Below are 136,211 nucleotides of genomic sequence, written 5' to 3'. Positions count from 1 at the left end.
AATTTCTCTCTGCTTTTAGGTCATCATTCTCACAGTTCCCTCTACATTCTGCAAGATACTGGAATCTTTGACTGTATCCCACATCCAATCCCAGCATTCTCTTTCTCAGATTGAAGTAGAAGGTTTTCCATCTTCCACCAAGGCCTGACCTATTTACCTCAGGTCTGTTTCTGGAATCTTTTCCCTCCTATACATTCCCACGTTGGTGCTCTTGTTAGACTTTTATTACCTTGGGTTGAATCATTTTAATAGTTTCCTAACTGGTTTTCTTGCCTCCTGTCTCTCCTCACCCCCAACACAGACCTAAGAATGTCTTAGCTCTCCTGATAAAACATTCCTCTTACCTTTACCCATCCTCCCAGCCCAACACCCAAACTTGCAGTAACTTCCCTCTGCAATGGAGTAAATTCTAAACTACTCTCACAATTGCAAACCAGCTTCCTACCTTCTGTCCACTTAACACCCGTGTTCCAGTTATACTAAACTGGGTCAGTTGCTATCATTTGAATGCCCTCTGGGTTTTTCATGCCCCTCTTTATTTCTCTGACCCCCCCCAATCTGGATTTTCCTTTATCCCCATATTTTCCTGTTGAGTTTCTCCCAAGCCTTCCAGATCCAACTCAGATGCCTTCTACTTTAATGAAGATCTCCCAGTTCTTTCCAGTCAGCTGTGAGATGAATTAATGTCTCTCCCAGCGCTCTGTGTTTCTGTTGCAGCACTAAGTTCAGCTGTATGTTACAAATGGTTGTGTCTTCTTGTCTCCTCACAGTCAGGGCCTGCAAGGCAAGGTATATTTCCTGACTCGTCTTCATCCCCCATGGCGATTGGCCACACACACATTTTAAAATAAATAACTATTCTTTGGTTGTATATAAACTCTGTGCTTATTGTAAAAGTTCAAGTCCATAAAAGCATAAGGAAGGACATAAACTCCCACACCCTGAAATAACCACTGTATTTCAGTGATCATATATTTGTGCATCTTATGTACATGTCCATCTTCTATATGTGCCTATGTGGAAACATTGTAGGCATGCTGTGTTTTCTTTCAGACACACTGTTTTCTAATCTTTTCTGATCTGACTCTCCCCCTCTCTCAACTGTTTAAAAAGTTAACCATGTGAACATAAATAGCTTCATATATATATATATAGTAATATATATAGTAGCTTTTGTCTTTATTTTATGAAATGAGATATCATAGTGTGTATACATACTTCTCTGCTTCTTTTCTCATGAAATAATAAATCATTTTTAAAAAAAACATTTATTTATTTATTCATGAGAGACACAGAGAGAGGCAGAGACATAGGCAGAGGGAGAAGCAGGCTTCCCGCAGGGAGCCTGGTCTTGGAATTGATCCCAGGACCCCAGGATCATGACCTGAGCCAAAGGCAGACACTCAACCACTGAGCCACCCAGGCGTCCCATGAAATAATAAGTCTTAAAATCCTTTCAATTCAACTCGTATTGCTTTAATCCATTTACTTTAGAGGCATAATGTTTTTTGTTTTATTTATTTATTTATTTATTTATTTATTTATTTATTTATTTATTATAGTCACACAGAGAGAAAGAGAGAGAGGCAGAGACACAGGCTCCATGCACCGGAAGCCCAACGTGGGATTCGATCCCGGGTTTCCAGGATCGCGCCCTGGGCCAAAGGCAGGCGCCTAACCGCTGCGCCACCCAGGGATCCCTTAGATATACCACAATATGTTCACAAGTTCCTCTGTTCATGGCAAATTCTTTTTTTAAAAAATTGCCACTGCCATCAATGTTTCAATAAACCTCCTTATATGTGTCTCCAAATGCTTTGGTACTTTAATTTCTGAGGGATTAATTCCTAGGTATGAGATTGGTCCATTTAAAATGTTAGCAGTTTGCCTTTTAAAAGGCTGTAATGATTTGCTCTGTAGCACTTTAGCCATTTTATCAAGTGAATAGAGGTAGTTTGTAGTTCTGACTAGTGAAGCTATTTTTCCCGCTTTGGATTTTCTGTTCTGTAATTGCTTATTCATATACATAGCTCATTTTTCTTTTGAGTTACTGGACTTTTTCTTTTCAAAGTGTAAGAATGTCTTACACATTAAAGATAGTAACTCTTTAATATGTTGTATGTGTTGCAAGTACTTTTTGCATTCTCTTTATTATCTTTTAACTTTGTTTGGAATTCTAAAAATCAACTACAACTTATTCAAGTTGATATCAAGTTAATTTCACGTACCTCATGATTAGAGACAATACACAGCTTAGGAAACTAGACCAGATTTTGTAACTTCTTAGGAAACCAATCTTCTATTTCAGTGTCTCATAATTTATTCTAGAATTTGACATATCATTCTACTCCTTAATGCCATATTTAGTCACGATTAATCCACTTTTCTCCATTGTGTTTATATTATAGTACAAATTTTCTGTATATTATTATCTGGCAGAGTCACATTAAATAGACTATTTTGATCATCAAAATTGTTATTAACAAAGTGTTAACACATTTAGTGGTTATCATTTATTTTTTTCTGCCAAAATTCAATCCTTTGGGAAAATGCTTCCTCCTGTCCTTCCCATGCAATTTGGAGGTCTTCCAATCTTGGAACCCCACTCTTTTGACCATAATAGTGGTCATAACCCACACTAGAACAAATGGACTCCCTGTTGCAGGAATTTGAATTTTGAGTTTTTGGTTGGCATTGTTTTAAAATGATTGTCCTTAATTCCAGGCACTAAAATCCTCAGATCTACCCTGTTGCTTTTAATTTTATTTTTTTATTTTTATTTATTTATTTATTTTTGCTTTTAATTTTATATATTTAATTATTTTCTTAGTGGTTGCTCTGAGCATTGTAATTAACATCTGAATTTAAAATAATCTATTTGGAGTAATACCAACTTAATTTTCATAGCATACAAAATTTTGCTCCAGTATAGCTCCATTCCCTCCTCTCTCCTTGATGCTATTGTTTTCACACAAATATTATTTGTATTTTATGATTAATTGTATATATTAATTGTATTTTATAATTAATAACTGCTATATGTCCTTCAAAGAGTTACAAATGTTTTTAAAAGAGCTATGTTTATACTGTTTTATACATTTACCTATGAAGTTTATCAGTGCTCTTTATTTCTTCACGTGGATTCTGGTTACTGTCTAGTATCCTTTTATTTTAGCCTTCATGACTCCCTTTAACATTAGTTGTGGGGCGGATCTGCAAGCCACAAAATCTTTGGGTTTGTTTTCTTGGAATGACTGAATTTCTCCTTCACTTTTGAAGGACATGATTACTAGATACAAAATTCTTGGTTGACAGTTTTTCCTTTCAGGACTTTGAATGTGTCATCCCACTGCCTTCTAACCTCTGTAGTTTCCGGTGAAAAGTAATCTGTTAATCTTGTTGATTCCTTGTATTTGAAGAACCATTTTTTTTCTCTTTTTGCTTTTAAGAATCTCCACTTTTCCACAGTTTGACTGTATGTTTGAGTATGGATTGCTTCATGTGTGTTGTACTTGGAGTGTGTTGAGCTTGAATGTGTAGATTAATGCTTTTCATCAAATTTGGGAAGTTTTTTTTTTAAGATTTTATTTATTCATGAGAGATAGAGATAGAGATAGAGAGAGAGAGAGAGAAAGGCAGAGACATAGGCAGAGAGAGAAGCAGACTCTATGCAGGAATCCTGACATGGGATTCGATCCCAGAACTCCAGGATCACACCCTGAGCCAAAGGCAGACACTCAACTGCTGAGCCACCCAGGCACCCCAAATTTGGGAAGTTTTAAGCTATTATTTCTTCAAATATTGTTTTTGCCCTTTCCCTGTCTTCTTCTTCTGAGATTCCCATTATGCTTATGTTGGTGCACTTGATGGTGTCACACAAAGTCTTTGAAGCTTTGTTCATTTTTTTTTCCTTCTTTTTGTTTTTCAGACTGGATTATCTCAATTGATCTATTTTAAAGTTTGCAGATTCTTCTACCTATTAAACTGGTTAAGCTTCTCTAGTGAATTTGTCATTTGAATTATTATAATTTTCAATTCTGGAACTACTTACTTGGTTCTTTTTTATAATTTCTTTGTTCATATTCTCTATTTTATGAGACCCTTATTCTCGTTCTTTCTTTCAATTCTTTACATATAATTTCCTTTTATTCTTTGAACATATTTATGATAGCTGACTTGAAACCTTTGTCTAGTAAGTTCAAAATCTGGGACAGCTTTTATTGAATGCTTTTTATCCCCCTGTGTATGGGTCATAATTTATTTCTTTGTGTATCTTATAATTTTTTTGTTGAAAATAGGGCAATTTAAACTGTATACTGTGACAACTCTGCAAATCTGGTTACCTTCACCAACTTCAAGGTGTGTTGTTTATTTTTGGTTATTTTGTTGTTGTAGCTACAGCAGTTGTTTGCTTGTTTAGTGACTTTCTTGGACTTATTTTGTAAAGTCTGTGTTCTTAGGCTTGTGTTGCTACTGAGGTTTCTGCTCAGTTAGCTTAGTAGTTAGCTAATGATTGAACATAGATATCCTTAACTACTTTGAAACAATAAGTTTTCCATCCTGTGCACAGAACTGCATGTGTGTGTGTGTGTGGCAAGACTTTAATGCTCTAGCAGTTTACAACTCCGATTTAGCCTTCACTTCCTGCTTTTCAGAGCCTCCAAGTCATCCAGAGGTGAAAGAGTAGGGTCTTCTCAGGTCTTTTATGGGTATGCACACAGCTTCATATATATTTGGCCTTCTGCATCTCTAGAGACATGTCCAAACTTTTCAAATCCCCCCTACAAGCATCTCATTCTTCAGATTTTTCTTTTTAGATTTTTTGGCTGGCCTCTTGTTTTCCCCAACTCGCATTGCTGTGTCAAGTGGCTGTAATGTTAAAAAATTGTCACTGATTGTTTTTGACAAACACCCTGGGGTTAGAGATTCTCTCAGTGATCAAGGTCTGAGTCAGGTCAGATAAAGATAAGCCTTATGAATGAGGCTTTTTCTGGGAGCTACCAGATGGTCACATAATGACAGTTTGTTTGGATGGGGCTTTTGGGAGAGTTCCAACTGCATTATGCTTCCTCCAGTGCTTGCTAGACTGCTGCTTTCCACAGATACTATAGTTGTAAGGCTGTTGGTTTTTCAGTCTACTGCAGAACTATAGTGAGGCAAATAGGACTAGGGCAAGTTAAAATGCCAGAAAGTTTGTTGTTCTTATCAAGATTCAGCCATTTTATTTGAATAAATATTCTTCAGATTGTTGTAGGCTTTTGATTAACTTCCACAGTTATGAAAAAGTTGATTTTGATAATTTTTTGTTAGTGTTCTTGTTGTTTTATAAAGTTGTGGATTTTTGGAGGTCCTTTACTACTATCATGGAAGTGTTTCCTCCATTCTAGTTAACTTATTACTAAATATTTTATAGTTTTGTCACTATTTTGAGAGGAATATTTCCCCTACTTAATTGACCTTTGTAGAGAAAAGAATTAGGTTTAAAAATTTATTTGATGTCTACTCATCTTACCCAACTGTATTTTAACTCCACTGTGTTTTTTAATAGTCTTTTGAAAATTCTAGATAAACAATCATATCAAAAACAAGTAATTAAATATCATCACAGTATTTGTAATAATTTAACATTGTTTTCTCATCTTATCACATTTTCCAGGAACTACAAAACAATGATGAACAACGATGGGAAATTTCCTGTATCATGACTGATTTTAACAGAAATGGCTTAATACTTTCCATGTTCAGAATAATTGATGTTGCTTTTTATTGAATAATTTTATCATATTTAATACTTTTCTTCTTCCACCAATGAATGTTGAATTAAAGTGAACTTCCGGTTCACAAGATTTAGGGGAATTTTTAAATTTGAATCTTAAGATGACTCTGGGTTATTACGTAAAGGTAACTTGTGGGATATCTCATTGCCTGGAATTACTTAGGCATACAGCTGAATTATAAATTGGGGTATTACTGCAGGTACCTTGAAGAGGGCTAGAGAACACATCCATGCATGTTTTAATGGAAAATTTCTAAAAATTAAATTTCTGCCAGAATTTTTTTGTGACATTAATGACTCTACTTAATTGGAGTGAGGGAATTCAAGGTAGATCAGAAGGAAGGACACCCCTGCAGTGAACTGGCAGGTGTGTTTTGGGATAGGCAGAGCCATTATTCATGCGATAGGCTCCCTCATGTTATTAGCTGAAACCCAGAACACTGAGTTAATGAACTGGAATTAGCAGTAGAACTCTAGGTAAAGATCTAAAGATCCCTTTTTCCTGTCACCCATGCTACTCCTTCTCATGAAAAAGGTAACCTCCTTTCTTCACTTTCCTGGTTCCTTGTCTTAACTCTCCTTTCATTTGCTTCATCTGGAACTTAAAATAAGGCTCCAGAATTTTTACCTTGAAATTGACCTGGAAGTCACTAGAATCCCCAGGCCTTATCCTTTTTAATCATCTAGTAGCATCAGGCATTGAGACTCAGCACCCAGCTCACATTCTCGAGATGCTCCCTGCCTGGCCTCAATTAGCCTCCAAAGGCTGGCTCCACCTTGCGCTTATACCTGGAAGGCTGTGGGTAGTTTGTGAATGCTACGTTCTAAGAATGGATTGTTGTCAGAATGGCATTTATTCTTCTGTTAATATTTTTTCAACAAATATTTATCAAGAGTAAGAGATACCAACCTCTTCCCTTCCATGTTTTCTTACCTTGGCCCAAAACATAGTCCTTCTGCTTTCTTGGAAGTGTTAGGGAAAAGGCTGCAGTCCTTACTTTCACTTCTCACCTGTTGTCTCTTGGTGGAGGTAGAACGGTTTGTATGATTATTGTTTTCAAAAAAGATTGCATTCATATGGCCAAGTCCTTGCTTGGCTTTCTTTTGGGATGATGCTGCCCATGGGAGATATGCATTCTTCATTTCTTTGTACGGTAGACTAGTTAAAGCAGACCTTATTTTTGTAGATAGCCTATGGTTGTACAAGTTTTACTTATGCTTGAGTGGTTAAGTTTAATTTGGGAAGAAGGAGTCTGAAGCTTATTTTGACTTCTAATCTAGGCTGTGATCTTTAATCTACATGCCATAAAATACTCAGGCCGACCAATAGAGCCTAATGGTTAAGTGTCTGTGACCCTGGGTAGGAAAAAAAGGGTCCCAATAGAGGCTAAAGAACTTAAGAGAAGAAAAATGTCCCTCAAATAAATACTTTCCTCTAAGGGCACCTGGGTGGCACAGTCAGTTAAGTGTCCCACTCTTGGTTTCAGCTCAAGTCATGATCTCAGGTCCTGAGATTGAGCCCTGTGTTGGGCTCTGTGTTCAGCATGGAGTCTACTTGAGTTTTTCTCTCCCTCTGCCTCTGCCTCTGTACATTCCCTCCCTCTCTCTCCCTCTAAAATAAATAAATAAATCTTAAAAAATACTTTCCTCTATAATTTACTTGGTCTATAATCACAGAATATCAAAACTAGTAAAGCTTTTTATTTTATTTTATTTTTATTTATTCATTTTTTAAAAGATTTTGTTTATTCATGAGAGATACACACACACACATACAGAGAGAGAGAGAGAGAGGCAGAGACAGAGGTAGAGGGAGAAGCAGGCTCCATGCAGGGAGCCTGATGTGGGACTCGATCCCCAGGTCTCCAGGATCAGGCCTTGGACTGAAGGCAGCACTAAACCGCTGAGCCACCCAGGCTGCTCAAGCTTTTTATTTTAAAAATGAAGAAAGAAGTTCAGAGAGATAAAGTGAATATTCATATGAACACTAGAAGCATACATAAAAAAAGATGATGCCAACTTGAGAAATCCATCCTAAGAAATAAAAACAGCAGCAGTATCATCTTTGACCAAGAACAGCAGAGGAATTCTAGTAACACAATGGGTAAGAACTGTCTCAGGAACACAAATTAAATAACTTCCTATAAAGTGAGTGGGAAGATTTCTGGTCCTTACATGTGTGGATACTGGTCTTGTATGAACCAGAGGGACTGAGTCACAGTAATTAGTAGATTATTATAAAAGGTTTTTTTTCATGTTACAGTCATGTACCTAAATGACTCGTAGGTTAACTTTTCAACCCCCAACCAGCATTTAAAAGGTAAGAGACATCTTTTGTTGGTGCTTGCTGGGGTGATGGGAGGCCAATGGAAAGTGTTGCCATTATGAGTCTTAGCAGGGAACCTGTTTCCTAGGCCTCACTTGTTAGACAATGAGTTCCATGGGACAGGCAGGAACAAGATATAGAGGGGAATACCTGTGGGAAACAAAAGTAAACATTGTATTAAGAATAATTAAATTAATAAAAAGGACATTCTCCAACCCACTTTAGTCACCCAATGTTTAATGCACTGTGGCCCCACACAGCCAGAGGGAGAGTTTTAATAAGCACCAGACTCCCCGAAACTAGATGTCCAGATCCAACACAGTTGACGTAAACTGCCAGTCCTTTGAGGTTGGGAAGCTTGCTGGTTGTCTAGCCCTTTTTGGGGATGAAAGTTGAGACGGGCTCAGCCTTAGCACTCTTAAGCAAATATCTTTTTTGCTTTAAAAAAGAACAGGTGGGCAGCCCCAGTGGCTCAGTGGTTTAGCGCCACCTTCAGTCCAGGGCGTGATCCTGGAGACCGGAAATCAAGTCCCACATTGGGCTCCCTGTATGGAGCCTGCTTCTCCCTCTGCCTGTGTCTGCCTCTCTCTCTCATTGTGTGTCTCTCATGAATAAATAGATAAAATCTTTAAAAAAAATTAAAAAGAACAGGTATGTTAATTTATTCAAATAACACACAATTCACCCATTGAAAGTTTACAATTCAGTAATTTTTAGTATATTCACAGATATGAGCAACCATCACCAATTTTAGGGTAATTCTATTATCTTGGAAAGAAACTCCATCTGGCGAGAATGAAATGTGGAATTACCATATGATTCCAGTTCTTTGCTTCTGCCCAAAAGCATTGAAATCAGGGGCTTGAACAGATACTTGTATACTTATGTTCATAGCAGCATTACTCACAGCAGGTAAAAGGAACTCAAGTGTTGTCCATCACCAGGAATAGATAAACAAAACATGGTGTATACAAACAATAGAATATTAATCAACCTTATAAAAGGATGACAGTTTGACTCTTGATACAAAATGGATGAACCTTGAAGACATCACGCTAAGTGAATAAGCCAGTTACAAAATGATAAATATGATATGATTCCACTTATATGGTGGACCTGGAGCAGTCAGATTCATAGAGGTAGAATGGTAGTTGCCAGGGGTTGTGGGGAAGAGGGGAGAAGAAAGAAGAGTTATTGTTGAATGGGTATTGAGTTTCAATTAGGGAATACGAAGAAGTTTTGAGAGAGGGATGGTGGTGATGGTTGCACAAAAATGTAAGTGTACTGAATGCTACAGAACTGTATAACTTAAAAATGCTTAAAGTGAGGGGTGCCTGAGTGACTCAGTCAGTTAAACGACCTACTCTTGTTTTCAGCTGGGGTCATGATCTCAGGATCAAGGGACTGAACCCTGCATCAGGCTCCAAGCTCAGCGCAGAGTCTAAGGTTCTCTCCCTTCCTGCTGCCCCTCCCCCTTCCCACCCACTTGCCCCTCTCACACAGTCTCTCTCTAAACAACAACAACAAAAGGTTAAAGTGGTAAATTTTGTTTTGTATATTTTGCCACATTTTTTTTTATAAGGGGGGACATCATAAAGCCCTCTAGAGGAAAGGATTTCTAACCCATCTTCAACCTTCAATGAAAGGTTACGTGCAGAGAAGGCATAGGTTGTGGTGACAGACAGGCTTCTTGTCTCTAGTTGTGAGCCGTGTGATCAACACACTACTTGCTCTCCAGCACATTTCCTTATTTAGAAAATGGGAATAATGAAGCAGAATGGCTCTGACAGTTGCCAAGCTTTCTGGAAATCTAAAATTCTCTTAAACCACTGTAGCATATATTCACTAACATAAGTGGCATAAAACATACAAGAAAATATTTCAGTAAAAAAAATGGAAGAAACCTCACACCCTTTAGCTATCACCTCCTAGTCCTTATTTCCCCTCCCCATCACCCTTCAGCCCTAAGCAACCACTAATCTACTTTATATATAGATTTTACTATTCTGGGATTCCTTATGAATGGAATCATAAAATATGTGCTCTTTGTGAATGGGCTTCTTTGTCTTTAACTATGCTGCCTGTTTGTGAGGCACTGCATTTCCACGAGGCAATGGCTTGTAGGCAAGCCCTGGGCAGGGCATTTGGGACCATTAAGAGTGAAAATGAAAGTCCTAAAATTTAAAGTAATTTTAACTTTTTAATTATAAAGTCACATATCTATTGTAAAAATCTCAAAAAATATTGAATAGCAAGAATAGCAAAATAAAAATCAGCCCTAAGCACATCACCCAGAAATAACTGCTGCTAACATTTTGATATTCTCTCAGACTTTTTGCTGTCCATATGATACTTTCACATACACATATAATTTATTAGATTAAATATGTTTTTGCGTTTTTTCTGCTATAAAACTTACAGATGTTTGTTGTAAAGCTATTGAAGTAATATAGAAATATAAATTTAGAATGTACTTTATAATACCTCCAGATAAATATGTCTTCACTTAAGAATATATCATAATGATTTTCATGTTAGGTCATGGGATTTCAATTCATTCTTGTTAACAGTTTCTTTAACAGCTCATTACATGAAGGTACCATTATTTGTTTTAGCATTTTCCATTTATAAAATTTGTGTAGCTTCTAATTTTTCAGGGCACTGACACAATCAAGATATTTATACTTGTTTCTTTGTGCTAGTATTTCCTAGAAATGGAATTTCCTGGATCAAAAGATATGGAAGTACACCGTAATATTATATATTACAAACTTCTTTTCATTAAATATTTAACTGCCTCATATTATAACCTATGAGTGTACTAATATTCATTTTCCTAATCTCCTAGCACTAGAAATTGAGTTGTTTCTAGATTTTCACTATTCTACACAACTTTCAATAAATATTATTTAGCTACATCTTTGCTTGCACACTTAAAATTATATTCTTTAGATGAATTCCTTGATTTAGAATTGTTCATTCAAGGAGTATGCATATTAAGAATAATAACTTTTATTGCTTTTTCTTATTAAAGAAATGATATATTAGTTCTTATTAAAGAACTTTTATTGCTTTTTCTTATTAAAGAAATGATATATTGTTGTCCTAGATTAGAAAATACAGATAGGCAAGAAGTCAACCATGTGATAACCTCACCATCCAGAGGTAACTATTGGGAATGTAATGGAGGTAACCATTGGTAATTATTCTGACTGCATACTTTTTTTACATTTATACAAACACAGAGTATACGCTGTTTTGAACAATAAGCATACTTTCATATATTTCTATTATCATTTTTAACATGTACATAGTATTATATCTAATAGATGCACCAACATTTATTTGCATAATCATTATTGTTTGGCATTTGGCTTGTTAATGTACATATTTTAAAACCTTTTCAAGTGAATGCAGTACATGTGAGAGGAATCATCTCACTGTCAAGAAGACCTGAACAGAAGGCTCCCACCTCTTTATGGACCTTTGGGCCAGGGGGAAGGAGAGAAAGGGAAGAGACAGTAATGGAAAGGTACTAAGTCAAAGTGAAGGACAGTATCTCAGCCAAGCCCAATAAAGAGGGCTCTAAATGGAGGCATTTGATTTAGGAATATAGACTTGGGCATGAGCATGGCTTGTTGGGGTGGAGAGAAGGAGGGCTGAGTTTTCAACTACAACTCCCAGCAGCAAATTGTAGTGCTTTGGCAGTGCAAGTCTGGTGTGGGGAGGGCAGCTTCTCCTCATGAGACCAACCAGGCAAAGTCTTGTAATTTCCTATAATTGAGAATATTGTACATAGGATTTTGACCTGGAGCTGGATCCCTCAGTAAATAATGACAAATTGCCAACATTTGTCCAGTATACCTTCCCACCAGAGTATGTGAGAATGCTAATTGAAATGAAAGTTTGTCAGGGACTCAGCAGGGAGGACTGAAATGATTTTTTGGGGGGTATATAAACCAACATTTGAGGGCAGGACAGAGAGTTCAGCATGACTGGGCCACTGAATGAGCCCTAGAAAATTCTAAGCAGGCTAAGCCAGGATCTGAGGTAATGGGTCCCCTCCCTTTGGGAGATAAGACTGAGTCATCTCCATTATCCCCTTAGATGAGGGCTCTACTTTTGGAGTGAATCCTAAGCACATACCATGGGAATGCTTGGCTCTGCTCCATGACCCCAAAAAGTTATGATAAATCTTCTAAATTTTTATTTTTTCTTAGGAAATAATCTATTTTGGTTGGTCCTTCTTGAGTTTCCTCTAAACCCTTTTGATATTTTCAAATTGCATGATTTCTCTGAGTAATGGATTTTCTTAGTCTATTACTCATTATGTTTATTTCTTGTATTAAATTTTCCTGCTTCAAGATTTAAATACTATGAAATTTAACAGAGTAAGCACTCTCTGGTTACCTCATCCACACCCTTCATTGTTTCATAAACTTTTATCACATCTCCTTTCAGTCTTCATTGTTTTGGTGTGGTCTATTCTTTTTTAACCCATAAGCTGGATGATTCTCAAGCCCTTTGGCCACCATATGTGGACCTTCATGAGTTTTATTAAATTATTATTATTATTACTTCTATTATTTTGAATAACTATAATAGGGAAGAACTGTTGTATGTTCTCAGTGAGGGACACAAAGTTGAATAACTTATTGTCCCTGATGAACCTACTGTTCTTTTCCTTTGGCTTATAGAAGTAGTCCATTGAGCCAAGTCTTTGGAGCAAAGAGGATAGGACATTGCAGGTACACAATCTATTTGCTAAGCCCCAGGGCTGTTTGATTCTTCAATAATGAGCAGAAGAACTGATGGAAATTAATTTTCTTAATTCTTTTTTAAAAAAAGATTTTGTTGGGGCACCTGGGTGGCTCAGTGGTTCAGTGTCTGCCTTTGGCTCAGGTTGTGATCCCAGGGTCCTGGGATTAAGTCCCACATCAGGCTCCCTGCAGGGAGACTGCTTCTCCCTCTGCCTATGTCTCTTACCGCTCTCTCTCTCTCTGTGTCTCTCATGAATAAACAAGTAAAATCTTTGAAAAAAATAATTTTGTTTATTTATTTGAGAGAGACTACAAGAGAGAGCACAAGTAGGGGGAGGGGCAGAGGAAGAAGCAGACTCCCTACTGAGCAGGACCCTGGGATTATGACCTGATCGAAAGACAGGTGCTTAACCGACTGAGCCACCCTGGCACCTCTAATTTTCTTAACTCTTTGTGTCATGGAAAAAGATTCTCCACAAGAGTAAGGGTGACTGGACTTCATCTTTCAAACTTTTGCCTAGAGATTCTGTCTCCCTATAAGGAGTTCTGACACCAACTACCCAGAGTTAAGCCAAACTCCATGGGCTAGGGGCACAGGTGTCCACAAGATTTCCTTTACTTTAGATACTGGCTGCAAGTTCGGGGGTTCCCAAGCCAAATTCTCACCTGCTGACTGCAAATTTAGGGGTTCCACTGTCCTCTCAGGTTTGATAATATTTTTAGGTAGACAGAGAATTCAAGAAAATGTTGTACTTAAAATTACAGTTTTATTATAGCAAAAGGATACAGAACAAAATCAGCCAAAGGAAGGAGTTAGGCAGGTCAGGAGGGTCTGAAGAGCAAAACTTCCATTATCTTCAAAGACACATTGCTTATAAATGTGTGACAATACACAAAGCAGAGGAAAACTTACCTGAGCTTTTGTGTCTAGAGTTTTTATTGGGATTTCATTATATAGGTGTGATTGAATTATCATCCATGGAGCTGACACTCAATCTCCAGATCCCTCCTCTTCGTGGAGGTTGAACTGTTTTCAGATCCCTTAAGACCCCAACTGTCTAATCACATGGCTGATCTTTCTGGCATAACTAGTCTCCATCTTGAGCCATTTCATTAGCATGAACAATATAGGGGCCCACCATCAATCACCTTGTCAATATTAACTATCAGGTATGGTCTGAGGGGCTGACCACAAAGACTCTCGTATCACTCCAAAAATTCCAAGGATTTAGAGATTACCTCCCAGGACTTGGGAACAAAGGACAGCCAATTTTTTGTTTATTACATACTTCACTTGGAGTCTCTTTCTAAGTATGTTAATATTGGCCTCAAGGACTGATGGTTTCTCCTCTACGTTCAGGCCCTGTATTCACAACAGGTACACTGGCTTCTGGTAGTACCTGCTTTCAGGATGGCAGAACCAAGACATTATTCTGTAGCTAATTATTAGAGATCAAGCAAATCCACACAAAATAGTACAACATTGAGACACCTGTGTGGCACAGTTGTTTAAACATTTGACTCTTGGTTTTGGCTCAGGTCATGATTTTAGGGTTATGGGATTGAGTCCCATGTAAGGCTCCATGCTCGATTCAGAGTCTGCTTAGGATTCTCTCTCCATTTCCCTCTCCCTTCCACTCCCCCACGCCCTGCTCTCTTTCTCCCTCAAATATAGAGATAAATAAATCTTTAAAAAAATTAGTCCAATATCTACACAGGAAATACTCACATGATAGTAGAAGGATTGGTGTTCTGCCTTTTTAATCTGGTTTCTTTTTCTTCCTCCTTTTGTAGAAGACAAAGAAAGCTGAGAGGTTTGGTTCTGTTGGAAGGTTTAGTCTTTAAAAATGTTAAGGGAGAGTTAGAGAGGGCTTGGGCAAACCAGGCATTCCCATATGCTGTTGATGGCATTACCTTTTGGAGAGTAATTTTTAAGCAGCTAAATGCATGTAACAAGCAATTGAGAGGGGGCTTCATCTGTTTCTAAATTGCAGTTAAAACTCAAAGCTGACACCATAATACATTAGGTAAGAAAACTAGATATGTATACATTTTCAAGAGAACCATCAACTGATCACCTTGAGATGGGGTCAAGTACCTCTGTAGGGCTTCTGGAAGGAAGGGAAACTGGCACTACCACCACCAACAACAACCCCCCAGCAACATTCTGAGTCAATTTAAGAAAAGTGGGGAGGAATGGAAGAAAGAAAGTGGTGGTCTTGTGAAAAAGGACTACAGTGATCATGGTGAAAGATTTTACCCTTCTTTGGGCGAGGGAAGAATGGGTGCTCTCTTTCCTGAATCCAAGTGAATGGGTATACCGAGAGAATCATTAATAGAAATTAGGAGCACTGGCAAGAAAGATAGACATTTCATTCCCTAATGAAAGTCTGCTTAGGCATATACAAGTCTGTCTTCCTCTGTGTCTACCTAATATGGGAAAAAATGTTAGAGAATGTATATAGCTGCCGGCTTTCCATGATCTGGTGTGGCAAGGACATTTGGTTGTCCTATGGATTGAGAGGACCCTTAGAAAGTAACTGTGCTTGAATTATCTTGCCAGTATGCCATCCAAGAAGATTACCCATTAAGGGAGCAACAGCTGTAGAATAAAGGCTGACCTTCATTCCAGTGTTAGAAGTGTTAGAATCTAAGATGGAGAATGAATAGAAGGCTGACAATTCAGCCAGATCATCTATTATGTCAGGGGAAGTGTGCAACAGAAAGGGAGGCCTCACCAGACCCCTTCAAAGAAATCAAAATTTTGATGGCTGCCACACAGATTTCATCAACCATCTGCTTGGGTAGGTCAGAGAAAGCAGGACACCCAACGATATGTTTAAAGTCAAGAAGTGTTTACCTTTTCCTTCAGCCTCCATTCCATTTCTATCATTGAAGGAGCTCCCCAAGTCTCTCAAGGGAAGGGGAGAGCTTTGAATCAGCTTTGAAGTTTTAAATGGACTGGAAAGTTATGGAATCTTCTCAAGATACCCTTAAGAGCCTGACATGTATTCAGTGTAACATAGTTAAAAGTGAAGATTGGTAGAACAAAGCTACTTCTTGTTTATACCATATCAAGAAGAGAGGCTTTAAAATAAACCAGTTACATGCTTATCCCCTTTGATCCTACAGTTCGACAGTTAGGAATGAAGATGACAGATATAGCAGCTAATATATGATAAGCTATATATACAAGGATGGTTATTGCAGCATTATTTGTAATAGCAAAACCAACAGTAATGAGAAAAACAACAGCAACAAAAAAGCTAGAAACAACATAATACTATCAATAGGATACTGGCTAAATCAGTTGTCTTCTAATCTCATATTTAAAACAACAAGATTGAGGTAGAGCTGTATGGGTTGACACAGAAACAGCTCCAAGATTATTTTGTTCAATGAAAAAAGCAAGAGGCAGCACAATGTGCTCAAATCTCTAAAAATAAGAAATTGCTTGTATAAATATTTTAAAGTATTTACTATATACATATATATGTATTTATGTATAGTATGTATAAAGTAATATATATACATATATAAATACTTTAATAAAGACTATATATAGTAAATACTTTAAAAATAATTATACATATATATAAATATATATATATATATAGAAATATAAATTAAAAATGTTTCTGGAAGGATCCAAAAGAAACTTAAGAGTGATTTCTTTTGAAATGAATGACTGGGAGACTCTCATTTTTCATTTGATACTTTTAGGTGCTATTTGAATTTGTTACTAAGGGCATAGGGTTATGTTTTTAATGAATAATTAGTAAATAGGTTGTACAACAAGGTGAATGTTTATTTAATTTAATGTTACTGAACTGTACATTTAAAAATGATTAAAATGGCAAGTTATAAGTTATGTCCATTTTTCCACAATAAAAAGTAAAGAATTTTAAAGGAATGAAGTATCAAGAGGAAGAGAGCGAGCTGCAGGAGGAGAGAGTGAATGTGTGACGGAGCTCTGAGGTGGCAGTAAAAGCAAGTGCAATGCTTTGTTTGTCTTGTGACTTTTCCTGAATCACAGGCCTACAGAGGCTTTTATGGGGGGTTCAGAGAGGAGCCAGGACATGCATGTTTGTCTGGAATAAGTTGGGGAGGGGAGCCCGGTAATTTTTTATTTCCATCCGAGTTGTGATTAGACTCTGCACTGTTGTGTGAAATTAAAGAGCACGAGGATTTATTGGGCAGTGTGACCAGTTTTCTACCTGAGTAACCAAGGGTTTGACATGCACAGAGCTCCACACAAAACCTGGGCTGGATTCCTGGTGGATGAGATGGTGTCCTAGACCCATGGGCGCCCAGGACATCAGAGCTTAAAAGGACCCTGGGCATGCATGTTCTCCTTTACTTGAGGATGCTGAGACCCATGTATGGTCTGAGTTACACAGATGCTAAACGACTGAATTAAGATTGTACTTCTGGTCAAGTACTGTTTTTCTAAAAAAGTGATACCAGCACTGTGCTAGTCATGGCTTGACTATGTTCGCTCAGTTTCTCTTCCTGTTAATTACCCAACTGCTGCTCAGATTTGAGGGTCTAGTGTTGAGTCATTGTTCTTTTGAGACACTGCAGGGTTCTGGTTGCTAATACCTAGAATATTTCCACCTGTATTCCATATGTGAGCTTAGTGTGTAGTTTTCTGGTTTTGTACTACTCTTTTTCACTGAGTTGGTGAGATATATATATTTTTTGTATTTTAGTATCTTGGAAATAAGGATGTGGCTGACAATTGCTGGCAGCCAGGCCTAAGTCACAGCTGTCATTGCCTGTACCTATGCCTGTGTGAACTTGTCTGAAACCTTCCACTGACACCTGAAGCAAGAGTAAGACAACTATGGCATTAAATTTGTGAACACCAAGAGAATGTCCACATTTGGAAAGAAAAAAAAAAACACAGCCAAACCCAGACACAATAATGGACCTCCTTTTGGGAAAGGTAGCATTGCTATTACTTTTGATGGTATGGAGGACAATATTGTATGGAAAAAAACAGATACCAGGAGATCCGAATTGAAAATGATTCAAAGAGCTTGAGTATGAGTATGAAAATATGGCTTCTTCTTTTTGTTAAAAAAAGATTTTATTCATTTATTCATGAGAGTCTCAGAGAGAGAAGCAGACACAGGCAGAGGGAGAAACACGCTCCCTGCTGGGAGCCTGATATGGGACTCGATCCCAGGACCCTGGGATCATGATCTCATCTGAGCTGAAGGCAGATGCTCAACCACTGAGCCACCCAAATGCCCCGGCTTCTTCTTTTTTTAATGAATGCACAAGAATGACAGAAGATAATTTTTTTAAAATAAGACTAAGCCACTGCTTTCCATAAATTTAAAATACAAACTGTAAGTGCTAAGAAAGTATTTTTTAGTGGTACACAAAATAGTGTGAATTTTACAATCATTGACAGATTAGATGAAATATGCCAACAATGTCAAGTTTTGATAAAAAGAGTCTCATTTTTTTTCTCTTAAAATAAATATGGTCCCATTTTCTTTTTCTCTGGGCTTTAACCATTTAAAATAATATCATGATTTCTAAAGGTCAACTAACACTTAGTTCTGAACTCACGTAATCCTGGGGTCTTTTCCAATGCAATGTTTGGATTTTTTCCCCAAATTTTTCTTTTTTTTTCTTTCAATATTTTATTTAAATTCAAGTTAGTTAACATATAGTGCAGTATTAGTTTGAGGAATAGAATTTAGTGATTCATTCCATTGTAAGGTTTTTAAGTATGATTTTAAGTATTTCTGTGCTAGATGGTCTGTTTATATTTTCATTTCAGGATCCATTTTGGTAATGTGTATTTTTACTACGAAATCACCTATTTTCCTTAGGTTTCCAGTTGTTTGCCATAAGTTTCTCTTACTATACTTTTAATTTCTCTTCTATTTGTCATTTTCTACAGAATTCATAATTTTATCTACTTTTTGTTTATTTTTTTCTTAATCAGGTCAGTGCAGAGGAGGACTTTTATACTTATTTGTACTTTCTCTCTCTCTCTCTTTTTTTTTTAGGATTTTATTTATTTATTTGATAGAAAGAGAAAGCACAAGCAGGGGAATGGAAGAGGGAGAAGCAGGCTCCCCACTGAGTAAGGCTCCATCCCAGGACACCAGGACCATGACCAGAGTCAAAGGCAGATGCTTAACTGACTAAACCACCCAGGTGCACCTTATTTGTACTTTCTACTTCTTTTCTATTACTTTCATTTTAGCTCTAATCTTGATTCATTCCTTCTTCCTAATTTCTTCTAGTTTACTTTATTGCTCTTGTTTTTCTAATCTTAAAAGAGAACTTTATTTTTGATATTTTTTTTAATAATGACAACATTTAAGGTATATACTTAAGCTTCATATTTTCTTCTGAGTACAGTTTCCATGTGACATTTGGGTCTTTTTCTTGGCTTTATAGATACATTATAATTTTGATTTCTTCAGTATATGGTTTTTAGTCACTCTTACATTATTTATTTTCAACCTTATTGAATTAAGAGAATGCAATTTTTAGAATCTGTTAGTTTTTTTTGTGGTCAAATATGAGTGGTTTTGTAAATATTCTATGGGTACTCCAAAAATGTTCTGTTGTTTGACGGATATTAGATGCTATACAGAGCTATTACTTCCATTTTATTAATTATATTATTCAATTCGTATGTCATCTCCTATTTGTTATATACCAGATTTGTCCAATTCTGAGATAAAGTATTAACTCTTCTGTTATAATTGCATTTTATCAAATTCTTTTTATACTACTTATAATTTTTTGCTTTTTTGACTGTTAATTTTGTTTGGATTATACACTTATCAAAAGTTGAGAAATAACAGAATTAAAACCAATGAATTTATAAAAATAGTAGTAAAATTTATTGTACACATACCAAAGAGATGGTTTGCAAAATAGAAGCACTTAAACCAAAATACAAAATGAGGCTCAGGGGTGTATTGTTAAAAAGCAGTGCATGTAGTGAGAATGTAATGACTGTTTATTCTTCACAGCAATTGGTTATAATATTAGAATCTTCTTATATGATAGGTAATTGATCAGTGGTTACTCCAGATCAACCTTGGCAAACAGTTCAAGTTTTGCTTATGATTTCCAGAGGCATAAGCAAGAAATGACCCAGATCAAGTTAGTATTATTGCAAAATAAGCTAAATTAACCTTTGTATGATTTCCCCAGTTTTGTCTGTTCGGGAGGGTTTTCTTTTTCTTTCTCTCTTTTTTAAAAGATTCCATTTATTTATGAGATACACAGAGAGAGGCAGAGACACAGGCAGAGGGAGAAGCAGGCTCCCTGAGAGGAGCCTAATGTGGGACTCAATCGCAGGGGCCCAGGATCACAACCTGAGCCAAAGGCAGACACTCAACCACTGAGCCACCAGGTGCCCCTGCTCAGGGGCAATTCAAAGCTGACCTTTGTTTTTAACAGCTTACACATTGCTAGCCTATGATTATCTACATATGTGTATATATTTTTTCTATATGTCTGTCTTTATATTGACTTATTTATTCTAAGTTTTGTTAATTTCCTTATTATTTATTTATTTATTTATTTATTATTTATCATCCTGACTCTTTTGTTTGGCTTCAGCCTTTTCTTAAGTATTTTCCTTAGTGGGAAAATACGGGTGTTACTCTGTCTTCTGACATATCTTTAAGTTTCTTTCACTGAATTAGATCTTGGCTAATCATGGAATTCTTGAGGTGCAGTTCTTTGCTATCAGAAGTCTATAGATGTTGTTCTACTCATTTCTAGCTGTTGGTGAAGCACAGAAGAGGTCTGATTCTGTTTTCTTTATAATTAGGCAACTTTCTATGTGGAAGCTTCTAAAAAAAATTTCCCCCGTGAGTTCAAAAATTTTACCAGGATGTTCATGTGGTGTGTGTGTGTGTGTGTGTGTGCGTGCATTTTCATCAGTTCAACCTGGAACTTGCAGATCCCATTCAATCTGTAGACTCAGGTATTTCTCAGGTATTTCTTGGTCCAAGAAAAATTTCTCTTTTTTATATGCTTAATTATTGCCTTTCCTCCATATGTGCCTTTTTCTCCATCCAGATTTCCTATATTGTCTGCAGAGTCTCTTGGATCTATCCTCACATCCTTTGTCTTCTCTCTCATGATTTCAGTCACTTTTTATCTTTGCTCTGTGCTTTGAGATATTTTCTCCATTTGATCATCTAGCTCACTAATCTAGATCTTAGCAGAAACCATTCTCTCCTTTCACTTATGCATAATATTATTTTAGAAATCTTTTCTTTTTTTCCTTCCATTTCCCATTGCCTCCCTCTCTCTCTTTCTTCCTCCCCTTCTGGTTTCCTCCCTCCCTCTTTCCTCTCTCTCTTTCTCTCTCTTTCTCGGTCTCTCGTTAGTGCCACAGGTTTTTTTTCTTGCGCTTGTATCATCTTGGTATTTGTTTTGTCTGTTCTGATGGACTTTCCTCTCTGCTACTGAGTCCTTTTGGATATATTGCTATTTTGTTGACTCAGCGGGGCTCAGTCTGGCTGTGGAGTGTCTTAAGAGGCAGAGGTGTGGTGTGGTGGACGTGCTGGACGTGGTTTCCTCTCTTTGAGCTCATTGTGTAGAGAGAAACTGCCCATAAGACTTGTACTGAGATACCCTTCTCCCTGGTCTTTTTTTTTTTTTTTAATCTATTTATGATAGTCATACAGACAGAGAGAGAGAGGCAGAGACATAGGCAGAGGGAGAAGCAGGCTCCATGCACCGGGAGCCTGACGTGGGATTCAATCCCGGGTCTCCAGGATCGCGCCCTGGGCCAAAGGCAGGTGCCAAACCGCTGCGCCACCCAGGGATCCCCTTCTCCCTGGTCTTTGTGGATTCTCTCAGCCTCAGATGCAGGGAAGACACAGCTCACCATTCAGTTCCTTCTTGTCTTTTAGGGACCAAAAAAGGCCACACATTCATGTATAGCTGAAATCAACCTTTACTCAGGATCCACAGATCTCAGAGAGCCAAGTTTTCCCTGGATTTATTGGTTTGTTTTGTACTGAGCACTTCCAATGATGGCCTGCCCTGTAGTCTTGGTAGGGGGATCCTGACACACTTTGTCCTCTCCAGAACTCATACAGTGCCCCCAGCCTCACGTGTATTCATATACTCATAGGTGTTAGCTGCCATTTGACAAAAGATTGGAGTTGCTAGTTGGAGAGAAGGCAGCTGTATTCAAACTGCCATCTTCTTGGTGTTCTGTTCCTCAACTACTTAGTAAGCCCTCAGAAGGCCTCAGTACCTCTTGACTTCCATGTCTAAGTCTGTGACCTACACATCATTATTATAATGAAGGTGGAGAAGGAGAAAGAAGAGGAGGAAGAAAAGGAGGGGGAGGAGAAAGAAGAGGAGGAAGAAAAGGAGGGGGAGGAGAATAAGAGAATGAAGAGGAAGAAAAGGAAGGAAAGCAGGGCACCTGGGTGCCTCAGTAGTTGAGCACCTTCCTTTGGCTCAGGTCATTATCCTGGGTCCTGGTATCGAGTCCTGCATCAGACTCCCGCAGAGAGCCTGCTCCTCCCTCTGCCTATGTCTCTGCCTCTCTCTCCGTGTCTCTCGTGGATAAATAAAAAAATAAAATCTTTTTTTCAAAAAGAAAAGAAAGGAAAGGAAAGCAAGACACCAGTGCCAAAAAGCTTTAGTGATTCAGCTATCTCTTGAAGGCTGGTTCTTGGTACCAACGGATTTCCTTAAATCAGTGTCTGCATCTAACGACCTTTTAACTTTCCTAACTGCCTAATTTTATAAGGTGTGCACCCGTGGGCCCATATTTCTGGATCTGTTAGTATACCAATGATTGCCTAACCTTACCCTTTATGCATGGTTGCATAAAGAAAAGATATTAAATGCTAGCTATCTGGGGCTAAAGGGCGCACACAGAATAATGACCCTCATCTAGGTAATAGACTTATTAATAATAAGCAGATCCCTTCAAACCCTGATTTGCTTTATGTCATATCTATTTTTTGGCCTTTGTCGTAATGATGGCTTTGGCGTTTCATCTCCCAAAGGAGAAAAAAACCTCCAATGTTATCACACAGTAAGCCCAGCAACTGCCTGCAGGATCCCTGGCAGCTCATTCATTCCTCTCTGAGCCACACAGTCAGGTGAAAGTGACAGGCACATTTTGGTCTCTGTGTCCAGTGATTAAACTTCCATTTTTGGGTGAGCAGATGTGTATGTTTGCTAGGTATTAGTATGTGTGATTGTACAAAGATTTGGGCTTATCTGAATATAAATACTTGATTTTACCCAACTCAAGTTCCTCTCCTTAGTGGCACCTTAAAGAGATTATATTACCTGAGAGTTCATAAGGATAACCAAAAATATGTAAAAGAGTGAATAAGTTTGGGGATAAGTTTACAACAACATGTACATACATGTATGTGGCAACTTACAAATAATATTACATAACTTCACTGTGGTTTAGGTATCAGTCACCAACCTTCCTTACTGGGGCATCCATGAAAACACTCAACCAGGAGTGGTCGGGAAGCATTTGTCCCTCTCTCCTCTTCCTAGATACATCAGCTTCTGTATCTGCACTAGTCTGGCTGTTTCTTAGTGTCAGGATTGAAAACTTCACTGTGAAGAATTCTCTTTTCTCAACTTATCACAGGTTGACGTCCAGTTCTTATATTATTGGGTTTATGTGTCAACTGCATAGAGCTGTGATCCTGTTGTTTTCTCACTTTTCTCTTCCCAATCAGCCGAACAAACACAAGGGAGGGACTGTTAGAAGGGTGACTCCTGTGTGCACTGGTTTTTCGAGTGGTGGGAGGAATTTTGGATTAGAAGAAAGGACAGAGAGAAAGTGCTGAAAGGAAGCAAGAACATTTTAGGCCAAAGGTACAAAGCAATATAATGAGTAGTGTACATGTACATGTGTGCATGTATGTGAACATGTGCACGTACACACACACACACACACACACACACACACTTCCATACTCTATTATCACTGTGCCTCTATGCTGACATAAATAATTTAGAAGTTGCCTCCATAATCCGGCTAGCACACATCAGAAGAACCTTAGGGAATCCTTCCTCTAGCAACAATTGTTAAACTTCAAAATTGCTAAAGAAGTAAAATCTTCTCTGACATACTTAAAGATACGTTTTCACTCTGATAGTTGAATTGTCCTCTTGTATAAAGTGGTGCGACGATGACTTCTCAAACTCTCACTGCTACATCTTTGATTCTGGGATCACTTAGAACTAAAGGGAAATTCCTATATCAAGCCAGAGTTAAAAATTAATTATAATTACCCCATAGCCGAAGTCACATGCACCTGGTATCCATCTGATTCCTTCTTATCCAGTAGTCAATCACACACATGCCTTTTCTGAATGACATGCTGCCCTCAGTAGAAATAAAAAAGATTGTTTCAAAGCTGCCCATTGGCATGTCATGCACTAAAACAAACCTTTGTTAAGTTATATAAAGGGTAGAATTTTAATTGCAGATTCAGGGGTAAAGTTCTCATTACTAACTCTGCCCCTTGTCGGCGTGTGCGTTGGCCTAGGAGGAAAGATGAAAAGACCTAAACAGAGGTGATTAAAAAGGGTGTAGGGAATGATGCAAGAACTTACAAATATTTGAGAGCTACAAAAATAGGAAGGGTTTTCAGCACAGATAATTGTGGATTTAAAATTTAGAAGAACCTCAGAGACCATTGTCAAAGTTACAAGAGGTTAAAATTGATAATAATGACAAAGTTCTATAATTGTAGCTTCCTAGCTGTAACATAAGCTTAAATTCCTTTTTTTCATAAGCCTAATTTCCTAGTTAAACTTATTTCATGTTTCTTTATTTAGTTCAGCTTTTTTTTTTCAGTTCAGCTTTTAAAACTCCCAAAGCAACATTTTATATCCAGTCTTTACATGTAGGAATAAAATACACATAGCAACATTTTAAGAATATCTTCTTTTCTGTGAGTTTCTATGGCATCATGAACAAGTTTACTTTTCCATTTAAATATCTTATATTTACAAAGGTCTTCAAAGTGTATTAATATTCTGATTTGAGCAGTAAAATCATATGGTCTCACAGCTGGATCTAAAAGAACCTGCAGTCAAAATTATGCATAGTGCTTATAACAAATGTGTAGTTGAGTTGAACTTACTTTCCTATCATGGAATAGGTTTATGGATTGACTATAGTGTTCTCCTCTGGGCAGATGTCTACATTTTCATATCTTTACTGGTAATGTCAACCTGTTCCTCACCGCTGCTTAGGATGTTAGCCATATGTTTATCTGTGGTCAAAAGAACCAGTACACTTGGTAATGTTTTCCTTACCTATGGAAAGACTATCTCTTGCCTTGTGGCTATAACCTGAAATATTTGCCCAAGCCATCCTTTTATGAATTTTTCTGATAAAGTTTAACTGTTTGCTACTTTTGTGTTCCACAATTCAGCAGACACTCTGATGTAGTTGAAGCTGTATTCAATGACTAATCCACATAAATATACCATCTTACATCCTCAAACACTTTCAATTCAGAAAAGAAAGTGACTAACACAGAGAAGCGAAGAACATTAGATTAGCAGTCAGTGCCTGGTCTAAAGTAGGTGCTCAATTAAAACACACATACATAGACATTAAAAAAAAAATAAATGGGGACACCTGCCTGCATGGCTCAGCAGCTGAGCGTCTGCCTTCGGCTTGGGGCGTGATCCTGGAGTCCTGGGATTGAGTCCTGCATCGGGCTCCATGCATGAAGCCTGCTTCTCTCTCTGCCTATGTCTCTGCCTCTCTCTCTCTGTGTCTCTCATGAATAAATAAAATCTAAATTAATTAATTCTAGCCCCAGCTCTGTTACTATTAAATAGTTTAAGCTCAGAGAGACTTGTCTAGGATTCCAAATATCTAAGAGACATAATGTTCTAAGAGAACTTGGGCACCTCACTTCATCACTTTGGGCCCATTTCTTCATCTGTTAAAAACCCCAGTCCACTGAGAGTTACCATGAGGGAACTTTAACTTGAAAATTATTACCCTTGCTGGGCAACTGAGTCACTTACAACGTGGGAGCTTCCACAACTATTGATGCCCAGACTCCACCTCTAGAGATCAGGTTTCAGTTGTTCTGGAGATGGGAGTCTTACGCACTTACATATTCTGAAAGCACCCATGATGATTCTAATGTGCAAGCAGAATTGAGAACAGCTGCCCAAAAGAAAGCTTTCTAGCATCTTCTTTCTCTCTGTGGGAGAAAGACTAATTCATCTGCTTAGATGGCCAAGGTCTGGTGATAATTTTTCCAGCTTTCTCTATTGGGCAGCACTATAGGGTTTATGGTTTGACCTGACCTTTGGATCTGTGGGGTGTTCTGGTCAGCCTTGTGGAATGCCACCCAGGAGTAGAGAGCTCCTGCAGGGCAAGTCTGTGATTTTGGTTAGTTACATTCAATTTACAGAGAATATAAGAAGCTCAATTCTGATATGATAAAGCTGATATTTAGATCCTTTTCTCAAGTCTATGTCAATTTATTAAACTCAGAGGTGGGAAACCACATCAACAAAGTTCACCAAATCTAGTCCTACCTCAAGTGTCATGAGGATTAAGTAAGGTAGGTTCTTTATTTTTCTTTCTTTCTTTTTTTTAAGATTTTATTCATTCATGAGAGATACATAGAGAGAGGCAGAGACACAGGCAGAGAAAGAAGCAGGTCCCCCACAGGGAGCCCAATGTAGGACTCGATCCCAGGACTCCAGGATCACTCCGAGCCTAAGGCAGATGCTCAACTGCTGAGCTACCCAGGTGTCCCAGTAAGGTGGGTTCTTAAATGTGCTTTGTACAGAGTAACAAGCTACCCAGATATTTACTCTTATTTACGGTTTCCTACCAGATCTAAAATCCTGAATACTTTGAGAGGTACTGCAGACAGCAGCATCACCTTGATGCTGGTTGGCGAGTTACAATGCAGTATCAATACTGTTACCGATTTTAAATAAAGCAAGCAGAATGCTACCATGGATAACAGTGAAGTGGGAACCCAGAGGCTTGGATTCAAGATTCAGACATGTGGACAAGTCTCTTTGAGCTTAAATTTTTTCATTTCTCAAACAAGTGACTCAATTTCAGACCTTTAAAGTTTCTTCTAACTCTAACATTCTAGAGATACTGATGGAATTGTTCATGAAGCTAACAGTGACTGATGTGATGGATAGGACAACATTCAAGTCTCATTATTCCCCAAAATGTTCTGGTTTCCTATTTGGTATCATCTACAGTTAGATACGCCATTAAAGAAAATTTTCTTCTGACAATTGTTCTAAGGAAAACATCCCCAACTGGGCAGGCAGGTTAGGGAATAGTTTTAGCTTCAAGAAAGGAAAGAGATCAGTTATACCCAATGTTTTTTCTCTTGCGCCTTTCAATTTCTGACCCTATCCTCACCAAAAGACCCTCCTATATATGAATCAGGCAAGTGTTGAGCTTTTTCCATCTCAGCAAATTCAAAACATTGTTTTGAAGAGTGTGTCATTCCTACCCATTCTGCTTAACTCATAACCAGCCACAATTCTTCCAAATTTTGGAATCTAGGAAAATGGCACTTTAAGGAGGGTCACCAAAATAATGACAATAAAAAACTATACTAAATACTGTTGTATTAGTGTGGTCAGTCAGCACTCGACTACTTTGTGTTAAGATTGTTTGATCAATTAAGTACCTGAACTTCATCAGCAAAATGACTTCACTAACTTCTTACTAGAGCATGCATCCAGAAGTCTGGTTAAGACTGTGGATGCAGAAGGAACTGTGGTAGAAAGGCACCTGTCTACTTCATCTTTTATCCTTTGTAGCTAGCAAGAGAGTAAATGCTAATACATGCCTAATGTATGTATTCATGTAGTGAAGAAACTGAACAAACGATGAGCTGTGGTACAGCAAATTATCAGGCGAATACCAACATTATAAGGATTTTAGATTTTTTTTAAATAAATTCAATTCAGTTAAAATAGTGTTACTTTTCCAGAATACAGAATCAAGTTCCAAGAACGTACTTTTAATAAAATAAGGCACGATGTTTAATAAGGCAAAATTCACAGAGGGTTAATATAACATCACATTTTGTGTGTCCTGTGGGGAAAATGGAGGTACAGAATTGAAGTAGCTTAAGTATTTTTTTAGAGCATTTACCATCACAAAGTAACTTATAAATTTGATGCACTTAACTATATCTTGTCCTGAAAAGAAAATTTAATTGTTGAATCATGTTGCTGAATTACATTATCATTATGTTTTAAATATCTATATATCTATATATGCTTATATAGATATCCCTAATTCATAAGATTTCAAATACATAAAACTAAGAGATCAGAAAATGAAAAATAATTTGACTAAAGTAAAAGTACATATATTTTCAATATCCTCTGTTGACAAAGTCCCAAACTTTTCATAAAATGTTAAAATACTGGTAGCTTACAATATTCAATAATATTTTTGTTTCTCATGAATACAAGTGGGCTCAGAAATGCAACAAACACCAGTTGCAGGCACACAGGTCTCTCCATGATTGTACTGTTGTAAAGTTATTGTTGAAGTTAATATTCCTTCTCAATAACATATATTACATCACATTAATGACCACATTAATGCCGACTATTTAATAAAAGGATTCTCTTAAAACATCAGTTGTAAACAGAAGAATTAACCAATTTAGTAATATTTTTGTAACCAGCAATACCACTTTCAATCTCATCTCGGTTTCTTCTAACCACAAATTAGAATAAAAGTTTTTATCCAATTTATTCACAGCCAAAGAAAGTAAGTTCTGGTGAATGCACTTAGTTAATCCAACCATGGCTTCCTGGTACAATGGTATATAACTGTCATTAAACTAATAAATTTTAATATTTACTAGATTGAATACTATACCTTAGGATAAATTGAGACTGACAAATCTCAGATAAGTCTAATAGCACCCAAATCAGTATTACCCTGTGAGTGTTCAATGTTTGTTGTTAGTGAACTATTATTTTCTATGTCAATTCTTAGCAAATATGAACCAAGGAACATAGAAAAAAATGGAAATATTTACATGAAAATTGTTAAAACATAGCCCCTTGCAACCCAGTGTTACAAAGAAACCACTCACAAAATATCCTAGGCCTCACAGTAATATATTTGTATAATGCTAGTAATACAAGGTTGGTTAGGAACTGCTGTCATCCCTTTGTGGTACCAGATAAATTTTCTTTATAAAATAATATAAAAAAGAATATACCTTTTCACTGATTTGATTTCAAGGGACTCTGATCCTTATGGCTTGACTTTCTCCATAGTATGCATAATTGAGATTCCCTCTCCTGAAGCCCTAGACTCAGACATTAAGCCCTGTTTTAGAGGAAGGAATCCCTCAGAGGTCACTTACAGTCTTTCTCCCTCAAGTCAAATGTAAAGGCTCATTACCATCTCACAAACAACTTACTAAATGACACAGTTCCCCAAACTTTTCTACAGTGGAGGATTTAAGGCACACACTTTCTTAGCACAAATGAAGACACTGCTGTCTTTAAAAAGGTCATGACTATAATGAAAATACAAAAGTGGATGCTATTAAATTCATCAAATTATTGTTATAAGAATATAGTGCTTAATACAGAAACAGTGAGTCAAGTACTTTTCTATACAGAGGGATCAGAACTATGTATCACAGATCATGTTGCCTAAAAACATGCACATCACCCTTTATTACTAACACCCAACAAAACTTAAAAGCTGACTATTTTGGACTAAATGAGGAGTAATATTTATACTAACTATAATAAAATCTCTACTTTGGATAAGAAGGGGGTTAAGTAAAAATTAGGTATTTCTAAATAAATGCAGCTTAACTAATTATATATACATTTTAAAACTGTTATTTTCCCTACAAAGGGTCTTTTTAGAACAACTTTTTAAGGTATAATACTGCTAAAATGCTTTAAAAGATCAAACTTTATTTGCACTAATTATTTGCTCAGTATTTTTTTCTTTTCTAGATAGTGACACAGTAAACATTAACCAGGGCCGTACCACAAATTCTAGGTTAATGAAGTATTACCTTCTCCCTTTGGAAGGAGCAAGGTTGGCTGTAAGACAGTCCTTTTTTTTTTTTTTTTTTTAAAGATTTTATTTATTCGAGAGAGAGGAGAGAGAGAGAGAGAGAGAGAGAGAGAGATGGAGGCAGAGACATAGGCAGAGGGAGAAGCAGGCTCCATGCAGAAAGCCTGATGTGGGACTTGATCCCAGGACTCCAGGATCACACCCTGAGCCGAAGGCAGACGCTTAACCACTGAGCCACCCAGGCGTCCCAAGACAGTCCTATTTACTTGCTGGCCCATCATTAAGGAAGGGTGTGGACAATCTCTCAATAGCAGAAACCAAAAAAATTTAGTGATAGAGGCTTTCAGATGGTAGTCAATAGGCCACGTGATTTTAAAACAATTCACTATTACTTTAAAGAACTTTCTTGGTTCAAGGAAATCCCTGGGAGTCTGGTGACTGAGAGAGAATCTCCCTGCCCTTTGGTACTTTTAAAAGATTTCTTTCATTTAATACTCCAGCAATCAGCCTTTTCCTTCTTCTCTTTTGCCTAAATTGATATTTACAGTGTTTGGTAGAAGTGGTCTGCAGCATTACACAGCACTAGTGTGGACTGCCTTTAACTTTTATTTACATCAATATAAAAATTTCTCGAATTTGAGGTACAGTTTACAATGCATCTTTACTTTTAAATTTGGTAACTTAAAGTTCTAAACAGTAAGAATTTCAGAATAAGAGACTTCTGTGGCACACATTTAGAAGTAAAATATGAACAGTAACTCTCAGATCTACCTCTGGTATTCAAATGCAAGGAATTCTAAGAACCTTAGCTAGCTTATCCTTAGGGTCAGCCAATCTCTGGCACTATGGAAGCAAAATACTGTATTAGCTAATCTTCCTATTTCCTAAAATCCTAGGACTATTCAAACTGAGTTGGTGACACTGAGAATTGTATTCTAGGAATAAAGATTACTAAGAATGTTCAATGTACCCATTTCCATTTCAAATATTAACACTGAAGAATTCCATTCTAAACACATTAATGCTGTGGTTAAATAGTTTTATCCACAGAAGTTCTGGTCACTAAAATTATCCAACTGGAGCAATATCAAAAACTTATTTCATTATGATAATTAGTGCAGATCTGTAAGTCTCAAAAAATAATTAAAGTTTATTAATTAGTTTAACACAAACATGTGACTTAGCAACTAAAGAGACAGACTATCATTTCAAATACAGAGTCAGCTATATGGTTCAGGAGTTGACTATCTGGTTTCTAAATTATCAAGTCCCTTATATCTCATCTTCTGGCTAATTTCTATAATCACCAGTTATAAAAAAGAGAAGGGAGAAAAGAGAAACAGGGAAAATCTTAGAAATTATTAGCAGCTCTTATAAAAGGTTAGGTCAAAGATAAAAAAAAAAGAACTAAATTGAAATGCAGATTTCAGTAAAAGTTACTAAAGACAATTGTACACTGATCTTAGACTTTCAAATGTACATGTACAACAAACATTTTGTCGTACATTATGGCATACATCTGCATATATAGCAAAGGCTAGAAATTATTTCTGGTTGGATCTATTTACATCTATAAAAGATCAATCAGTAAACCTTTCTGGGAAACTGGGAAGTACTTGATTGTACTTACATACCTACCCATTTATTTTACAAAGACTAACTCTTAGAAGGCTACCCAAGCTGTTACTTAGGTCAAACTGGTAATGGATTAGGAAGTAAACTGAGGCATTTAAGTCAGAAGAATTTGGTCCTATCACTTTGGATATTTTACTATGAATACATTATTTTCTATGAAAATATTTTATGTATTGGTATTAACTAAATCAGTTACAAAACATTTTGGGCTTGTCACTTAGGCACTGCCTAAGTCATCTTTACTTTTCATAATTTTGTAGTATGAGCCATAGCTTGCTGTGGCTCAAGTGGAGAAGTAAACAAAGCCTTTACATTATTTCCATTTTATGATATAATCACCCATGTACTACTTTGCTAGGCAGCAGAAACATAATAGATTACTTCTATAGACCTAGAAAATTTCTGAATCAAAAGGAAAAAAATATTATTACATCATAACAAAGTGAAGGGATTCACTCTATAGCAGCGTTTCACAACTGCAGTCATGAAACTCTCATGATGTTTCATGAATAACACATAATAAACTTTGAACTATCCTACAGTATATTTTCTTCTAAAACAAAAAATATATGACAAAAACCTAACATATGTACATATTATTATTATACATCAATCTGCTTTTAAGAAATAGTGTGCCCCAGTTGTGAATGCCAGGAAGTCAGAAGGGAGATCCTCTGATGTTTTAATGTGTTTCTGACCGGCGTATTACTGTATAGGTAACATTTACCAATGAAACATCATTTTATTATTGGATATCTAATAACTCCTACTACGTGTTGTTTATTTTATAATATTAACTTCTAATTGTACTATTATTCAATATTTATTGCAAATCAAACTAGTTAATAAAAATTTGGTCATTTCTAATAGCAATTAATTTGTAAAATATTTTTCTGCTACACTTTAGGGATATAGTTAAATTTCTTATGTTATCAATACATTACTTTCAAAAAGTATTACATGATTAATCTAGTTTTGGAAATTATCCTCTTTCACACAATTTAAAGACTGCTTTAAAGTCTTTACACAAATGACTGCTGCCCACAATTTTACTTGGCTTGCTGTAACGGTTTTCTAGTTTTTCTTTAAAATGTAGAGAAAGTTACAGTTCAGAAAACACAGGCAAAGGAGTCAGGTATGACTTAAAAATTTTAAATTCATTTTCTTACTCCTTTAATGCAAGATACAAAGAAACTTTCCAAGCATACATCTCTTTTGTTAGAAGAAATCTGACAGATTCTTAAATCAAAAGCTATCATTCTGTCTTATGATGAAAAGATTAATCAAGACACTACTTCCTATTAGTGTAAAAGTTATTTCCTTACAAGGGATTACTTCGTATTTAAACAAAAAACACAAGTTAAGGTGGCCATGAGCTCTGATGTTAGATATACAGCTGTTTATCTAGTTCTGTTAAAGCATATTTTAAAGTGTCCTGCATAGTATGTTAGGTTATATAGGCTGATCTGGCATCATTCCTTGAATAAATTTCTAAAACCTTGCTAGGATTAAGGCACTCTAACATTCATTGCTGGATTACAGAAGGGCAACAACAATCATAGAGAACAAAAGAGCACTACTGAAGAGTTTTAAAATCCCACATAAAAATTATATCCCTCACTTTACCAGTTAGGTCAGAAAGGGTTAGGTCCTATGTAATATCTGTGAGCTTATCTGAACAGCTCTGTAATCTAGACATGTGGGCAATATAAGAAGGGAAGGTTAATCCTGTTACAGTCTTCAGTCTAAACGCAAGGACAACTCTGATAATAATTACAGCTCTGATAATTTCTTTCTTCATCTCCACTGTCACAAGTTACACCACTCATGGTTTATTGTAGCACTGCTCTAGAGAATGCTCCATTATGCTGTGTGATTCATGCAAAACTTGAGTGAAAACTGCAAACAATCAGCTAAACTTGAAACCACTATTCAGAGGTTACCACTATTATATTCAAAGAATCCAAACATGGAACTGGACTCATTCCTGTTGAATGAGAAGATGAAATACAAAATCGTTTCCATCATCTCTAGCTCTCTCATGGAGATTCAAGATGAAGATATGGTTTCTAGTAAACTTTGAAGTCCATCTTTTTTTCTAATCACCTTTGCTCAGTTCTTTTGTTTCATACCACCCTGCATTCTTTTCAACCAAGAAGAACTTTCTGCATTCTGTGTGCAGCAACACTAGCTTCGTCCTCCGAGTCAGATTCGCTCTGCGATGTGGAGCTGTGAGAGGCGGAACTGCAAGGGGAAGAGCATTCTGGAGAACATAAGTAGTGCATCAGTGGGAGGCGGTACTTCCCACAGAAGTCCACAAACTTAATTTGTCTGACACAGCAGTCAAAGTAGACTCCTGGAGAAAAGAAGGAATTAAGTACAAAGTAATTATTACAAGGCAAAGAGCCATTTCTTTTTCAACTCTTTCTCCAGCATTCTAAAGAAAAGTCATATACAGTCTTCTTTTTTGTGAATTTTAAGCAGAAGCAGTAGTTACTTCTATAGCTGTTTATAGAAATACCAAAGGTCTTAGGGATGGCAATCTGGCTACAAAGAGAAGGCCAGATAAGATTTATCTTAAAGGGAGCTGGCATTAAAAGGATACTGTTTACTTAGCTTGTTTTCTCTGGATGACTTGGTGGACAGTGGCTGATTATAGGAGAGATTATAGGATACCTAACATGTTCTTCTTCCATACCCAAGCCACTCCTTGATACTACTCTTCAGTCAAGAAATTAGGAAAAAAAAAAAAAAAACCCACAAGGGGTGCCTGGGTGGCTCAGTTGGTTAAGCGTCTGCCTTTGGCTCAGGTCATGACCCCAGGGGAGTCTGCTTATCCCTCTCCTTTTGCACCTCCCCCGGCTGGTGCTCTCATGCTCTCTCTCTCAAATAAATAAATAAAATATTTTTAAAAACCCCACAAAACTCCTTTAATAATGATCTTTTTTTTTTTTAAACAATTTTTTTTTTTATTTTTTTATTTATGATAGTCATACAGAGAGAGAGAGAGAGAGGCAGAGACACAGGCAGAGGGAGAAGCAGGCTCCATGCACCGGGAGCCTGACGTGGGATTTGATCCCGGGTTTCCAGGATCGCGCCCTGGGCCAAAGGCAGGCGCCAAACCGCTGCGCCACCCAGGGATCCCTCCTTTAATAATGATCTTACAAGATTAGTTGTCATACACAAAATTTGCAGAAAGGAGATGATTTCTAGTACTCCTGTTCTATGTATTGGGAAGGCAAGATTCAAAGAAACAAAATACCATCTTATATTTCCACAGGTTCTAAACCTATAGGTTTCAAAGTTGTTTTACTAATGACCTCACTTGATTCTCACACAATTATACACTGTTAGGTAGACTGAAACAGTATTTACCTTTTTTGATTTCTAATTTACTGCTCCTGAGCTGAGGCCCTTCAGCTAAGTAAAAATACAGCTAGAGCTGAGAGGAAAGCAGAGGTCATTGTGGTTCAGGGTTCAGTATAACCGGAGCATCTACAACTATGAGTCCCATCACCATTCTGCAGAGCAATCTCAACTTTCTATACGCTAAGATTCCTCTGGCACCAACTACTCTGTATTACATAAGGGTCTAAACTAAAAAGATGTGCTTCAAGCAAAGGAGAAACATGATTTTTATTTATCTTTTTCCTAATACTTCCCTCATTAACTTTCTAATTTTCTGATCCTGTAATCAGTATAATCCATAGTTTAAAAAGGGGATTTCATGGTATGTTATTTTGAACAATTTAAGAAAGTATATAAATGCAATAAACTGGTCAATCAATATTGATGGTAAATCCCCCCCTAATGTGTTAACATTCTAAAAAAAGATGGGTGTAATAAAGTATTATAGAGTTACCATGAGAAAAAAACGATACAATACTGTCTTGTCATTTCTAGGATCTCAGACTCTACAAAGGCAAAAAAATCTCTGAATATAAATGTGCTTTTGTTGGGGCACCTGTGTGGCTTAGTTGGTTAAGACTGACTCTGATTATGGCTCAGATCATGATCTCATGGTCATGAGATCCAGCTCCCCCTGCCCTCACCCTCTGTGTTCGGGGTGGGGCAGGGAGTCTGCTTAAAGATTCTCTCCCTCTGCACCTCCCCCAACCCACATACTCAAGAATGTGTGTCCTCTCAATCTAAAATCAATAAATAAATCTTTTAAAAAAGTTTAGTTTTATTTAACTTAGTGTTTAATAATAGCTAATGAGTCTGAGGAGGAAAACATTACTGGTTTAATTTTTGTATAATCTCGCTTTTTAAACTAAAAATTTTTATTTTTAAAAAATATTTTATTTATTCATGAGAGACACATAGAGAGAGGAAGAGACACAGGCAGAGGGAGAAGCAGGTTCCCTGCAGGAAGCCTGATGTGGAACTCGATCCTAGGACCCTAGGATCATGACCTGAGCCGAAGGCAGATGCTCAACCACTGAGCCATCCAGGTGTTCCTAAACTAATAATTTTTAAAGTATACTTGTCTCTAAGATAAATGACGTATTAGTACACTAAAAAGAGTCATTAAGAAAAGCATTTTAAAAAGAAAAGATAATTCTTGTAGAGGTCCATTTTTAGAAAAGGATAGATTCAAAGAGGAGATCAGACATAGATTATTAAGCCATAACATATGGTATGAATGCTGTCTCCCATCTATGTTAAAGTCAGCTTGGGAAAGGAGAGCCACAGTGAAGAGCTTAAGCACTTCTAATCTGACACAGCACAGTACCTTCTATTTCTGAGTGAGTAGCCAGAAATGGCCCAGAGTATCATCTTTTTTAAACCAAGTGTCTTTTCTATTTTTTAATATTCTTTGAGAAATTTAAATCATTTTCTCTCTTTTAACCTTCAATTTCAAGGCGATGGGACTTTCAGGGAAAATCTTATCTGGCTCTGATCATCATTATGCAGAATTTCCCCCGCAACTACATTTCTGCTATTACAGTAAAAACCTTTCTGTACCCCTATTAGGTTGGATTTTTAAAAAGTAGTCATTTATGAGAGAGATAAAATAAAACGACCTGCTATCAATCACCAGCTCCCACCCACACATCCTGGCACTTTAGGCCTTCATAACTGGGCCTCAATGTATCCTTTATCCCTCTCATATACTTCCCAAACTGTACATTTGAGCCACATTATTTAACTCCTCTGATATTGTACCCCATCTAGTATTGTGTCTAATTTTGCTCTCTCCAATGAAAAATTTCCTATCCTAAATCTTACTTACCATATCAAAATCCAACTCAGACTTCAAGAAATCAGCTCATTTTTCCAGATCTAATCAAATGTACTCTCTCCCTCCTTTGATTTCCAAGAGTACTCTGAATTCTTACTTTACTCTGCCCTACAGTCTATCATTTCTTTAATCCTCTCCAGATGCTCTAAACTCAATAAATTTTGAATCATGGATTTACAAGAATATAAAAGTCTAGAGTACACTCCAAAATTGATACATTCAGCCCATTCTTCTACATCCTGAATCATACTCTATAAAGGTACCTGATACTTAGAACAAACAGTGGGTCTAGGAGAATGCCCTACAAATAAATATGAAAGGTGTCCAAACATTTTGGAAACTCTTTTTAAACTGTTAGGACTATTTATGCTTCCTTTGTGTCCCTCTAATTTTACCACCTTATTCTACTATCTTATGACAGTTCCAAGACATGAGGAGACTTTCTGGTTATTTTCCTTCTGTATGAATTGTAAAGTACTTTAAAAAAAAAAAAGGAGGAGAAAGGGAGAGAGAAGAGGGATAAAAGGGTGAAAGGATGAGGGAAACAAAGACTTAAAAAAGCCATCTCTGAAAGATGACTACTTAGATGACTAATTAAAAATTCAGATCATCAATATAAAAAATAGCTAAATGAGGGCAGCTCTGGTGGCTCAGTGGTTTAGCACGGCCTTTGACCCAGGGTGTGATCCTGGAGACGCAGGATCAAGTCCCATGTCGGGCTCCCTGCATGGAGCCTGCTTCTCCCTCTGCCTGTGTCTCTGCTTCTCTCTCTGTGTGTGTCTCTAATAAATAAATAAAAAGTCTTTAAAAAAATAGCTAAATGAATATATACAATGAATTAACTTACCTCCACACTTTGGGTTTGGGCAATTGCTGGCTAAACTCAAGTATCTAAGAAGATTCCCAGGAAGATCGTAGGGAGTGTAGGAAATATTTCGAATTTTAATGGTCCGTGCAGCTAATTCCAGGAGAGTTGGAGGGTCATAGGTTAAATCTCTAACAAAACGAACAACCAATGGATTTCCTCGCAAACTCAATTCTTCCAAATGAACAAGGTTGAGAATCTCTCGAGGCAGGTATGTCAGCAAGTTATTGTGAAGACTGAGAGAACGAAGCGAATGCAATCTACAATGAATGCAGTACAAAAATCAATGGCAGCGAACAAGCTAACTACCAAGAAAGTTAAGTGAAGAACTTGATTTCCCTTGAGGATGAGCAATTAAGGTCAACAGAAGTAAAATAAAAAGGAGCTGAAACTAGACCAAGTGCAGACTTGTAAATATCATGAACTGACATTTGCCCATAGAATCCTAGAGAGTCTAGAATAATTAGTATTCTGATGTGCTAAGCTGATATGAATGCTAGATTTAAAGGTTTTTTTTAGCATGCTTTATCATTCAGATACTTATAAGAAGAAAGATTTAAAATTCAACAGAAATCAAGATCCTTCACATTATTTCATCAGGATAGGAATGTTTCATATTAAAAATAAAATCAGTAAAATTCCATAAAACCTGGGAAAATCTATACCATATTACTCTATTTTTGATTAGAGAAAACAGGCTAAACAAATATGTTGAGAAGTAAACCAGGGCATTTAAAAGTAATGTTAAAAATAAGCAATTCAACTCACAGCAAACCTTAGAACTGTAATTCTCATGGATCATTTACCTTGAGAATGCCTAATTCTCTTCTACATATAAAACACATGGAATGAATGCAAGGCAAAAATTCCTAAGCAAGGATCTCTGTGTATACTTAGACTGCCTGAAACTACTCACTGTGAAAGCTGAGGAGGCACACTTTGGATTTTGTTGTCACATAATACCAAGTAACTTAGAGAAGGCAGATTTGCTAATTCTGGTGGAATTTCTTTGATGAAGTTTCCTCCGAGATATAAACACTCTAAACTGTAAAAATAAATGAATAAAAACAAAAATGTAAACAAACAAAAGTCAGACAAGACATCCCAAGGTCTTTATTAAAACGAACAGATTTCATTTATTCATTCAGCAAATATTTTACTTAGAATCTGCTATATGCTATATAGGCGCTAGAGAAATATGCAATCTTCAGAGAGCTTATATAACGGGTAAGCAGGTAAGACACAACATTGTTAGACAACGTTATAACTAAACACAAAACAAGGCCAAAAGTAAGTATACTATGATTAAAATATTAAAATAAGCAGAGCAATCCATAAATGATAGAGTTAAGTAGAGAAGTAAGAAAAGGACACAGTACTTGACTGGCAAGGCTTTGCAAAAGTGTTGTGACTTCAGCAGGACCATGAATTTATGAGCTCATGCAGATGGGAGGAAACAAGACACTTCAGAGGTTAGAGGGGACGGCTTTTATGGGACAATGGACAGATCTTTTAACACAGAAGAGTAGAGTTCCTGTTGAAGAACCCAGAGAAAAGGCTGAAGGAAAGCCAGATTATATGAAGCCTGAATTCTGTGCTGATAGGCATGGCTTTGATGCACTATGAGGCAATGGGACAACCACTAACTAATCTTTTTCTGAAAAGAGTGGAAAAACATGGCTGAACTCTACGTTTCTTCTTTGTTCTTACTGTAACAAATGCATTCTTCAGGAGCCAGCTAAATAAATTATGTAAAATTGACCACTATCATGAAACTAAAGCTTCAGATAGTTACCTTACTTTCCACCAAATTAACAACATTTTAGACATAGCATACATTGCACCAAGATGTACTGTTACTTTTTGTGGTGATGACTGTAGAAAGGCTCTCTCCAAGATGTTTTTGCAGGGAGTGGCAGAATCAGTTCTTACAACATATGTAATTTTTAAATATATATGTATTACTAAAACATATACATACAGAAAAAAAAGAAGAAAAAAAAAGAAAATGTATACATACAGATCTTTTTCATTACTATGTTACTTTTGTCTTCCTGCTAAATCTGCTAACTCAACAGACGCTAGGATTCTTTTAAGACACCTTTGAATGTGGCATAAAATAGCCTACTAAACTAATACCGAAACTCCCAGGGTAAGGATTACCTGGGATACTTTTAAAGCTATGAATTCCAGGCCCCATCCAGATTCACCACATCAGAGCTCTAGGGGAAGATTTTAGGATGTAAGGTTAAAAAAATAGGATAATGTTAAAAGGTAAAGCCACGTTACTCTGCAGAGCTACAGCTAATTACAAATCCACAATTAGCAAATTAAGAGTACTTCTTACCATATAACCCTGCCAACACTTACTATCATTTGCTTAATTTATTATTTTTATTACTTTTACTATTTGATTGTGTGAAAAATGGTACCATTCTGTTCTTTTAATCTGCAGTTCTCTAGTTATTAGTGAATTTATTAGCAAAAAACAAGTGTTTTTGTCCACTTGTATATCTTTAGAGAATTGCCTCTTTCTATTCTTTATCCATTTTTCTCACAGGTTACATGGTTTTGTCTTATTAATTTGTTGGGAGCTTTGTTGTTAAATATATGTTCTACATAATCTTGCTTCTCTGTGGCCTAGGGAATGGTCTATTTTTTGTTCACATTTTGCATGTGTAAAATGAATGTGGAGCTACTAGAATGAAACTTATTAACTGTGCAATTCAAAATTTGTATAGCATTACTTATTATTTTGTCTTGCTCTTGTGGTTAGTCTTCCACCAGAACCAGAGTTTTCCTTCCTCCCTTCATAATTACCAAGTTTTGCTCTTTCCCCTGAAAATACAGAAGCAGATAAATCCTTGCTGAACTGTTCCTTAATTCACATGAAGCATTTCTCTTTTTCCCTTTTATTTTCCCTTAAAATCTATTTCTTTTAATTATCAATCTTGCCTCCTGGTTTTATTTTTGTTCATATTTATTTCATTTAATACACCACTCATCAGTATATGTACTTAGGCCGGTTATTCTTGTTACACCCTAGTTCCTTCTTCTTCAAAATGAATCAAACAAAGTGCCTCATTAACAAATATGAACTAGGCACCTACCATGCATGTGCCAGGCACCAATCCAGGGACACACTATAAATAAGACCAAGTTCTTGACCTTACAATCTAGTGATATAGACAAAAATCAGTGAATGTGTATGTATTATGTCAGATAGCTTTAAAGGTTACCTCTATAAAAGGGGTGGTAATCAGATGGTGATGGAAGTGAAATTGTAGACAGGGTGGTCAGAAAAAGTTCTCTTAGATGACATGTGAACAGAGATCTGAATGAAATGAATGAGTAGAAAATGCTTGGTGTGTTGCCAGCTGTAGGTACATCAGAGTGGTAGAGGTGGGAGAGATGTTGTCAGAGACGTAGCAGGGGAAGGCCAGATCACAGACGGCCTTAATTAGAATTTATTTAAGCCAACTGACTTTCTTTTTTTAAAAAATATTTATTTATTGGGGATCCCTGGGTGGCGCAGCGGTTTGGCGCCTGCCTTTGGCCCAGGGCGCGATCCTGGAGACCCGGGATCGAATCCCACATCGGGCTCCCAGTGCATGGAGCCTGCTTCTCCCTCTGCCTGTGTCTCTGCCTCTCTCTCTCTCTCTCTGTGACTATCATAAATAAATTAAAAAAAAAAAAAATTAAAAAAAAATATTTATTTATTCACGAGAGACACAGAGATAGAGAGGCAGAGACACAGGCAGAGGGAATGGGAGAAGCAGGCTCCACGCAGGGAGCCTGGCGTGGGACTTGATCTCGGGTCTCCAGGATCAGGCCCTGGGCTGAAAGCGGTGCTAAACCGCTGAGCCACCCGGGCTGCCCTTTAATTAGAATTTTGAATTTTACCCTAAGTAGGAAGGGTTTCGAACAAAGTTGTGTAACTTGACTTATACTTTAGAAAGATCACTGTTGCTGCGGTATGTAAAGTAGCTTGGTAAGTGGTGGGAAGAGGAGTATGGTAAGAGGAATGGAAGTAGGATGACCAGACTGGAGCCTAATGCAGTAGGGCAGATGTGAAATGGTAGAGATTTGCTTGGTACATCTTTTTTTTATCCTATTGCTTTTAACTTATTGGGGTATTTCTATTTTAAGTGTAACTTTTTTAAAAAAAGATTTTATTTGTTTATTTGAGAAAGAATGAAAGATCACAGAAGGAAAGGAAGAAGCAGACTCCTTGCTGAGCAGACAGCCAGATGCAGGGCTTGATCCCAGGACCCCAGGATCAGGACCTGAGCCAAAGGCAGGTGCTTAACCAACTGAACCACCCACACACCCTTAAGTATAACTCTTATAAGCAGTATGCAACTTGATTTTGAGAAGTTTAGACTTGTGTTTTCTATTACCATGGTATATCTCAATGTCTTTTTTCCTCTTCTCTTCTTTTGTTTCATTCAAGTTTCCTTTCTTCTCATTCCCCCTCTACTATTTTGAACTGTAGGTGCTATTTTTACCTTGCTAGTAATTACCCCAATTTCCTTTGCTCTCCCTCACTCCTAAACACACATCCATGCCTTCTGTCCTCCTCTCTGTATCATTTAGAATTAGTTTTACCTTGATCTGAAAATAAATTTAAATTTATTTATGATTAATAATTATTCAGATTTATCAATATGTTTTACCAATTTCTTTGTTCACCATTGTTTTTGGAATTTGTTATTTCTTTTTCTTTATAATTCTGAATTTTATTAAAATGAGTTCTCATACCCAAAAATAGGTTGTTTTTAAGCTGCGAGCTATAAGCCTGGGCTAGTAAAGAGCTTGCTATTTCTTTTAAAGTCTATTTTTCTTGGAGTATATATTTAAGAAGTTCTTTCAGCAAGGACCCACGGTTGTTAACCTTTGAGTCCTTTGTCTCCAATGTTTTTATCTCTTTCCTTCACAGTTGAGTAACAGCTTGGCTGAGCATAAAACTCTAGGTTGATGTTACTTTTCCTCAGCACTAGGAACTGTTCCATTACCCAGTACTGTTCCATTACTTTACAGCCAATATTACTTCTGTTCCTTTGTCGGTAATTGTTTTTTTTTTTTTTTTTATTAGGAGCTGTTAGGGTCTTTTTTTCTCTATTGTCCTAAAGTTTTACTATGATGCTTCAGTTTAGCTATCAGTTTAGAGTAATCTTTCTTTAATTATGGGAAATTCTCAGCTACTATTACATCAAACACAGTTTTTCCTACATTTTTTCTATTCTCTTTCTAGAATTCTTACTAAACAGCAGTTTAAATTTTAGGATCAATTTTACATGAAACATTTCTTTCATATTTTCCATTTCTTTATCTTTCTATGCTGCATTCCAGAAGAATGCCCCAGTAAGATCTTTTAGCTTATGATTCATTCATCAGCTAACTTCAGTCTACTATTCAACACATTGAGTTCATAATTACATTTTTTCATTTCTAGGAATTCTAACTGGGGTTTTCATAAGCTGTAAATTTTTAAACTTCTTATTCTTGTTTCATTGATGAAGTTCCTGCCTTTACCTCTCTGAAGTTAGAAAACATACCTACTTTAAAGTCCTTTCCAGAGTTCCTCATTATATAAATTTTTTCAGGTACAATTTCTTTCATTTGTTGAATTTCTATCTGTATTTCATAATCTCAGACATCCCTGTTATGTAGTGACTTAGAAAGCTAACCTGAATCTGAAGTTTTGTCATTTTAAAAATATTCTGATACTTTTTTCCTGATTATGCAAATCTTTCCAAGGTTGCATTTCACTCTCTTGAACTATAATGCTTAGTAAAAGTAAGTAGACAACTTTAATTCTGATGTTATATTTTTCTCTTTTAAAGATTACCTAGTAGCAAAAATCAACTGTTTGGATAGGAGAGTGAATTCTCTTTCCTGCACAGAAGTGTCTAAGCACTGTTTAAATGGGGGGGGGGGGGGATTCCTGGGCAGGAATTTTTTATCCTACCAAATATGGTTAATGCTTGGTTACTCAGAAATCTTTCTTTTTCAATGAGGGAAGCTACTAGAATAGAACAGAACAAAACAGAATAGAATAGAATTGAACATTTGGAATCCAAATCACAGAAATTATCCTGGAAAAGGAACTATTTTAACGAGAAGACTATCTGGGGGAAAATTTAACAATCCTGGGAGTCCTTTTATAAAGATTTCAAAAGTTAAAAAACAATTTGCAACACAGTCTAATGATGGAGAAAAGAAAATAAGGTGAAGGGAAGCAAATGCAAATATTGTCCTTTCTACTTAAGTCCAAGAACTAAGAGAAATTAGTGTCTCATTCATTGTCAGCTCTGATGCAATGTCTCCTTCTATCAATGCTTTGGAGTATATACAGACAGAAGGGATGCCAAACCTTAGTAGTAACTGTGACTTTATCAGAGAGTTATCTGATGTCCTAAAATATAATGAAGTCTGCTATTTCAAAATCATATAAATTCTCTGATGGTATCATTAATCATAGTACACAACCAGCGTATTAAATTTACACTTTCAGGCTTATTTCTCACTTCGAAACTCAAATAATTTCCAAAGTTCTAGGGACTTAAAGCCTTTCAATGATTTGGGGGAATTAAATTTCTAAAACACACTCTACTTTTTCCAAACATGCTTTTGAAAGGAGAAAACAAACTACTATTGAATTTGAAGCAAAACTGTAGTGTTTAAAAGTTCCTGTGATGTGTATTTGTCAACACTGCACTTCTGTTCATCTGGCTTAGAACAATTCTATTTTTTAGTGTTTGATGAATATTGAAAACAAAACTCATTCATAGAATTTATAGAATTCTTCTTTTCCTTTCTGTTTAGCATTAACAGACCAACCTTAAATTTGCTTCTTGGAAAGTATCCCTAGGGATTTAAGTAGGTGACTTTTCTGTAGCAAGGGCCAATGACCCACTGAAAAAAATAGAGGCCCTTAGTACCAATAACTTTAAAGACAGATATAAGTAGAAAATATTTTGCTCCTCCACCCAATAAAAATGACATCAAGAATAACAAAATAAAAATTAGTCCTACATTACGGTTGGTTAAAGGGAGATGGAATTAGTGAGACAGCTCTGTACAAAAAGGCAGGAAACAGGAAGAGATATACAGAAAGACAAGAACCATGCATCTGTGGATAAAGGAAGTACTTTTCTTGAGGTAGCATCCCCATATCAAATCATTTTCAAATACTATCACTCACCAAAAGCTTTTAAAGAACATGAACCACATGAATCTCATTGCCACTATCTGGCTTCAAGCAAGTGACTGATACTAAATCTCAGTGTCCTCATCTGTTAAAAAAAGGGGGAGGAGGTGAAATCAGGCCACTGCCCAGGTTGTTTATACTTCTAAGATTGTATTTTTATATGACCCTTTTAGCTTACATTCAACTAGAATTTAAATTTGGAGCATGGTTCCAAAACCTCTACTGATTCTTACTAGTAAAGAAAAATGGAGCATAAAACCGAAAAATGAAAACGCTGACAAAAAAGATCCCACGTACAACTGGAGCCAAAGGTACAATGACCAAAAAGCATAGTTTATTAGCCTAGAAAATCAGGTCAACCAGGTAACAGCTTTGACCAATCCTCCTGATCACACATGCAACAGAAGTCAGAAGGATTAGGTTCTAGCCCTATTCTATCACAGTGGAAAATTCTTGGGTTTGAAGTCAGAGACCCCAGAGGTCAAATCCAGTTCCACCACTCAATGACTTTGGTATCTTATAACTTAACTGCTCATTTCTCTCATCTCACAGAAACACTGTGAGAATTAAAAAGCTGTATACAGAGCCTCTACTATAGGGCCTACAGTATTGTAAGTACTCAATAAATACGATTTTGCCTACCTTTCCCCCCATGTGATGGAAATAACTGTTCTAGGTCCTTCTCAGTATATTAAGACTCAAATGAGAAAGCTGGAATTATGTAACTTTAAAATTAGAACCAAGGACTGGACTGTCAATTTTTTTTTTTTTTAAGATTTTATTTATTTATTAGAGACACACAGAGAGAAAGGCAGAGGGAGAAGCAGGCTCCATGCAGGGAGCCTGATGTGGGACTCAATCCCGAGTCTCCAGGATCATGCCCTGGGCTGAAGACGGCACTAAACCGCTGAGCCACCGGGGATGCCCTCAATTTTATGTCTAAATCTCTTTCCAACTTTTCTATTTCTTAATATCTCTCCTACCACTACCCAGATATAAGCGACCGCCATCTTTCATTCTAGAATTACCTCCTTCTAATGAGCCCTCAAAATCTCTTCTCATCTCTTCACCCTCTCCCCCACTCCATTGCTGTGCAACAACAAGACAGATGTGCTTAAAACTCTCCTGTGTGTACCTAGAATGAAATCCACACTTTACCATGGCCTTCAAGATCTGCCATGGTCTGGGACTGCTCCACATTTTTATGTGCCAACTTTCCCTCTTGGCCACTTTCTCACTGTGCTCTAGTACAATGTCCTCCTTTCAAAATGTTGGCCTTCGGTCCCTCTTGCCTTCCGGCTTTTATATGCCCTGTTCCTTTTACCTAGACTGATCCCACCCCACCTTCTCCTTGTTAATTCTTATTCTTCCTTCAAAATTCTCAATTCTCCATTCTCAATTCAAATATTATTTGCTCAAGGACCAAACTAAGTCAGGCCCCTCTGGTATTTCAAGGCATTTCATTTGTCTTCACAGAACTTATAAAAACTGTAATTAAATAATGAGGTTTTGGGGTGGCCCGGGGGGCTCAGTGGTTTAGCACCGCCTTTGGCCCAGGGTCTGATCCTGGAGACCCGGGATCGAGTCCCACGTTGGGCTTCCTGCATGGAGCCTGCTTCTTCCTCGGCCTGTGTCTCTGCCTCTCCCTCTCTCATGAATAAATAAAATCTTAAAAAAAAAATACTAATGAGGTTTTATAACTAGTTATTTAATGTCTAGCATGTTAGCTCCATGAGAACTGGACCATATCACTGCTGTATCCCCAGTACCTAGGACAGTGACTGACACATGGTAAGTACTTCATAAATATTTGCTGATGAGTCAACGAAGGGACATCTTGTCCAAATGCCTCATTTTGCAAGATTAGGTCGCTGTGGTCAGGATATGGATATTTTAAATTTTTATTTATTTATGATACTCACACACACAGAGAGAGAGGCAGAGACACAGGCAGAGAGAGAAGCAGGCTCCATGCACTGGGAGCCCGACGTGGGATTCAATCCTGGGTCTCCAGGATCGTGCCCTGGGCCAAAGGCAGGCGCCAAACCGCCACGCCACCCAGGGATCCCTGTGGTCAGGATATGTTAAGCGACTCGCCTAAGGCTGGGACACCAAGAGTTCTTATTCTCAGGCCGCTGTTCTTTTCACTAGATTTAGCTCTTTCTAGTTCAGAAAACTCAATAAAGGATGGTGTGAAAACTGCAGACGACAAATATTTCCCCCCCCCCACTTTGGACAATACATTTGCTCTGTTTCTCACATGCCTGTGGAGCACTTTTTAAAGCACTTTTACGAGAGTCTGGCTGTCCTGCTTCTCTGCTTCCCCCTTCCATTTAATTCAACATATATTTACCGAATAATCCCGTGGGTGAGGCAGACCTCTGAACAAGGAATTATAATCAGTAAGGTAAATGCAACGGCAGGATGGATGAGGTACACAGGAAGCAAGAGTTCCGGCAGGAACCGTCCGGGAGCCGGTAAAGGAAGGAAACAGACAAAAAAAAAAAAAAAAAAAGGAAGGAAACAGACAACCCTGGAGATGGCTTCTGGAGGATGAACAGGAGTTTGCCAGAGGCAGGCAGCCTTCCAGGCAAAGGGGACGGACTGCATCCATTCACCACGTATTCCCTAAGTGCCCATAAGGTGCCGGTAAACTGCAGGGCTCCCCGCATTTCACAAATCGTCGCTGCTACTAGTGCTACAGAGAGAGGGCAGCGGGAAACGGAGTGGAAAGCCAGAGTCTGGTCAAGCACCTTGTTTGTCAGACACGGACAACCACCGAAGGCGTCAGGGCAAGGACGTGACCACCTCAGATTCACGTCTGAGTCCCTCCTTCTCCCTTCCCGGGACCCAAGAAGACCAAACAAAAAAAATAAAATAAAATAAAATAAATTCCCAAACCCTCCCTCGCAAATCTGCTTAGGGCACAACTGCAAAGGCTGCCAGTCCCGCGGGCTTCCCGGGCCTTCCCTTACAGCTCGCCGCGGTGGCCGGGCAGCGCTCCCGCCAGAGTCACGGAGCGAGCCTGCAAGAGCATCGGCTACGTGACCAAGGAACCGCGCCAAGAGCGGGCCTAGCGCTCCGGGGCTCCGGGGCTCCGGGGCCCCGGGACACCGCCCCCGGCTTCCCTACCCTGGGGCGGGGGGGGGGGCAGGGCCCCGCTCACCTCCGCAAGTTCTCGATCTCGGCCGGGATGCTCTGCAGCTGGTTGCCCCCCAGGCTGAGGGTCTGCAGCGCGCGCAGCTGCAGCAACGACGCGGGCACCTCCTGGAAGCAGTTGCCGCTGAGGTTGAGCACCTGGAGGCTGCGGCAGAGCGGCGACCGGGCCAGGCCCTTGGGCAGCGCGCCGGGCCCGCCGAGCCGGTTGTTCTTGGCCAGCAGCGTGCGCAGGCCGCTGAGCGCGAGCAGCTCCGGCCCGAGCGCGGTCAAGGCGTTGCCGCTCACGTCCAGCAGCTGGAGGTGCGGGAAGCCGCTGCCCAGCGCCCGCGGCAGCGACGCCAGACGGCTGTGAGGCAGGAGCAGCCGCAGCAGCGCCTCGCGGGCCCCGCGCCGCTCCTCGCCCCGCGCCTCCAGCTCCGACTCCAGCGTCTCCGGGGACAGCGTGAGGCGGGACAAGTTCAGTTCGGCCTCCCCCGCTCCGGCCTCCTCCATTCCCGCCGCCGCGGGCCGCGCGGCCCCCCCCGAACCGGAGGGCGCGGCGCGCGGTCCACAGGCCGGGAGCTGCCCGGCGCCCCGGAACCTGAACAGGAGGCCGCGTCGGAAGTGGCGCGGGCGGGCGCTTATTCCCGCGCGGCCCCGGCGGATCACGCGACGCTGGGCCGCGGGGTGCGCGCGCGCGCGCTCGGGGGCCGGGCTGCGTCTCACGTGGCGCGCGGCGCGGGCGGCGGCCGAAGGGCGCGCTGAGCCCGGGAGGGTTTGAACGGCCGCGACTTCTAGGCCGCGGGGTGCGTGCAACCGCCTGGGTCAACAGCCCCGGGATGTTCGCTTCCCGGCGCCGAGGGTCTGCGTCGTGGCGCACCGCCCGCCCGGATCCCGCTGTGGGAGTGAGGACCCCGGAAGTCGGAGAGGCGGCTGCCTTACGGCTCGTCCCCGAGGCTGAAGGCGCGGGCGGGGTCCCCCGAGCCGGCCCCAAGGCGCGCGCACAGCCGGACTGGAAACCGCAAGCCCCGGATCCGGCCTCAGGCTCTGCTGTCGGATTGGCCTTGTGTCCCGGGACGAGGAGTTTGCAGTTTGTCCATCCGTGGAGCGGGGCTAGGGCTTGCCCCGTTCGCCCTGCAGGGTTGAGTTCTTTTTGAACATGAGACAACAAGTAAGGTAGATGTCAAGTAAGGGCGTTTCTACATTTTATTATTATTATTTTTAAAGATTCTATTTATTCATAGAGACACACACAGAGGGAGAGAGAGAGGCCGAGACACAGGCAGAGGGAGAAGCAGGCTCCATGCAGGGAGCCCGACGTGGGACTTTTTTAAATTATTATTTATTTATTTTTTGTTTGTTTCTACATTTTATTTTTTATTTTATTTTTTAAATGATTTTTTTTATTTATTCATAGAGACACACACAGAGAGACAGAGACACAGGCAGAGGGAGAAGCAGGCTCCATGCAGGGAGCCCGATGGGGGACTATTTATTTATTTATTTATTTATTTTATTTTTTGTTTCTACATTTTAGCTGTAGAAGCATTTCTGTGGTTTTTTGGTTCCAGTCGCAGTGGCGAGAAATGAATTCGGGAACCATTGGAAGAGGTTCATTGACCTGAGAGAGCTGAGATGGACTGATCGGTTTAAAAACTAAGCAGCGAGATTTTTTTTTTTTTTTTAAGATTTAATTTGTTTATTCATTCATGAGAGAGACAGAGAGGCAGAGGGAGAAGCAGGCTCCATGCAGGGAGCCCGACATGGGACTCGATCCTGGGTCTTCAGGTCACGCCCTGGGCTGGAGGCGGCGCTAATCCGCAGAGCCATCCAGGCTGCCCTAAGCAGCAAGATTTTACCGCAGGTTGCAACTACGATTAACTGACTCTGGCTTTAATTTAGTACTCCTAATTCACATAGTTACCCCAAGATCAGTCTTTTTCTTTTTCTTTTTTTTTAAGATTTTATTTGTTTATCCGTGAGAAACACACACACACACACACAGAGGCAGAGACACAGGCAGAGGGAGAAGCAGTCTCCATGCAGGGAGATCCACGTGGGACTTGATCCCAGGTCCCCAGGGTCACACCCTGAGCTGAAGGCAGACGTTTTAACTGTTGAGCCACCCAGGCGTCCCCCAAACTCAGTCTTTTGTGAAATTACGTTTTATGATTTTGGAAAGTCATGAGTTGAAATGAAAAAAAACATTTAGCAAATTTTTACAGACCTTATGCATGTTAGATGTTCAAAGATCGCATATAATCAATGACATTAAGTTGCTTGCCTCCTAAAAGGAAGAATAAAGTAACTTTTTTCTTGCCACTCATTTGTGTGAGAAACTTTCTCCCTCTTACCTGCTGCCAAACTGTAATTTCTGCTTGAGTTGCAGTAAGCGGGAGGATATACTTTGTCAGTGTAAACCAGAAATAGAAAGTTTTTAAAGACCTAATGTCCCTGCTTTTGAAACCTATTTCAAAAGGGTCCTTTTAAACATTAGACTTTGTTTTGGCTTAAGATCACATACTGGCAGGAGCCCTCATATGTGAAAATTTGCAAATGGTTAATACAGTTTCATGCTTTCAAAATGTTACATGCCTGTCATAAAAATTAAGTGACAGGAATTTAATACGAGAAGAAAATGATTTAAATGTGATTCAGAAATAGTTAAGATTACAAATCAGTGAAATAAAGGGGGGAAAGATGGAAGTAGGCTCAAATAATAGAGAATGAAGCTGCCTGATAGGAAGTTTTGAAGAAATGTTCAGATTAATGTGAGGATCCCCTTATTGCTCATTATAATCCCTACCTCAGCGACTATGGATGCATCTCTCTTCCTTGTGCCAGATAAGTCTAAATTCAGCAGCATCCCCACACACAATAGTAGGGCCTTAAAACTATGCAGGCAGCCTGGAGAGTTCTGAAAAACCTGTGGGAGGTGAAGGAGCATTGGTGGCTTCTTGTTCTTCACGGTGATGCGCTCTGTCTAAAGGAGCCGCCAGAGAGACGGTGGGGACACTGGAGAATGTGAAGGGAAGAGGAGACAGTGTAATGTGTTACCTAGGGAGGGGAATAGGGATTTCAGGGAATTGTGAGAGTATATGGCATATTTGTCCAGTTATTGAAACTTAACCATCAAGCTTCTCTTGGGTCAAACTGACTATGAAATATAGTAAGGGTAAGTCTCCTAATTAGGATGTTATTAAAAAAAAAAAAAAAAAAGAAGGGAGATCAAATGAAGGATGATTCCTCATTCAGCCACCTTTATGTTTCCTGAAAGCAGGCACCCCTCTCTGAGACATAGATAAATAGTGAGTAAATGAAACAAATGCATGAGTAAATTTTGGCGTACCTGTTTAAGATGGCCCTATTGGCTAATTGACTGCAGAAAAACCAGGAAATAAGCTGAGTGGAAATCCTTTCATAAACCCTACTGGCTGAGAGGCAACAGACTGATGTAGTTAAAGCACGGGCTTTGGCTCTTACGAGATCTAGAATTCAGATCCTACATCTGGAAATCAGATTTCTCTTATTCTTGATTTTGCTATTTAATCTCTTAAAGCTTTGATTAATCATCTGATTATGAAGAATATTGTCTGTTTCATAGAATCATTATAAGGCTAAAGCTGAAGTGCTTACCATAGTGCCTAATTCAAAGTAAACACTCCATGAATAGTGGCAATTATTATTAGCAATAATAGTGGTTATTGTTACAACTGTTACTCTCTCACACTTGTTTTATCATGATCAGGGTAAAGAGAAAGTTGAAAACATTCTTTGCTCACGATGGCACAATTTTCCTGCACAGACTGGTTTTCTGCCTGGGTCATATCTTGTTTTAGGGATTGGAGTTTGAGAGGTTGTTCTGAACTCTCATTGCCCCTGAGTTTTAACTCGCCAAATTTATGCTTATTGTCCTGTTCCCTAGTTATATCAAGACATCGGGCCTCCTACACTGTATTTCTACCTTCATTCCAGCTTCCTTTAGATTCCAATAGGTGTTCTGAGGCACTGCTTTCATTATTTCAATACATCTCTCTCCTCCCCTGTCTCCATGTTTCCTCACTAGTTACCAGATGAAGGTGAGTTCCTTAGCCTGGCTTGCATGGTTTTGAGTTCTTTCCACTACTGAATCCCTCTCAATTTGGTTTGTCCAGTTTGGCCTCGATGGTTAAAAGTTCTGCCATCTTCTGGAGCAACTGGATGGCTCAGTTGGTTGGGTTGTTTGCCTTTGGTTCAGGTCATGATCCCGGGGTCCTGAGATGGTGCCCTGTGCTGGGCTCCTTGCTCAGTGGGGAATCTGCTCTTGCCTCTCCCTCTGCCTGCCACTCTCCCTACTTGTGCTTGTGCTCCCTCTCAAATAAATAAAATCTTTAAATAAATAAAGTTCTGCCATCTTTCTACCAACTGTAGTCCAAATCTCAAAAAGCCAGTTACTCTCTGTTTAAAGCAACACTGAAGGCAGAGGGAGCTGTAGTCTTCAAATCCATCATGAGAAGGCAGTGGCCTCTATATTTACAGGGGCCCAGAGTGAGTCTATAGCCAGTTTTGTCAATTAGGGTCTACAGTGTGGTTATCATTAGCAGTGTCTTTCCCTGCCTTCGTGTATTCTTGCTGTAGAATTGATAGAGTAAGAGGCTTTCCTGAGTATCTTTTCCCAAACCAGTCTTCTTTATTGAAATTTTTGAAGATTCAAACAATGACATTTTTGGATCTGGAAGTCTGACTAAATATTTGTTAAAGCTGTAAAAGCATCCTGCTGATTACTCCCATTGAAGTCACTCCAATTAGGGTTTTTCTCATACCTGTTGAGGTGTTTTCCTTGGCGATTGTTTTGGGAATATGAGTGGTATGTATCTTTTTAATTTTATCCACTTGCTCAGCATATGATCTATAATTGAGTTGTTTTACCTTTTCGTAGGTAGCTAATCATAGTGACAACTATAAACAAGTTAAAATACTTCTAGTCCCTGATTTTTTCATTCTCAAATACTCATGGAGCACCTCTTGTGTGTAAAAAAGTGAGCTTTATGTTGGAAATGTATAGAGATAATTAAAAATAATGGCTAATAGTTATTGGTTGTTTTCTAAGTGCCAGTCACTATCCTAAGCCATTATTTTATTTAATCTTCATACTCATTCTATGAGATAAGTATTATTATCCCTATTTTACCAGTAAAACTGAGGTGTGGGAAAATTAGGTAACTTGCTAAGTCACACAGTTATGATGGGGCTGGATAACCAAATAGTGGAATATGACTCCAAAGTTTATGGTTTCATCCAAATACAATCACTGCCTTTAAGATACATGTATCAACAGAGATTAAACATGAACCCATAGTACAAATAATCCAATTTTAAAATGCACCAAGGATCTGAAGATATTTCTTCAAAAAAGATGTACAAATAGCCAACAAATACAGGAAAAGATGCTCAATATCATTAGCAAGTGCAAATCAAAACTACAAAGAAATACCACTCAAAGCCACTAGGATGGCTAAAATCCCAAAATAATGAGCGCTAGTGAGGGTGTAGAGAGATCGAAATCCTCCTACACTGCTACTGGGGATATAATATGGTGCAGTTATCTTGGAAACCAGTCTGGTCGTTTCCCAAAAGGAAAGAATTACCGTGTAACCCAGCAGTTCTACTCCTAGTATAGATCCAAGAGAACTAAAAACATGTTCACACAAAAATTTGTACACAAATGTTCATAGCAGCATTATTCATCATAGCTAAAATGTGGAAACAACGCAGTTCTGTCAACTGATAAATTGACAAATAAAATGTGGTTATTCCATACAGTGGAATTTTATTTGGCAATAAAAAAATAAATGAAGTGCTGATACATGTTACAACAAGGATAAATTTTGAAAACATTATGAGAACACGTAAGTGAAAGAAGCCAGTGACAAAAGACCATATAATGTGTCATTCCATTTGTAGGAAATGTCTAAAATAGGAAAATCTATAGAAACAGAAAATAGATTAGTCTGCTGCCATGGGCTGAGGGAGAAGGGAATGAGGAGTGACTGCTTGGCACAGAGTTTCTTTTTGGGGTGATAAAGATGTTCTAAAACGGAGTGTGATGATAGCTATACAACTTGTGACTATACTAAAAATGAATTATATATACTTTAAGTAAATGAATTGTACGGTATGTGAATTTTATCTCAATAAAACTGTTACAAATCTAAAGTTTCTAAAATAGAAAGTAGCACTTGGTAGCCGGCATACAGATGCATAACCAAATACTATGAAAATTCAGAGAAGACACCTTTCCAGGTTGCTGCAATTAGGAAAGCTTTTGGTAGAAATGGGATTAAGCATATGGAATTGGAGGAGAGGAAAAGAAGGCATTTCTTGAGAAAGAATGACAAAAACAAGAAGGAAATTACAGCCTATGTCTGGGAAATGGTGAAGGGTCTGGTTTGGCCGATAAGCTTTGCACTGATGGTTACAATAGCCAAGTATTGCCACACTTTGGAGAATAATGGGAGAAAGCATTTAAGATTATGACTTTGCCCCCCTAAATCTAAGGTGTGTGCTGTTATGATATAGTATAAAGGAAGAGTAAAGCTTGAAATGATAAATTGATCTAGGTGATAGTGGGAAAGGTATGAATACCAGGTAAGGAGATCATCTCTGATGCTTTTCTTTCAGGAAGCTCTACATTCCATTTTCTTATTAGCTTATGTAGACATACTTGAAAAGACTGCCGGGCTTGGGGCATTCTGTGGAAGGTAGCACCTGTAGAAAGAGCCTTATATCTGAGTACAATGTATTTTTCATGGTATCTCAGTACAGTGTTAGCGTCAGGATGTTCCTCCTCGGCATCAGAGTGGAAGTCAAATATGTATCAAGCCACAAGCCCTGTAGCATGAGTTAGAGAGATGATGTAAACTGATCACAACTATTTCACTCCATTGTGTTCCATTTCATAGTTATTTTACCGAGCTTCCTATGTAAAAAAAATATGCTACATGTTGTAGGAGCTTAAAAAGAGACCTCGATCAACAGTTCATGGTAATGGATGTAGTTTTAAGTTTATTTTGAAACTTCATAGGCGTCTCCTTTACTCAGCCATTAAGAGTGATTGGAGGAACTGAGAGGTTCTGGAGATCCAAATCGAAGAATGAACTGCTTCCTATACGGTCAGGTGGGGTATAGGATCCATGGCGAAGCTGCCTCTGGCACCCATCCCCAGCAGGAAGCCTCCTGTTCCCGTCTTTATCTTCTTGGCTTTGTTCTAACAGGTCTGCTTACAAGGAGAAGCGTTCCTTCAAACAGTGAGCTGTATAGTCCGCAAGGGCTGCGTAGTGAGTGTAAGGATGGGGCCGCGGAATTCAGACCCAGACCCAGACCCAGACCCAGTAATCCGTATGCTAGGAGGGAAGGGCACCATAGTAGAAAGCTGGCCACTATGGAAGTTGAGCTTAAAGGTTAATGGAGATACAAATTACACTTAACCCTAAGGAAAGAGGATAGAGACTAAATTTCATTTCCTCTCCTTCCTGGACCTTCACTTTCTGCACAACATTATGGGTATAGGTTCTATCTGTCCATTTCCTTATTTTTCCAATTACAACATATTTATCATAACGTAAATATAAAAGGTCACCATAGAAAATTCAGAAATATATAATGGAAACAACTAAAATCACACATAATCTCGCCATCCAGAAGTAACCACTGCTAACATTCTGATGTCTTTCCTTCCTTTTCTACATGCACTTATTTTTTTTTCTACAAGGTTGAAATCATACGTATATGTAAACATATATTTTGTATTTTATTTTTCACTTAAAATTGTATCGTGAACATTTTCCATGTCATTTATTTTTCAAAAATGTGATTTTAAAAAAATGAGGGATCCCTGGGTTGCTCAGTGGTTGAGTACCTGCCTTTGGTCCAAGGTGTGATCCTGGGATCTCAAGATTGAGTCCCACATCAGGCTCCCAGCATGGAGCCTGCTTCTCTCTCTCTGACTGTGTCTCTGCCTCTCTCTCTCTCTCTCTCTCTCTTTCATGAATGAATGAATGAATGAATGAATAAATAAATAAATAAATAAATCTTTTTTAAAAAATGAGTGCAGAATGATTCTCACTCTTGGATATTAATTATAGTGTTCTTTTAATTTCAGTCTTTCATGCATAATGCCTTACAAACATTTCCTTTTTTATCTCACAAATGCAACTATTAGAGATATTAAGTCTCATGGAGCTCTTTAGTGACCTTTTGCTGCAACAACTTGGTAGCAACAGTAACACCGAACCTTCTCTATGGGGACTGCCATGTGACTATCCCTTCAAAGACATGCTGACTCCTCAATTTCTTTTCACCTGGTTGATCAGAGGGACCAGCTTGACTGAAGCATTTAGGTATCCATTCCAACTGTATATCTGGTTCCTTTACATGTATATTTCTGCATAGAGCTAGTTCGTAGACTTCTCATAGTCTCTCTATAAATGAGGCATGAAAAGGGTACCACCCCTATGGCAATACCATGGTACAATACTGGAATTCTCTGTTTCAGGAGAATAGTTAACACTCTTCTTTAGTAGTGTTTGAATTTCTTTTTTTTTTTTTCTTTCTCTTTCCTGTTATATAGTAAATTTTGTAACACCAGATCCAATTTAATTTTAATAATGTGTTAAAGTTACTTAGAGGCACCTCAAACATATGGAACACCATGATGGACATATGGAAGACAAAGAGAACCCACCCTTGCCCTTAGGGAACTTACAGTCCAGGAGGGGTGATAAGCTATGCAGACAAAGAACTATAAAAAAGTAGACGGGGTTGTAAGAATATTTTTAATGATGTAGAAATGCTCACAAAACAGTGTCTTGAGGAAGATTAAGCTGGGCACTAAATTGTATTTACAAATTGAGTTCTCTTAAAAAGTACACATTTAAAAGACTGAAAGAAAATATTCCAAAATGCTAATAGTGGTTATCTGGTTGATGGATGTAAGAGAGATTATAACATCGTTTTTTGCTTTCAAATGTGTTTTTACAATGAATCTGTATTACTACCAGAATTACTAAAAATATGCTTTATTAAGTGAGGGAGTACTATATAAAAGTATAAAGTATTGTGGAAGTAGGGAGGAACAAAGACTAACTTTTGGGGTGGGGCCATCGGGAAGGCTTTAAGATTTATGTCTTTCGTAATGATGAAAAACATCCCTTGGGAAAAAAATATCTTGGAAATAGATAATGAAAATTTATTGAGTTGAAAGGCATAGTGCATTCCTACAACTTTTTTTCCATGACATTTGACTATAATCTCTCTCTGTTGACTATAGCTCTAGTAGCTGCTAGCTGCTTATTGCCTTTTAAATTTTGCATAATTTTAGATATGTCTTTCAAAATTTTACTACATATACCACAGGGAGATATTTTCTGATTCAGTGGTGGTTGTCATTCACTAGTAGTATTCCTGGTTAGGATACATAAGCTCGGTAAAGAATCTTTCCATTTGTCCCACTGACCCCAGAAGTGTTAAGTTGGTTGTTGTCTGGCGAGGGCTGCTCCTTTATTCTCTCACTTTTCAGTATCTGTTAATAGTCAGCTTCCAGCGCATATTGCCACCTGCTTCATCAGTTGACAAGCTTCCTCTTCTCTTGCTGGATGCTCTGGGTAATAGGCCTACCCTCAGTGGGTGGTGAAGTTGCAAAGATTTGTCAGGACAGAATTTGGGTGTTATTCACAGACGTCAGCTAACCTCTAAGGTGAGAGTTTTGATTCTATATGACCTTGGATGAATTATTTGCCCTCCCTATGCTTTAGTTTCCTCACTTGTAAAGTGGAAACAATAATAACACCTACCTCATAGGCTTATTTTTAAGATTAAATTTGTCATTCAGAGGTATTCGATATATAGTTGCTATTAGTATGGTGTACCATTGACCTGGAGGACTGTGGTGGAATTTTTTCTCCTTAATAGATTATAGGAAGAAGAGGTGGCAGGAAAGTATGCTGAGAGGATATGATAACCTTACTTTTCTTTCTTTCTCTGAAATAGTAAGGGACAAAAGAACATGTACAGAAATAATTGCCATACAATGTGATCTATGCAATGACAAAAATATGTTCAACATAAAGGGACAATGATGGACTGGAAATAGGGAGGACTTTGGGAGGATATGTTACATGGGCAGAGTTTTGAGTAAGTGGGTATGAGGGGCAGGTGAGGGTGGTGGTGATGGGGGATGTGCCAGATGAGGAGGGTTTGGTTAGCACCATGACTTAGGGATGGTACTGGTGGAACTTGGGCTATAGGAGAATCTCAAGAGATCAGACGAGAGACAGGGAGAGAGAGAGAGAGAGACTGTATCTAGCCAGTAAGTAAGACTGACATCACCTGTATGGAGATGTACATTTGTGTCAGGGCTTCTCAAAGGGACTTAGTGTTCCAGGAACCCTTTCTCCTATCTCTTGCAGAGCTGCCCTAGGCTTATTAATTCCATTCCTATTAAAGTGCAGCCCTGGGTGGGCAGACAGGTTTAGTACTGTCTCTTGATTAAATTTCTCTATTTGGGAAACATCAGTCTGTAACTTCCCAGACACACCTGCATATCTACTGTTATACCTTCTCCACTGCTGACTTTCCCCCAGCAACATCCAGAAGGTCAGCAACAAATGGGAAGCTGTCCCTGACCCTTCAAATATCATCTCAGGGCTGATTCTGATCCAAATGAATTCAAATGTGACTCACCTAGAGAGACAGATTTACACATTACAGAAATAGAGTTCCAGGTTTACATAACAAATCCAACAAATATGCATAGTATCAGCCTGAGTGAACTTGATCTGGTGGGCATCCCACATAGGATGCTGAGGTGCTATCTGCTGACAGTGTATGTGGCAGGTATGTAGCCCAAGTGGGTGTTTGTGAGGCCATCCTCAGACCCAGTGTGGCTGGGTTATGCTGGCCCATACGCTTCCTCAGCTGAGACAATTTTTTTTTTTTTTTTGCCTTTCTTTTTGTCCTTACAGGATGTCTTTCTTTTTGGTGATTGTCAACATACTGCTGCTAGTTCATGATGCAATTGAGTCACTTTTCAAAAAGATTCGTGGGTATTTCTGAAACACATTGGGAAGAGTGAGGAAAATAGTGATTTGGAGATTTTAAAACAGCAAACATGATTTAATCTCTCTGAACTTCAGTCTTTTCATTTGTTTAATGGGAATAAAAATGCTATATTTGTTTCATGGGTAGTGTTGAAGAACAGATGGTAAAATCTAACAGACACAAATTGTAAAGCATTGTTTTTGTTTGTTTTTTGGTTTTTTAATGAGAACCCCTCCTCCTACTTTGGTTTGTCCATTTGAGTACATATTAGATAATTATACTTATTCACACCTGTGATTTGAACTTCTCTAACCAAAACAAAAATATCTAGATTTTTCCTCCCCACTTCAAGTGACTCTGACAAGTGTCAATTTAGGGCATAGTATCACAGAATATTTGAAATCAAGCCTGTCCTGAAAAATCTGGATGGGTAGTCAACACAGGGTTTTTATAATTCTTTGTTCTCCATTCTTCAGAAATGTTGAGATGAACAGCGTACAGATGTTGAAACTGTTAATGTAATTCAACTAACCAAAAGTATCTGCAAAATTTCTTTATGGAAACACATGTGCCCAAAACTTGAAATATAACTACTCCACAAAGTGATCAAACATATTTATAATTTTCAGGCATAGGCCATCTCTCAGGGACCTGAGGCAGTTGTCCCAGTCTCGAAGCTGACAGCAGCTTGAAGACATCGTCAAGCTCCAGAGATCGACTCAGAATTAGTGCAAGGCTGTTCCATCCAGATTATCTTTATTGGCTCTTTCCTTTTGATGCTTGGTTACTGTGTGCATGTGTAGGGAGGCAATCCACTCATAGCCAGGAAAAACCCAACCAGATAAAAGAATGAGTGTGTATGTGGGTGAGAAAGAAACATTTTATAGCAATATTGATAGCCTGATACTGTGTGCTAGGTACTATAAAGTGCTTTAGACACTTAGTAACTTTCTACAGTTTTGAAAGTGTATTCTCACATTATTAGTTGTTTACTGAGCTTTTACCTCAGGTTCTTGGGGTTGGGAAGCTAAAGACACAATAGTCTTGAAATAACATAGGTTGAAATAGACAAGAGTCATTCAGATTCAAGTAGCACCATCTGCAGACACATCAGTCAGAAATTGGCTTTTGTATTACCAATTACATCATCACTAGATTGTGTTTCACGAGTCTTTGGTTCCTGAGTCTGAGACCCTTTCCCTTGGGACCGGAAGGGGTACAGCTGTAGCAAGACCTCCTGGGTATAGCCTGAGAAACTAGGATCAAGGACCTCTCATGAGTAAGCTATATATTTTTAGAAGAGATTGGGAAGAGGGGCAGCTTACTAAGGTATCCATCCACCCATCTGGTCCACTCTTTCTGTCTCTCTGGAAAATGACTGAGCCATGTCATATAAAAAACAGCCCCTAAGATCCCAAGGTATTTTGTAACAGCCCCAGGGCAGGCATTTTTTATCATAATTATACATTAGTAAACTGTAACTCAGAGAGAATAAGTGACTTGCCCATTGCTAAATGACTAGTAAGGGGAGCTTAGAACTAGAATGTAGGAGGTGCCTGGGTGGCTCAGTTGGTTAAGCATCTGACTCCTGATCTCAATGTAGGTCTTGATCTCAGGGGTGTGAGTTCAGGCCCCATGTTGGGTTCTATGCTGGCTGTGGAGCTTACTAAAAAAAAAAAAAAAAAAAAAAAAAAAAGAACTAGAACTTAGATTTACAAGTCTTCAGACTTGGAATTTTTTAATAACTATAATCCACTGCTTCTTGATTGTAACCACATCAGACGTAACAATTTGAGCAAGAAAACATTTCATGTTTTATATGCATATCCATCCTTATAAAGGTTATGCAGGTGGTTTCTCTCTGCCTTCTTCTTTCCATTATATTCATTCATTTATTTAGTTAGTCGATTCATTCATCACATTTAGGATGAGTGTCTACTGTCAGATGGAAGAACACAGTTCAGATGGAGGGTTGTGGAGCCAAACTGCCTGGGTTTGAATCATAGCTCTACCACTTACTAGCTGTGTGTCCCTTAGCAACTTACTTCACTTCACTGTGCCTTGGTTTTCTCAGTAGTAAATTGGGGATAATAATAGTAACTACCTCTATATTAGTATGAAGATTAAATGGATTAAATTCAGGAAAATACTTTGGATTTGTCTAACTCATTGTAAACACTTAATAAGTAGCACCTGATATATTAGAATTCTCCAGAGCAACAGAATAAACAAAATCTATATAAAGAGATCATGTGATTATGGAGGTGAGAAGTCCGAAGATCTGCAGTGGGCAAGCTGGAGACCCAGGAAAGTGATGGTATATTTCCAGTCCTAGTCTGAAGGCTTAAGACCCAAAAAGAGCCTATGTTCCAGTTTGAAGTACAGCTCAACAGCCAGACTGGAGTTCCCTATTACTTAAGGGAGGGTCAGCCTTTTTGTTTCAACTGATTGGTTGAGGGCCACCCACGTTAGAGAGGGCCATCAGCTTAGTTTACCAATTCAAATATTGACTTCATCCAAAAATACCTTCAAAGGCATGCCCAGAGTAATGTTTGACTAAATACCTGGGCATTCTGTGACCCAGTCACATTGACACATAAAATCACACTGGATTTTTTTTTAACTGTGTCAAGTCTTGAGCTAGTGCTAGTGAAACAAGATGATTAGCATATGGTCTCTGCCCTTTGGGGACAAGCTATGCCCAACCCCACCAAGAAACATATGATTGCAACTGATGAATGAGCAGATTGCATCTATGTATTGTTCAGCTGGAATGTACCCAACTGTATATCTCTCTGGCTGCTTTTTGCTGGGCGGATGGCTTGGAAGCTTCCTTGCCTATGAACTACTTTTTGGATTTTCGCTTGGCACTTCACCAATTTTTTTCTTCTATTTTATCTCACCACATTATATCAAACACTATCCTCACTGAGGCTCAGGCTGACCAGCTCTTCCTCCTCTTTGTTGCTTGTTCCCTGCACAGTGTCTCTAGGAAAAAAAAAAAATGCCTTCTTATTAGAGTCCTTACTTTCATAATGCTTAAGCTTTGTTATTCTATCTTACTCAGATCAGAAGTTAATTGTCTTCTAGGCTCAAAAGTGTGATAACTGTGACTGAAACTTTTTTTTTTTTAAGCTCTGAGAGGTCCCGTTTCTTTCTGTAGTGCTACTAGTTATCTTACTTTCTGATCCTGAGCAACTTTGCTTCCTGAGTTTCAGTTTTGTCTTTTAGTAGCCAAAACATTTGACAGGAAGGATTCTGACTTGGAAGCCAAATTTATAAAGAACATTAGAGAGGGAGTGTTCTGATTGAATTGGTGCAGGAGTGGAGGTCCCACTAGTTTGGTCTTCCCCTGGCTGTCAGTGACAGCTTCTGGGCAGTGTGGGAGTGGGGGGACTTGAGAAAAAACAGTTTTTGAAAAGATTGAATCAGAAGATCTCTAAGGTTCCTTCCAGCTCTAACATATCAGGAATCTATTCCATGTCATGATTCCATGAATAATACAGAGTGTGTGGCTATATTCCTCACAACTCTCAGCTCCTACTTATAATAACTCTGCCCAGACTAGTAGGTACTTGTGGCAGGAAGAATAGACTGATTTACTAAAAATCTGTTTCTGCCTTTCTGATTTGCCTTCCTGGATTTCTGAGACTAGAGAATAAGAAACTACCTTTCCAAGATTTGCATTCTGGGAATGACCTAAAAACTCTGCCAATCAGATACATTTGCTCAAGGATTAAATTACCAACTGATTGAAGTGGGGAGAAAGGCGATAATACATGTGGCATCCTTTCTTTTGCTAGTGTGAACCTAGCAGGTGCAGTTTGGCTCTGGAGTCTATTTGCAGTGATGACTTCCCGATTTACTGGCTTCCTGATATGAAAGAGACAGCAGCTCCACTGGCCAATTAGCTCTGAAGTGCTGTTCTGAGCCCTAGCTTAATGTGAGGAAGGACTGAACATACACATTACAAGTCTCACCTGTGCCCTACTTTGGGCTCATTCCTCCACCCTTCCAGTGACTTTGTAGACCTCTAATTCTCTGTACCAAATTCCTTACTGCTTGAAATAGCTAGAATTATTTATCTATTATTAAAACCTATCTGATACAACATTCACTGGTCTTTACAAATACTTTACTAGCTTCATTTCTTCTTGACATCCTCAGTGTCTACAGAAGAGTTATGGGTCCACCCTTTCACTGATGTTACCCTCTCCTGCCATTTCTCCTTTGTAGAAATTGGTTTACCAGTTTTGTAATAACACAGAGCAACTAGAGGATCAAAACTCCTTGTATGAGAGAAGAGTCTCTGTGGATTGGGCTGAAATTTCTGAGGGGACTCCATCACTCTTACTAAGAAATGTGGATTTCACAGATGAGGCTATCTACAAGTGCTCAGCTATCACACCAAATAGAAGAGGTGAAAGTATAATTAAGCTAATAGTAGAAGGTAAGGAAATTTTTTTTAAGGTAAGGGAATTTATTAGATGAACTTGTTTTCAAGCTCACTCTCTGTTTATAGGGATGAAATTTTAAGAGTCCTCTTCTACCTTCAAAACAGAAGGTGTTCTGTTTTTTTCTTTTCAGATTATCACAGGCTCTTCTCATATCCATCATGAAATTCAGGTATTTGCAATGTCAGTTCATCTTAGCTGAAAATATTGCTCTGAACCAAAGTTGCTATATCTGTACCTGTCTATATTACCCATTCATTCAAACAAGCAAGCAAAATATATATACAAAAAAATCACCCCACAACACGTTGGCCTTATCCCAGATTCACCAAACAAATTTTAACACCGAAAACCCAAAATGTTACATAACATAATTCTCCTACGTGAATTATACCTTCACCTCTTCCATATGGTGTGATGGCTGAGCACCTGTAAGTGGCCTGACTAGAACCTCCAGTACAGTGCTGAATAGATGTGAGAGTAAACATTCTTGTTTTGTTTTTTATCTCAATGACGAAGCATTCATTCTTTAATTATTAAGTGTGGTGGTTGCTGTGGATTATTTATAGGTGGACTGTTATCAGATTGAGATTGTTGTCTTCTATTACCAATTTACAGAGTGTTTTTTTTTTATCATGAATGAATTTAGGATTTTGCCAAATGCTTTTCCTGTATGTATTAAGATGATTGTGTTATCTTTGTCCTTTATTCTGGTAATATGGTATATTACACTGATTTTTGCGTATTGAACTAACCTTCCTGGAATATATTCCTGGAATATATCACATTTGACCATGGATATAATCCTTTTTAGATGCTACTGGGTTCTGTTTGCAGGTATTTTGTTAAAGATTGTGCCTATATTTATAAAAGATATTGGTCTGTAGTTTTCTTGTGATCTTTGTCTGGTTTTGGTATCAGGATAATACTGGTCTCATGGAATAAGTTGAAATGTATTCCCTTATCTTCTGTGTTGAAGTTACTAACTTAAGTTGAAGGTTAGGTTATTGATTTAAGATATTTCCTCTTTTTTATTTTTATATATTTTTTAAAGATTATTTATTTGAGAGAGAGAGAGAGAGAGAGAGCACACACATGAGCAAGGGGAGGAGGAGAGGGGGAGGAGAGAGAGAATCTCAAGCAAACTCCCTCCTGACCATGGAGCTGGATGCCAAGGTCAGTCTGATGACCATAAGATTACAACCTGGGCAGAAATCAAGAGTTTGATGCCTAACCAACTGAGCCACAAGTGCCCCTGTTTCTTCTTTTTTAATTTGTGCATTTACCATAGTAAATCCCTCTGGGCACTGATTTAGCTACATCTCATACATTTTGGTATGTTATGCTTGCATCCTCATTCTTCTCAAAGTATTTTCTAAATTTCCCTTGAGATTTCTTCTTTAACCTATTGGTTATTTGGGATTGTGTCATTTAATTTACGTGTACTTTTTATTTTCTAAATTTCATTCTGTTATTGAGTTCTAATTTCATCACATTTTAATAAGCTTTGAAAATGTGAAGTGCAAATTTTCCAATTTTGGGTTTTTTGTTTTGTTTTGTTTTTTTACTCATCCTCCCACCTACCTCCTCTCTGGCAACCACCAGTTTGTTCTCTGTATTTGAGTTTGGTTTTTGTCTCTTTTCTTCTTTGTAACTTTGTTCTTTGTTTTCAAAATTGTTTTGGCTATTCTGTATTCCTTGCCTTGCCATATGAATTTTATGATCAGCATGTCAACCTCTGACCAAAAGCAAGATGGGATTTTGATAGGGATAGCAATGAATCTGTAGATCCATTTGGATAGCATTGCCATCTTAATAATATTAAATTTTTGACCCATGTGATACTTTTCCATTTATTTAAAATGAAAAAAATTTTTTTAAAATTTTAAGTGAAATGTGGAGGCCCTTAGGTCTAACGAACTTGGAAAGAAAAAGACTGCTATGCGACACACAAGAGTAGTGAAGTCAACATTAGTATAATTTTGTTATTATTGTATTCTTGAAAGGTGTAATGGCTCAGGCCCATCCTACTGCAAGGAAGAAAGATAAGAGAAAAAAATGAGGAAGAGAAAAGAGGAAATAAGGGAAGACAAAGGAGAGGGACAGAGGCATGGAAGGAGAGAATGCAACATGTATTGAAAGCTTAGATAAAAGAAAATATTTATCTCACTTAGTGGCTTATAGATCTTTCATGACCTTAGCAAGAAATGTTCAGGAGAGCAATCATCCAGCAACCAGAGCAGAAAAGATTGAAGATTGATAATAATTGTATCTTTTTATGGCATTTCTTATGAGGATTAAAATATTTAATAAAGTCAGATTTCCTAGCATAATTCCTGGGAATTGTACCTAACAATAAATGTTAGGTGTTATTGTCATTAAAAATGTTCTTGTTTTTATTTTTATTAGTTAATCATGTCAAGAATGTTTGTTTTTAAGAGAATAGGATTATAGATTGTGCCCTTTATGCTTTGCTCCAGAGCCATAAAACCACTAACTAATAATGGGCAAAATTAAAAATAAAAAATCATGAAAATCTGTTTAAACAAGCTGATCAGGCATAATTGTCTGGGTATAAAAAGGCAAAAACAAGAAGAGGAAACTAAAAAGATAAACTTATTTTACTTTACATATGTACTGATTATGAAAAATTCAGACAAGATTGTAAGAAGAAAGAATAATTTTTCCTTCCTATGAGTTTATAATAATAAATATATATTTTCCTAAATAAAGAAAAATATAATATGGAGGAATTAGGCTTCAGAGAAAAGGAACAGATTCATATAGTAAAAGATCGAATAATTAGAATCTTACCCTAAGATGAAAAAATTAGGAGATTATTTTATTTTGGCCTTAGTTATTTCAAGGATCTTCATAAAATAGATACTGACTTGCTCGTGATATTTATGGAGGAAATAATAAAATGACATAGTAATAAGTTAAAGCTTCAAGATTTTAAAATATCATTTAACATTTTTTCAAAACTGGAGTAGGTTAATGATAAAAAGGATTGAATCTCTAACCAGGTGTGTGTGTGTATGTGTGTGTGTGTGTGTGTGTGTGTGTGTATTCTATGGGTACAATAAAAATAGTAGTGAATAGTTAAATAGAACTCTTAATTGGTTTCAGTTGCTGTTCTAGGATTTTACATATATTTATTTATTTAATCATTGTAGGACCCAAATGAGGTAAGTCATATTATTATCGACATATAAGTAGGTTTAACAGATTTAGTAAATAAAAATAGAGGATTCCCAGTTAAATTTGAATTTTAGATAAACAACAAACATCACTACAAATGGCCAGAATGTTGTTATTTATCTAAAATTCATATTTAGCGGATTGTCCTATATTTTATCTGGCAAACCTATATTTAATAGATGAGGAAGCTGAAGCTTAGAGATGGTGGGGATGGAACATGCAGACCTCACTGGAATGCAGAAGAGAGGGAATTGGAACCATGTTCTTTGGAGACCCCTCCCTATCCTATTGTTATGTGTCTCTGGGAAGCCAGTTGGAACCAATCATCTATTAATTCAACAAATATTAGTAGAATGCTTAGTTGGTTGCAGACATTGGCATTGCACCATGAAGATAAACAAGACTGAAGTAGTTCCTGCCCTTTGTGCTGTGGACAGGTTAGTGGGGAAGACAGATTAAATGAGTGCACACTGCAGGAGGAAAGGAGTTACGATGAAGAGAAATTGGGTGCAGCAGGAGTATGCAGAGGGCCTTCTCACCTGGTTTAGGAGGATAGCATTGGGTAGGGTGGTGGTACTCAAGCAGTGACCGCAGACCAGCAACATTGGCACTATCTGGGAGCTTGTTGGAAATGCAGATTTTCAGGCCTCACCCAAGACCTGTTGAATCAAATACTCTGGGGGGTAGGCTTAACAATTTGTGTTTTAACAAGGCCTCCAGGTGATTCTGACCCACTTTTGAGTTCAAGAACCACTCCTACAGGGCACCAACTCTCAAGGATGGTGAAGACACTTAAAGAATCTCTGGCCTATCTCTCCCCAGGAGAAAGGGTGCCATCTCCTAACTAAAAGTCACAGGCAGCAAGTAAGGAAAGCAGATCTCCTGGCTCCTTGCTCCATTCCAGTAAAACAAAGATAATTCAACAGACTCAGAGACTTAAATGTTCTATTTTGAGTTGTCCTTTCCTTTAAAGGGGAAAAAAGTAGGAATTACTTATTCCCCAGACTATTAAGCCTTTCCATATATTCAGAAATAGAGGTTTTTGACCATTACAGTGGGAGCCACAGATTCTTTTCTGAGATACTAGAAAAAGTTATTAATAAGCTGACTTCAAAGAAATCCCTGTTTTTGTCCCCCTAAATGTCAACACCTAAAAATGCCTTGGTATCCTAGAAATGCCTAGAAGGCCCCTATATTTTACTCTTCTTCCTTTTTAACTCCATTCATGGACTTATTTGTATAAAGCCCTTTGAGATCTGGCACCTGCCTGTTTTTCCACCCTCATAGCTCACTGGTTTTCAACATGTGGCTATTGTCATCACTTTCAGCTGACTGACTTATCATGGTTTTTAGATTGTTTTTAGTTTTTCATTCTACCAAGTCCTTGCAGAGACTCTGCCTATGCTTAGGCCACCTTTCCTTTTTGGACTGCCTCATGGACTTCTAGTCATACTTCAAGATTTCACACAGATGTTAAGCCCTTCTTAAATCTCCTCCTGTCATTTCCATTTATTCAATATTTCATTCATTCATCAAATATTTGTTGGACTATAACTTTGTGCCTGATACTCTTTTAAGCATTGGGTGTACAGCAATAAACAAAACAAATTCCTTCCCTTACGGAGCTTATATGCTAGTAGTGGGGTAAAATAGGCAGTAAGTAAAGAGATCATTAAAATATGTAGTATGTCACTGTATAAGTCCATTCATATGAGATACAAAAATAGGCAAAATTAATCTATGCTGCTTACCCTTGGAGTGTGTAAGGGGGACAGTGGCTATGAGAGAGCATGAGAGTATCTGGAGGTGTTGGTAATATTCTGTTTATTGGTCTGAGTGCTGGTTACATGGTTGTATTTGGTTATGAAAATTAATTGAGCTGGACACTTACATGTACTTTTCTGTATGTATATTATATTTCAATACAAAGTAAATATGTAGTATATCAGATGGTGAAGAGTCATATAGAGAAAAATAAAGCAGGGAAGGCATATTGGAAAAAGGAGAGTGGAGGAGGAGGGAACAAGGGTTGTGATTCTCCATAGGCTGTCCAAAGAAAGCCTCACTGAGAGGCTAAATTTTAACAAGGATTTGTAAGAGGTGAAGGAGCCAGCCCTTGGGGTGGGCAAGGGCTGGTGGATTTGAGCAACAGCAAGGAGGCCATTGGTTGGAATGGAGAGAACATGAGGAGAGTGTAAGAGATCATATCGGAAAGATAACAGGAGGCTGGAATGTGTGGTGCTTTGACACTGCAAGGGTTTTGCTTTTGTTCATACTATGAGAAGCTATGGAAAGCTATAGGAAAGTTTTCAACAAAGGAGTAAAATGACCTGACATATTTTAAAAGTATGTTTCTGGCCACTTTTTAGAAAATATTCAAGAAGGACAAGGATGAGAGCAGGGTGACCAGTTGGAAGATTATTATAATAATCTAGGTAAACAAAAGATGATGACTTGTCCAAGGTGGTAGTAGCGGAAGTGGTGAGAAGAGTGAGGTATGTACATATTTTTGAAGGCAGAGCAGGTAGGACTTACTGACAGATTAGATGATGGGTGTGCAGGAAAAGAGCAATGTCTGAGGTTTTTGCCCTGCAACTGGGAATGTGGAGTCACCATTTATTCTGATCAGGAAGTTTGGAATTTGGTTTGGGGTGTGTTAAGTTAGAGATGCCCATTTCAGACTATTGAAGGGCCATGTTGAATTGATGGTCGGATATGAATTGGAGTTTAGGAGAGAAGTCCAGGCTTGCAACATACAATGGAGTGTTGTCAACCTATAGATGGTATTTCAGATTGTAAGACTAGATGAGTTTACAAGGGAGCTGTCATAGATAGAAAAGAGTAGAAGGCCAGGGACTAAACCCTGGAACCCTCCAACACGTATATGTCAGGGAGATGAAGAGAAACCAGCAAAGGGAAATGAGAAGGAGAGGATAGTAAAGTAGAAGGGAAACTAGGAATCTGTTGTGACCTGGAAGCCAGATGAAGGAAATGTTTCAGGGATGAAGGAGTGATCACTTGTATCAGGAGCTGTACACAAGTCAACAAGAGGAGGACTAAGAATAGATTATTTGAAAGAAAGAACATGGGTAGCTGGGGAGGACTAGTAGATCACTAGAGAAGTAACACAGAGGACACCTTGCTCCAGAGGGGAGCAGCAGAGAAATGTGTGTTACTGAGAAAGTTATAGGGTTTCACTTTTTCTTTTTTTAGATGAGAGGAATAACAGTGTATTTGTATGTTGATAATGAACAAATGGAGAGGGTAGAGTTGATGTAGGAGGGAGGGAAGAATTACTGAGTAATGTCTCTCTGTAGGCAGAGGGATAGGGTCCTTGTACTGGGAGAAGGGTTTGCCCAGGTAAGATTATGTAAAAGGGGTAAGGCAGACTGTGTGGTGAGAAAAGTGAATGGTAGTGGGAGCTTCTACCCCACTAGCGGGGGTAGCGGGAAATTCTCATCTGTTGTTTCTAATTTTCTTAATGAAACAGGAGGCAAATCATCGCTGGATGTGAGGCTGAGGATGATGGTATTGGAGGTTTGAGGAGAAAGAATGAAATCGTCATCTAGAAGAGGAGGTGTGAATAAAGAAACATAACTGGCTTCCTGGGCAGCACTGAAGGTACTTTTGAGGTTTGTGGTAGTAAATTGAAAGTGATAGTACTTAGTGTGGTTGTGTGTTTTTCTCCAGCCACACTCAGTTGCTTGTGTGTGGGCACAGAATGGAAGGAAAATGGGGTTAACCAGACGTTGGGGTTTTGCCTTGCAAGTATGACAAAGGAAGACAGATATGTGCTAGCAAGTGATGATATACTTAGTCATAGGATCTAAGCTGGGTTAGAAAAGGGAAAGGTTGTAAAGCAGAGGAAGAGACAGTGAGAAAGCAGTAGGATCGTTGGGTTCAAGGTCCTAATGGCTGCCAAAAAATTTTTAGAGTCGGGTACTAGAGATAGTGAGCAGGAGGGGTAGAAAGTAGTGGAGAGTTTCAGTGCTTGAAATTGAGATAAGAGAGTGATTGTGGTTATTGCTAATGACAAAATCTAAACTCTAACCATGGAGAAGGTGGGTAAGATGAAAAGGAAAACAAGTTCCTTGGAGGAAAGAAGGTCCAGGTCCAAAGATGGTCAGTGAGTTGATCATACATGAGATAGTGACACCAAGAATTATGACAGAAGTAATGTTGGACAGCATGGCAGGGCCAGCAGCTAAAATCAAGGAATCATGGTGGAGAGCAGTAGAAGACTGTACATGGAAGGGTAGTGAACAGAAAAGTCTAATGAGATGAGATTATAAGCTAGTTATAAGCTAGATGTGTTTAGAGAGGAGGGAGAGAGAATGATGTAGAAGCCATATGAGAAGGAATTCACTTACGTCAAGTGTGTGAAGGATGTTAGAAAAAAACCAGTACCACGTGAAAGGACTATAAGACGTGTCATCAGAGGAAAGACTGAAACTATAGAGCTCCCCTATTTTGTCTCTCAAAGGCCTATATGTCAAAGTCTTGTTTCTTTATCTCTAATTCTGTTTTCGTTATAAGATTTGCTTTCATTTGAATTTATGTCTCTCACATGTTAAATGCTCTGAGTAGCATTTAAAAATCTTAACTGCAAAATAAAAGACAATTAAAAGCCTGACGAACTATCTGTGTTGTGTATGTTTTATTGATGTGGTATTTCAGGGACAATTTATTGGAAAGTACAGGGCAAAGCAGGTTTCCTCCTGGCCACTTTTTCCTTTGTGGTAATGATAGTACATGGCCACTTTGCTAATACAGAGGAGGGCCTGGACAAGGGACATCTTCCTAAAGCTGATTATGGATGGGATCATTATATTTGTAAAATCCATCTCTGGGCATTATTGGACAAAGGCTACGGAAATCTTGGAAAGTCAAAGAAAGAGTAACTCTTCAACTTTACTAACTTTCCCAGTTGATTTAAGCTTTATTATTCCTAAGTCTCACCTTCCAGTCTCTCCCTTCTTTATGCTTTTTGCACAGATTCTCCCTTTCTGTTCCTTTTGGAAGTGGTAGAGGGTAGAGGATGGTATCTGTCCTGGGCCTTGGAGGGATCAAGATTAGGTTATAAGAGGGGGGAAAAAAGCATATAAGAGAAAAGCCATCACAGAAAACTGTCTAAAAACCAGAGATTAAAAAAAAAAAAAAAAGAACCAGAGATTTTAATTGGCTCACAACCCATTTTTTTGGATCAGCAGATTCAGGTGATAAAGTAATTTCAGTGGAGATAAGATACATACTGCTTCTCAAACCTCTGTGTAGAATGTCACAGGAAGGCACAACCAAGTAGATTGTGATCTGCATTCTGAAGGTAAGTTTTCCCCAGGCCAACGCTTTGAGATGTGTGCTAGAGGTTGTAGGGAACCCACAATGATGGGCATGCCTCTTGGATGTCTCATCTCTGGGGAGACCAAGTTGGACTGGGGATCACATTTCAGGGAATTTCAGAGGCCTGGCCTGAACTTCACCCATATATTGTTAAAACGACAACAATAATGCAACTGATGGATAACTTAACTCTACATCTGAAACTAATGATATACGATATATTGGCTAATTGAATTTAAATTTTTTAAAAAGTGAGAGATTGTGTAGACAGTTATTAGAACTAAATGCAGGAACTTATGAATTACTTATATGTACTCAGCAGTTATATAATAGTTTTTAAAATAAAGGGAAACATTGCAGGAAGGTAAAATGAATATGAGAGGGACCCAGGTTTGAATTCTGACTCTGCTCCTTGCTAGCTGTGTGGTCTTAGAAAAGTTCCTGAAATTTTATGAACTGCATGTTCCTTATCTGTAAAATATATTTTTACAGGGTCATCATGAGAATTTATAAGAATATATAATAAGTGGAAAATAATTGGTAGGGACTTTGTGCCAGGGACTATTCAAAAAAAAATTGTATACTCATTGAATTATATGCTCATTGAATCCTCAAGAAAAGAAAAAGAATGAGTTAAATACTATTATGATGTTACTTTAAAGAGAAACCAGACAGGGAAAGGTTCAATCACTTCCAGAAGTGTAAAGGGCCTGGTCAGTCAGAGCCAGGATTTAAACCCAGAAACCTGGTTGTTAAACATATTGTCTCTCAATAAGGTATTAATCACAAGAACATTGTTTGGGTATAGGTTGATTAGAAAGAAGTTGAGACATGAGACTAGAGATGACTGGCATTTATGAAAGACAAAGAGTATGTGAGAATATAATATTACTGGTGACCAGCTTTAACTGTGGAATCCAGTGGAAGAATTTTGGAACAGACTTTTTGTTTTGAGTGGTCCCTACTCCTTGGAAAAGGACAAATTCTGTTGACTTGTATGATTTAAAACTGGGCTAGGAACTAGAAGGATAAAGTCTCTTTTCTTTTGAAGGCAAAAATTTCCTTTCAAGTATGTTTCATCTTTTTTGATAGTTTTATACAAATTTCTCGTTTAAATATTGTATTTTTACCATTAACAATCTTGTCTCTTATTTTCTTGACAATACATTCTTTTTTACAGGCCCTAATTATTGTCCAGTTTCTGGGTGTTTCATATCTGACCACAGCAGGTCAGATAAGACCTGTATATGCCAGTAATAACCATTAGGTGCATTTCTTGTTTTTTTCTCCTACATTCATATAGCCTGTTCTCCAGCAAAGTTATACTACTTTATTTCATACATGTATGGTGGTTCCTTCTCAGTTTTGTCCTCTCCAAAGAATCCACAGCATCATTTCCCATCTGAATTGTCTACATGCTGTGTATGTGAATCTCATATATGAATCCAGCCCATTATGCCTTTCTTCTGTGTATACTTTTTGTTAATGATGCCATGAGGAAGCAGAAGAAATATACAAACCCAAAGTTTTGTGAAGAGTTCTCTTTCTCTATGGTGGATCCTCCCAACTCAACATTTTTTCCCTCACAAATTTTCCATGTAGACTGTGTTGCCTACACAACTCAACATTTTTTCCCTCACTTACACATTACACATGTAGACTGTGTTGTCTACACAAAGGAATACTATCTCTACACTGTCTATTCCCGGATTTGCACCTCCAGGCCAGAGCTCTTCCAGAAACTGCCCACCTGTTCACAAGGTATCTCTATTTGGATGTCTTAGGCAATTCAGATTCAACCTGTGCAAAACCTAATTCATCATTTTCCATTCCTTCTTTCCTACCCCAACCAAGCACCTTCTCCTGTTCCTTACCAATCTCAGGAAATGGCATGACTATCTACCAATTTGTCCAAGCTGGAAACTTGGAGCCATTCTTGACTGTTTCCTGTTCTTTAACTCCCATATGAATTTTCTACTAATCCCCATGGCCTATTATCTTAATTCAAACAACCATATTTCTCATTCCTGAAATAGCCTTCTATTCAAGCTACTATTCCTAGGTCTTACCACCCTTGTGAACAGAGAAAATAGCAATATATGAAGAACTATTACAAACCAATTAGAAAAAGACCAACAATCAATAGGAAAAGGAATTAAGGGTATGAAGGAAGAGGACAAGAACCAGTAATTCATAGAAAGATGCTTACCAGGACACCTGCACCCCGATGTTTATAGCAGCAATGTCCACAATAGCCAAACTGTGGAAGGAGCCTCGGTGTCCATCGAAAGATGAATGGATAAAGAAGATGTGATTTATGTATACAATGGAATATTACTCACCCATTAGAAACGACAAATACCCACCATTTGCTTCCACGTGGATGGAACTGGAAGGTATTATGCTGAGTGAAGTAAGTCAATCGGAGAAGGACAAACAGTGTATGTTCTCATTCATTTGGGGAATATAAATAATAGTGAAAGGGAATAAAAGGGAAGGGAGAAGAAATGTGTGGGAAATATCAGGAAGGGAGACAGAACATAAAGACTCCTAACTCTGGGAAACGAACTAGGGGTGGTGGAAGAGGAGGAGGGCGGGGGGTGGGGGTGAATGCGTGACGGGCACTGAGGGGGGCACTTGACGGGATGAGCACTGGGTCTTATTCTGTATGTTGGTAAATTGAACACCAATAAAAATAAATTTATTATTAAAAAAACTTTTAGATACAAGGTTGAGAAAAAAATGGGGCAGGAGATAATTTTTGATGGAGAAGAAGGAAGGAATTTGAATTTGGGGATCTGAGAAGGAATGTCCTGCAGAGTCAAGATCATTGATTAATTGCCTAAGTAAAGGGATTGTCAAATGGCAAAAAAAAAAAAAAAAGGAAGAAAGAAAGAAAGAAAAGAAAGAAAGAAAGATGCTTAATCTCACAAAGGGAGTAAGAAAATAAGTTTAAAATAAAGCAACAGTGGATTATCATTTTTCCATTATAGGAGACCCAAAGTTGAAAGACACGTGGTTCCAAAAATGTAGGTAAACAGACATCAGTGTATGTATTTTTGGTGCAAATGTAAATGGGTACAATTTCTTTGAAGGACAATTGATAATTATAAGTAAACTTACAAATGTACACATCTTTTAAGAGGATGGATCTTTTTTTTTTTTTTTTTGAGGATGGATCTTTTTTTTTTTTTTTTTTATAAAGATTTTATTTTATTTTTATTTTTTTATTTATTTATGATAGTCACAGAGAGAGAGAGAGGCAGAGACACAGGCGGAGGGAGAAGCAGGCTCCATGCACCGGGAGCCTGATATGGGATTCGATCCCGGGTCTCCAGGATCGCGCCCTGGGCCAAAGGCAGGCGCCAAACCGCTGCGCCACACAGGGATCCCGAGGATGGATCTTTTAATTGTATTTGACACAATTCTTTTTTACCATGTGCATATATTACTTTTTCAGTAAGAAATGTGTTAAATAGTTTTTAAAAATTAGCTTCTGTTGAAAGGAAGAGTCTTTCATTAGGGCAGTAGCATGATGCCTCCTGTTACATCATGGCACTGCCCCCAGCAGCAGTAGCCCTGGTTTCCTGTCTTCACGTCACACACCCATCCCATTTACTTCAGGGCTCTGATGGCATCTGCTTGGAGCTACTCACTTACTCATTCTTTTTCTTTCCTTCCTCCTTCCCCTTATTTCAGAGATAATTTAAGAGGACTGATGGGAACTTGATATAGGTACTCCAAAACTAAAGCTTATCAAAGTAATTTCTATTAATTTACACAAATCATAATACTACATTTTGATTACAAGAAACTTGCCACCTGAAGCTTCTTTCAGGCTATTTTTTTAAAAGATGTTATTTATTTATCCATGAAAGAAACAGAGAGAAGGCAGGGACATAGGCAGAGACATAGGCAGAGGGAGAAGCAGGCCCCTCACAGAGAGCCTGATGCGGGCTCAATCCCAGAACTCTGGGATCACGCCCTGAGCCGAAGCAGATGCCCAACCACTGAGCCATCCGCGCGTCCCCAGGCTATTTTTTTTTTCCCCAGGCTATTTTTAATTCATTTTCACTTCCTAACACATACATACTGTACTAGCAATGTCCCAGAGCATGGTAGAAGATTGGGAGAGGTCAGCCGGAATTTAAAAGTGGTTGTGGACAAGGTACTCTTCAAATTGGGTTTAAAGTTCCCTTCTGAGAATAAAAATTTGAAGAATCAAATTGATTATGAGCCCAGTAATCTATAAGCACTAACATAACCAGGGGTTGCCTTTTAATATTTGATTAGCATTTGAGTAATACCCCCAATCCAATCAAGGTGATCTGGCTCTAATTCCAGAACAGCAAGACTTCTCCACGTAGGACTAAAATGAAGAAAGCTTAAACCTCCTCAATCGGAATGAGCTCTTTTGGAAGATAGAATTCTTGGGGGTGTCAGACTTGAACAGGGAGGTGGAAAGCAAGCATTGGTCATGTGTCTTCAAGATGAACAGGGCGTTTTAACCAGCAATAGAGTTCATTTAGACGTGTTTACCCTTACGGGTTATGCATCAGGTGAGAGCCATCAAGGCTGTCCAGTCAGAGCCTGGCTCCCTGGGCCACTTGGCTTCTCAGTTTTACCTGCAGCCTGCCTCACCTGGTGTCATTTCACTCTTAAGACCTTGGGGGCTTTCGGGGCCATTTAGTTTAACCTCTTCCCAATACAGGAATGCTTCCTGACTTCTCATCACTTCCTTTTCCGGCTCCACCACTAAGGATTCTTCTAAATAAACTTGTTCTATTAGTCCCTGAGTAAGCTTGCCCTCCCAGCTGCAGATTAAATTCCCAGATTTTATCAGGAGAAACTCTTCAGGCCACTCTTAAGGCTACTGAAGGCCAAATCCACTCTTATAAGGTAAATGGTTAATATTGTCACAACAACTTTATTTGGTCTTAATGGGGGGGGGGAGGAAAACAATACAATGACTATTTTAATTTCTTTATTTATCAATAGTATCCAAAAAAAGGGGAGGGGGGAGAAAGAAAAGAATCAGGAGTTACAAAAACAAGTTAAATGCAATATGGAAGCCTACTAATACAAATACATTTCACAAACACATAGGCAACAGAAACATGTTCAAATTGCTTCTTGAAATTTGATTATTTAAAGACAAGTGTAAAGGAAAGACATTCAGATTTGTCCACATGGGCTTACTAGCAGGTGGAGGAGCCCTGCTTTCCAAAAACAGTGATGGAGTCCAGAGTCATGGCATGTGAGGTTTCCATGAACACTGAATCCTAACAGGCGCTGTAATATGTTAGTAAAATCATATACACACACTGAGAAAGCCCAAGGAAGCTTGCAGTCTAAGCCCTGTGTTTATAGAGAGCTGGAGGAACTGAACCTGATTTAATCCTATTTGCTCCATGCAAAGCTCTATGCAAGACTCCCCAAACTAGGCTATTTAGCAGCTTTCCATGAATGGTCATCAGATTGTGTGATTCTGTGGTGCAGACAATAGCGTCCCTGCTTACAGGAGAATGCAGATCGCTCTAGGGAAATCCATATTGCAGGGTAGGGCGGTCTTAGATGGCGACCACTGTCCTAAATGTAACTGGTGAGGAGACACTTTGGCTTCTTGCTTTAAACAAACTGGTATTCCCACCCTCTCTCTCTCAGGGTCCAAGAGCCGGCAAAACTCAGTCAAGGTGTGCTGCTGGGAGTTCTCCAAGGCAACCGGACAGGGAGGTACATTTCAGAATGCACAAGTGGGGCTTGAAGAGAGCTTTTAAATGGAATGTATACAAAAGCTCAGAATTCTAAACAAAATGGAACATTCTCCTTTTGAAGGAGAACAAGGAAACTTGTTTAGAGGGAAAGTTGAGCACAACTTTCTCAGAGTTGCCTGTGCAGTGCAATCTATGTAATTTCCCCCTCATGGTCTGTAATCTGCCTCCTGAAAATGAGATCTTGTGTCCAGTTTTTAATCTTAGTTGTTCCAAATGCATCTTAAACATGGTAAATAGTGGGGTTAATACTCAGAGTCCAAAAGACAGGAATGATGGACTTCTCCCCAGTCACAGTTTGAACACTCAATTTCCATTTTTCCCTCCTCTTAAAATGTGAAACCATCTTTTATCCTCATCTTGAAAGGGTAAAGCTATTTCTGTTTCCAAGAAAGTTAAAGATGGAGCACAGAAGTGAAGGCAAAGTTGGGAGTGGTTCTCCTTCCCATTCTCTTCCTGGACAGACTTTACCCGAGAGGGCTGTACATCGCAGCACAGCCCAGGCAGCCATCCAGACTGAGGTCAGATTTGGTCATCTTGGTTTTGGCCATCTGACCCTTTTGTTGTAATAGTAAGGTTTCATTTATCCTAAGAAGAAGGAAAATCATAGGAACCTGTACTCTTCTGGACCAATGATCAGAACCACAGAATTTATAATTTATCAAAGTGATAAGTTAATGCATTCCTACTTGCTCAATGAGGAAAACAGAGGCCCAGAAACAGGAAAAGACAGGGCCAAAGTCACTCTCCTAGTTAGTGGTGGATCAAAGAGCATATTAATAGGCACACAAATCCGAGCTCTGCTTGGCTGCACTTGTCTCCATCCTTTGGAATACTGATTTGCATGAACTTATTAGAATAAATGGAAACAAATTAGCTTTTTGGACCTTAAAAGGTTTGTACGGAGACTGAGACGCTTTGTATTCCCCTGGCTTCTGTCTGAGGCACCCGCTGGCAGACTGCTGATACACTGGAAGCCAGGGGGACAAAACTCCGGGCTGCATCTAATATGTTGGAAGGTGGGAGGAGTCTGGGTTATAGCGGTCCCTGCACCAGAAAGAACCCCAGACTCTCCCATCTCTGAAATGGTAGGACTACTGAAAAATAATTACAAAAGCTTAATTTCTAGTCAAGAAAATAAAATAATAAAAAAACAACAATAATATAATGATAATAATTGAAGAATGAAGTCAACTTGCCAAAAAACAATTTTACAGAAAAATAGCACCTTTGGTAAAAAGTATTTCAAAAATTTGGTTAGGTCTCTAAGGGACTCAAAGTATACAAGTATCTGCATCATTTGTGTGCACCCTCCCAGAAACTCCAAGTTTAAGGGACACCAGATAACTAGAAGGATGTATCTAGAAGCAGTGGTTGGGGCCATGAGAAGCACAGATGCTGGAGGTCTATTATGCTGATGGCAACAGGAAGGGCTGGACGCAGAATGCGTTCCTCTCCCCTGAGCTTCCCAAACCCCACCTCTGGGGCAGCCTGCAGAGTTCTCTCTGGCATTGCTTGCACTATCCGCAGCATGTTTATAGCTGTGGCAGACTGTGGTTCAGATCTGGGTCCGCTCCTCTCCCAACCCTGATGCAGTATCCTTGTCTCCAGCCCCTGAGCACCATTTACAGTTGCTCTCAAAGCACTCCTAGAAATGAAGGCTATGGCCCTTCTCCTCCTAGCTGGCCGCCCCCATTTCCTTTATTGCAAAACAAATAGACAAAATAAAAACTCATTGCTATACAAACAAATACTGGTGATTTGGCGATTGTAGCAGACACTTGCATATATTGGACTCAGCGCTGAAGTGGAAGAGAAGGTGCCAGACTCTGGACACCTTCCCAGGCACCTTCCCAGGTGCCTCCTCTTTAGATCTCTTTGGTGCTCATTTTCTTGGTCTTTTCAGCTGTTTCCTTTGAGAAGCAGGAGAAAAGAAGCATTGTGAATTATTAAAAAAAAAAAAATCACTGGCATCTATCTAGTCCTCAAGATTTTATACGGTATTGACAGGTACATGCCCCTGCTAATATTAGTTCTGTTTACTTGTCTGTCTCTTCTGTGGATGAGAACAACCTGAGGACAAAGATCATGTCTTATTTTTGACATGGTCACACCAGGGCTGTCACTGAATTAACGGCTGACCCTATCTGAATGCCTATGGAACAACAGGTCGACAGGATTATCCCCATTTTATTTTATTTTTATTTATTTATTTTTAAAGATTTTATTTATCTATCATGAGAGACAGAGAGAGAGAGAGAGGCAGAGACATGGGCAGAGGGAGAAGCAGGTTCCCTGCGGGGAGCCTGATGCAGAACTTGATCCCAGGACCCTGGGATCACAACCTGAGCCGAAGGCAGACGCTCAACCACTGAGCCACCAGGCGCCCCTAGTTTTGCTAGATGAGGGAAGTCCAACAGAAAATGCCATATGATTTCTGTTATGATAGTATATGATTCTAGTATATGATAGTATAGTATATACCATACTATAGAATAGTATATGATTCGATTTGTGTATGTGCAGAACAGGCAAGCCTCTAGAGTTAGAAAGTAGATGAGTAGTTGCCAAGGGCTGGGCGAAGAGAGAATGTGGAGTCATTTCCAATGGGCCTGGGGATTCTTTCTGGGATAATGAAAATGTTCTGGAATTAAGCAATAGTGATGATTGATAATCTAGTGAATATACTAAAAACCACTGGATTGTATATTTTAAACGGGTGAATTTTATGGTATATAAATTCTATCTCAATAAAAAAATTAATTAGGAAATAAAAAACAACAGTGCTGGGCATCCAGCAGACACGGTTGGTCTCCCGTCCATAGCCCCTTGCCTTTAACATTTCTAACTGGCATGGCTTCTTACTGCCAGCACCTGCAACTCTTTGCCTGAGGCTTTCTCTGGCTGCTGGAGCCTGCTCTGCCCACACATGCTGGCAGGCCAGAAATGCCAGGGAATTCATGTTGCTGGTGGCAGCCTTGCCATTGGCAGATGGGAGTCTGTGGAGGAACACCCCCGCTTGCTTCCCCCTCAGGCATGGGAACTCTGTCCCCGAGCTCCACAACAGGACAAGCTCCACACGCCCACAGTGGTTACATGCCTGGATATACAATCTTTATTGCTTCCTTCCCTTCCTGGGCTTGCTTCCCAACTCCCCTTCTGGTGTCTCCTAGGATTGCTAAATCAACTATTTGTACTCGAGTCCTTGCCTTAGTGTCTGCTTTGTCAGGGAACTCACATAAAACAGAGACCCAGAAAAATGTAAGCTATTATAATTTACTCCCCCCTCCCACTGTCTACTCTGATCATTTCCCCCACCCCAGAGGGAAGGAATTTCTTTTAGGTTCTTTTTTTCTTTTATGTGATCAGACTCTTCTGGAGACTCAGAGCTGATGATATATGGAAAAACAGAAGGCTAGGAGCTTCTGCTTTGGCTTAAGAAACTGACATGAGGTTTCTATGTTATCAGTGACAATAATGCCAAAATGCATATTAAAAACTGTCAATGAATATGAGCAATTATTTTTGAGCAATTAATATGAATAATTATTTTCAAGTCCAATACTTCATGTCAGTAGTTTAGCAGTTCTTGTGACTGTTACATTCCCTCGGAACTTAAGGCAGAGAGAAGGCTTGTATACCAGACCCAGTCTACAGACAGGTGACCTGAGGCACAAGGTCCTTTGTTCACTACATGGTAAGCCAGCGGGAAGACAGGCCTCAGAGCCTGCACACCCAAGTTCCCTCTCTAGGCCCTTACCCAAGTACGGCCGTGAACTGCTATTCTGCTGAGAGCCTTCTCCCCAAGAAGGCCGTTGACTTAGTGGCACAGAACCTGAATAGAATTCTTATTTATTGTCTTCTCAAGTCTCCAGGACACAGAATCTCTAAGTTCTCCGGGTTTGTCAATCTCAGGCTGTTTTCTAACCAGCTTAGCATTTAGCTGAAAACCTTTCTGCAGTGGTCCACTTTCACTAACTTCCTGCTCATGGCCCCCCAGGAGCTCGGAGTCTTCGGTTCGGGTCTGGGCATTGGTTGTGACAGGGAACAGTAACCATGCTTCAGCCCCTGCTCACTTGCAAGCCACTGCCAACCTATTTGCAGATCACCACCTGCCTAATTCTTACTTATAAAGCCATTAACCAAGTTGTGGCCTACATCTGCTAGGACCTGCTGGACCCTGCAAGGACTCCATCAGGGACCCGTCTGTATCATGATTTGATACTGTGGGTTCATCATTCAGGACTTACTTAGCCACAGAGTAACCCCTTGGTCTCCTGGAGCATTAGGCAACATCCGAATGGTGGAAGGGCTGAGTGGCAGGATCAGAACCTGAGCCAGCATGGGGGCTGCAACTCACCTGGTGCTTTTGGAGCTCCTGGACATATCTGGTCATCTCCTCCTCTGTCTGGGTCTGGGTCCCCTTCTGATTCTTTCCTGTAAGAACCAAATTTCAGAGCAGTGGTCACTGAGGGAAGCCAGTTTAGGATTCCCCCAATAGCAGGTGCCTGGGTGGCTCAGTCAGTTAAGTGTCTGCTTTCCACTTAGGTCATGATCTCAGGGTCCTGGGATCGAGCCCCGAATCGGGGGGGGGGGGGGGTCCCTGCTCAGTGGGGAATCTGCTTCTCCCTCTACTCCTCCTCCCTGCTCATGCTCTCTCTCTCTCAAATAAGTAAAATCTAATAAAATAAAAAAAGGATTCCACCAATAACCACCTTTTAGGCTCTCAATTTCATCTCTCATTTAACCAATGGAAGGAATGGTGAACTGCCTGCATTTCTCTGAATATGAAGGATCCCAGGGCAACTGACACCTTTGTTCACACCCTGTGAACAAAGCAATCTCCTTCACTATCCTCTGGCCACTCCTATGTCTCCTTTCACTCCTCTGGCACATCCACGCCAGGCACTGGCCCTGCAATAAAAGCTGTTGGGGTATCTGGGTCTTGACTCAGGAAGATCTTCTAGACTAGCGAGGCTCAACCATTCACACAGCCGAAGTATCTACAGAACTTTTCAAGATACAGTTATTTAAATTCCACTTTTAGATTCTGATTTAATTGTTGTTGGGCACCAGGATTTTATAAGGATTCTAAGTGATTCTAATGTGCAGCCAGAGTGGATAACCACTGCATCTAGCAATGTTGCCCAACCTTACAGGGTGACTAAAACAAAACAAAACAAAACAGAATTATCTTAAAAATGTAGGTTCCTAAGCTGCTCTTTTGTGGATTCTGATTCAGTAGGGTTAGGATGGAATCTGTATGTTTACCAAGCATAGTGTTTGCTGTTAGGAAACATCACTCTGCCATGCTTCTTGAGTTTGGCATTAACCTGCCCCTCAAGGCAGTTTCCTAGCTCTGACTCTACTTGGCTTCACATCTTGATGCCCCCTTTTTAATTTTTTTTTAATTTTTAAGATTTTATTTATTCATGAGACACACACACACACAGAGAGAGAGAGAGGCACAGACATAGGCAGAGGGAGAAGCAGGCTCCATGCAGGGAGCCCGACGTGGGACTCGATCCCTGGTCTCCAGGATCAGGCCCTGGGCTGAAGGCGGCGCTAAATCGCTGAGCCACCCGGGCTGCCCTTGATGCCCCTTTTTCTTTGTCCCCCGTAATTTATGATCTAAGACCAGACTACCTTTCAGGTACTGACTTTGGAATGCTGCCCGTACAGTGTCCTCTCAGATCATGGCCCACACACCAAGACATGCTCACCCTGGGGCCCCACCATCTCCAGTGTTCTTTATACCCACACAGGGCCCTGACCTGTGCCATGCAGAGAGGAAGGGCGGGCATGGCTGTGAAAATGGGCATTGTCCCATGGAGGCCATCGTTTGGCTTTTGTCTGATGCATGTGATGGAGGTTATAACCCAGATGATCATGCTTATTCTGTAAACCAGCTACTTAACAATTGCCTGTGTCTTAGGAATGGATGGTTACCTGTACAAAGGCAGACCAGGAACAGTTAGGTGTGGAGAGCTACTGCAGGGGCTTTTGGGAAGATAAGTATAGGATGCTTCCTGATTGAGGCAGGTTGGGTAGTATTTTGAGATGTTCTCATTTGGCTTCAATAGCTACTGTGTGCTTAGCCTAGCTACCCTAATTTAGTTTTGATTTCTAGCAACTTCTAGGATTTCTAGTTTCTAAACCTCCTCTTCCTGCTCTTCCATTTGTCTCTGGAATTGTCTTGGCTTCCTGCCTTCCCACACTGAGAAGAGACTTGGTCCTGGGGAGTGAGAGACTAGGAATGCCCTGGTAGGACTGAGTTGCATTTGTACTGTTGCTGCTGCCTAGGCTTCTCATCTAGAAGGACCTCTTCTGACCTCTGTCTCCCAGTTACCGTCTAACTTGACCTTCCTAAACATGATCCTAAGATGAGCCTGTTCTTTCTTATCTCAGTTTTTTAAAAAGATATAATTTTAAACTCACCCATCTGGTATAAATTTTGGGCTTGGTTCCTACCAACTGACATTTCTTCTCAAACCCCATGTGCCTCTCCATTCTCAACCTGGCTTCACCTTTCTCTTTTGTCTAATCTTCATCTTTTGTCTAACCCGAATGGTGCTTGTTTTTTTCCTGTGACCTGGCTCTGATTCAAGAGTTTCTTCTGATCTTTGGGATCATTCCAACATGCCATGTGGTTTCTGCACTGGTCCCCCCAAACTGTCTCTGATTTCTCTCTTTCCCCAACCCACCCTAATCATGTCTCAATTTTTTTTTCTTAGGGATAACTCAAGTCTGTTAATTCAAAGAGGGCCTAGAAACATTTGTCTTTTTCTGCTGAGTATGGACAGCAAGGCGGGAGTCATTCTGTCTTCCAACCACCTGAGTCTTTTACATAGATGATTTCCTCAGCTGTCCTAAGGATTAAGAAGCTGTCATAAGGTCATGGGTTAATATGTGAAGTGCTGAGAAGAGTGCCCGGCACATAGTTCTAAGCATTTGCTTTCATTGTTATTATTATTTTTCCAATCTCATCAACATTTGATCTTGCCCTGCATTTTAAACCCCTGTTATACCAAGTCTCTGGAGTGATTTTTGAACTTAATGGATCTGGCGGAAGTGCTGTGCCCTTGATGCTGCCCACTGGGCACTCTGACGCTACAGGCTGGAGGCTGTTACTTGCTCCCCAGCTTCCTTGCTTCTGGCCACTATGCTCTTCTCCATCATCCCCACTCTGACTTTTCCTATGTTGAGTTTACAAAGGAAGCTCTCTTCCTGCCATTCCTTCTTTCTGCCCTAGGGACAGCTCACCATCACAGGTCATGGCTGTGCAGACCCAGTTTCCACAGGCACAGACGCAACGGTTACAGTCCACCTCGGTCTCCGCTCCATCTGCATATGTCTCATCCTCCAAGGCACATTCTGTTGGGATCGGAAATAAGAGGCAACAGTTTAGAGTGAGGGTGGAACAGGACATCTTGGCTACCGTCTGTGCACTTTGCTTCTGCTTATCCTTCAGATGCAACATATCTGAGTGAATGACGCCATCAATCCAAAGATTTTTGAACCCTAACCTCAGCATGTAAACGATGGACTAGGGCCCAGTCTAGAATTGTGGAAGGAAGTTTTCTTATCAAGCTCTGGAAAATTCCATCAAGACTCTCTATCTTGGCCCTCCGGCCCTCCCCAAATGCCCCCATTCCCTACAACTCTGTATTTCTTAGGTTAAGCATACTCTTCTCTGGAGGATTGAAGGTCGGGTTGAGACACTTCAGAAACTCTTGGAAGCTGAGTTTCCAGTCGGCATTTTCATCAGACAGTTCAATGAGAGCATCAACACAGAGTCCTCTGGAATAAAATATAGGAGAAATGTGTCAGCAAGAACTCAGCTTCACGCCAATGGAAAGGAACTAAGCATCATGATCACATACACATGGGGTCCCCATAGGAGGCCAAGGGGTTGATTGTTAACTGAGGAACTTTCTTTACTGCCTTCCCACAAGCATCATCCATCTTGACTCCTATGAGCATCCAACCTTTACTTTGTTATGCTTGATGTCAGATCACTCGTGTTGTTCAAATGTTCTTCCCAAGAAGACTAAAGTTTCCTGAGTGGTTCTGTCCACTTTAATAGACGTTCTCACTGCCCACACACCTTCCATGAGCAATTGCCTTTCCCCAATGTATTGGGGTCAACCAAACTAGGAAAATCAAAACAGAAGGGAGACTGGGGTGCCTGGGTGGCTCAGTCGGTTAAGCATCTGTCTTCAGCTCAGGTCATGATCCCGAGGTCCTGGGATCCAGCCTTGCATCCATCTCCCTGCTCAGTGGGGAGTCCGCTTCTCCTTCTCCCTCTGCCCCTCCCTCCGCTCTCTTTCATTCTGTCAAATAAATAAAGTCTTGCAAAAATCAGAAGGGAGAAGAATAGGTGATAGTAGGAATGGAATATGTGATGTAAAGAATATGGTGTTCAAGCAGGCATTGTCACTATCATTATTCTAGAAAGAGAAAGGTATGTTCAGAAAAGTTTATGGAGCCACAGTTCCCACATGCTCCTCTTGACCTGGATTTGAGCCCTGATCCAATCACCTCCTATCCAAATGGCCTTGAGCTAGCTCTTCAACTTCTCTGAGCCTGATCTCTCATCTGTAAAATGAGGACAGGGAGCCCTCCTTCACTGGGATGTTAGGAAGATCAAACGCTGAACTTCTAAAATATTATCTAATTTCAAGTTATCAAAATATGAAGGATTTTCAGATATTACACTGTAAGGACTATTACAGTGTAATAGTCTGAACTATTACTAAGAAAAAAGTCATTCTAGAATCTGGGCTTCATGCTTTCTACTTCTTCAGAACAAAAGAGGTGCTGTTCCTATTTTTAAATCTTGCTGATGTACTGGAACCACATCGGAAATTTCTCAGGGATTAGTTTTTATTAATATTTACTCTGGAATAATATCAGAAAAGGACAGGGACATGCTCTCATTTGTGACAATTAGGGTTCTCTATGTGAAACAGCACCAATTATCTTAAAAATCAGAACTAAAGCTATTTTTGATTCGCAGTTAAATAATACAGTAATGTAATTCCTTCAGAAAATTAACCATTAAAACCTTCCCCACGATACTCAGCAACACTTTTGCTCTGATGTGACCTTGATAATTTACTTTAAGATTACATCGTATTCCTTGCAAGTTCTGGCCAAAAAAAACAACTATTTGATCAGATACCAGGAGTGCTCAATATATTAGTTCATAATGTTCACAAAATAGACCAGGACAGAATTCCTATTTGCACTGTAGCTCCTTGCAGATAAGGGATTCAAATCCCCTTTCCTATCCACCCAGCCTTCACCTTGTGGACCACTCCTTGATCCTTTAGCTCCACTCACCTAAGCAGCTTGTTATTCTCCTGGTCTGCATAGGTAGTGATGTTGATGGCAGTCTCATTCTGCTCCACAAATTTCAGTAATTCACTGGAGTCCAAGCGAGAGTCACCATTATCAACGTTCTAGAAAGGGGATGAAGAGATCTTTCAGGAACATTTTGTAGGTCTGTCTCCCACTCAGCTTGGCCCATCTTTGGTTCATCTTGCTCTCGATATACTCTGACCCTGCCCTGGCCTGGCCTCAGAGCTACAGCAACAAAGGCTTGAAGACTTAAGAAGGCACTCACTCCTCAAGACATACAAGTTAAAGTGTGTGGGCAGAGGCCATGGAGGGCCTTTCAAACCCAATACCTTGCTCAGAAGGGCAGCTGGGGCATAGGCCTGTGTTACCCAAGCAGCCTTGGGTGCTTGAGGGCACTCTGCAGCCTCCTCCCTGACACTGCCCTGCAGACATTCTCTGCTTAACATCTTGGTTCGGGCCAGCCACCATACGCTGTTCTCATATCTTAATGGACTTGTAACAGGATGCATATCTCTAACAAGCTGCTTGGGAAGAGCAATGCAGGTGACTCTCAGAGCTCACTCTGGGAGTCACAGGACCACGTTTTGCTGCTTGATTTCCCTGGTCTGCTCTTGTGCTTAACATCTATACCGGTACCTCTAACCAAGCCTATCAGTGAGAAGTCACAAGCAAAGGCCCCGAATTGATCACCTGCAGGCAGAAGGTGGGGGACCCCATCGCAGGCGTGTGCACAGGTCCTTGGCTTACTGAGCACAGGCTGTCCTCATGATCCAGCTGACATCCCACAAGCACACGATGAGGGTACAGTGAGCTCAGGCATTACCCCCCTCTTTGGCAAGATAGTCCTAGACCATAGCCATTTGGGACTATTCAAAATGCCCAGGTCCCAGCTGCAGGAGGAAGGTGTCGATTTCAAGGTCTTATCAAATTCTAAGTTGATATGGCTGCTCTCCTAAATAGTTCCAATGGGGGGAAAAATGTTTTTTAAAAAATTCTTTCCCTAGGCTGCCTCATACTGCTGCCTTGGGAGATAACCAGCATTCCCATGTTACTTTCAAGGTGGCTCCCCAGGTGGTGTAAAGGCTTCGGGAAGAAAAGTCGGTCCAGTCTTCCTGGTAGAAGGGACTCCCCTTCCATGACTGTCATGGGTCACATGCATTCTACTCTAAGGTTGTAAATCTTTCCATGGTGCGTAAAATGACAGGTATGTATAAAACAAACTATGTCAGCCCTTCCTTAGTACCTCTTCATTCTTGTCCCAATTCCTAGCAACAGGTCTCAGATGTTTTCTAGTCACTATACATTCACCCTGAGGAAACTGCCCTTCACCTTGTGAAAGTTCAATTAATTAATGGAGAGAAATTATATAAGGTTGGCCAGGTGTCATTCTTAGCAGAGCAGGACTTTCTTGATCCCAAATGTTCTAAGTGCTAGACAGACAGAAGCAATTCTCACGGACTCCAACGCCATCACGGCCTGAGGAGAGAGTGAGCCTGAAGACCCGGTGCCCTATGGCACCTGGGGACACCAGGAGCCTGTGACACATGGGCCAGGCAGCTCCCAAAAGGCAGTGCTGCGTGCACTTCATATTCAGTAGGGCCAGAATCCAGGCCTAAAGCTGAGAGGAGAGCCAGCCAGGCCTCCCCAGGCCAGCTCTATTGTGGAATCCACAGGCCTCCACCAGCCGCAGAAATAGCCTGGATTGCCTGGAAGGCTCGCCTAGGGGGTCATGAACTTGGATCATGGATCAACGTAACTCGCTCAGCTTCTGTTCAGCCAACCAGTGACAAAAGGCACAGTATACCTCTGTATGCCTGCATTTCCCAGCTCTATCTATACTTGATGTAACACCCCTTCCTTCTGTGTAACTATAGGGTTGTAGGAAGGCAGGAATACGTGTGATACAAAATTAAAAATGTTTGGGCTTAGTGCAAACTTAGAGACTATTCAGCGGATGGGCTACGTCAGGCACTCGCTCACACACAGCACCTATGGAGCTAGGAGACATGACACCAGAGTAAGGGAGGTAAGTCTAGCTCCACTCGTGGCCTTGGCCACCAGGGGTCTGCCACCAAGAGTCCAGCGTGTGTATATGACGTGGCCATGACAGGTTCTCTCTATCTGGGTCTGTTACATGTTCATCGGAGAAATCATGAATGAATCACTAGGTAAAGTGAGAGTCTGGTTTTGGTCTTATCCAAATTCTGATTACATTTTCTTTTCAACTAATTTTGATATAAGGAATACCAGCTGAGTTGGAGGGCAGTTCACTGGTTCAGAAACAGTTTCCATGAGATATCAGATCTCTCACCGACAGGCAGCTGTTTGCCTAGTGGGAAGGAATCTCCCTCAGAAGACTGCACCACACAGGACTCCAATAATCATCCAAAAGTAGATAGTGAAACCCTGATTTTCACAAAAGACACTGCCAGAGTGTCTGGCAAAAGCAAGCGTGTGTGTGTCAGTCATGATCAAGCTTCCTTGGTCAGGAGTGGGAATGCCCTAGAGGAAGCTACTTTCTCAATGTGTCTCAGATGAGAGCCTATTAGAGAAGTTACTGCCGGAGCAGGTGGAGAGGTGGAGGGGGGTGTGGGGTCCAGGTACTAGGGAATCAAAGTAATAACAGGTGCCATTGGTGCCTGAGGCAGGGTGTCACCAAGGGGCCACTATGAATGATTACAAGGTCCCAAGAGGCCCCTTGGAAAGAGGGTCCTGGGTCTCCTGGGCCTTGGCGGCCATGGCAGATGTGGCACGTGCTCCTCACTCAGCTTCAGAAGAATCATTTTCTTCAAGTTACTTTCTGCTCCTGGCTCAGCACTATAACATATTTCTCTGTATTTGAGGAACCACCCTCTGCCCCAAGGGCTCTGTAGTGTTGGCAGATTGAGACAGAGGACAGATGAGAAGGGCTGTGCTTTCTCCGCCAGGTGCGATCTCAAACACTTGGAACCCAGAGAGAACTCGCTAAACGCAGTCACACAAGTGAAGTCTTAAATGACCAAATACCCAGTCCAGTATTTCTTTATCCATGAGGTCCATAATGTCAGTTAGGAAGAGGAATTAAAAAAAAAAAAAAAAAGGAAGAGGAATTCACAGATGAGGCTGGTATTGAGCATGTGTGGTGGCCACAGAGCTGCCAAAGAATCCCTCATGTGCTGCCAAGGAATCCTTTAAGTGTCTGGGGTAGCTTCTGAGTCCAGGCTGGGTGTGGCCTGGGACAGGAGGCCCTGGAAGCACGTGAGAACATATACGCCTGTGGATCTGTGGATGAGCATGAGGGCATCTACCTAGAGATGTGCATCTGGGGTAAAGGGGGCTTTTTGCTTAGCTGGGAATGTGGGTATCTGAATGTGTGTCTGTGAGTAGGCTGTGTCTCTGTGTGGGGAGTGCATCTCTGTATGTGGGATGTGTGTGTCGTGTGCATGGTCTGCTTGTGGTATTTTTACCCCTGGGTGTAACAGACATATGTGTGTGTGTCTGTGTTCTTGTCAATCAGCTGGAAGTGCGCCCTTAACTGCTTCTTCTAACAATGTCTCCAGCTCTCTGAAAAATCTATGTGCCATGGGAGCCCTACTCATTGCAAAATATTATTTCCAACCTTTTCCAAAGCAGGATCTCTCCTGTCCCCAAGTGGAACAACCTGTCTCCTACACTAAACGATGGGACAAGCAATATCTAGGTTCATGAAGAATCCTAGATCCATGAAATGCCAGTCCATTGACTTCTCTGACGAGGAGGAGCTCTACAGGCCAGGGACGGTCAAGCTAATGACTTAGAGAAATGATAAACTGAGGGGGAAGGAGGCTGAAGCAGCCTGGGTCTGGGTGAGATCAGAAGTCATAGTGTATCAACAGCTAGCTCTAGGAGGTAGAGGGTGGGGGATACATACAGGATAGGGGGACAGAGCCTGGCCATATACATGTGCAGTAGATCCCAAAGGCTCTACTGCCGGAGTCCCAATGATCAAGCTGGTCAGAAAGCAACTATCACGGCTTCATGGAGTGATGGAAGATGTGATCGGGCAATGGGAGAGGAAGTCTCCCCTTATCTGGGGCTGAAGAGTTAACCCCAGCTCTGGATTACCTTAAAGTACTTGTCTAGGATTTCACTGTAGTTGCTGCCTTTGGAGAACCAGCCATCTGGAATAATCTCTGCTTCCAGCCACTGGATGATGCGACGCCGGAGCTCATCGCGGTTGGACTGATAGCAAACGACTGCAGGAGAGGGGAGGGAGGTCAGCTGAGCAGTAGGGACCTCAGTGTCACCCAGCAGCCATTCTGTGGGAGGTTCGGCGAATGGGGCTCTGCATATGGCTTCTTATTGAATTTCCACAGCACTCCAGGGACACAAAATTATCACACATGTTTGACAGGGGTCAATACACGATGGACAACGGAAAGCATCCAAACCAGTATTCAAGCTTATGTTTCTAAAAAAATTTATAACAATCGAGAATATTGAAACAAAGAGACAATGCTACTTAGGTGAGGAAAACATAGAGCAGAAAAATAAAGGGCATTTTCATTAACTTCAGGAAGCTGAGGGGGAAAAAATCAATCAATCAATCAACAGCTCTCTTGGCTCAAAGCTGAGCTGAAATAATAAGTGAATGAAGGAGCACATTATAATTTTTCATGCCACCAGATTTTAACTTCTCTATAGCTTTTTCCTCTGCCAACTGGGTCTATCAAAACTCTCCTACTTAAAATTTTACACTGTCTGCATTATCCTTTGTTCTAAACTACAGAACACAAGGTCAAGAGAGGGCCATGCTGTAATCCTGCTCTGAACAGCTGTTGTAAGACACATGGCAATAACAGGTGGGATTGAGGGTTGGGTAGGGGGGACAGAGAAGGGAAAGCCTTGGCAAGAGGAAATTCCTGGAAGACAACACACACTGGGATGTGCATAGGGCCCTGAGCCAGGGGAATAGAAATGTGGGTGCCACTTCCAAGCTCTGTAATTCAGGGAAATTCACTTAATCTCTCTAAGCCTCAATTTCCTCATCTATGAGGTCATTACAATAAAGATGACCTATTATTTAAAGAACTAAGGAAAAGCATACGATGAGATTCTGTACTTATCATGATGAAATTTTAATTTTTACCCATAGAATACCATGGAAAAAGTCCTACTAGCATTTCCAATTATCTCCCGTCAAAAGAAGTTGTGCTTTCTGACTCCGCTAGTCCTGTAACATCAGCATGAATTACAGAGCACTGAAGGAAAGATTCGGTGGCTTTTCTGTCCTTTTAATGCAATCACTACTCAGCAAAAATGGAAAACACAGCCAACATTCTGACCCAACCAGCTGCTTCAAATGGCAAGCACAAAAAAAAATGCAGTTTTGCAGCTTTCCCGAGCTGTGTTGAGGAGTGACCAGTTCTGGGTCACAAGCTCTGACTCACAGATCTTGTGAGCTTCAGCAGAGACCGTGAAACACAAAATGCCCTCACAAAAAGAATGTCTTTCCTAAAATGCACCCTGGAGAAAAAAGAGGCACTCACCTGGGCTGGCAGATGGACTCACGGATTTCTTCTCTGCAAATCAAAAGGAGGACACGCATAATACAAAGTGAAGACAAAAGAACATTTCTGTGTATTGCGAGGATTAAAACCATCCCATGTTAAGGGGGCCACTTACACACTTTTCGTCATTTTATCCTGGGCCCTGTCTCCTTTCCTTCTTCCAGGGCCTGAGCATGGGGATTTTTTTCTTCGCTGCTTTATTTGACATTTTTGGGAATCGAGTTGCCCTCCAGGTCTCATACCTCCTCCCGTGAGGCTGAGGGGTGGGAATGGGTTGCTGGGACTTTGGGTATCTGGAATAGGTTTCTGGAATCATTTTAGAGAGGGAAATAGAGTGGAGACTCACACATGGGAAACAGTTTCTTATTTCACCAGGACAGGTCAAAGCTGAGAGGGGCTGAGTGGGGCTGTGGCTTGGCAGGCTAATTAGCCACGAGCTTGGGAGCCCCTCCCTCTTATCCTAATGGCAATGATTTGAGTGCAAAATAGAAGAAATATATAAATCAGAGTTGAGACGTGCCCAAATTTAAAAGTGAAATTCAGGGCGCCTGGGTGGCACAGTCAGTGTGCCAGTCAGTGTGCTTGGTGCCAAGCATCCAACTCTTGGTTTCAGCTCAAGTCATGATCTCAGGGTCGGGAGATGGAGCTACACACCGAGCTCCATGCTCAGTGTAGTCTGCTTGGGATTGCCCCTCTTCCCCTGCCCCTCCCGACTGTACTCTCTAAAATAAATAAATAAATCTTTAAAAAAACAAATAAAAAATGAAATTATCTGCTTTAAAAAGGTAAAGAATTCATTTAAACCCTTCTTTATTATTATAGATTACTGATGTGGTCCCCTATCCACTGCAGACAGTCCTGGAAGCCCCCTGGGGAAGCTGATGCAGGAAACCCTGGGCAGAAGCCAGTAGGCTCATGAGCGCCAAGAGCTGGGTGGCCTCTGTGGCTTTGGGTGCTGTGGTCAAGTGGAAAGGGCTCTGGGAAGCCAGGTCACACTGATGTGTCCCCTGGCTCCTCTGGCTGGAGCTGGGAGATGGTGGTAAGAGCACACCTTACCTTTGCAGTGTCCATCATAATCGACCTGGATTTTGGATCCAGTGAGACAGGCATCTCGATGCAGCTCACAGTGGTTGAGGTAGGTCTTGCCGTTGCTGCCGCACACAGGCCTCTTGTGAGGTTTGCATTGCTGAAACAAACCCAAGGAGGATGTCCGTGTAATCAGGGTGCCAACACACGCATGCATGCACACACACACACACACACACACACGCACGCACACAAGCACACACGTGCAGCCTGTGGGTGCACCCTGATAGGGAGCCTCAGCTCTGGCATCGGGGACTCTACCCCACTCGGGGTTGGAGGTATGCATCATTTTGCAGCCCTGCCTGGTCCCCTGGGCTGATCCCGGTTCAGGGTCATCTCTTCCATTCAGTGAAGAAACAGACCACCCTGACCTTATCAAATTAGCAGCGGGGGCATTTTATTAGAAGTCAGGAATGTGAATGCTCTGTCACTTTGGAGAAAGTCACTTGAGGTCTTTAGATGAACTCAGATCCTTTAAAACACCAACATTCTATGACACAAGAGCCAGATTGAGAGCAGGGAACGTGGAGACTGACAGGCAGGTGCACGCATGCGCACACGTGCCCACACACACCCTCCCTCCCTCCCCCAATTCTTCAGTTCCTTCGGGGTTTAACTAGAAGGATTTTTGCTCTCTTACTTTGTGTAGTATTTGGGGGCCATTCTGTTTTTCTCCTGCTCTCAAGGCCTGTTGGGAGGTGGGGCTGGAGACGCCTGGGTCTTTGTCAAGTGCTACAGAGAATCGTTATGGACAGGGAAATGGACTAAAGTTCACTTGGCAAGTCGGTTGTCTGTTGGCTATTTCAAGGGCCATGGCCACAGGCAAGCCCGGTGTCTTTAGGCTTCTGTGGTTTTTGAAAGGCTTGGTAAGGGGGAACCACGTTCAGCTCAGCCCTGATAAAGGTACCAAAGCAAGAAAGAGCAGATCTGGTAAGAAGCAGCATGGAACACTGGAGCTGGAAGGTAGCCCTGCTTCTCCGATTTTAGATGAAAATACCAAAGCCTGGGAAGACAAACTTCATTTAACCAATATCAATTACTGAGTTCTTACTAAATATTCCACATGCGAGATAAACATGGTCTCTTGTTTTCACAGTGTCCAGTGACAACTGACTTGCTCAAAATCACACAGATCTTATGTGGTCAAGGTGAGGCTAGATGCCAGGTTTCCTGACTGTAAGTTCAGGTTCATACCACCACACAGTGGCCAGGTACACCTCTGGCAAGGTCCTCCTAAGGCTCCCAGTGTGTCCTATTTTCAGGTTTCTAAGCTGGGGGGGGGGGGGGGTCTTCCTTTCAGGACAATGCTCAGAATCCTTCACCTATGGACTAAATTGGGTGTATTTATTTGCAGAAAGACAGATATAGTTCTAGGTTTGTGTTGGTTTGACAGAAAAGGGAAGGAAGGTATTTATGTTTGCCTGAAGAGTGAGACCTTGTTAGAATCCTACTTACAAAAGAAGTATTTCTCAAATGCGCACATTGCATTTTAAGCCTCATTAAAAACAAGACCCACTAAAAAAATCTTCATTTCATCTAGTATTTTTCTAAAAACATGCATATTCTTTGACGTGGCAAGCCCTACTGGGAGTCAATCCTATAGAAATAAAGCAGCAGCATTAAGGATAGTTGTATAAGGGTTTTACTGTCTGTAGTGGTAAACAACCTAAATGTCCATCTATGGGAAAATTATTGCATAAATATGATGCTATTACAATATATTTATTAAGATCCCAGTTTTGTATAAAATAGGAGGGGAAACCCTATATACTTATAGTAGCATAGAAAAAAAAGTGGAATAATATATACCAAGCCATTAACACTGGTCATCTCAGACTAACTGGATTTGAGGGTTATGGGGAAGATTACTAATTTTATGTTTATACAAATGTATTAACTTAATAAAGCATTATTAAAATTTTAAGCTACAAAAATCTTATAAAACTAAACATTTTTTTAAAAAAGAATATCCCTTGTCTTTCAATAGATGACGTATGCTTTTGTAAGGATGATGAAATTGTTGGCACTGCTCTGCTGACAGCCGCTCCAGCAAGGTAGCCGTCTGGCCTATTGTCCTCTAGCTCGTGACCTCAGGACTTACCTCAATGCAGAGGCAGGTGGGCTCTCCCTTCTCCGTGACTGCACATTCCCGGCCGGCTCCACAAAACACATTGGCACAGATCTTGGATTTGCTCCTTAGTTCTTCCTAAAACACAAAGTCATAAAGGGAACCAGGTCACAGAGATGAGCCTGTCATGGCATAAGCCAATGGCGGCAGTTACTCTTCAGGCTCTAGTCTTAGTCTGGAATTGGGCTCATGGTTGCCAAAGGGTCCTGAAACAGCTAGAATCTGTCCCCAACAGCCAGCCCTGGACTTGCTGGTACTGCTCCAGCCCAGGCCCAGCTACCTCTGAGTCCCTCAGATCGATTCTTAAAGAGCAAGAGTCTCTTTCTTATGTGCTTCCTTTCTTTTAAAAGCGGTTACTGAATACCCCCCTCTATGCCAACACTACAGTAAAGAGCTATAAAGGCACCGTCTCTGTCCCCAAGAAGTGCCAGGACTCTCTGAGGAAGCTCACAAATAAAGAGACATTTAGAAATCAACATGCAAGTACAGCAACAGGACACCAGGATCCGGAAAAGGGGGAAGGAGGGCGAGAATCAAATGAGACTTTCTAAAGACAGGATGCTTAACTAATTCCTAAAGGATGAGAAGAGTAAGCCAGATGGAAATAGAGACCTGTGAGAGAAATATGGCTATCTGGAGGACCACAATCTCGCTGAGTAGTGTTCAAGGGACTATCATTTCAAAAGACAAAAGAAGGATCACTAAACCATCAAAACATGGAATTGGTATTACTTGGTAGGGTCTAATTCAGCCCCTGTCCACATCTGCCTCTGGCTTCAAGACCAAGAGGGCCAAACCACTCGACAGACAGTAGAATTATCCTCAAACCCCGTGTGGTCAGACATTCCTGTTCAGACGTGTGCAGCAGAACCTACAGGGAAGGAGTGGTCCCAGTCTCTGCCACTGAAAATGAGTCTTTACAGGCCCTTCTCTGTCCATGACACATTCCTTCCCTCCCATTGACTGGTGGCTAAAAAGCAGCCCCACCTCATTCGTCACGCAGGCCAGCAGTCGTGGTGGCTGAACAAAGGAGAATGTGATTCCTCCAGCCCTTGTGTGACTGCTGAGCAGCAGTCACCACAGGCCCCCAGGCCCCCCGCCCACTGGGGTAGCACTGGCTGTGACAAAACCAACAAAGATGGCAGGCGCTGTGGTGGGGGCGTAAAGGCAGACAGGGAGCCTCAGATGCCTCCCTTCAGGCCATGTCTACCATGTCACGCAGAGAATTCACACCCGCAAAGCTTGCAATACTAAAATTCTTGTAGTTGGTATACGTTTCCTATCTAAGAAGTCAAAGAAAACAAAAACAAAGTAGATACTGAGAGCTGAGGGCTGTGCCCAATATAGTTGGTCTGCTGCCACCTGGAGGCTGCTTTGCAAACTCCAGGTTATTATTGTCTCTCCCCAGCCATCTTGCCTGTCATGCTGGGATCCCATTGGTCCAGAAACTCTTGCCACACTCACACTTCATTGGTTCAGATGCTGTTGCTAAACCCATTCTTTTTTGGATGTTGCTAAGGCGAATTCAATAAAGCTGGCAGGCGGGGAAGAAAAGAGGAAGTAATTCTCAGAATGCTGGGAAGCCTGGAGAGCTGTTGTTTCCTAAACCAGGAGCGGAGATAAATCAAGCATATTCTCGGGGCAGGGCCCTCCTAACTGTGCCTGGGAAGGGAAAAGCAGCTCTAAAAAGGAAGGGGAAAGGCTATTGCTGACCAGGGTAAAAAAAAATCTCAGATAAGACTATCTTCTCTCTCCTTCAGGAAATAACACTCTTGCCAAGAGATACAGACAAGTAAATCCACAAAAGGACATGCCCGGGCATATGCCTATGCTCTAAAGACACCAGTTCACAGCTCCACGGGCCGACCTTTTACCACTTAGCTGTGTGTCTCTAAGTAGCGACTTTAATTCTTTGAACCTCAGTTTCCTCATCTATAAAATGGGGGTCAGTCCCAGCCCTGACTTGTGCAGATGAAACAGTGTTGGGAAGGGCATCACAAACTGAAAAGCAAGCAGAACTTCCTGCAGACTAGCCTGTGGCATGTACAGAGCTTCTTTTACCTTCTGTTGCTGTTTTTAAAGTATGAAAAAGAAAAGCTTTAACTTCCAGGTTGAATTCAACCCAAGCCATTTTTTCAGAAATGGTCCTCCAAAATCATGTGAAGAAACAGATACTCTTTATTTAAAATAGAAAGCCTGGGGCACCTGGGTGGCTGATTCGGTTGAGCGTCTGCCTTTGGCTCAGGTCATGATCCCTGGGATTGAGCCCTGCATCCCTTGCATCAAGCTCCCTACTCAGCAGGGAGCCTGCTTCTCCCTCTCCCTCTGCTTGCCATTCCCCCTGCCTGTGCTCTGTCAAATAAATAAATAGAATCTTTAAAAATATAAAATAAAAACTAAAATAAATAAATAAAGCCTAATATTTGAATAGTCCAGTTAAAATTTACAAAGCGTTTTCACACATACGATTTCATCTTACTGTAGGAACAACCCTGCAAGGACATGCCTATTATTAACCTCATTTTATAGATGAGGGAACTGAAGATCAGGAAGGTCAAGTAACTTGCCCAAAGATCCCAAAGCTAAAAATGAGAGGAGCTAGGATTCTAACCTGGATCTTCAGACAGCAGACGAGTACGTTCCCGTTTATAAATACCTGGCTGTCTGCTTAGGTGATTTGGATTATACATTATCTCCCTTAAGCCCTAGGATAACGCCATGAGTCAGACATCCTAACTTTCCCCATTTCATAGGTGAAGGAACTGAGCCTTAGAGGTTAAGTAACTAACACGACAGAGCTAGGATCCTACTCAACGAAAGGGAAAGCAGTTCCTTTATCCTTGATTGACTTTCATATCCAGAAGATTTAAGGTGAAGGAGATTATGACAGGGGTGTGATTTGCATAATTAGCAAATGTGAGAAAGTGCTTACAAGTGCCTCAGAGAACTACATTTGAATTCCCACATCCCACCTCTGCTCCTTACGTTGCCATGGCAACGGGCAAGGCACTTTCCTTAGACCTCGGTTTTCTCATGTGTGAAATGGGAACATTAATCCCCGCAAGGGGTGTGTGGGCATTAGAGGAGGCGAGCTGTCTGCAGCAGAGTGCCCGCCACTTGGCTGAGAGCTGCCGTAGCTACTGACTCTCTGGACAACTGCGTCATTGGGTGCTGTTACCACCTTGGTGGTCATGTCCCCACCCAGCCTCTGTCACCCTGGAATGAGGATACTGAGAGTGGGAGGACTGGCTGAATGGAAAAAAAACAAGGGTGAACAACCCCCGTCCCTTCCTGTTTAAGACCAAAGAGAAAAGGGGGCAGCACCAGTCACACTGGCATCCCTCTTTGCAGGTGGCACATCTGTCAATAGGTGGCAATCTCTCTCTTTGTCTTGCAGAACTCAACGCCGCAATGCAGATGCAGCCTTGGTTTCTGCAGCCCCACCCTCCCAGCCAGCGAGATGTGGGGTGGGAGGCGGGAGGGCGGGGTTGGGAGAGCACCCCACAGCCACAGGCAGCGGATACAAATAACAGGATTTTTGCCGGCTTGGGAAAGAATGTCCCACCTGAAGCCGTCAATCTTCCCCAGTTGTTCCCACTCACAGGCGTGCTTTAGTGCAGAAAACAATGAAAATTTTCTTCCTAGAGGTGGCCTCTTTGTACCATTTGAAAGCTCTTCTCCAAATCGTATCTTCTCGGGGAATGGGATGTCATGAGCACCCCTGAAGCTCCTAGAAAGTTCCTTGGCATGGTAGGTGGTCTTACGCCTCTGCTGAGTGGAGATGATGCATCTGGCATAAACAAGCTCATGGAACAAGTCTGCCTGGTGGGGAGGGGTGTGGTGAGTAAGGCAGAAAAGAAGCAGGGCAGCAGGTGAATGTGGTGCTTTGGAATATTAAGGTGTCTGGTCCCTTCCACCTCAGAAATTCAGACTCAAAGTGGAGGGCAGCCTGGCTGGAGAGAGGCTGGAGGCACTAGTGGAGGGTGACAAGGGCCTAGGGTCCAATGCTAATATGCATTATAGCACCTAAACTGAGTGAGGCCCTTCACAGATACCTCTGTCCTTACAGCATCTGTTTTTAGTCCCATCTCACAGATGGGGAGGGATTTAAGATTCAGAAAAGCTCCGTGACATACAGAGGCCACATGATGAGCAACAGCCAAGTGAGGACTGAAAGACAGGTCAGCCTGGCCCTGGAGCCTCAATATTCCCTTACAGGGAGGGAACAGTCAAGGGAGGGAGCTGTGGGCAGAGGGGACAGCTATAAGGGCTGGCACAGGGAGAGGCCACAGAGCACCATGCAGTTTTTTTTGGAATTAGGCCCCAAGGCTATATGAGAATTTCATCTAAATAGACAACCACACTGGCATATGAATTGATCTACGAGTGTGAGGTCACAGATGTGCAAACCTCTAAGTCGGGGTATACCTGTGAAAATGTGATTCACTGAGTGGGGTTGGGAGGGGTGTGTTTTGAAAGTGTGGACACTGATTATGTTGATAAAAGTCAACAAAATACTTGCTTCCAATGGAGAAGCATCGGGTTTCTGGCTTTGACTTTCTCATCATCTCCCTGACCTGCTTCTATGTTGTTTTCGTTACGTGTTGTAAACCATGTTCTGGGGCTTTGGTCTCGTGGTTGTTAAACTTCACAAATCAAACTCCCCCAGGTACAGGGCTGACGGGGAACATTGTCAAATGTTACTAGGGGAACAGCTTTCTCCCTGGGCAACCGTTAGCCATTGCATGATAATAACACTTTATACCTGTAGAGCAATTTCAATTAGTCTTAATTTTTTACTCTCATTTTTAATTCTCCAAATCCTTTAGGATAGGCAGGCAGGGGTTACCTTTAAGGCACTTCCAGACTTAACATCCAATGATGGAGAAGAGACTGAGGCTCACGGCTGCGTGTGACTGGTCTCTTCAGACCTCATAGTTGCAGAGCTGGGTCCTGGCCTAAGGTCTCCAGACTTTAATTCCAGCCCTCTTGCCACAAACCACTTTGCCTCATTACAAATCAAAGCTAGAAAAGGTGTTGCTGTGGATCCAAAGTCTAAAAGAATAAATTAGTTTTGCTGTTAAAAGAGATCCTTTGCAAGCAAAGTACAAAGCAAGTTATCTGCAAAGCTACCAGAAGAGGTGATGGTGCGTCGGGGTCTCTGGGCCAGCCAGCATTAAGTCTGAATATAAACTACGCTTTGAATGTTTAAAAAAAGAAAGTCTTCTGAAGTAAAACAATTTCTGGAAGAACAGTGTGCTTTGGCAGGGGAGGAAGCTTGTAAGCAAAACCATAAAACCGTCAGCTTAATATATCATCATTTCACTAAAGTGAACTGGGTCGGCTCTGTACCCCCCATTCTTTTCTTCCTTCCCAATTTTCTTTTTGAAAAGAAAAAAAAAAAACAGTCCTACTTATGCCAAGGTGGAATTCTGGCTCCCCTGGCCACTATTTTGTGACAGAGCGGCTTTGTTGACGTGAGAAAGGCTCTCCTTGCTTTGCCAGAATTAGTCATGGAAACTTCACAGGAACACCAGGGCCCCTCAGATATGCTGAGCACCACGAAGCTTGGGACAAAGGCATTCACAGAACTGAGGAGGGCAGGAGGCCTGGGTGGGGCGCAGGGTGGGACCCATTCTGGAATGGAACCCAGCAGCACAAGCTTGAGAAGGCCAAACCCCTTCAGGATCCTGAAATGTAGCTGAAGCACCATGTGACCCTGTTCTAAGTCCCTCCAATTCGTTTTGTCTGCAAAGGAATACACTGCTGCATCCCACACATGTGAAGGAAAGAGGTGGAAGGCGACTTCTAGCAGCTGTTCGCGCGTGGCCATAGCCTGTGCATCTGCAGGGACAGTGTGCGTCTCGCACATGTGCTCACAACTAGTCCCTCACCTCAAGCGGAATGCACCAAGGCAAGATCTGGGGTCCCTGGATCCTGAAGTTTTAGCAGTTTGAGGGGCCCTCCATGAGAAAAAGAATACACGACTAGGACTGCAAAACTGGGCACCAGGCCTCGGGAAGGGGCCTTGTGCGTAAGGTCGAAAACTAAAGCTTAATTAGCTCACAATAAATCCGACTCTCCACCTACCGTATTATGTTTTTCATAAGCAAGAAGGCGTTGGGGCCTTTAGCATATTAAAGTCCTCTTCAATATTTTATACACGGGTAGCCTATCTCAAGTGAACTCCAAGTGCCTGCACATTTTGGATCCTGACACACCACCGCAGTGCCCTGCCTGAGAAAAGCTGCAATAAAATGTTTTTTACATTGAATTTCACTGGGAAGGAGGGGTGTTTGAGTGAGTGTCAATGCCAGTGGCCAGTAGCAGCACTACTCAGGATGTCTGGGGGAAGATGTGGCCGGCCTTCGGGACATCAAAATAAGGGTCTTATCACCCCAAGAGGATGAGCTTTAAGGTAAAAGAATCGATATGGACCCGTCATTGAAGAACTACCTAACTCTCCTTTGTATTAATTTCTATGTTTAGCTTCTATCACAGCTTATGGAATATCACGTTCCTGACATTTTCTTCTCATTGCGTGATACCGTGTTGCGTGTCTAAAAATTACTACTTTCAAAATTCAAATGGGACGAGGCTGTTTACCTCACCCATTGTCTTATTGTCTCGCGGATTTCACCACATTCTCTAAGTGTGTGCCTCTTCAGACTGAAGGATCTAAGCTGCCACCTTCAGAGGGAGGCCCCCTCCCTTTTCCAGCTGCACAGTCACCATCTCTGGAACGCCTCCACCCCGTATCCTGAGGCCTTGAGGTGGCCCAGCCCGAGCACGGCAAACTAGATACTTGGTTTCTACAGAATGGTAAGTTGAGGTTTCTGTAATGGCCTGGTCTAGTCATTGTAGAAGTACAGCAGCACTTAGTAAACACAGAGTTAGAAATATGTTAGGCCCTCTCTCCCAGGACTGAGAAAAATCTCCCACGGTCTGTGAAGTCTGAGGATTCACCTCCGTTGGCCGTGAGAAGCTCTGACTCGAGCACCCCAGGGGGCTCTCACGCCTTCAGAACACGGGCCACGGTGATGCACTGCGGGCGACACTGTCACACTGCCTCCCCAACTCAGGCACATCCAGTGTCTCCACTGTGACTGACGGGCCCTACCAGGCTCCCCAGTATCTGCCTACAGTTCTCAGAGTGATCTCTGGGAGTTCCCAAGATATCCTGTTGGTCTTCCTAAGAAGTGCTTTTCGTAATCCCCCTAGTTGTATAATTGTACCCTTGTTTCTTTAGAATTCCTTGGTGGAACCTTTTAAGCTAAACCACTTTTTGCCCAGAATTAGTCTGTTGGGTTTGATTATGGTATTCACTTTCCATCCTCCAACTGTCTGCCTAAGACTTGTCCACTTTAAAGGACAATGTAGGGGGCATGGATAGTCTGACGGTGTCTTCTTCACTGAAGGCCAGGGCAAGTGAGTAAAATCCATTAGAAAGCATAGTTGATAAATGTGGGCAGAAACAAACACGAATGATAACAGCCTGTGACCAGCATGATGCAAGGTCCATGTAATAAACCCCAAAGGAGGGCGGCATCGTGGCCTCTACCCGCACAGCAGTTTCTAACCTCGTTGGGGCGACGAGACTCACAAAGGCAGATCCTCACAAAGGCAGATCAGTGGAGTCCTGAGTGTGGTGGGCGGGGGGGGGGGGGGGGGGGGGGGTGTGTGCGGACCTCATGAATGAGATGGGATTGGAGCTGAGCCCTCACAAAGCCTTGAGCTGATAGGATCTGGATGGAAAAACTGTAGGTTTGGAGCAGGAGGGCCTTAGGACCATGTGGGAGGAAGTGGGTGAGGCAGAACTGTGGGCACGAGGCAACCGGGTAGAAGGTGGTGAAAGGTCTCATGTATGCTGGTGTCATGGAAGCAGAGGAAGGAGGGACTCAGGAGAAAATTCTAAAAAATAATGAGATCTGGCAAGACAAACAAGATAGAAGAGAGGAAGGTGAGGATCCAGGGAACTGCCAAGACTCTTGGCTTTGAGAGCCGGTGTACCTGCCAGGGTCAGAGACGGCAGAGGCGGGAGGGGTCACTGGCGAGGAGTTGGTTACGGACTCAGGTCTAAGGAGACACTAAGACGTCCTCCCGATGGACGGCTGAAAGCGAAGGACCAGAGAACACATCTGGGCCTGATCCATGTAGGAGGGGAAACAAGGCCAAGGGAACAGATGAGCTCAAGGAGAGGGTGGGAATGGAGGGCTGAGGGTGGCCAGGGAGCAGGAAGTACAGGCTGCCCGCACCCCCATGGGAGCTTTCTGGGGTGCATGCGACCCCGGAGCAGGTTACAGAGCCCCGCACCGCACGTCCTCCTGCAGTGAGCAGCCTGCACGACTGTAATGAGGGCTCTGAGGGCAAAGCAGCCAAGGAAGCAGAGCAGGCACGTTGAGAAAACTGGGAGCAAGACTGGGATGTTTAGAGAGCTCCAAGAAATGGATGATGAATGCCATTGTATGAGAGAAATGATTTGGCAAATGTTGGGATGAAACAGCAAAAAACAAAAAAAAACAAAAAAAAAAAATCCAAAAAAGTCTTTGAAACCTCTGCTGAAACCTGAACCAGCAGCCAGACCAGACGAAGGCGGGGAGGTCCTATGTCAGAACTGATCCAGGAATTTGGAGAGAGGCCCTGGACATAGCCCTCTCGGCCTCCCACACTGTGTGACTTAGGGCAAGGGCCTTGGTTTCCTGATCCATAAAAGGAAAGAATTGTAGATGATGCCAAAGTCCCTTAAACTGTTAAGATTCTTTTAACTGGAAAGCACAGGAATTTGCCATTTCAGATGTTCTTGAGTATCAAGGTTTAATCTCCCAAGGAAGTTAACCTAAACTTGCCCAAACTAGAGGCTAGTTATGTATAGAGCCTCCTGCGAGTGTTTCAGGGTGTTTGCTGGGTTTTGGTGGTGGAATTAAAGTTGGCTTTTGCAGTCAAAGAATTTTCATAAGCAATGCCTTTTCATTCCCTCTTGGGTCATGACAGAGGAAATCAGAGGAGTAGTAATGGGACCCCAATTGCATGGCCTGATTTCACTCTTGGTTGACTGGTTGGAACCCACTACTCCCTTTGAATGCCATTAATGACATTTTTATTCTATTTGTGTTTGCCTTGCAAGAAGAAAAGGGGAGAGAATGGCTAAAGGAAATTCACATGAGATTCACAATTCTTCATTCCTGCCAAGAACCTGTCACTAAAGTATGTCTGGGACTGCCAGGGCTCACATTTACTCAGCATCCATGCTCTAATTATTTCCACATGTAGTTCAAGGCAAATGGTTGATTAAAAGTAAAAAAAAAAAAAAAAAAAAAAAAAGCTCCAATACCCACACACCTAAATCCCAGTACCCTCCACTGAAGGGGGAGAGAGAGCTCCAGGGGCAGCTACAGGAGAGCTCTGAGAGAACATTTTGGAAGTGTCCCCTTCAGTGCCAGCCACATCTGGATCAACATCACTGCACATCCCCGCACATTCCCAGCACTCCATCCCAAGCCAACCCTCCACCTCCCCCAAGCGACCCCAAGCACTGAACCAAACGGGATTCACATTCTTTGAACTTCTGAGTGGAATGTAGGATTTATTCCTGCTTTGGTGGAGGACAGAAGTGATGGATCTAGGCTAAAAGCTACAAATTCTCTCCCCCCCACCTTTTGTCCTAGGCTCTACTGAATTTAGGTAGACTCTGGGTAGTTCCCAATATCACATACTAAGGAAGACAGCCAGTGTGCAGAGAACCTGGGTACCTTCCCCAAGCTGGAGAGCAGTCCCCACCTCTGCAGCTCCACCCCAATCTGCATGTGGCTCCCCCTAAAACTGAAAGTGAACCCACTGTTCTCCAAGGTGGTTCACACTGATCCTGATACCGTCATCTACTGACATCTACTTGGCCATCCTTAACAAGGTCTTTGGCAGTGACCCAGTCTTCTTCCTGTCTCCTGAGTGATTTCGTTGTTGATGTGGCCTCAAGATCCTTGACCTCCGCACCTCCAGGACCTCGCTTCTGAGGTCCCCTGGCTACAGGGAGCTTCAGGAGATTTCGGAGAAGAGAGCAGGTAGCTGCAGCAGACTAAAAGAAAGGGTACAGGCTTCCTGAGGTCCTACATTTTGAAATGAAAACTCATTACCCTTTGAAAATGTCAGCACCATGAGGTATTGTTAGATGCCTCTCTAACCTTCAAATGGGCAGAGCATGTCCCACAAGACCAACCTAAAAAAATAATGTCACCATCTGGGAAGTCTGATTTATTGTCTGGATTAAACAGATTATTCCTGTCCTTCAAGGCTCAGCTCACATTACACAACTCCATCCTCGGTGACCTTTACCTTCTGAGTGGTATGAGCTCCTCCTTCCATCCCTACACGTTCATTCTTCTCTGCATGAACTTATTATTTTGATCACTTTTAAAAAAATATAACTGATTATGCAGGCTTTGTCTTCCCAGCTGAACCTAAGTTTCTAGAGTTCTACAGTCTTTTGTAGGGGGCACTTGGGTGGATCAGTAGTTGAGCATCTGCCTTCAGCTCAGGTCCTGGGATTGAGTCCCACATCAGGCTCCCCGCTGGGAGTCTGCTTCTCCCTCAGCCTCTCTGTGTGTCCCTCATGAATAAAAAATAAAAAAAAAAATCTTTAAAAAAAAATAAAAGAAAGTCTTTTATAGGGCTGGGCATAGTGCTCTGTGCCATGCAATCAACTTTGCTGCAAGTATCCAAAGGTGACTGAGCCACATTGCCCTAAGGACCTAGAGCAGGGGCAGAAAGACAGCCCCCGGGCCAATTCCTCTCCTGGGGCTGCCCCCTTTCAGGATCAATACTTTAGGGGGAAACAGCCTAAAGACCTCACCCTTTTCCACCAGGCAAATTAAATTTTTAGCCTGAAATTTCCCTAGTGAGAGACAGTCTTCGGCCCACAGAAAGACATTGGGGTATGTGTCGGGGTGGGCAGGGGGGGGAGGGGTGGAGAGCAGAGTAAGAAGGACTGAAATGGCTTTCAGGAATTTCCTTTGTCCACAATTAATATATAATCCTGCAGACATGCTCAGGGAAGGGGAAAAGGGAAAAGGATGGAAAAGGTAGCAGTGTGGGAATGTGGGGGGACCTCACAGGAAGACAAAATTGAGTGGGACTTCAGAGTGTAGGGTAGAGGTCACCGAAGAGCAGCCTGACACCTTGGTGACCCACACAAGGGAGAAGCAGACACAAAGATAAGCAAGAGGGGCCAAGAGAAATGGTGAAAATGGGCTATTACCCAAGGCAGCTGTTTTATGTTAACTCTTCTCAGGAATCCTATTCCTACATTGTCCTGAGGTAGAAGGGAGGCAAGATGGTCAGTCTCCCTAAACGTGAGAAAGAATGCATTGCCATTGCCTGATCCTACCCGTCCCCCATGTGCAGAACATTCTGGGGGTCTCCAAGCACTCCTTTCTGGCTCGTCTGCTAGGCTGACCTTACTGCGGGCTGGAATACACTCAGATGTGAGTGGCCAGGGAAGGGCCAGGCCATTGCTGTGCCCAGGTGTTTTGTGTCCAGGGTGCTGGGCATCTTGAAAGGAACTGTGATGTCCAACCAAAAGCTGAGGCCAGGGACTGATGGAGGGGGGCCGGGGGAAAGAGAGTTGAGGGTTTACTGGAACAAAACAGAGCAGGGAGACCAGAAACCCCGCAGAGCATAACGGTGTAAGTCTCTGCTTTAAAAACATAGACAAAGCCCTGGGATTCTAGGCGCAGTGCGGCTGCAAAGCAGCTGTCAAGTTTCTAGCATCCTGGTAATTATTCTCCAGCCTGTGGAATGCATAAGGGGTTAAAACGCAGCAAGAAACTCCACGCTAAATGCAGTCACCATATGTGTGGCTCGGTATGGTTCTAGGAAAAGCAGACAGATGTAATTAGAAGTTCTTAAGACACTGTGTTGCCATGGCAACTGTCGGCCAGGAGAACCTGGAGTCCGAGGAATACAGTCTTCCAAGGAAATTCCAGAGACAGGTGGTGTTCATCATCCCGGGCTCCACGGGCAGGGCTTGTTCCTCCCCCTTGCCCGGTCACCCCCTCCAATTCCTCCTCATCCCCACTTTCTATGCCCCAGATACGCACCCAGAGCAACTCCAACTCCAAATGCAGATGAAGCACTCCCTTCAGATGGCATCCAAGGGAGGGAATGAAATTAAAGAGAAGTTGGATCTTGGGAGAGTTTATGCAGGTGATAGCGTTCTGTGGGCAGTCTCTGGTCCCAGGGGCTTTCTAGATCTGAGTCTGGATCACTGGGGGAAGCAACAGCTTAATTTGCCTGTCACTACGGAACTCAGCTCCTCTATGAGGTGGATGCTGGCCGAGTACTCAGGACAAGTAGGGGTATGTGAGCTTGAACAGGGGAATGTCTTCTCTTAGTAAGCAACCATACATTCTATCAGCCACACTAGAACATTTTGAAAGTAAAAGGATATACTTGGACAACAGGCACAGATTGTGACATCTGGTCACCTGAATGAACAGGCTACCTAAAGAAAAATTATTAGTTTATTTTACAAAGTGGAAATTTTAACTTGATGACTTTGAGCCCCCAGAAACCCAGCTATGGATTTTGGGGCTGAATTTTCCTAGAGCATAAACTAGGAAAGATGAGAAACTCAAAGAAAGTACTACTCAGGGCATGAACTAACTGCCTCTTGGAGCCTTACTCTCCCTTGATTCAACTGCCACATGAGGATATCCATGGGATCCTGCTGTTGCAAAGCTGGGGAACCTGGACAGACAGGACCACTTTCTTTCAAGATCTTGGTCCAACTGCTTCTCTAAAGAGAGAAACATTCATTTCACACATTGTTGCCAAAGAAGGATGATTCTCTCTGGATTTATGGCAATAATGTGGTCAATAGAGTGGGATCATTCCACAGCAGAGAGACCTAATAAATCTCCCCCTGAAGAGTAGAGGTTTCCAGGTATACATTCTTACACATTCCTTAACAACTGAACCAAAAACAGTGGCTCAGGGATTCTGTGGTCACGAAACCCAGGGAAAGGTTAGACTCTCCCAAGGCATCAGCCGAAATGACTGTATTTTAGGCACAATATAACCAGCCCAGAAATTATGAGAATGTGGTTCAGCCACAAGCCCAGTTACAAAACTGTGGGATGTTTAGAGGTAAGGCCCACCCAGGATGCATCCCCTAGTATTTTCTCAGGAACTGTGGGAATCACAGCAATTTGATAAAAGTTCCTGGCAGTTCCTTGACAACAGTGACTATTAATGGTCATCTTCTCTCAACTCTGGCTCAGACTGGGAACCACGGGGGCCGACTTGCCTTATTTACCTGCACCAAAATGCAGACAGGTCCCAGATAGTGGGGTACAAATCTCTGAGCTTAATGTGGACTTTCCCCAAGATTTTTGGGTAGCGATAAGGGCTCCTTACAACCTGCAATCATCAATTAACACCGCTGCTCTCTGCTAAGCATGTATACCAGGAAGTTCTGACACCCACTGCAAGTCCCCTGGATTTTAACAGTCCTATTTATTTATTTATTTATTTATTTATTTATTTATTCATAAATAAAGATTTTATTCATGAGAGACACAAAGACAGAGGCAGAGATAGAGGCGAGGGAGAAAGAAGCTCCCTGTGGGGAGCCTGTACAGGACTTGATCCCAGGACCCTGGGATCATGCCCTGAGCTAAAGGCAGATGCTCAACCACTGAGCCACCCAGACGTCCCTTAATAGTCCAATTTAGAGGAACAGTAACCTTTCTGGAACAGATGAAGAACTTTGTAAGATCAGTCTCTTTGGAAAAAAAGCAACACTTCAGGCACAAATTAATCTGTATTTCCTTACCACTGCCTAAAGCGGAATTGGACAAAACCTATCTCTAAGCAAGTAACTGAGCAACAAATACCAGACATCAAGTTGGATGCTGGGGACTCAAGGAAAAATAAAGCACAGTCCACATCCCTAAGCTGTGGACAGTTTAGTTGAGGAGTTGAGGCGATGGGGCACAAATACAAATACATGGGATTTCATTGACTGACGGACTGAGAGGAAGAAGGGGTAGGAGGAGCAGAGGGAGAGGGAGAGAGAGAATTCCAAGCAAGCTCTAAGCCCAGCACCACGGAGCCCGATGAGGGGCTCAATCTCATGACCCCAAGATCATGACCTGAGCCAAAATCAAGAGTCCGGTGCTTAACTGACTGAGCCACCCAGGCGCCCCAATACATGTAATTTTAAATAGCGACACAGTCTAATAGGCAAAAATTCAAGACAATGTGTAGCTAAATGTGATTTGCGGTTAAGTGACAAGTGTCTAAAGCGGCACTGTCCAATAGCAATATATCAGTCTCGCAGAGGATTTGAAAATTTCTAGTAAAGTTCTAGAAAGTCAAAAGAAGCAATTATTTTAAAAATTTGTTTTACATAAGCCAATATAGTCCAAATATTACCATTTCAGCTCGTAACCAATAGCACTGGTGAGGCGTATTACATGGTTTTTTCATAGTAAGTGTTTGACGCCTGGCATGCATTTAAATACAGAAAAAAAAAAAAAAACTTACAGCACATCTTAATGAAACTAGCCACACTGCAAGAGCTCAATGTCCACTTGTGGCTCGTGGTTTTTCCTACTGAACAGCCCAGCTCTAATAAGTTCTGAGTGCTGACGTATTACTAAGGGCTGAATTGAGGAGGAGAGTTTAAGTAGAAAGGATAAGACTTTCTTGAACCAGGAACATCTTATAAGCGGTGTATATAATTGAAGTCAACAGATATTTGAACAGCTCAGTAAGGCAGCACGCTGGGCTGCATCTGGGACCAGCATACCGAGGTAATGAAGATCTAGTCCCCTGAAAACAGGCAGGCGTCATGGGCACTTAAGCCTAATTCTGGCTCTGCTTTTAATGCCTTTGGACAAGTCACCCTTTTAGTCTCCCCTAGAAGATAAAATATGTGCCACCTCCTTTAGTTCTTTGTATGGCTTATCTCATAAAACAATAAGGGGCTAATTAAACTACACATTTTAAAACTTCTCTTAACCATTTAAATTTTTTTTTCTTTCTTTTTTTCCTTAAACGTCCATGGACAAATTTGACAATGTAGTGGATATTTTTCAAACTTTTTTTTTTTAAGTTTCTTGGCTCAACTGCCACACTCTTTTGCTGCCAAGTTTCAATATTACACACACACACACACACACACACACACACACACACACACACACTTAGTGCCTTGAGATTAAAGTCAATGAAAATATGCACATTCTATTCTTTTTGAGACATTCCTGCCTTGCATTCTTTCCTTGGAGCAGTTGGGAAGCCACAGCTGGGGGGAAGGAGCAGTAAAATCCACTGGGGCTGGCCAATCAGGCCTTATCTGACTGAGTCAGGAGACCCACCAATGAGAGACTGCCAGATATTCTGCTCCACTGTAGTAAAACTCTCTATTTTCGCAAAGACTAAGATCCTGTAAGACCTTCAAACTGTACCAACAATGCACAAAGACCTCTTTTTCTATTCAATTTGCTTTCCCCCAAGGACTACCTTAGAAACTCTACACAAAAACATAGCATAGTTGCTACAGATTATCATTTGCAGTAAAAACACTTCCTAAGTGTTATGTAGCTGTTTAATTCTCAAAGCCCTATTCTTTATTTTTAATTGATTAAACACTAGAGAAATGCCACATATTTAACTGCTTTTGGTTATCCTGACTCCACTGAAAAGTGGAGCAAAATGCTACGGAAGTCAATAAACTGGCCTATGGGTGAACAGTAAGGGAGTTTAGAGAATAAGACTGCAGGTAAGTAAGGGTGTCTGCTCCCTAAGACCCCACCCACTGCTGATCACTGTGCCATCTGTGGACCCTTCCCCAGGATATCTCTGAGATCTAATGTGCAAGTCCAGGGGATATGCTTTTGCCCATCAGAGTTGCCATTCAAATGAACAGGAGACAGAGCAAGGGCAGAAAGGATGCCCAAAAATAAAGGTCTCCGTGAAATGTGATGTCAGACAACAAAGCGACCAAAGGCTCTGGGGCAAAGAATCACTGACAACAGAATTTAACTTAATGCTTTATTTTATATTCCTTGGGATATCAGCTTACTCTGGAACGATGCCCACTTAAATCAGAATTGCTGTTCATGGAAGGAAAGCAAACAAATATTTACTACTTAGTAAGCCTCTGCTTAATTTTTTTTTTTTTAAGCCTCTGCTTAAATTGCAACTTCACCTGGAGCTGAGAGAATCAGAATCCAGGTGCGAGACTAAGCAAGCCCACATTACTACCATGTCCAAGGTTAAGCAAGGTGTTGATAGGCAAATGCTATCAACAGTTGTGCCAGGTACACAAATACATGCAGAATCTAACACAGAGAACAAAGATTATATAGGCAGGAGACTCTGCATCTCCTCATATTACATACGAGACATTTGGATTCATTAATTAACCCATGTGACCAGGGGATCAAGTCAACAAATATTTGCTGAGCACCTAGTATGTGCTAAGCTCAGGTCTAGGTGCTGAGGATTCGTTGGTGAATGAGATGGAGAAGGACTATATCTAGAAGTACATATTCTACAGAGAGAGGAGAGTGAAAATAAACACAATTAACAAGATCATTTCAGAGTGTGATGTACATTTAGAATAACACAGCATATGCCTCACAGAGAAATCTGGGAGAGGCGATGCCACTTAGACTGAATGAGGGAATGCTCTCTTGAGCTGAGACCTAAGGATGAAAGGAGCAGTTCAGACAGCGGGAAGAAAAATGCAAAGGCTGTGACACACGGCTGAATGTTATGTTTCCAAACAGAAAAAGACTAGCATGGCTGTGACATAGGTAGGGTCTAGGAGGGAGGATGGTGAGAAGTCAGTTGGAAAAAGCAGGCAAAGGCATGCAGCATCTTGTATGCACTGGGAAGAACTTTGTATTCTATTCTCAATGAAACGGGGAACACTGGAGGAGAGGGATGTGATCAGATATGTGTTTTACAAAGATTACTCAGGCTGCTGTGCAGAGAAGTAGATGGACAGAGGCCAGAAGGAGAAAGGGGTGAGAAGGCTACTACAGCTACTATAGCTACTACAGCTACTACAGCTAGGAGGCTACTACAATCGTCCGGTGCAAAAGGATGGTGGCTTAGACAAGGGTGGTGGAGATGGAGACTGAGAAGAGGTGATATATTCTCACAGTAGAGCCAACAGGACTTGCTCATGGAACAGGAGTGGATAGGAAAAGTGAAAACCCGAAAGGAAGATTCCTGGGTATTCTGAGTTGACAACAACAACACCCAGGCAGTCCTTGGTAGGTATGGACATGGCCGTGCCAATGGTCTGGTATGGAGTCAGTCCCAGAAGGATCTTCCCTTGGACTGGCCTTAAGTCCCATACCTCCTCGATGAAACTGCGTTAGTTTACGAAGTGAGCTCAGCAAGTCCACTAAGACCTGGGGTCAGATGTAAATAGACTCTGCTTATGAAAGTCCAACCCATGTTCCCAACTGTTCCACGGAATACGGCATTGAAGTAATTACAGTATTTTTGGAAATGGTGCCCTACAGTGAAAGGTCTGGGAAACGCTGCTTACAATACTCTCCTCCTATAGAAGAAAAGAAATAATGCACACGAACATTGTCAATTTGTAAAAAAAATCCTGCAGCTAAAAAACAACTTAACCTAGCACATACATCAACATCATTCATTATAGTTTGAAAAACACAGGTGTAGGCTCTGTAGGTTTCTCCCTGTAGTTTTACTGTCCCCTGGAATTGAAGCAAAAACAAGAGGAGTAGCTACTATTTACTGAGCACTTGCCTTGTGCAAGGTACTGTAGATCAACATTTCCCTTGCCATACACACCGTATACAGGTGCTATTTTAATTTATAGCTTTTACATTAACATTTGTCCTTGGGAGTTTTGCTTTAAGGACCATGCGTTCACTTAGCAAAAGCAGACATATCTTCTCTGATCATATAGATCAGCAGGGTTCATTCATAATATTTCCTCATGCTGTGCTTTATCTTAAGCCAGAAATTCTTCTCTTTATCGTCCCATCTTCACTTACCCCACTACAATTAAGAGGGAGAGGGGATCCCTGGGTGGTGCAGTGGTTTAGCGCCTGCCTTTGGCCCAGGGCACGATCCTGGAGACCCGGGATCGAATCCCACATCGGGCTCCCGGTGCATGGAGCCTGCTTCTCCCTCTGCCTCTCTCTCTCTCTCTCTCACTGTGTGCCTATCATAAATTTAAAAAAAAAAAAAAAAGGGAGAATTTCTCGCTCTCATCACTGCCTCTCTCTTCCTTCAGGCCTCCTCTTCACTAGTTTCCTTCTTCCTATTCATTCTACTTATTTCTAAGACAAGGACCATTTGGGGACAGTTCACATGCTTTGAACACCCTTGGGCTTAGAATTCCCTACTTTCTGTCTCTCTCTCAAAGAAAATGTCATGGCTTTCAGAATATGGCTGCTGTCACATCTAAACAAGCCCTCAGATTGGTAATCTGGAACGCATAAACTATCTGGGAGACAGACACTGTCCCCTCCAAACACACACACCCCCACTTCACCAACCTCAGCAGAGAGAAGACTTTTTTCCTGGAGTTAAACACTAGATCACTGGGGAATGAGGAGGTCTCTACATTCCGGCTACTGTAACATGAGTCATTATGGCTACTAAATGACAATACTATTTCTTTTCCACCAGGCAAAATAATTGTAGCATTACCTAGAAAAATAACCCAATCACCAACTGAAATATAGCCACTGGGGAAGATCACAGCTTGCTCTAATCCACCAGCCATCCTATGATCCAATTTAAGCGGGAAATGAACAGCCTTCTATTTGATCAAATTTGTAAACAGAAATTAGAGGGAAAACGCAATGACCTAGCTCTAAAATGACCAACAAAGTAAGATCAGCAATCCTCAGCATTAGGTTGTTCTTAGAGGATTTCACATCTTCATGGTTTCCTTATTTTTGTCTAGGCAAAGGGAATGCCTACATAGGGTATGTGACAAAAAAACAACTTTTATAGCTTCTTATTATCCAGGTTGTATTGTACATGTTTTTTCTTTAAATTTTTTTACCGAAGTGTAATTCACAAATTATTAGTTTCAGGTGTACATCATAGTGATTTGGTATTTTTGTGCATTACAAAATATTCCCTACAATAAGTCTCATTAACCTTATACGTTCTTTTGCAAAAAACGAAAACACAAAGGCTGCTGCCCAGTTGTATCTCTCAGAGATAAAGCTATTAACTTGGCAATTGTCCTTTAAGCAATATGGCCCATAAGTCTTTTGGAAATTTGTTAAGAAATAAGTCTGCAGGGATGCCTGGGTGGCTCAGTGGGATCGAGTCCCACATTGGGCTCCCTGCAGGGAGCCTGCTTCTCCCTCTGCCTGTGTCTGTGCCTCTCTCTGTGTCTCTCTCATGAATAAATACATAAATCTTAAAAAAAAAAAAAAAAGGTCTGCAGTGAGTACTGTATTATACCCAACATTTAGCAGAAACTTCAATGTCTGGCCTCTTTACTCAAAACATTTCCCAATGTCATTCTCCCTTCTAGTCCCTTCCTCCCAAGAAAGGAAATTGAGAAACCTGTAATGAATTCATACCTGAAGTAGGTGTCCTTGTGCTGGGGCTTTCTTTGATCATTAGCCAGCCCTTAGGGCCATGCAGAAAATTATGCTTCTGTTAAACATGATGCAGACACCAATTAATGCATAAAGTGGAAGGCTTTAGCCTCAAAACTAAATAGCTAAACCAGGAAGTCTGCTTCTCTGCATGTGGCTGTTGACAAAGCCAAGGTCACACAGGATAAAAAAGGAAAGAAAACAGAAAATGCCAAGGACAGAAGACTAGAGGAGGGGTGGGGGAACAAAGCACAAATGGACACATTCCTGAATGATTTTTAGGACTCCTAGGGGAAGCCAACTCAATTTCTGCCTTCTGACATAGACCTCAGCCTGCCCCCAATCAGTTGTAGCATCGTAATGATAGCATAGAGTGAAGACCAAGGATAAAGAGATGCCCTTGGACGAATGAGGCTGTTCTGAGCATTCTGAGCATTTGTGACATCTGCCTGCATCCCAAAGCAGACTTTCGTCAGCTGAGGCAGGCCATCCTAGAAAACCCTACCTGAATCCTCCTGATAAGGACCTTGTCCTTGAAGGGAACTCAGGTATGTCTGAGTCGGTGCTCAGTTCAATAGCTTTTAGCTGCTCTAACAGAAACTCCACACATTATCAATTTCTTACTAAACTTTAGATGAGCCAAGTATCCTCATGAGAGTCACCACAAGTTTTTCTGTCTTGGAGTTCTTTATCTATTTTATTTCTCTTTGGTGCAAATATGCCACAAACTTGGGTCCTTCTCCATAACTGAAACTAGCCTATCCCTAACCCTAACAGAAATGAGAAATGACCCTAACAGAAAAAAACGATGGGATATGAAAGGAAAACATTCTCCTTATTTTTGGAATGAGGTAGGAAATGAATGAATGAACAAATGAATAACACATTGATTACATTAATGTTCATTAACCAGCAAGCTTCACATCCACAAAAAAAAAAAAGCCCTCCTCATCACTATTTTCTATGGGCCTTGGTTCAGAAAGGAATCAGGACAGTATAATGGAGGTCAAATACTAAACTAAATTACAACTGTCCCATTAAGGGAAATTTAATAACATACATGCTTCTTTTCATTAGTTCCAATGGGAATTTGGGGTTCTTTTTGTGAGGGAAGTATTTTGGAGCTATATGTAGACAGTCCTATTCTCCAAGTAGTGAAATATAACTCAATTAAGTAATGTCAATTAAATCCATTAAATAGTGAAATTTCTGTGTGTTTGTGTATACAGCCCATTGTGGGGCACAGCCAATTTTAATTCGATTCTGACACTGAACGAGTAGACTTATTAGGAAAGCCACTGGTAACACTCGGCTGCCCTCCCCCCCCCCCCCCCCCCCACACACACACACGCAGAACCGATAAAGTAGCATACTGGGCTTATCTACCAGGATTTAGGAATTGAAGTACAGTTAAGGTACTAAGCATGGAAGCAGGACGAAAGCATCTGTGTTGGCCTCTGCTTCCTTACTGAGTTTATCCTCGCAGGTCATTTGATTTACCTACTGAGGTCAAGGCCAAAGAGCAGTGCCCTCAGCTGTAAAGGCCCTGATTTGGAGAAGGGCATGGGGACCAGGGCAGCAACTTCATCAACACTTGCTCGGGAAACTCAGGATCCTGGTCCCAGGCCAGGCAGCATGGTGAGAAGAAGGCAAGACATGTTCCAGAGAAGAAAATTAGGGTCCACACAGCATTTCCAGACAACTATTTTTGTAAGCCATTTCAATACTGCATCATTATTTTTAAATGAACATTTACAAAGACTAGAAGAAAATTTTGTTTGTTGGTTGGTCCGTTTAATAAGCTCAATAAAAGCTCAAGTTGCACACTTTAGAATTCTGAGTTGTCTTCCTTTTAAAACATTCTTTGCTCCTCCCCAAGGAGACCCAGCAGCCTTCATTTCTTGCCCGGTGCTGCTGGGCGGCTGGTTTCTGAAGTGGGAAATCAAGTGATTCCTTTCTATAGAGTAAACAGCATTTGGGATTCTCGGGCATGGACTGCTTGGGGGCCACATGCTGTACTCTTTATATTGCACTCAGTACGCACAGGAGGAAGTAAGAGACACAAAAGGCCTGCTGCTTGTAGTGACTCTTTTTGTCCCATTCCAGAGCCAGCTTCTCTTTCCAAACTGTTCCTCCTTGGGCCACCAGTTAAGACAAGAGCTGGTCACATATCTTAACTCCCCAAAGAACATTTCAACAATCCAACCTCAAATGTCTGCCTCCTCGCCTAGGGACAGGATTTGTGGGCTGGGTTCTAGAGCTCACCTGCTCTAACCCCCAAATTCTGCAGACGAGGGATCTGGTGACTTGCCCAAATTCATACCAGCAGTGGAAGGCATGAGGCTCACGACCTGGGTGCCACCGCCTGGTGTGAGTGATTCACTCCAGGCCGTCCCCGGCCAGTAAGAGGAGGCTGGTCTGAAGCCGGCACACGCCAGCAATCTCTGGAAGCTCGGCCACAGCTTCGGCCAGCACTGCTGGCACTGCCGCAGCTCCAAGCCTCGCAGACAGCTAAAGCCTGACAGTCTCATAAATTCACTCACCTGCTTGTCATGTGTGCGGCTCAGGCCAGTCCCCCCGAGACAGTCTGAGGCCGGCTCAGAAAACCGGGGAAGTGAGCGAGGAGAGGCAACCCAAGTCGGAGCCACAGAACTGTGTGGATCACGCTAAAAAGGCGCGGTGCCAAGCAGACACTGTCTAGACTTTAACCGGCCCCTCCAGAGGGGGGTGCGGGAGGAGGGGGAGCGGGGCCGGAAAGCCTGCTTGCTTTTTGTTCAGCTAATGCAAACACATGACACAGCCTCTGACAGGCTCCAGGCTGGGAGTTCACTCCGTCTAAGACATTTCTTCCTCGGGGCTGGAATTCAGCTGTGGGCTGAGGGAAACTGTGCTAATCCAGCAGTCAGAGAAGAGGCTGGGAATGCTTTTCCCAGTTCCCAGGGAATCATAGTTCCCAAACTAGGTTGAGTTGGACAACAGCTGAGTAGCACATTTGTTGGTGCAAAAAGGACACATTTCTAAAATTTCCATTTGTATCATCTTAGCTAAACCCATGATGAAAACCCACATAAATACAGAACTGGCTTTTGATGGAGCCCCTGCTACAAAAATTTTGTACGATTAATGACGCTGATTTATAAAATGTACAGATGCAGAAATGGCCACCACGGTCCCATAAGCATCACACATCTGAGCGAAAAATGTGGGTCTGGGGAGCTCTGCTATCAGTTCGGAAGAACGTATCCACTCCTCTGGGTGGATAGACAGCTCTCTGCCAGGACACATGGGGTGCAGGAGGGAGTCAGCCCCTTTTCCTCCTCGGCCAGCTGCACTGGTGCTGAGTTTTAGAGCTGTCTTGCACTTGGTCTTATTCAATGTGGAACAGTTGTGAATGCATCTGAAGGACAAAGAAACTGCCTTAAAACATCTCCTGAATCACTGACCACAATGCTGCTAGTGCTCTAATGTTAGAGACGCAGCTGAACCTGAACCCAGTTGAGGTCATACCCCCATCTATGGGGTCCACACGGCCAGGCCTGGCCAGGTCTACAGTGTTGCTCTAGGTACTTATACTGATAAGACATGAAGAGGCCTTGTACAGCCTTTTGGTTTGGGGTGTTTGTTTGTTTTGTGTCCACGTTACCCAGAAAAAAAATGTTTTTGGTTTGTTTTCAAACCGTAGCTCAGAGAATTCAGTTAGTTACTCAAAATTAGCCCCTCACTAAATAGCAAAACCAGGATGCAAATCCAGACTTCAACTCTCAAAGCAACTGCTCTGCGTCCTAGGCCCACTGTGTCTTATTTTTGAAAGTGACGTTGAAAACAAACCAAAACCAGCGTAATTTTGAGTAACTAACTGAATTCTCTGAGCTACGGTTTCTTCATTGATGAAGAATGAAGATTATAATAACTTCTATCAGGTTGTGAGAATTAAATAAGACCAAGCTCTTTCTCTCTCCTCCTGCTGTCATCTGGCTAACCACCACTCATTTCCCAGGATGCAGGCCTCCAAGAGGCGTCCCCAAAACCCCTCGCTTCCATGCTGGCTTAAGGCCCCGGGCCCACCCTGGCACCTACCCCACTGGATCCCTCTGAGCCTCTGTCTCTGTCTGTCTCCCCCACTGGACTGCAGGATTCTTGGGAACAGGGTCTATGTCTTAACCAGCACTAACTCAGTGCCTGACAGAGAACAGGCTTGTGATACTTTTCACTTTTGTTCCTTGAGTTAACTTTGTACCTTTGTGAAATTTTACTTTGTCCCAGATGGGTGAAGCAAAATACTACATGCAAACTTTGTGCAGCTTTCTCTCTGAGTAAGATGTGAACCTGGTGGTCTGCGGATGTTCTGACAGCTGCTGATGCAGCTCGAACACTACAAGATGACTTATCTGTAATGGTGGAGGAGGGAGAGGAGACATAAAAGGGAGACACAGGAAGCTAGAAGGGAAGGATGCTAGGGAGAGTAAAGAGTGACACGGGGAGCAATAATGATCCAGCTCTGGGGCTTGGGATCAGTGACCATATAGGCTGCCGTCAGGGCTGGCTGCCAGACACAGCAGAGCCAGCAGAAGACTCAAGGTTTGTATGCAAAACACCTAGAGCGTTGCCTTGGTTCCCAAAGGGACAAATCCCAGCCTGCTCCAGGAATACTTCCCTATCCTGTCTTTGAGAGTAGGTATTTATTTTTCAAGCAATGAAAGCAAAGAGTTCTATTCCTTTGCCTGATCCTATTTTCCAAGCCCCAAATTTAGAATTTGTGGCCCAGTAACAGGTGTGTGCTACAGGGACTATGGTAAGAATACACGAAAATGACCATCCCATAAAAAATCCAAGATATCTCTTGGCCACCTCCACATGTAAGAAGGAGAGACACAGGGGAGAGAAAAACTGAATGTGGAAAAATAGAATTCCAGGAGCTTTAGTCTCTCTTTTCTCTGCTTTTCCTCTTCTTCCCTTTCTACCTTTAGGGAGAACCTGTGCTGGTTGGCACAGCCCACTGCCTGTGCACAGAAGGTGCTCAAAGAATACCTAGTTCTTTTCCTGCAGGAATGATAGGGTTGTGGCTTCACAGAGGAAACACTATCTCGAAGTTTGAAAGCAAGATTGGCTCAGTAAAAGCAAGGGTTCTGATACAAATTCTGGGTGTCAAAGCATCTCCTGAAATAGATATCCTAGTTGTCTTTTAAAAAGAAGACGATTCTTAATCTCTGGAGAGTGTAAAAGGGCAAGGAGAGTTTTCTGCAAGCCATGGGTGTGCATACACACCCTCCATCTCCATCCCCACCGCTCCCCCAGGGTTTTGGAGCTCTTCCAACAAATAGATGCCACAAGAATGATGATCATAACTAACACTGCATTCTATGTGCTGAGCTACTCTTCCAACTGCTTTACGTGTAGAGCTTTTTCAATTCTCACAGCTTACCTCATGGAGTAAATACTCCATAGTAAGCCCATTTTATTTTATTTTTTTTTTAAATTTATTTATTTATGATAGTCACACAGAGAGAGATAGAGAGGCAGAGACACAGGCAGAGGGAGAAGCAGGCTCCATGCAGGCTCCACGCAGGAAGCCCGATGTGGGACTCGATCCTGGGTCTCCAGGATCGCGCCCCGGGCCAAAGGCAGGCGCCAAACCGCTGCGCCACCCAGGGATCCGTAAGCCCATTTTATAGATGAGGATACAGATCCAGAGAGGTTAAGTAACTTCCCCCAACTCACAGGGCTAGTATCGGCAGTGGTAGGATTTGAATTTAGGTAATCTAGCTTCAAGGTCCCAGCCCTATACCATTATGTTAGAATTCCTCTCAAGAATAAATCAGTAAACGAAATACAGTGACAACCTGAACCAGCACACAGGTTGTACAAATACAGATGATGCCTAGTGGATGTTAGTATGTAAATTGAGGATTCTCTTATTGAAATCATTACAGAGTCAAAAACATTCTTTGTCAGTGCCTTGTAGGGGCTGATAAGGGGCATTTTACGTCTTGTTTGGTTCCATAAATAGCAGAAAACTTTTCCATTATCTAACTGGATAGACAGGCAGAGGGATGGCCATTGTTCCCATTTTACAGATGAGGAAAATGAGTTCCTCAGGAACTTGCACAAGGTCTCATATCTAGACAAGGGCAAAATTCACATCCAGACCATTACCCAAAACCCTTGCTCAGAGATACCAGGTGGCTAAAGGGGCAGAGAAGGACTTTGAAGTCAAGGACTCTCCTTATTTTATAATGTGCTTCTTAATGAGGAGGTATTGTAGCAGGGCCCGCATCAGAGATAAGACTTGGAAACACCCAAATATGCAAACAAGAGAAGAGAATGAAGAGAGGAACTCCGTAGAAGGCTTGAGTGACGTAAATATGGGAAGCAAGAGACAACCATCAGAACTCCAGCAACGGACACAATTTCCACACAGAGAGCTGCCACCTACTGGATGGGCCAATCAGGTGGTCAGGCTGTAAATGGCCCCAGTAACTCCAGTGGAGCCTCTCAAGTTCTGAGAAGGTGTCCATCCCACTGCTGCATTGAGGGTTTTCCGGGCTGGCGGCAAGAGGTGAGGAAGGGGGTGGTAATTTCTGTGAAAGCCATAAGTCTGGCCCCTAAATATGGCCAGGTCCATTTGAGCTGAACAGCAGCTATGGTAACAGCAATTCCTTCAGAACATGGTATTGCCTTGTTGTTCCACACTGTTCTCAATAGCAACATATGTGTAAAGAGACTGGCATAATGCCTGGCACTTGTGTAGATCAATAAATTACCCTCATTTAATATCCTTGAACGATAGAATGAAAGACTGTGGGGAAAAGACAAATTTTACCTCAGACACAAAAATTTTAAGTCTTGAGCAAGATAAAAAGTAAAGACAGAGAGGCAGTTTCCTTATACCAATTCAAGCCAATAACCCATGACACACAAACGTATAAATCAGGGCCTGCAACATGTCATGGCTTTTGCCATGTGTCACATGACTTGTTTGGGCAACAGTTAAGCTGGTCAAAAATAGTGTCCAGATTATTCAGGGAACATTTTAAGGGTCATAAATTCAGACTTAATCCTGGGAATAGCTTATTGGTGACGGCTTCCAAATGAGCACATAAAAAGTCTGTGAAGAGATTTCATGGAAATCCTCCAACCACAGCAGAAAATGCAGATTTATAGGATATATTTTGTACTCCAACTACCCAAAGAGCTTTCTATTAGCAAGTTATTGCCAGATGGCTGCTAATGCAGGGGCTGTTATCTATGACAGCAGCAGCGCGTAGAGCCTTAGCAAGAACAACTGTTTACTCCATCAGAACAGCCAAGAAAATTCTCATTATCATATTCCTGTTGATGGCCAACATTAGAGGGTTTGGCTCACTTTTAGATGTTCGAATTTGCCTAGAGAAGTTAAAAGCTTGGGCCGGGAATAAAGTGCTGGGTGTTTTTTTGGTTGACATTTTCATCTATTCACTACCCTAGTCATACCACTTATTGCCCCAAGTTTTCTTTATTTCACATAGTCCCGAACTCTGCCTTCTAATCACCTTACTTTTGCTAAAAGATACACCAGTGTTTGTCAGACTGGATTGATGTTTCCAGAAGGAATGGCAAATATCTTTTATCTCACATACAGACTAACTAATTGCTAGTGGCTGAGGATTTTCAGCCCTTCTCCAGACTCAGGAGGACAGAATTCTAGGATTGATTAGCAATGTCTCTCATGGGTAAGAGAGAGGGCAGTAGTGACACACATGCCATGTTTGTATCATTGCTGCAGCCATTTGTGTCCCAGGGTTGTGAGATACTTATTTTTATTGCCTACAGTGTCTAGTAGGCTCACCCCATCTACATCTGTCGATTGATAATTTCTCTGAAAGGAGGGATGAAGGGGTTGATTTATCTTTAGGTGGTGGGATTATGGTTAATTTTACTCTTTCCTCTAGTCTTTTCTATATTCTGTAAGCTTTTCATGAGCATTTTTTAAATATTTTATCAGAAAATAACTCAATTTTAAAAATTTAAATAGAATAGCATATATTAGGAGGGTAAATTCCTCCTAAAAAATGAAAGGGGGGTCACAAGAATCCTCAAGATGGATTTTAAGACATTTTGTTATACTTCTCTGTAAGTGTGTACACAGTTGTGAGGATAATGCACAGAGTAGAGGGTGTTCTGCTTTTCAAATGAAATCAATCATTTGTCAGAACTTTAAAAATGTTTGTAAACACGACTTTTAGTGGCATGTATTGTTGTTAACCCTTAACTCTTCTCCTGTTGTTGGATATGCAGATTTTAAGTTTTTAGCTATCATAAATAATATAATGGACATTTTATGCAGTCCCTCTGAAAGTAATAATGGCCAGGGCAAAGTGGTCAAAAAGAATTATTTGAGTTTCTTTCCGTGATTTAGTTTCTCACTGTAGATTTTATTGAGCCCTGGAATATCCATCTGCAAAATAGCCAAGTCAGGCTCCCCCAAAGCTGATCCAAAGTCTGCTAAAATAGATTCATGTCAATAAAGACTGTATTTAACTGTGTTTGTTGTATGTTTTCTACTATAAGCACAGTTAACTACAAACTACAATGCTTACAGTAATATCAAAATTGTAATTACCATATGGAGAGGGTTAATTTGCCTTTTCATTAGTTACTAAAGATTTATTGTTAAAACATGAATTAAAAGCTTGTCGAATATTACTAGAGCCAGACGCGAAGAGATTGGACTAATTAAATCATAATCCTTGAGTGATAAAATGTAACTCTCATCATATCTACTCCTCACTCTTCTCATTGGAACTGTTTACACACACCATGAGTTCACAGCCTACTCTCTGCACCAACTCCCTCAGTCTTGATTGCGTGGTGACTAAACGGGTGTATCCACATATGAAAGTTCACCGAGCTGTACCTTAAGGATTTGTGCACTGTATTAATGTAAAAGAAACATTAAAAATCAAGGGAAGACCTAATTAATGTGAAAAAAAGCAATAATTATAATAGTACAGATACTTGTTCATCATGTAATTATAATAATATTACAGCTGCCATGGTTTAAAGCATCTGGCCCATCATTAGATTGTAAGCAACCTGAGGGCAGAGACCATGCCTTGCACTTCATGCATGATTCTGCCTTGTGTGTAGGGCATGCTCAGCCCCTGGCAGGGACACCACTGGATGGGCCCTGAGAAGAGAAGGCCTGTGCTGTTAATGACTCACTCCTAGGGAAAGCACTCACGCCAAGTCACAGGCAGAAGACAACACCTTAGCAAAAATTATGCATTTGACCTGCATGACATTAATCACCTGGCTTACAAAATGAATCTATCTCAGTGTAAGGTTTTTTCCAATCCTCTAAGAGCTGGTGTCATTATGTTAATTCTATTGGTGGCTGTTAGAAATTTTGTCTTGATGTCCAGGTATTTGAAGAGGAGTACGAAAGCGACACTGACATTTTCAATTCATGCTATGTGACCACTGGTATTTATAGTTCATTCTTTACTTTTTCTGGTTTCCTAGAAACACATCTTTCCAATTCACTGACTTTGAAGACTTTATTTTCTTCTCCAGGACATTATATCCATCATAGCCCATGACCCTCGATTTCCTCCCCAACTAGCTCCTTTGAGCTTGAGAACTGACTCTTGCTTTCTGTCATCCAATCCAGAGACTTCTATGGGAATTGTTAATAGGTCCTCTTTCTACAGACATCTCCAGCTGCCAGGGCCTTAGTCTGTAGGGTGCCTACCTATCTGTTCTGGCTATTCAGCAGAGTCCTTGCTATGTTTTAACATTCTAATTTCCAACAATGATCTTTAGAATCCCATCTAATAGTTTATCGACCAACTGATAAATAAACAAGATATTATCCTAGTGGTTAATGTACAAGAAGGATATTAAAATCCTATTTCTGCTGCAGCTCCAAGAAGTCAGAGGATGTGGGTCAGACTCTAAGTTTCCCCAAATCCACCATTAGAATAATTCTAAAGGATATAAAGGAGATCCCACATCAGCCAATAAAATCCTTATTGGTTGATTAACTTGGACGTTGATAATAGGGTGTAAATGAGAAATCTGGCTTCAGAGGGACAATGACCTAATAATCTTCTCATCTAGCTGTGTAATTATTATTACTCTTGTTACTTAAGTGATTCACTCACAGTTCGTGGGTCAAGTTTTTCCTTGCTGGAATGAGCGTTCTGATCCGTGAATCAGTTCCCTGCATATGCGACTTATCATGGTGAATTTATAGACCTGGAATGCTGGCAATCAGAGTGCTATAGCAGAGACAACCACCAAGGGAGAGTGGAAGTGTGCTTGGGTGCTTGCCAAGGTTCTTTCAGAAGCAGGCAGCTGGGCCATAGGGTCCCCTTCAGCCTGCCATGTTAGAGTGGACTTGGATTCTCCTACTGAGACTCAAGGGCACATGCTCCAAGGCCTGACTGTCACTTTCCTAGCCTCCATCAACACCTCACTGGGCTGCAGTAATTCTCAGTGGGAGGGGGATGGGTGAAGGAGAACGAACAAGCCCACCCGGCGCCCTCCCGACTGAATCTAGAAAAGGGGTAGCCCTGTTGTTAGTTGAAGCACTCCCTCAAGCTGCTGCCACCCCCCTCATTTCTCACCCATACAGATGCTAACACATGTTCTTCAACAGATTTGTGCCACACTCCCCGACACCCACTCTCAAGCATAGACTGTGAGGGGCCTCGGAGTGAGCTCAGGTGGGTGGAGCAGAATTCTGTGGGAGGCTGCCAGAAGGCATGCATTGGTGGTGAGAATATTAAGACAAAGAGGAAGTAAGAGAGAGAGGAAGCAATCAAAAAGGTAAGTAGTGCCAAGTAACTAAGAGACCATGGAAAACATTCAAAATATAACACTTTCCTTAATGAGATTTGTTAATAGTTTCTTGAAGCTAACCGAACAGGATTTACAGACTGGCATTAATAACGATGACAACCACCTTTTCCCAAGCTTGAGACACCTCTGATTCTGGAGGTCTACTATTGCAAAGGCTTGGCTCCTTCCAGTATCAACATGATTTGTCAGGGAATCACATTTTTTTAAAAAAACATGTTGAGTTGAATACTTGTATTAAACCAAAAAGCACCAGGAAAACTAAGTTTATGTTCTAAATTTCAATTTTTAAAGAAATCCAACAATATTTGTACATTAGCCCTAAAGTCTACTAATGTGGATTCGTATCAATAAAGGCTGTAAACATCATTATTTGGCTTTGCCGTATGTTCTTACGGTTAGCAAGGAAGAAAAAATTCTATTGCAAGCACAATTACAAGATAAAAGGCTTAAAATGATATTCAAGTTTCTAGGGCTAATTTACCTTTTCATTAAGAATTAAAGATATATTATTATTAAACACCAATTAAAAACTTGCCCTGTGTTACTCAGGCCAGACATCAAGAGACTGGGTTTATTAAAAGGTAATCCTGGGGGCACCTGGGCAGCTCATTCGGTTAAGTATTCAATTCTTGGTTTCAGCTCAGTTCATGATCTTGTGGTGGTGAGATTGAGCCCCGAGTCTGGCTCTGCGCTCAGCACAGGGTCTGCTTCAGATTCTCTCTCCCTCTCCTTCCCACTTACTCTTCCCATCTCTCTCAAATAAATAAATAAAATCTTTAAAAAAAAAAAAGAAAGGATAATCCTTAATAACTGATGCCATGAAATGTAACCTGGATCATACCTATTCCTCCTCACTCTTCAGGTACCCTGAGTTCCAAGCCTACTTTCTGCACTAACTCTCAGTTTTCATGCCTCAGCACCTCTTGATTTTGTCTGAGAATTTGGTGGGAGTACTCTCTGCTCTTCCACCTGAAGCAGGAAATTACTGCTGGGGGAGCTTCCTATGAGAGCAAAACTTTTCCCTGCAATGCTGATAGGGGCGAGGGGTGTGTGGTACGGACTGCCTAGAATAGATCCTGGGCCTTGGGTCCCACAGCCTTGGGCCTACAAACTCATGGTGTGGAAACCAATAGCCTCCTACCTCACATCTGCATTCCAGTCCGCTGAGTGATTTCACACACTAGCTGGCAATTCCTAAGCCTGCCATAAAACCAACCAGGGATTCACCTCATCCATCACTGGACAGTGGCTGCCTTTTGAGGGCCACAGCAGGGATGGAAGGGTGTTCCTTAGCCAGGGCTAAATCAGCCAGTGAAGAGATCCTCTCTCAAATTCAAACCCTGGAAAACAAAATGCAGGAGAAGCAGATCTGCAGTTCAAGATGGGTCCCAAACATCGAGGGAGCTCGATTCAGGTCCTTCTTCACAACTAACTAGCTGTGTGACTTTGGGCAGGTTACCTAATCCCATAAACCTGTTTCCTTCTCAGATAACAAAACTGACCTTATAGGGTTGGGGAAGATTTAAAAGAAATGATCCACGCAATCCAATGTCTTCTATGTAAGAAGTGCACCAAATGTGAACTCCTTCTGTGGGACAGCGGTTAAGAACCTGGGGTATGATGCCAGACTATTTGGGTTCAGATCCCTATCCCTACCACTGAACAGCTTAGGGCACTGGATCAATTATGTAACCTCTGACTCAGTTTCCCCATCATTAAAATGGGGTTTATCACAACATAAAGTACATATCCCGTAAACACTAGCTATTTTGAAATTTTCATAGTGAGCCTGTGTTTCCAGTGCAACCAGTAGTATAGTAGTGAATTAAGTGAGAGTTTATGTATCAATGAGGTGAGAGTAATAGAAGTGTATTTTTTTTTTTTTTTAACTCAGGAAGACCTTGCAGGCTTTTATGATTTTTTTTTTTTTCTGGGCAGAGTCAAGCTGTGATGCAAAGGGTGGGGCTAAACTGTAATATGAAGAAAAAAAAAACTAAAGAGGGAGAATAACCACCCACCAGGGAGCTATTTCTTTTGTAATGTACATTCCATTTCTTCTCCCTCATGCTTTTTAATTCCTTCCACATTTCCTGCCATAATTATCAAATGTTTGGTTTCTGACCTCACTCTTCTGGAGACTGGAGCCCAGGGAATTTGGAATTGTTTATTTTCTGTCCATAAACCTTTGAGTTAATGGAGGGGCTTGTGAGTGCAGGGTTTGTTGGTTTGTTTGTAGTGTCTCAGGAAGGTCACTGAAGTTGAAAGGAAAACATTCCCCCCCCCCACGCAAAAAAAAAAAAAAAAGCGCTGAAATACTTTGGAAACGCGGAGCCCCCCAAAGAGCAGAGCAATGGACCTCTTAACACTTGCGCAACGCTGGATTAAGGGGAAACTGAGATGTTTAAAAGGCTGTTATAGGGCCCTGATAGGAACACAAGATCCGAGGGCACTTTACAAAGGAAGGAAAAAAAAAAAATTCTGGGACTCATAATCTTACTTTATAAAAAAAAAAAGAAAGAAAGAAAGAAAGAAAGAAAGAAAGAAAAGAAAAAAAGCATTGCGCCCTAAAGAAGAATCTCCCCACCACCACCCCCTGCCCCCCTCCTTTCCCCAGAGGGGTCAGCCTGGGGAGCAAAAAGCCCCCAACTATTCTCGATTTCCTCTTAAGTCAAGGAAAGAACTGCAAGGCGCCTTTCTGGACTCGGCTGCGGCCCGGCTCCCCCCGCCCCGCTCGCCCCGTCTCCCCCTCCCGCCCTCCCTCCACCCTCGCCGCCGCGGGGCTCCCGCTCGCGGCCCCAACTACTTTTCCCGACCCGGAGGTCGGAGTTTCGCAAGTAGCATTTCTGCTCGCAGCGCCCCCTCGCCCCACGCCGGGAAACTCCCAGTCCCAGCCCGGGGTGTGGGGCGGGATGGGGCGGGATGGGGCGGGATGCTGCGGGGGGGGGTCCCCGGGGCGCCCTCCCCCGCGGGGCGCCGCAGCCCGACCTCCCGCCTCCGCGGCCGCTCCCCTACCTCGGCGTGGACCCAGGCGACCGCCACCAGCGCCAGCGCGAGCCAACGTGTCCACATCTGCGGAAGACAGAGCAGCGAGGCTGAAGGCGCCGGCCCCCCCGCCCCCCGGGAAACTTCGCGGGGTCCCGCAGCCGCCCCCGCCCCGCGCGCCCGCGCTCACCGTGGTCCCGTCCCGGGGTCTCCGGAGGGCGCGGGCCGGGGCGGCTGCGGCGAGCTCGGGGGGAAGCGGGCAGCTCCGCGGCGCGGCAGCCTCCGAGGAAAGCCGACCTGCGCTCGCCGCCCCTTAAGACCCCTCCTTCCCCGACTGCCGGCCCCCCAGCTCCTCCCCGTTCTCCTCCCCCTTCTGCAGCAGCGGCCTCCCCGCCCCGCGCTCTGGGGAGCCCGCGTGCGTCCTGGCGCCGCCCCATCGCCGTGTGCTCGGGCCCCCGGGACGTGCAGGCGGAGGGGGAGGGGGAGGGTAGGGCAGGGCGGAGGGGGGAGGCGGGAGGGCGCCCCCCGCGGCTGGTGGCTGCAGAGCCCGCGGCGCCGGGGCCCGGGAGGAGGAGCGCGCAGGGCCGGGAACGCCAGCCCGCGCGCGCCTTGCACCGTGAGCCTCCTGGGGGACAGGTGGGAGCCGTACCCCTCTGCCGAGAAGGTCTGGACCCCGGCGTTCGCCAGCACCCTCACCCCGTCCTTCCCCGTGGTCCGGGAGCGGAGGCCCCCTCCTCCCTTCGTGCTCCCCCCTCCTCCCCATCACCTGTGCCCTTGCTCCCACCTTTGTCATCCCAGGTGCGCTCCCGTTCCGGCTTCCCGTCTGCACCGGTGCCACCCCAGGGGCTCTCAAACCTACTGCCTCTGAAGGTGTGAACTCCCCAAAGCCCTCGCAGCGGCTCGTGTCTGGGGTCCCCGGTGCTGAGAACAGTCCACGTGGCAGCTCAGATTTAACAGCCCCGCCCGCCCACCTGGGTCGGGGGACGCCCTCAGAACGGCCCCCCCCTCCCCTACTTCCCAGACCCTGCTTTCACTTTTCTGGCACTTTTCCCCTGTGAGGGAAAAGTCACTCACCGCCACTCCCATTTCCACCTCGGTAGTAGGCCAGAGCTCCATCCTTCCTCACTCGGGGATTCTGGAAACCACCTCTGGTTGCTTTCCAGCTCCGGGCGCTCTTCCCCTAAGTCTCCACTGCAACCATCGTTTCTCTACCTGATTTAGACACTGTCTTCTCAGGCTCTTCCCCCTCCCCTGGTGCAGCGCTCTTCTTCCACGTGCATCCAGTCTCTCCAACTTTCTTGAAAGTCTTCCATTACTGGGGCCAACCTCTTTATCTAACTGTACTTCAAGCACTTAATAGACTCCCTTTGCTCAAGTCAGGCCAGTGTTGTCATTTTCCTCGGAACTTTTCATATTCATTGGTTTGTTGAGTGCCTACTGTTGTGGATTTTAGGGGGTTCCAGATAACACTCATATTCCCCACGCAGGTTCACAGTCCATTGGGATAGCAGCTGGAGTCCGGCTGATGGAAAGGAGAATCTCAGCTTTGTTCCGGGCTGGCCCTGGAAGGGGGGCCTTGGCTTTAGATCTGCGAGGACAGCGGACCTGCAGGTACTCCACCCCAGAATAAATAGAAGAAGACCTGTTCAATGGCTCTTGTGGTACCTAACAGCCCCAAGCGGAACTGGACAATTTGCTGTGTAACATTGGGAAGCCGGGACTGCCCCTCTATCCCCTAAGACTGATGGAGGGCTGGAGATGCGGAGGGACCTCTTTGGTAAAAATCTGCTTTTGTACAATTGACTGCAGTTTTACAGTTTCTGGAAAAGCAGAAAACACATGATTTCTAGGGCAGGCAAGCTCCCTAAACTTGAGGAGTAAGAGCGACACATATTTAGTTCCTCTTTCAAGCTCACCAGACAACTAATTCCTGCTTCCTTGATACGGAAAAAAGAGAAGTATGGAATAGATGTCCTCCCTGCCCTCTGTCCCAGTCTCTGTGCTAGGATTGAAGGGAAATGTGATGTATATAAGGCTTTGCTCCTGCCCTCTATAGCTCACAATACTTTTTATCCCTCACACTTGAGCTGCATTTCCTCAGAATCTGGCATGATCTCCTTTCTTCTCTTCTTCCTTGTGTCTGTTCAAAGTCAAAGTCTGTCTTTTTCTCCCCAGGACACAAATGAAGTTTCTTTGCTTTTCTAGCACCATTTCTGACAGCAAGTTGGCATAGTGGAAAGCTCATGAGGTTTGAGGTCTAACAAACCTGGCTTTCAATGTGCTCACTATCACTTACCAGCTGTGTGACCTTCATTAAATTACTTAAGTTCTCTGAACCTAGGTTTCTGCATCTGACAGATAGCAATGATAATGCCCTGCAGAGGGTTGTGAAATGTGAATGTGGTAGGTTACAGAAAGTGCTGGGCCAGTAGTAGACATCTATAAATGGTAGCCATAATTTCATTGACCTGCTTTGCATCTGAGTTGTAGTTGATACTCTGTACTAGGTACTATAGAGCCATTCAACATGTCTATTTTACTTAATTATCATAACAAATCGAAAGGCATTTTTTAAATTGCTTCCATTTTCCAGATAAGGAAACTGAAGCTCAGAAAAATTTGGATACCTGTCCAAGGTTAACAGTTGACTATACAGCCTTACAACTTGGCTTTTAATTGCATATTGTTATGAGATGTTTAACACTTGTTCACGTAGTTTTTGTTCTTGATTCTCTGGCTAGATTTTAAGATGCTTAGGACATAAACAGTTTTTCCCCCCTTGTATCTTCTTTCTATGTTTGGGGCATGATCAATCAATTTGATTTTATCAAAATTACAGACTCCTCTTCAGTCAAGGGCACCATAGAAAAAAATGATAGATTAGGAGATACTCAATATCTTTTTTAAAAAATTATTTATTTATTTATTCATGAAAGACACACACACACACACACACACAGAGACAGAGAGAGGCAGAGACATAGGCAGAGAGAAGCAGGCTCTATGCAGGGAGCCCGATGTGGGACTCGATCCTGGGACTCCAGGATCCCACCCTAGGCCAAAAGCAGACACTCAACTGCTGAGCCACCCAGGGGTCCCTCAATATCTTTTTTTAAAATATTTTATTTGTTTATTCATGAGAGACACACACACAGAGAGAGAAGCAGAGACAGAGGCAAAGGGAGAAGCTGGCTCCATGCAGGAAACCTGATGTGGAACTCAATCCCGAGACCCCAAGATCACACCCTGGGCCGAAGACAGACACTCAACCCCTGAGCCACCCAGGGATCCCTGGGAGATACTCAATATCTAAAACTGACATGGAACTCCTAGTAAGTGCAATAGAAGTGTAACTCCTGGAAATCAGTAAGAAAAAGACTGGAAATGCAATAGAGAAATGGTCAAAGGTATGAACAGGCAGTTCCCCCAAAAAAGGAGTCCCAAGTGACCAACAAGTGGAGAAAGGATGCTCAAAATCACTGTTATTTAAACTGCACAACAATCCTATGAAATTAGTATTATTACCTCCATTTTACAAGTAAGGAAATTGAGACATAGAGAGTTTAGGTAGTTTGTCCAAGGTTATACACTAAATGGTAAATATTGCTTTATAATCATCGCAGAGGCAAAAATTAGACAGTTGGACAATGCTAAGTGTTAGTATGTGGGTAGTGCAGTCTTTGTGTATTGCTGTGATTAAGAGCATGGATTTAGAAGCCAGATTGTTGGTAGTAAATCTTGGCTTAACTACTTACTATGTAACCATGGGCAAGCTACGTACCCTCTCTGCATCTCCGTTTCTTTACTTGTGAAGTGGGGATAATAATAGTACTGATTCCATAGGGTAAGGTTATTGTACAGATCAAATGTGCATATGTAAATTACTTTTAATAGTGCCTCGTACCTAAGTTTATAATTATTGTATGGTCCTAAGGGAGTGATTCAATAGAAGGTCCTTGCAGGTACTAATGATAATTCTGTGCTACAGAATGGTTAATGTAACTCTCTGCAATAAACAAAAAGCAAAACAGATAACGGTAACAAAACAAACTGCATAAAGGAGTTGACAGTTTTAATAGTGAGGAAGTTTTTTGGTTGCAGGTAATAGAGAAGCTGACTTAAGTAAATGCTACTTATTGGCCACATAGCTGGGAGATCCAGGAGGTACATTTGGCTTCAGGAAAGACTTCACCCAGGAACTCAACTAAGGTCACCAAGGACCCAGTTTCTTGCTATCTCTTACCTTTATCTTAAACAATCTTATTTCACCCCTGGGTTTCACATAATGGCTTCTGGAAGTTTCCAGTCTATGCTCTGAGGGTGAGCAATTGGCTGTAGTGCTGGCCTCCTCATGCCCTTGGACCACACCATCTGGATGAAGGAGAGAGCCTCTTTTGGGAGCTGCTACAAAAGTCCTAGGATTTTTTTTTTTTTTAAGATTTTATTTATTTATTTATGAGAGACACAGAGAAAGAGAGAGGCAGAGACATAAGAAGAGGGAGAAGCAGGCTCCCTGTGGGGAGCCTGATGCGGGCCTGGATCCCAAGACCCTGGGATCATGACCTGAGCCAAAGGCAGAAGCTAAACCAGTGAGCCACCCAAGTGCCTCAGATTCGTGTTTTTTAAAGCCTAAATCCAGTTTCTTGACATCCTCATGCTGATCACTGTGAGTAGGGGCCTGGGCTGGGCTTGACAGGCTTAAGCCAATACAGACGACTCAAAAGAAAATCATACTAATGTCAGGAAAAGAAGGGACTGAATGCTGGGACTAGCCAAACAGTGTCTACTGCAGCAACAAATCACCAACCTACACTACGAACCCAGTACTCCCCTAAGCAGGGGGTGTAGGTTCCCCAGAAGGCATGAGAAAAGAATATTAGAACTTCTATTTTTACTTATTTCCAGTCCAAAAATAGAAATTGACTTTGCAAATAAGTAGATAGACTCTGGCGCCCATATTTAATCCATATGTCAGACAGTCATGAGTTATGTTCCATTGCCAAGTACCATGAGGAGAGTGGGTGTTCTCCCACACAAAGAGATCGACAACAGCTAGTTCCTTTTAACATATTGTAATAGACTGCAGTGTGCCCACTTAAATGGATTTACATATTATACTATTTAGTTTTAATTAAACTAGATGAAAAACATTTTGGCTCTGAAATCATAAATTGAGGATACAGCTTTTTCTATTAATAAGAAAAGGGCAGAGCTGACATGTTTGCTACTTCCAAAAAGAGTTGTCTTTCACATAAACAAGGCAAAAACAATAACTTGATCATGTCTGACAATAAGTCAGTCAAAAAACTCAGGAGTAACAATAAGGCTATTTGAAATATGGGTTCACGTTCATTGTCACTAATAATAACTTCATCCTAAGTAGGTTTTGAGATATCAGTTAAAAATACTTAGGATTGTCAAGAGCTTTAGAAACTCTCCAGAATATAAAGACAAATACCGACCTTTCTGTTTTCTTGGTGACATCCGAAGATATGCGATACTCAGTTCAAGCCTTTCGAAAATTTCTTTCAATTTTTCACAAGTAAATAAACCACTGGAACTTTTTGTTGGAAGATTTTTGAACAGACTAAAATTTTTTGTTGAAGTTTTAAAAATGTGCACATATGAGCATTTTTATGGATGCCACATCTTTATTGTTTTAGACAACAAAATCACCTAATGATGAAACATATTTGAATATCCAATTTCAGAATATTTTCTCCACAACAGAAGTTTATTTTTAAAAGCGATTATATTCTCACTGATTATTAGCATCACAAATTTTCCTTGAAGTGGTAGATTGCTCATGGATTTTTTTTAAAAATTCTGGTAGACAGCATTCTACTTATCACACAGACAACAAATTTGGAAGAACTGTCTTATGTCAAACAAAGATTTGTCTTCAGGTTCAACAACATTTACGGCTACTGTCCCAAGGTAATCTGTGAGCCTCAGTGTGGTATAAAATATTTTAGTATCCCATATCATTTCATTGCCCATATTATTTTTTTTTAATTTATGTATTTGAGAGAGAAAGAGAGAGGGAGAGAACGTTAAACAGACTCCCAGCTGAGCATGGAGCTCACATGGGGCTTGATCCCATGATCCTGAAATCATGACCTACGCTGAAATCAGTAGTCAGGTATGTAACTGACTGAGCCACCCAGGCACCCCTCACTTCCCATATCATTTTTAAGTATTACAAATATTCGCTATATGTTAATTTATAAAATTAACCACATCAGTGTCTTCCTGTAGCATGCAGTAGCTCAGTTGTGAATGGTGCAGCAAAGCATTCCATGTGTAAGCATAGCAGTGAAACTTAACCCTGAATCCTTCGGCTCCATTCAAGAAGCCATTCCTCTGTTGCTTCACTTACATGGTTCTTGCAGAAACTACTGCTTTCACTAAAGAAGTCATTTATTACTTAGAGTGTATCTTTCCTAGTAGACCTTTCTTTAGTTGCTCACAAAAAAATAAGTTCTTGGTTTATTTCATTATTGAAACAGAATGTATCCAATAGAAGAAGATGAGAAATATTTGAAACATCTTAATTTTCATTCACTATATGGTAAATCTGCATGACTTTGCTCAAATATGTGTTTTTCCCTGCTAATCTTCATATATACATATGAAGATTATATATATACACACATATATGTATCATATACATCATATATATATACATGTATATCTTTCATTGAATTTTTTCTAATTTCTCTTGTATATGGTGACCAAAGAGCGCACTTAACTTGTTACCATATTGGTTTCCATGTACTATTTCTACTA

The 136,211-nt window shown here is 41.3% G+C and overlaps 2 protein-coding genes across 2 annotated transcripts; both read right to left on the bottom strand.

The window, feature by feature from the left end:
• Positions 1-27,878: 27,878 nt before the first annotated feature.
• Positions 27,879-48,680, bottom strand: LRRC58 (leucine rich repeat containing 58). Its single transcript, XM_041755760.1, has 4 exons — positions 48,064-48,680; positions 38,601-38,729; positions 37,667-37,944; positions 27,879-33,930 (listed from the first exon to the last, which is right to left on the bottom strand). Exons 1-4 carry the CDS (start codon positions 48,546-48,548, stop codon positions 33,722-33,724), a joined length of 1,101 nt encoding a protein of 366 aa, XP_041611694.1. The 5' UTR covers positions 48,549-48,680; the 3' UTR covers positions 27,879-33,721.
• Positions 48,681-77,073: 28,393 nt separating this feature from the next.
• On the bottom strand, positions 77,074-129,754 carry FSTL1 (follistatin like 1). Its single transcript, XM_041752812.1, has 11 exons — positions 129,613-129,754; positions 129,453-129,509; positions 95,956-96,060; positions 93,825-93,954; positions 92,748-92,780; positions 91,324-91,454; positions 87,223-87,341; positions 85,565-85,677; positions 85,141-85,251; positions 82,238-82,314; positions 77,074-79,790 (listed from the first exon to the last, which is right to left on the bottom strand). The coding sequence occupies exons 2-11, from the start codon at positions 129,507-129,509 to the stop codon at positions 79,746-79,748; spliced, it is 921 nt and encodes a 306-aa protein (XP_041608746.1). The 5' UTR covers positions 129,613-129,754; the 3' UTR covers positions 77,074-79,745.
• Between the last annotated feature and the right edge of the window lie 6,457 nt (positions 129,755-136,211).

The sequence above is a fragment of the Vulpes lagopus genome, chromosome 1 (assembly GCF_018345385.1).
Source record: "Vulpes lagopus strain Blue_001 chromosome 1, ASM1834538v1, whole genome shotgun sequence".
Taxonomy (NCBI): Eukaryota; Metazoa; Chordata; class Mammalia; order Carnivora; family Canidae; genus Vulpes; species Vulpes lagopus.
The sequence above is the reverse complement of the archived record's forward strand: the minus strand, read 5'-3'. Positions and strand labels throughout refer to the sequence as shown.

Excerpts from the sequence above, each read along its gene's own strand:
- LRRC58 (XM_041755760.1), bottom strand. The coding sequence starts at position 48,548 with ATGGAGGAGGCCGGAGCGGGGGAGGCCGAACTGAACTTGTCCCGCCTC. Across the intron at positions 38,730-48,063 it reads GAGATCGAGAACTTGCGGAG|TTTAGAGTGTTTATATCTCG; the intron begins GTGAGCGGGGCC and ends TTATTTTTACAG. Across the intron at positions 33,931-37,666 it reads CCCAAACCCAAAGTGTGGAG|GAGTCTACTTTGACTGCTGT; the intron begins GTAAGTTAATTC and ends TCTTTTCTCCAG.
- FSTL1 (XM_041752812.1), bottom strand. The coding sequence starts at position 129,509 with ATGTGGACACGTTGGCTCGCGCTGGCGCTGGTGGCGGTCGCCTGGGTC. Across the intron at positions 96,061-129,452 it reads TCGCCTGGGTCCACGCCGAG|GAAGAACTAAGGAGCAAATC; the intron begins GTAGGGGAGCGG and ends TTTGTGTTTTAG. Across the intron at positions 92,781-93,824 it reads TTATGATGGACACTGCAAAG|AGAAGAAATCCGTGAGTCCA; the intron begins GTAAGGTGTGCT and ends TTTGATTTGCAG.